This window comes from Phalacrocorax carbo, chromosome 13, assembly GCF_963921805.1.
Source record: "Phalacrocorax carbo chromosome 13, bPhaCar2.1, whole genome shotgun sequence".
NCBI classification, from domain to species: domain Eukaryota; kingdom Metazoa; phylum Chordata; class Aves; order Suliformes; family Phalacrocoracidae; genus Phalacrocorax; species Phalacrocorax carbo.
Window position 1 is genome coordinate 14074667 of NC_087525.1, and position 144179 is coordinate 14218845.

At 40.7% G+C, this 144179-nt stretch overlaps 1 protein-coding gene across 1 annotated transcript; it reads right to left on the bottom strand.

Moving 5' to 3' along the window:
• Positions 1-363: 363 nt before the first annotated feature.
• RET (ret proto-oncogene) lies at positions 364-85857 on the bottom strand. The gene is made up of 20 exons (XM_064464875.1): positions 85506-85857; positions 41406-41657; positions 39474-39767; positions 38747-38988; positions 36268-36469; positions 35602-35801; positions 31046-31304; positions 29768-29893; positions 27793-27903; positions 23881-24000; positions 22029-22285; positions 20733-20880; positions 17071-17178; positions 15280-15494; positions 15049-15171; positions 11919-11989; positions 7743-7880; positions 5651-5750; positions 3823-3970; positions 364-1921 (listed from the first exon to the last, which is right to left on the bottom strand). The coding sequence occupies exons 1-20, from the start codon at positions 85549-85551 to the stop codon at positions 1764-1766; spliced, it is 3318 nt and encodes a 1105-aa protein (XP_064320945.1). The 5' UTR covers positions 85552-85857; the 3' UTR covers positions 364-1763.
• Positions 85858-144179: the final 58322 nt, after the last annotated feature.

Genomic DNA, 144179 nt, shown 5'->3' on the forward strand with positions numbered 1-144179 from the left:
TTTTTTCTCTCCCTTTTTTCATATATCTCTCAGTAGAAAGAAAAAAGCCCATATAATGGGCTTATTTTTCAGTGCCATTTATTTTAAAAGTATGCATTCTGACAGTTGTGTCATCATGCCAGTGAAGCTCACCGTTATATCACAGCTGAGCCCCTTCTGTATCCATAGCTATTTCTGTTTACTGTACAAAAACATTACACAACAGGGCAAATGTTTGTACAAAGAAAAAGTCACTCCGCTTTGTGCTTGTCCGAAACCAGGGCAGGATCAAGTATGAAATCCAACAGGGAGGGTGTTTAAATTCCAGCACAGCACTTGATATCCCAGTTTTTTGTAAAACGAAATTCTGTGGGCAGGCTTTGGCAGTCTGACTCTCTTGTTTCTGAAATCACAGACTTTAATGGAAACATAAAGTTGATACACAAAACAACATCTGAAAACAGCTAAACTGGATTGTAAGTGACAGGAGCAAGCTTTGGTAGAATTGGATTATTTAGGATAACCGTCACGACGCTAACAACGAGTCACTTGGGATTTACGTCCCAACATTTGTAGCAAACAGAAAGTTATCTTTAACCATATTGGATTACAAATAAAGGCAAAAGTAGTGCTGATCATTTACTCTTCCACACAGAACACACAACCCACAGTCAGATCGTTCTCCCAAATATCAAGTCAGTGTTGTAAGCACAACATTTTTATATTTCACCTTAACAAACTCCGACGACATTTTCCTTGTATAGTTTCATTAACAGTAGAGTTTTAGATGAATTTTGCTGTGCAAGTGTTGTTTACTCATGACTTTCAAGGTAATAGGTTTATTTGGAGCTATGTCATGGCCGCGTCCTGTGCATGGCAGTGTATCCGATTTGAAGCTGAGAGGAGGACTCCAACTCACTGAACATGACTGCAAATGAAATCTCTTTACTGGAATTCAATCTAAAAATCCTGTACAGTCTATTTTGAACTCATAAGAGGAATTATGATCGTACGAGATTGTACGTTTTAACGTTAGTAAGATGTAGGTGATGGAAAGTAAATGATGTCAGATGAACACTCTTGATTGCCATCAGTCTATACAGCTTATCTTGTATCAAATTTATCTCCATTGTGCTAAAGGTAAGAGAAGTTAAGACTAATAAAACAAACTCTCTTCTCATTAAGACAAGACAATACATTTTACAAGACTTCAAATGTTGAATCTCAAGTCCTCTATTGAGTTATTTAATGTTTGCTTCCAAACCAAGATACAGGCTTTGTTAGTGCCAACATCATTGCAACGCTTCTCATTTGATAGCAAGCTCAGTGATTTGGGAGCATATTTCCCCCCTCCCTTCCATATATTGTTTGTGCTTCCTGCTTAGATCAAGTGGTCGTACACTAACAGCCACTATAAAAGTAGCAGTTCAAGTACATTTTCCCATCCAAGAAAGCTGTAACACAGGATGGTTAGTCTAAAAAAACAGCGAGAATGAAGTGCGGGGCCATTTGCAGTCAGAAGTTGCCAAACGGAACCATATGCAAAATGGCAATCTAGAAAGGAGTACTGGAACTACAACTCTTATCCAGCTTGATATGTTTTCTGAAAGGGGAAATCACCAATTATAGTCTTCAGCATGAACAACACACTTTAGAAACGACCAATAAAAGGGTTTGCCAATTCAAAAGTTTGTTGTTGATTGTACAAAGAACGAGCCAATGGACTTTCCATTCTTTGCATCTTTGTTCCCCTCAGGAGTCCGTTACCTTTCACAAAGAAAATTTTAGCTATCAAACTTGTCCATAAATTTTGCCGCTGAGTGTGAAACCATCCAGTTAGCATATACACTATCATTTGCATATCTTGAAAACACAGAGTTAGTGCCATCGAATCTTGTGAGTGGAACGGGGCTCTCCTCAGGCCAGTTCGGGTATGACATGCCTAAAAATGAAAACAGATAATTTTTTCTGCACTGAAGAACCATAACTTCATGTGCAGACAGTAAGGCCCTTGGCAAAACTCCCTTCAATATTTTAAGCCAGTCCACTGGATTTTGTCCCAAATCAATTCACATAAATGATGTTTCGAAAGCCCTGAAGCACAAATTCAGATGTAGGCAAAAACCCTGAAAAAATAAAGTGCTTACTTGATAAAAAATTGTGTGCGTGCGCGCACATGTGCATAATAAAAAGCTAATAATTTTTCTTCTGATGAGACTCCATCTTTCCATAATTTTCTTTTTTGACAGTCACGTAGCAATATATAGCTTTGCAAGAGGAAGTTCTTGCTGTACAGGAGGTGCTCCCAAGAATTAATAAACCTATTTGGGACAGGATCCAAAGTCCATTCCAATGACTGAGAGTATTTCCATTTACTTAAATGGGCCCCTTTCCTTTGGCTTCTGTGAGGTTTTGGGGACACTCTCACACCCTCACCAGGGACCCCCTGCTTAATTTTAGGAAATTCCAGGAGCACAACTGAGTAAAGTCCAACAAAGTCCTGAGCACTCTTGTCTTGATTCAGCATTTAAACGTGTATTTCAGGCATGTAATTATTTGCATTGAGTCCAATAACTGCGTCTCAGTTTAGGCACAAGTGATCACCAAAATGGAAGCAGAGTGCTTAGCACCGTGTTGATCCAGCTGTACAAGCAGAGAACCGACCCAGGGTCAAGATTTTCAAAAACAGAAATTGGATTTTGTTGCTTGTTAAGCATTCAGCATCTGCCATCAACCTCAGTGGCAGCTTTGTCGGTTACTGCATTCTTTTAACAATCTGGCCGCTAAGTGCCCCAAAGTGAACCTGAGTTGGGGGAACCTACTAAAGAAAATTATAGCTAGGGTATAGATCAAAAATAGACTCAAAGCCATGTATTAATGGCAACTTTTAAGCTAAAAGATCCAACTTTTCAAAAGTCATACTGCTTGAAGAATGAAAAAAATATCTGCGATGTTAGTAAATATCTAAAAACCATGTAGAATATTTAATCAGGAGACAAAATGTAGGAGTTTTGGCAAGAACCATTTTTACTGTCCATCTCACCATCACAAAATGAAAGCATATGTTCTTTTTAAAAACACTTGCTACATCATTCAATCAAGGTTTAGTACTGACATTTTCATAGTAAATCAAAGGACGTGAAAACAGCTGAGTGTATTTTCAAAATGCCCATTGTTAATTTGATTTTCAAATGAATCTGTATATAATACTTATATACAGTATTTCTACCTTCTGTATTTAATACTCTGGTTTCATTCTATGATACATTAAATAGACATTTCAGCTTATGGATCCAGAATGCATTAACAGCAGCTGAAATGTAGAAATCTGTCTTGATAAACAAAAAATGTTGCAGATGGGTCTGATCATTGAATTATGGCAAAACTAGTATTTTAAAAAAAACAAACTCTATTGCTTAAATTAGAGGTGCAGAATCTAACATATTTTAAATGTTCCTAGCCCCCCCCAACAGGACAGTTGAATTAGATACTCATTAGCATTTTATATTTCCCCTGAGAATACTTCCCTGATCTTTTTTTTTTTATTTTGCTGTATGATATCTAGTCATTTTACTTATTTTCACATCCTTTTAAAAACGTTTATTTTAAACACAGCTGCAAAATGACTAAAGGATGATCCTGATGCAAACTTTGACGTTTACTAAAAGAAAAAAACAAACAAACAAAAAAACCCAAAAGAAGCTTCCAAGCAAATTTTGATTGGCTTCATTCAGACACGAAACACTGTAATGGGGTTACAGAGTCTGAGAACAGTGCAGAAGAAAAATCATATTTTTTTTTTTTTGTGTTGCTAGAATCTAGTAAATGCATGTGAAATTCTACCATAGAGTTTGTTTTCAATCCATGTGGAAGGGAGGGTTCGAGGGAGGGGAGCATTATTACAGTCCACGAGTGGTGTCTCCTCTTCTGAGAGCCCATCATCGTAAAGTAAGGAATCAGACGGTGTGGAAGCTGCAAGATCTAAGTAGTCCTAAGAAGTGAACACAGAAAAAGCTGGGTTAACGTATGTGGCAGCGTGGCCGGTTGGGTATAAAGGCTAAATGTGCATCTGGTTTCTTTAAAACAAGTAATACAGCCCTCACTGCCTTTGCCTTTTGGTAGTACCTCTAGCACTATCTAGGAAGGGAGACGTAGGCTCTCCCTTCCTGCAACCATAGCATCTCTGGAAGTATCTGATTTGCCAGAACACCAGACATGCTGGAGGCATATTAATGCTTCCCTTACTTAATTCTGCGCACCAGTAAAATAACCAAGAAGTTAAAGGGCTGGGCTAACTGCTTTGTTGGACATTCAGTTTCTGTTATGCCTGATGTATATGCGTGCCTGAAATATTTATATATACACATATGCGCACTTAGAGGAGGAGGTGCTCAGACCTCATCATTGTGCAAAAGCCGTTACATAATCACGTCTAAAATTAGCTGTGTAAATATTGCCAAATAAAGCTTTTGCTGCTGCAGTTCTAAAACTAAATATTTAGGTCAACCATAAGAATTCATAGGTTTTCATCTATGCTGCTGAATTGCTTTGATGCAAAAAACAAATGTGAAGCATTTTTAACTAATCTAAAATATGTATGTTTTCCTTTCAAAATGGATATTTACTGAAATTGAACTTAAAAAGGTGAAGTTACCCTATTTTATAAATTGAAAAATCTTCAGAATTTTTCATTCAGAAAGACAAGAAGAAAAATGACTATTTGTCGAGCTCTATTCTGGATTGGCTTTGGTTTTAATTATGATGAAAATTTCAGAAAACTTGCCAGCATCTGTATTACAAGTCTGTCTCTGGCCTGCCTGTCTGTTTGCATACCGATTCTCAGCAGCTATAAGTTAGTGGTTGACAAGTCAGGGTGATTTAGCATACAGCCTAGAACTTTTGCTTTGCCATTTTTAATTTAGACTTATTTTACATTCAAAATTACAAAACAAATAGCTCCCATTTTTTTATTAGTCCTTTTTGCACCCAAGGTAAATGCCATCAGATTCTCAAATCTGATAATGGTCGCTCTTTTTCCTCTCTTTTTCCTTTGATACTGCCACCTTTCCCATACTTAGTTGTTTTTTTTTTTGTTTTTTTTTTTGTTTTTTTTTTTTTAAAAAAAAAAAATGTTTATGTGCAAGTAGGTATCTATACATTTTATAAATATGTGCAGACTGGACTTATTTTTAGAGCTCAGCATCTGTTTAGCCAAAGAAAGTCTATACAGGATTATAATAGTTTTGAAGTAACTCAGAATGGTGGTATTACACAGCTTTTATATCTCCGTCGCTATCATCATATAACTAGATCAGATTCAAGGAAGTACTGCATTCTTCTAGTTCTAGGCTTCCTAGGGTTATTTATTCACGAGTGCAATTTAGGAGTAACTTTTCACAGTAATTTTTAAATTAATTTTTTTTCTTTATGGACGCTAGGCAGACTAAGGATAACTCATCTGCGTTTGGGGTTGAAGTCACCAAAGCCACTATAGGAATTTGTACTTGGATGCATTTGGAAGACACTAGGTATTTAAATGCTTCAAAATTTCATGAAAGGTAGATTACTTTTCTTAAAAAAAAAAAAAAACCAAACCACAAACCATTATTCTGTCTATTCAAACTCAGATGGTCACAGAAACTTTCAAAACCTGATGCTTTCTCACACTTACCCTACTCTTCACCATCATTTTCTCTAGTTCCTTGCTGATCTCAGCAAATGTTGGTCTTTTATCGGGTTCTTGCTTCCAACAGCGCAACATCAGGTTGTACCTGTGACCCGCCGCAAGGTGGGAGAGGAGAAAAAAAAATTGTTAGAAGAGGGTGATGCATCTGCTCAAATCATTTAGAGTTCTGAAGTTGAACTGGGGCACGAAGGCCACCCACAAGTACATCAGTCTTTTTGTTGTGTGTTCTGTTAAACGCTCCCTTGAATCAAGAACTGACATTCACAAGAATGGGCTTTTATTTTCATGAGTCTTTAAGAGTTTGGATGATGCACTTGGCTGTCCTTGAAGGACTGTAGTCTTAGGTTTCTTTCATTATTTTCACTTTCTCAACAGACCACCTCATGTGTAGGCAGCATGCCAGATTTCTGATTGATTTTGTTTGCACAGGACTTTGAAGATTTTGGTATATCATTACTGACGTGTGTGTCTCAACATGGAAAATTCTGCTGTTATATCAGAAAGTAGAATTTTGTTCTTCGTTTCTTTAAATTCTGAAAAGTTTCTGTAAACTCTTCCTCAAAGTGAAGCCTAACCTGAGACTATTTGGACAAACTAACATTCTTTCGATTACTTCTATTATTGTTATTTTGATTATATCTATTCTTATTCTGTCTTTTAACTGCCTTCTATAGCATACAGCGTGGAAACAAAAGGGAACAGAATTAAAGTTTTATAGCTGAGTGACTATCAGATGGACGTTGGCCAAGTTCTGGATGTGTAACTCTCCAACCTGTGCCCTTCATGGTATTTTTTGTAGCTCAAGTGTTTTCAGGACTAAGTGATCTAGTCACAAAGGTGCTCTAATTGTGGAAATAATTGGCTACAAGAACTACAGCAAGCTACTGAAAAACACTGCATTTTTTTCCCTCGTCCATGATCTCTCTCTTACTTGACTGGATAAAGCGAAGAATACAGTTTAGGAAAAATGGTCCTTAGAGTGGGCTCTCAAAGGCTCTCAGGAAAATTTAAGTAAACCAGCAAAATTCTAAAGCAGTCAGAAAACCATGATGTGGCTTAAATAAAAAAATGAAACTCGGACATGGTCAACTTGCCCAACCTAATAATTATCAATTGTATAACATATGTTAGAAGAATGAAGTCTTATTCCCTGTTGAGATGAAACAAAAACAAAAATAAATATTATTTGCTAGAGGATATTTGCCAGTGACACTTGTAAACATCTACCCTGCCCTAAATTCAGAAACCCTTGATGTTTTTTTCTCTCCATATGGTATTAAAAATAAATAGTGTATTATTTAGACTCTATTTTCTCAGCCCAGATGTGACCAAAGCATCCTTCATATTGAAAATCACTCAAAAGAGATGTCATAGTGATTATAGCCTGGTAACAACCTCTAAAAAAACCTGACCATGATCAGATTGGCACGCTGAACATAAAATCATGCCTCATCTCCAAATGCCATGGAAGAACCACAGAGAGAAGATATTTCACATTGAGAGTGTTTTAATAAATCAGCCAATAAAATATGAACTGTCTCCAAATAGAAAAGAAATTGCCATGGGCTTATCAAGTCACACAAAATTTGTGTCTTCTAGGGCATAGATTTCTGGGTTTTCTCCTCTGGACTGTCCAGATGACGACTGTGGTTGGAACATCCATCCATCCATCCATCCATCCATCCATCCATCCATCCATCTATCTATCTATCTCATTCACAGAAACGTACTGAAGCGTTTTCTCAAACATTTCAGGTAGCACCATGTTCCATGAAATGCTGCTCCTCCCCCCACCCTCAAAAGTTTGGGCTATTCAAAAACTCTTTTAATTGTTTGGCAAGTGTGTTATTCAATATCCTACAAATATTTTGGATGTGGCTGCAAGCATTCACTTGGCAATTCCTTTCCTGCACTTTACTGCTCACTAATATCTTTACATTCTACTGAGTGCTACATATTTTGATTACACCTCTGAGATGTATAGAACAGTATTTATGTGGTATTTAATTAAACCTTTTTAAAAATTTGTTTATTCAAGAGATGTTTTATGAATCTAACCAGATCAAGAGCTACTTACATTTCTTCACTGCAGTTTTCTGGTCTCTCCATTCTGTAGCCTGTTTTTAGGAGGTTAAAGAGTCTTTCAGGAGCGATACCTGGGTAGGGATTGCCTCCCAATGTTACAATCTCCCATAGCAGAACTCCAAATGACCATCTGAAAAAGAGAAAATGAGCTTTTATTTAGAGTGGTATGTTTCAGGAGCTTCGTGTGGCTTTCACCCAACAAATCCCTTTCTAGTGTCTTGAGAACCCAACCAAATCCAAGACGCTGCTGACCCAAAGGGGTGGTACAGGGGCCTACAGGGCCAGCCTTGTTCCCAAATACCGTTCATTAAAGAGATTAGCAACCAAGACAGTAAAGATAAGGGTTGGTACCCCTTATGGGTACCCCTTATGGTGGTACAAGGTAACTGTACCCTGGAAGGCCTGGCTTCTCTAGACAGCAGAAAAAGAAAGTCCTTCTCATGGTGGCCCAGCCCAAAGCCATGTTCTTCTGTACAGTGCTCCTGAAGGTGCCTCTCTTTTTCCTTTGGCTACACAGGGAGCCTAACCTCCCTAATTAGCCATCGTTGTCCTGTTCAGAAATAATTGTCTAAATTTGCACAGGCTGGCTCAAACAGTTACCAAGGGACTGATTTGCTGTCTTGACTATGAGGCTGTGTTTCTTTATATGCACAATGTGTTTATTTCAGTCATAAGCAGCACCTTTGATTTCACCTGGTCTGTTGGGCTGTTTCAGTGATTCAGGACTTAATTTTCTTCTTAGAGTTGATGTAAGAAGAGGAAAGAATTTATTCTGGAAATAGCAAATGCCTAAAATACAGTTTAACGTAGAACAGAAGACAGAAGGAATTGTTTTCTGAAATGAATATACGAAATGGTGACTTTTTTAACCTCCTTTATTGACTAGATCAAACAAAAAGACCTTGCTCAATGGGATTGGAAATATTTCGATGGATTAAATTAGTCTGTTTTTGGAGGACAGGCTAAGAGAAGAGGACAAAAATGTTTTTCTTTTCTTAGTGGAAGGCTTTTTTGAGACACAAAGAAGCTGCAAATTACTCTGATTCTGCTCAACTGACAGAACTGCCAAAATTTGGATGTTCAAAATGAAGGAAACCAGCCAACACTGTTTCACCCAAAGGGGATACTCAATGGGATGCATCTGGAAGCAAAATTACATACCAGTTATGACAAATGTTAGCTTTTGTGCTCTCATCATTGGGTAATTTCTGTGAAAACTCCACTTTTAAGATTTTCAGAAGTGTTACACACCTAGTGCCGAATCAAACAGCAGCGTCTAACTCCCTTTGAAAATTCCACCTCAAAACAGTAGCCACAAACCTCACCTCCTCTCTGACCACATCCCGCCTGTGCTTCTCACGTTTGAAAGTACAATGGTAACCCCAAAAGTACAGCAATAGAACTTCCAAAACAGGCAGAGAAGCCAAACTGAGTCTCACGCAGTCCTAAGTGGTACGCTGCAGTTTTTCTCCCTGATGCCATTCATTGAATTAACTTTTAATCACTCTGCACATTCTTGAGAGCTAATGAATATTTATAGCATTTTCATATACTTTATTAATATACCTCCTCATATCCTTTTTGAAGCCAATTATGCTCTGCCATCAGGTTATAATTCCATCCATGATTAATTCAAATAAACTTTGTAGTGTGGCAGGTTTTATTTTTAAAATCCACCTCTTCTTAAGAGGAATTTTACAGAATATGGAAGGAGGGATCAGATAAGTAATTTCTTAATTAAGGTTGTTCAGCAAATGTGCATATTGGAACAGAATGCTGTAGAATGCTGCAATGCTTTGAAATTATTATACAAAATAAGTACTACGGGAGGAGAAATGGGAGGTGAAAAATTTCACATTTTGCTATGTTTACCCCTGAATAAAAATGTGATCAGAAAAAGCCAGGAAAGAAAAATATAATGTGAAGAGGAAGACAGTAGGCTAGCTTTCCACTGATGTCATCGACCTCTGAAGCAAAAAGGGATTTTGTGAATGCTGGCAAGTGGCACCACTATTAAGCACTGCTAACCACTAACTGTATGGAAAAGCTTTAGAGGGAAGAGGCTGGAAAATAGAAACACAGACTATCAGGAAAAAAAGAGCATATTGGAATGGTTGTTGAGTATATTATTAGATATATTCACCTGAAATATAACTGTATCACCACAAACAAAAAACAATATTTGTGAAATAATATTTTCAGTGAGTGTAATTATCTAAAATAGCAAGCAGTCCTACAATGAAGTACTTCATTTATCAGTTTGCTGCTGTTGGAATAGCATTCGTGTAACCTAGCACTGGAGAGGATTTGCTTTGCAACTCTCTGTGTGTCTCAGGACTGTTCTGTAGGGACTTGGCTAAATTAGGAGCAGTTACCTAACACACTTAGATTGCTTCATGCATAATGACATGAACAGTGAAGGTGACCTCACCAGTGAGTCAAAGGCACCGTGGAAGCATGGCAGATATTTAGACCTTTCATGCCGTTGTACTGAAGCAGACCTACAAAGCACAATGCAGCGCTCTGTTGAGATTTCCTGATGCATCTCCAAGAAAGCTGCAAACTCAGCACAGCTTCACATGGAGACACTAACCCAGATCTGGGAAGCAATACAGCCACACAGCACTAGCGTGCTGCCCAGGGCTCTGAGCTAGCTTGTTTGACGCCAGCTGGGCAATCTCTGCGTGGCATTGTATCACAATGTGCAGGAGATGGGCTCCTGGACTTAATAGCAGCCCATCAGGAAAACAACCAGGGAGGAAGGGTATTGGATCCAGAAGATCAATCAACAATCAAAGAAGAGGCAGTTACATGGCAACACAATCTGTTCTGGCCCCAAACGACAGTAACAAATGTGTTTTGCAAAAAACCAAGAAAGTAAAAATATGCTAAGAAGTTTTAAAAGGAATTTTAACAATTCTCTGGAAGTCATTGTAAAGAGGCAGGTCAGCACAACAGATACCCTGAGAAGGATAAAGAGAGACCCAGAAAAACCTGCAAGCAGACCTAAGTAAAAGGGACATTCTCCCAAGAATTACACCAATCCTTTTTCTTTCTTACGCCAAGTGAAACAAAGTAAATGAACATATTTTGGAAGTTCATTTTGTAAGGAATTTCAAAGGCAAGCAAATATTTTATTTCACTAAAACTGTTCTGACCTCTACAGAGAAGAATAAAAAGTGAATGCAAATAATTTTAGAAGTACAAATCAGAAGGTTCCCATTTGCACATACTGCTATTACTAAAGTGCTTTCCCCAAGTGAAATGTCATTAAGATTGGTATGTTCTAGTTCATTTGAGTCAAATGAAAACATTAGTCAGATTCTCTTTCCAGGGGAACTTGGAAGATTTCAAAATGCTACCTAGCAGAAAATCGGGCATAAGTACTGCTGCTGTTGCAGTCCCTTAGAGGTTTTTCTGCCAAAGAAACAGTACTTAGTTTTACTGTGTCTGCCTGGTGACTGGTCATAAGCATCAGTCATCCCAGAGAGAAAGAAATGGAAGTAGCTGATCCTGAGTTAAATGTATACAAATACCCCTCTGCCCGGCTTCTTGCTTATCAGGCATGAAAACAGCTTACTTGTGGTTGCCTTGCCACCTAATCATCACAGAAGCATATCCGTCCTTCAGGATCTCTGTTTCCCTAATCATGCAAATGAACTTGCATTTTGGCACTGGAACTGGCCTATTCCCCTAAGGTCTGAGCTGGCTGTCAGTAAAATGAATTGCAGTTTTGTCATTGATTTCAGTAGGAGTGAGGTCAGCATTAAATTCTTCCTCCCTTCTTCCCAGCCCGTCCCTCATCTGCCAGCAAGTGTTACAGACAAGCGATGAAAAGGAACTGGGATATTTGGGTATGACCATTATCTTTAGCAAAGACTAATGATTTGTGTGTATAGAGTCAAAGGCAACCACGGCACGTGAACAGATCCGGCCCTTGGTGATTTCAACAGGTATTTTGTACCTAAATACCTCTGATAATCTTGTCTTCAGACCTAATTCAACAGCAAAAATTGATGGTACCATTGCCAGCTGATGGTGCCACCCAGGCTGTGTTCTCCCTCTCTCTCTGTTAAGAGTACCGGCTTCGGCTATTACGTACCTTGTGCTTCCTCCCTCATCTTAAACAAATACATAAACCATAAAGAATGCAAGAATTTACACTTACACATCACTTTGTGTTGTATAGATATGATCAAAGAGGGACTCTATGGCCATCCATTTAACAGGTATGCGACCCTAGGAAACAAAAAAACCCAACAGTGCAATTATTGGTCAGAAAATAAGGTTTCCAAGTGGAAAACCCGGGTATTTCTCTTCAAAACTGTAACAGATAGTCTTTCCATACTCGTAATTAATTTTTCAATGGACTGAATAATTTGGCGTTTCATAAGAGAAACAGTGAGGAGAAAAACAGTAAGAGTTTTTAAAATCACCCATTCATTTCCCTCCACACACTTCAGTAATCTAATTATGTACAATAAGGTGGTGTGGTTTTTTCCCAGATGGACACCAGTTCAAGTCAGATAAACTCAACTCTCCTCTTAACAAAGAGCTTCATCCAAAGAGTTGTATTCTTCCAACATGAATGTCTGTCTTCTAACAGGATACACCCTGGTTTTGGGAAATGTTTGGGAAATGCAAAAGTCATGGGGAATGATGATTAAAGAGCAAAAGCTATCTCATTTGTGTCAGGGATGATGCATGAATGGAAGCACCTACATGTTAAGACACCTTAGGTGTGAGAACTGTACCAGGGCAGTCATGTTTGGTAACTGGTCACAAAATTGAATCTACAAGTTGCAACTTCACACTGGCAGAAATTCACTGGTAAAAGCTGAGAAATCTGCCCCAGATATTCATGAAAACCTAGCTTTGCAAAATTTCCAAAATGTTTCATAACCTTCACAGTATCACGAGCATTCATATGCCTTACTTCTTGTTCTCATGAAATTCATATATATATATATATATAATGTGCAACAACTGTTTCAGTAGGATTTGAAACTTATCCTTCTTCCTTCAAGTTTTTTCTTTTCCCCGTTTCCCTATGCAAGCAGACAGATGCTTGTTAGGTGCTGAAGAACACCACAGCAATGACTGTCTCAGAAGTAAAGAGAAACTATCCATTCAGTACATCAACACCCCGCCAAACAAAATAAATTGCCTTTATGTAAATGCATCGTTCTTAAAATACAGAGCAACTGGTATAGATCAATGTAAAACACATGCAACAGAAGATAGCTAAATGTACATGGCAAAGCCCTTTTGCATTTGATCATGTCTTCTAAAAGGTTTTTTTTTTTAAATTCACAACTTATTTTGACTTATGAAACATTCACACAGACTGGCCTGAAAAAACAGGGAAAGCTAAACTGAAAATTCACAGTATCTTTTCATAATCTTTTTCATAACATTCTAAAATTTTCACATGCAAAAATTCTCTTGGCAACTCTTTCATATTAAGACATTGCGGGAACTGAACCAACACCACTCATCTTAGAAAGAGTCAACAGAAAGTAGCATTAAACGTCATAGTCTGGCCTGGGATTGACTTGTAGAAGTTGTGCTGATGTCAGTGACAGGTGGATGCAAACAGGCAGAAAGAGGGTTTGCCTTGCTGTATTTGACAGTATTTTTTTTACAAAAATAAATAAATGACAAACCTGAACTTATCTGCTTAGTCTCAAAGTTGCTATGCTCAAGCGCTTCTTTTCAGGGAAGTAGCGATGTGAGCAAACAACTCATCTTTCTATCAAATTTCCTTTGCACAAGGTGGAACGTTACCGTATGCTGAATCCTGCTGCGAGCACTGCGAGCAGACAGAACTGTATGTAGGCACCTGACAATAATTTACTGTGGCAGGCAAAATAGAATTGCTTTAAATAACCTCTGGCAGGTAGCATTAGCTCCTAATCTACCCCGACCTGTGATGTACCATTTTGGTTAAGATTTGTTCTCTTTCATACATTTGGAAGTATTTGTAGGAGGGCTTTGCTTCAAGTCTTCTGCACAGATGTATTAATTCCCAAAATTAGGATCTTTATAGAAATTGTCTGCATTTTTTTCAACTCTTAGGGATTTTTTTAATATAGTTTTAATTATAAATTGGAAAAGAGGCACAAAAATTATGGGCATTTTTGTTTGTGTTTTCAAGCAGAGTGATGAGGAACTGGATAAATCAGAGTGCCCATCTCATTTAAAAATGGGCTGCTTTCTGCCTGTAAAAAGGTTAATAGTTAAAAGCTCTTGCAACGTAAAAAGGTGTCTGTCTTCCATATTTAAGTTAACAAAGCAAAGCACATGGTAATTTTAAGCATCCTGTGTGAACTCTCTAGCCTTAAGAAATCATTTATTAGAGACTCTAATCTCCCCAGGGAAGTGGTTGACTCAGCCACATTGGACGCTTTCAAGACTCAGCTGGACAGGGTGCTGGGCCATCTTGTCTAGGCTGGGCTCTTCCTAGAAAGGTTAGACTAGATGATCCCTGAGGTCCCTTCCCACCTGTGATTCTGTGATTTGGCACACTGCTTTTAAAAACGAACAGATCTCATCCTACTCTTTATGTATTGCCTTGCAACTTTTCACAGGACCACAGAACCGCCGAGGTCGGCAGGGACCTTGCCCCTCTGCTGAGAGCAGGGTCAGCCACAGCAGGTTTCCTGAGACCATTTCCAGCCAGGTTTTGATTATCTCCAAGGACGGAGATTTTCCAGGCAGCCTGTTCCCATGTTCAATCACTGTTATGGTAAAAAAAGTTTATTTTCTTTAAATGGAATCTCTCCTGTTTAAAATAGCACCCACTGCCTCTTGTCCTGTCACTGCGCCACACTAAGAGGACCTTAGGCTCTGTTGGGTTTATTCTCTCCCATCAGGTATGTATAAAAATCATTAAGATCCCCTGAGCCCTCTTTTCTCCAGGCTAAACAAACCCAGGTCTATCAGCCTCTTCTTGCATGTCAGACGCTCCCAGGCCTTAATCATCATAGCGACCCTTCTTTTATTAACTTTTACATATTAGAAATGAATTGGTTTTGTTGATGAGTCAACAAAAAGAGGTGGAGGATGTAATGGTGACTTAAATATGATACATTTTTTACACAGATATACATTACTGTCCCACTGATTAAGGTCGTGATTTTCCTTCATCTCTATTTTTATTTCTTATAAATTAAGAATTATTCTACGTTAATAAAAAATAGCTATTGTCTGTTTCTTCTATGCTCAAGTCCTGTACTATAAATTCATTCTCTTGATGAAGTAGTAATTCCTAGTACTGTTTTTAATGTGTACTGTACCTTGCTCCTCTTGACGTATGAATCTTCTTCATATACGTCACGGGAGAGGCCAAAGTCAGAAATCTTCATTTTGCGCCCTTCTGCCACCAATACATTTCTGGCTGCTAAATCACGATGGACAAGCTTTTGGAAGAAACCAACGATAGTGTTTAAGCTTTCTGAGGAGGAACGGGCTGCTGACGTGTCCATCTATCACAAGGACACGCTCACATCACGATCGCACCGCCCTACCTTCATTTCTGCAAGGTACTGCATTCCTCGTGAGATCTGCCATGCAAACGAGATCAGATCCCCCATCGTTAAGGCTCTCTCATCGGGGTTATCCAAATAACTTGAGTTTCTGTTGCTGTCACTACCCACGTAGCTTGGTCCTACTTTTCGGCTTTCCCTGAGAAAGCTGCGCAAGGAGCCGTATTTAGCATATTCCACAATTAAATACAGCGGGCCTGAAATAAACAAACACACTGATAAGTAAAAAATTAGTAGATAACCATTCCCCCCCCACCAAAACAAGTGTCTTCTAATCAACACGTTGTTTTGACCAGTCAGAGGCTCCAGGCACTTCTGGCCTCTACATACAAGTCACTGAATCAGCCATGGAATCACAGAATATTTTAATCTTACATCCTTCTATGCAAAGTGAGTGAGTTTCAGCCTAAATCAAAGCAGAATTCAGGCTCTCACCTATATTCCTTCATCTAGATAATTTGAGACTAAAAAAGAGACAGACTTCTTACAAATCAGATCTGTGAAAGAGCCCAACTTAGAAAAACTTTTAAAAAAATTAAAATCAAAATACTTTTCAGGAGTGTGTGATACTGAGCTCACAAATCATCTGCTAATTCCAGTGTTGTATTTAAGGTGCCTTTTCAGAGCACTCAGAAACATTCTGACATTTCCATCCATTAGTTTCTCCTCCCCATTACCCACATGAATAATATGCACTCCGTGCTTTAATGCTAAATACATTTGTCTGCTGTATCAAAGCCCTCCTACCCCATACGCCAGTGAATTAACCTGATACTTATTAAAAGGCTGTGACTCAGAAACAATTCAATTCCTTTGGGATGAAAAAACACATTGGACTGAAAAGACAAAATAATAATAATAAAAAAATCTCCCACACTGCGGGTTCCTTACGTTACTAAGACTCAGAGATGACTCAGTCCTAAACTATAGTCTCTGTCTACAACTAAAAGAGCCACTTGCAACAGAACTGGCTGGGCGAGGAAGGCAGGCCTTTGCCCAAGGTTGCAGCATGCATACAGTGATTTTAGGCCGCATAATTACAGATTGAAAAGGAAGAGGATATTGCAACGCAACTTCATTTAACATGAACAGAAATTATTCAAATCAATGCACAACAATGAAAATCTGCTTCATTGGCAGTTTAGAGTAGGTGTGTCTGAAAATTTTCCCCCTTGAAATATATCGCTCAATGACTGCAGCTTTTAGCAAATATTTCACAACAAGAAGACGACAATAGTTTTGGGACAGAGGAGGACAACTGAGTATCAATCTAACTATCCAGCTATATTTTAAAAAAAGGATCTGCAGTTGTCTTATTTTGGGGGCTTGGTTGGTTTTTTCCCCCCAGAGGGAGATCTCATTCTCTGGCACAGGCCTCAAAGCATTGTTTCAGTATGAATAACAACAACAATCATGAAAACCCCATTAAACTTTAAATATAACCCATATTTGAAAACACTTACTGAGTGTCAACGTAACGTATAAATATATATTCATAGGAAGAGAGTTGCTAGTAGATTGGTTAAATTTCAAATAGCTTCAGAATCAAAATGCATACTGAAGAAAACCACAGGAAGAACGCTTAGTTACACTGAATTAGCATTTCCCCTTCCCTTCAAACATTGCTTTTCTTATATGTCCCTCATTTTTTCAGCTAGCAGCAAATTTAAAAGGTGTTCAGCAATTATTAGCAGTGGTCCAAACCCATCAACGAACTGCTCTTTATTTCCTTGCTTGACGATTTCATCCTAGTAACAACCTTCTAATACTTACCGTCTTGGCTGCAGGCTCCATAAAGTTTGATGACATGAGGATGGTTCACCTGTTTCAAAAGGTTGAACTCTGAAAGTAGATCTCGCAGCTCACTCTGGGAAGCATTTTCTGCAGAAGTGCAAACACACAGTTGTGGTTAGGAAAGCATTACTCAAGTGTTCTCTACGTACCGTCTAAAGGATGAGATCAGCCATTTCTCCTGGAATTAGCAAGAGGTTGGAAAACTCTGTACTTTCCCACAGGACAGAAATATCCCCATCTCCACTGCCCTGCGGTCATTCATGTCAGAACCAAGTGAATGGGACTGCTGCTGCTCTGGCGCAGTAACCCGCTAGAGCCATCACTCTGCCCTGATACAAATGACTACAGAAAGAGCAGGTCAGCCAAGAATCAGGATCAGGGTCTCTAAAGCCTTGCAGATGCCGTGAAATTATTACAGACCTTTTCTGGGGTTCTAAAGCAACTTTTAGGGTGAATCAGTGCAACTGAAGCTTCAGATGCATATGAAAGCCAAGGTTTTATGTTGATCAAACAAAAAAGAACTGCTCAGTTAACTCCCATGATACAGCCCTGCTCCTCCTAAATACATTTTCTGATGGACTAAACATCCACTAATCGACTGCCTTACACTGGTAGCACACACCCAGACTTAGGGTTCAGAAGCTGAACGTACAGTTCAGATGGATTTTACTGGGAGACATGTATGCAGACTTCGCTGGTGCCCGGGGGAATGTATGGCAATATATAGCCCCAGGAGGCTTTCTCAGCTGTTCAAGCGTTTTGTTTTTGCACTGTTCTGACTAACAAACTTCCTCTTTGAACGCACTGGGGCTTGAAGGAGATCTTTAGCCATAAAGACACCATAGGTCAGAGATAACCCTTTTTCTACCTCATCCTTCATCCCTCTGACAGACAGAACCTCCCTGGATAGTTCCTACAGAGTGTTATTACTGGGCAGTTGGCAGGTATGTGCTCACCTTTACTTAAGGCTAATAAAAAACCAAGCTTAGCTTCTGATCTTCTATATGTTCTTCCGGAAAGGCTGTAAGCACTGAAGGATTTATGTACATATCCATTTAAAATACGTGTGCTAATAGTTTTCCCCTGGTCATGATAATTTTTTATTCTGTTCTGCAATATGTTTGTATCGGTGCTGTAATTTGTATCTGCCATATATTATATTATAGTCTGAACCTCCACTCAGACTTCAGAGTCTTCTACCCCAGGGCATGCAAGATCAGATGGTCTCTCACTACTGATAGGGACTACAGAAAATATGCATTTAGGTAAAACAGAAATGAACGACATCCACTTAATGCCTATTTTTCTAGCTCTGAAACTGTGTAGCATGTACAAGAACAGAACAAAGTTCCCCGAGTACCGTGCCTGTTTGTCTACTGGAAAAAACAACCTTTGATAGTGCACAAATGGAGACAATTAGCTCTGAAGCTTTATGCCCCTTGTTTTCACAAATTGCGAATAATGTCTATTTACCTATTGGTTTGTGGTTTCCCCTTTAGTTTTATTGTAATGAGGGCATTCGTATCATGCAGGAGGTCAGATTTAATTCATAGGAGAAGAGTGGTAATAATGGGCTGAAAAAATTTTCCCTCTTGCTTTAAACCTCCATCCATAGGTCCTAGGCTATTTTGGCTCAGCTAATTACTTACTGCTCCTTGTTTCCTCCCTAGTACATAATGCCAGGCTGACAAAGTAGGGGGAGTCCTACCCTGGTCCGTTCTTAACCACCAGTTGTGCCCATCTACACAGCTCAGGCAGGAGATGTGTTTCCTGCAATAAGCAGGAGGCTTTCTCCACTAACATACCGGTATACACACCATTCCCTTTCCCTTTTAAAGGTCAGGCAGTGCAGAGTCCCTAATACTTGGACAAATTACCCGCTTTGCCTCTATTACAGGGAAAGAATGGGTGACGTTGTCCTGATCCAAAATAAATATTCTGTATACTTCCTGACAGCGTTATGAAGACTACTGTGGACTAAAGCAATGTTTCTTATACTTGAGCTGTCATGTGTTAACAGTACAGTTAAACTGAAAACAACAGATAAATATTTTCAGAATGACAAATGTTCTCCACAGTCAAGTTGGAAATGGAATTTCAGGTGACTATCTGCAATGCAATTTACATTACAAAGATTCATTAGAGCCTGAAGTATTACTGCAAATGTCAGTTCAATTTATTAAAATAAGGTGCTTGAAATAACAGTTTACTCCGCTTTATCAATTCTGTCAATTCTTTCCTTCATAATAGCTAGGGAATGTTAAATCATCTGCAAGTAAAAGCAACATTTTTACCACTAAGTTTCGGAATCTTAACTCAGTCACATGTTGTTGATGAAAACGTGCTAGAAGATTGGTGACGTTAAGTGCACAAATACGAAATTAAATGATCACTAGGACTATTCTATTGATAAGGATATACAGGTTGTTACTTGAGTATTACAAGTAATGGTTAACTAGGCCTCACTTCTGAAAAGACTTAGTTCCTAGATTTCCTCCATATGACCTATTCTCCACTGAACCTCTTGCAATGCAGGCATGTGCTTCATAATGCGTCCATTTCTTTGGTAAAATGGTGGGATATAGATTGTTTTCCCTCTTTGGCTCGTGTATTCCTAGATGCCTGTTATGTAGGCACTACATGCACATATGAATTAGTACACAAAGCGGTAGGGAAGGACACAATTTTCATATCTATTTCCTCTTTCAGGCTGTGATGAATAAATGACCTTTTGAAGGAGCTGGTTAGAGCATTTCTGCTGACCTCCTTCACTATCATTGCATGTGTAGTGAAGTCCTCATTAGAAACCAGCCTCAGACATTAGATATGTAAAATCTATACTCATATAATATCTCTCTCTGTAAAGGTGGCAAAAGTCATACGTTACAACAGCTTCCACCTGAAATGTACTGGAGATTTTCTACTTCAGAGACCAAGCAAAAACATTAATTTTTTTCATGTTTATCTTTCAGTACAATTTCTTTTTCTATATGGGAAAGAAGCGGGTTTATTTGCAGCTGAAAACCACTGAACAGAGAAAGAGAAAGGAGCTCAAGGTCTCACGTTATTATCACAACATTACCTAGGCATATTTTTTGTTTCCCCTCAGCTTTAAAACTGAAAACACCAGGAGACAGTACTGGGCTATTCAAGTCAGTTTGGCAGAGCTCCTAGTAATTGAAAAGCAGATCAAAAAGTATAAAAGTAGGTGGAACTCTCAATCAGAAAAGTAACTTAATAGTTCTATTATGTCTCTTGACACGATTATAACACATTTTATTTTAAAATCTTTGTGAAAGAAAACTGGGTAGAAGGGAAAAAATAATCAGAAGGTTTTAAGAAGCCCTTGCAATATTTCCATCAATGCCAAATGAAACTAAGTACATTTGCTGGATTAAGTCAGAGGCTCCTTGTGCATCATGAATTAGGATTTGTGGAAATTACTTATTTGGGTCAAGGTAATGCTAGCTCCTGAAGTACAAAATCTGCCAGAATATAAAAGAATGCTGGAAAAAAATGGGGGCTGTGACAACGGCTGGTTTTAGCTGACCACTTACCTTCAGGCTAGCCCCTCTTAAAATCCATTCAACAGGTTACAACAAATAGTTTTCAAACCATTTCAGACTCAGACGTGAATGTACCTTTTAGCATTTTCACTGCCACAGTGGTATAGCCAGCTCTTCCCTTGAGGCGGAATGCTGTTGCCTTGACCACCTTTCCAAATTCTCCTTCTCCAAGAGTCTTGCCCAGAACCAGGTTCTTCCGAGGGAATTCCCACTTTGGATCTTCCTGCAGGAGAGAAAAGGAACCCTATAAGCTGAAGCAGGAAAAGGAGTGGCTAGCTGCACCCGAAGCCTTAACGTTCACTAGGAGAACGCTCTTCAGGAAGAGGCACGCTTTGGTGTACGATGTTTGGTTGCTCTTTTTATCAATATCAGTGTGTTGCTATAAAAGCTTCTGTACCTCCTGAATCTCCAGGTATTCTGACAGTGTTTTTCCATTACCTTGAAATCACCTACTTCAAAACAGGCTGTACATGTAGTCTGTGGATAATGGATTACATTTACAGGTCTGGGAAATCAGGTACAAATGAAACATGAAGTGATACAGGATAAATGCTTGCTTTCAGAATAACTATCAGTATGTGACCCTGGACTTCACAGCAAAGTAAATCAGTTTTACTCATGGAGTAAGGCTTTCCCTTAAGAGCTCATCGGAGACGACAAAACTTCCTCTTATGAAATTAGTGCTATTAAACTTTACGGTTGCAAAATGATGACAGATGTACAAACCAGACAAGAAATTAAAGCAAACGGAGTGCAGGGTCTGTGAAGACCTCAATATCTAACATCCAAATAGATTTGATGTTGCCACATATGTCATATAAAGCAGCAGTGTTTCTCTACCATGTCGGTCCATGAAAACACAACAGCTGGCAGGCGTCCTGGGTAGTATGTGATTCAACACAGAAAAAACTAGATTAAGGGTATGATAGTGTGACTGGGCAAAAATCCTCAAAATATGGGTAAAACTCACACTGCAACTCATGCCTACCATCTGTTTTGGTTTAGACTTACCATTGTTGCGATATTACGGCTCACCACAGAGACTACAAACCTGCTGATCATTAGTATTTAATCGAACAAAGTAAAACCATGCTACGGTCAAATGTAGAGTTTCTAAATGAAAAAACATTGGCTCATATTAGGCCTACGTTACGTTATAGGAAAACATAACAAAAATAGGAGAAGATACGGTTTATCCAATTACTTATTAAGTATCTTCAGCCCGTACACATGGTTTCTATTTTAGTTATTTGAGCTGCACGTTTCTATGACTAGATTGCATTTCTGTAACATTTTATGCATGCATAAACAACATACTTTAGGAACAAGACAGACATAGAAAAAGAGCATGCAAAATTATGTCAGGCTTACTGGTATTTTAAAGGTGTCTACAGACACCTGGTTCTCCATGGAATCCAAAGAAGGCCGGCGGACGTTAGTGGAAGAATAACTGATGGGGTAGGACTGTGCTGGGCGCCGGAACGTCATTTCTGCAGAGGCAATAGGTGGCTTTGGAGAATTCTTGTGGTAACGATGGATGAAGTAGGAAGAGAGCAGCACGGAGATGATGAAGGACAGCAACACTGCCCCTGCTATCACAGTCTTGCACACATCATCACATAGTTGCTCTGTGGACCAAGAAGAGCTGCTTAGAACTTTGCTTGTTGTTGTCTCCTACTTCCGATTTGGCAGTGCCCAGGACACACATAGGTGTGACAGAAACAGAACTCAAAATAATTTAAAAACCTAGAGGAAACCCAAATAGCTAATTCTCAATGAAATTTGAGAATTTGCAAATATGCCCACTGCACCTACCAATTCTCCTTTCATTTTGGACACCAGCAGGCAGTTGTTTGCCTAACTGCCTGTGTAAATGTAAGGATAGGTAGCTTGACCCCACATTCCTTATCTTAATAGACATAGGCTACTTCTGACACTCCTCTTTAAGACCCAGCCTACCATATATTGATCTTCTGGTACCGCTTATCTCTCTGGAGACATATGACTGAATTTTGCTTGTGGACAACAGTTTATGTTAGAGCCATCCAACCCATCAGATAAAATCTTCTTCAAATGTGAATTTAATTCATTATGTCTATTGTTAGGCATTAAAGAATATTTCTTTTCAACTGTTTAGGTTATGAGGAGACTTAGAATATTTCTGCTTTGTATTCAACAAAATAATTATTTCTGAAAACATCGCCTAATGTTGCAACTGCTTCTAAAGTAGTATGCATTGTTTCCTCCCCATTTACTACTTCCCCCTTTGCAGAAGCACTTTCAATGTCTTAATTTAGAAACGAAGTCTCTTTAAGCCTCTGTGCCCCTAGACAGCCTCCCTGGGGAGTCGCTTCCAGAAGAAACCGAGAGATCCAAAATACAGTCCTCACACTGTTGTTCATCAGATAACCCTGACTTCAGATACATACTTAACTTAGCTACATCTACAACCTGTACCCCAGAAATAACTGGAAACAGCACAGTATCTTTCTAGAATTTAAAAAACAAAAAAAAGGCAATAGCAAGAAGGTTTATGCTTCCTCCTCTTCTTTTTATGCCTATAGCCTTTACCCAAATATATGCTTATGTCTTTACCCAAAACAGTAAACTGACATATATTCAAAAAAATTCAGCTTTAAAGATGCAAAATATTTCATGTTATATTTATTATTAGCAATTCTTTTGAAAAAAACCCCAAACGGTATTTAATCCTCATCAACCTTTTTCAAACAACTGCATAGAGCATTTCTGTTTAAACAAAGGGCAATGAAAAAAACAATCCACTCCTCCTAAAACGATGGGTGCTGGCTATCTCTGGCATTCTGAAGCCAAGATTTTTGGAAATTATTAGGAGGCTGGAATTACTTGAAAGTAATGGAAGTTGTTATTCTAATTCTCCTAGCTGTCTTTGCAAATATCAGGTGAGTCTCATGAAATACAAATGCTGCTGGAAACCAAAGGATGGCCAACCTGTTTGTCATGTAGTGATGGATAAAAAAGATTCTTTAGCCAAGGGCAGAAATAACCCCGCTCTGGAGATTTTCAGGCTCTACAGTAGAAGTCAAGATGCCAGTTCTTAATTAATTTTATATTAACAGTCTCTGATACCAAAGATATTGTTTATTAACATGCCCACTAGTTTAGATCATTGTATATACACAGATGGTAGATACAAACAGAGGAAAAGATTAATATGAGAACAGAAGGTAACGTTTAGACTTACCCTTGATATCATCTTTCTCACAATAGCAGTTCTGTCTTGGGAAGCAGTAGCAAATCCCATGTCCTGACTTAATTCCAAGATTTCCAATGCCTTTCCCATGACCACCGATAATGTTGCCACCTAATCAAATACAGGCACAAGCTAACATTCTCACGAGTAGTTAAAGGGGAAAAAAAATAAGGCTCAAAGTGTTCCATGGATTTATCCCAGTATGCTTCCGAAATTTGCCAGGGCAGTGATAAAGACAGGGATTCCTGAGAATTAGAGGAGTCTAAATTATGAAATTGCTGAGATTCTGAAATGAGAGGACCTTGGACTGCTTGAACATTAGCCCTGCTTAGCAGCTATTCCCATTATGGAAGACTCTGCATTCAAATTTATCTATAATAAAAATATAATAGTTCTCTTTGCATTGCATAGCTGGGATGCTTCCCTGATTTCATGTACCCCTCAAAACATTATATAGAATCCCATTATTTAGTGCCATACATCTACCTCAATTGATCATCTCGTGGCTGTCCTGACTCAGTTTCCTCATAAAGCATTACAGATCTGTACCAGCAAGGTCACATTACATTTTAAAATTCTCCCTAAAATATCTTCTCTAGTCTACTTATTTTAGTTTCTCTCCACCCTCATCTTGGGTATTTTTTTTCACACGAGATGATGTACAGTCCAGTGGCATAGCCCAGCAGTCTACAGACTTGAGTTCTGTTCCTGGTTCTGATGCCAATTTCCTCTGACCTTGGAAAAGTCAGCATACTGTTCTAGGTATCATTTGTTCCGCTGTCAAATGGAGATAATGACAATCAGATCTGTAAAGTGCCATGGGATAGTCTAATGAAAACACTAAGAGTAAATGCCAAGTGTAACTGATTAAAAAAAACAAATCTTTTGTTATCTAAAAATGTATTGTTTAATATTAGGAAAAAAGTGCAGCAAGTCATACAGAGCTACACTTGGTTTCAAGTGGGAGCTCCTCAGGCAGAGTAACTGCAACTGTACTTCCAAGTAAATAACTTTTTTTCTGCATATATTATAGAAATGACCATTAGTTGTGACATTTTTCACATATAAACTGCCTTTAATCACAAACAGCATCGTATCGACAGAAACCAATGGGGTTCTGCAAGTTTAGCTGCCTTTCAGAAAAACTGCCTAAACCATAAAGGGATTTGAAAGATGAACAAGTTTTTGTCAATAGTCGTCATCTTATTTCAACTCATTTTCCTCCAACCCATCTAAGTCAACAGTAGAGTGAACGACTTTCTTTTACATTTCTTTGTATGTGTAACACGAATTGAGGAAGAGGATATTTTTGGCAACATAAAGGCAAACATCCTTTTTTAGAAGAAGTGAAACAGGGACTTGGGTATTTAAGCAAAGTGGACAGATTTTGACCATCTTTGTAGAGAGGCCACACCTACTAAGTTATATGCAGCTCATCTGGATTATTTTGGAAGAGGCTGTGCTGAGTCATTGCTCTTTGAGGTGACACCAGTTGTTTGAAGAAGCATGGGTGCTCCTAAAAATTCTTGACTGGCCCCCCCAGCCAGCTTTCTCTGTTGTGAAGAGGTGATGAGATAAAGTTTCCATTAGCCTCAGAAAAATCATATGTATTTATCTATATCTGCCTATGTTTGAGGACCTGCTAGAAGGGGGAAGTAGGGGATGAGCAGGTCCTATCCAAACTGTTCTTGAGCAATGGATTTGAAGAACAAAGTGTTTTTACACAGCAGGGAAGAGAGGAGTACATTTTCACTGCAGGTGTGCACTGGAAACATGGACCTTCCTATATGCATTCCAGGGACCCAAAAATGTCTTTTTCACCAAAAAGGGGGAAGTAGGAAAATTCCAAGAATTATCAATATTGTTTTGAATTGTGTGGTGTTTCACATGCTCCTGTTTTAAATCATCAGCTGTTTTCATTGCCCTGTGGTGGGAAAGAGCTTTCCCTGCCTCAAGCTCATTTGGAAAAAGGAAAAACTGTGGCCCTATCCCACACACCACACAGAAATTCCAGAAATTCAGAAAGTTAAAACACTGGTTGTTGGACAAAATCAACAACATCGTACAAATACCGCTGAAAACAGACATGCAAAGCAAAGGTGGAGACCTAAGCACTATATATTTTTTTCCATTATCAAAAAGCCAAAGTTCAGAGGAACCTACAAAGAACAGTCATTTACAAATGTTTAGCAAGATTCACCAGCCCTGAAGCAGTTACTTCCTACAGGAAAGTGTCTTGCTTAGAATGCTGTTAGGTTGCCTCTATTTGACAGGCACAGCCACAGCCCCAGTTGTTTCAGCTGAGTGCCCTTGAACGTAATATTCATAGCGTTAGCGTGAGAAAGCAATTTCAGGACCCAAGTACATAGCCATCATAATGGTAGGTGAATTATAAAAATAAGTGTTTTAGCAACTGTCTGTACTTAAAGAACATCCTTGATCTTAAAGCATCTGGGGCTTTCAATTTATTGCTTGCCATTCCCAAAGAAATGTCCTCTGCCAGTAAAAGCTGACATAATATACCTCTGCTCCTCTGAGTTCCCAAAACACACTCATTTCTTTGTCTGTAAATATACTGCTTTTGGGCACCAGCCCAGGTTCTGAATTGCATCAAATCATGTATAAAATTATCCAGCTCAAGCATTAAAAAGGCATACATAACATCTTGAAAGCTTGTCTTACTTGCCTGCTTTGATTACCTAATAAGAGAGTATTTCTTTCAGGCTTCCGTTGAACAAAACATCCGATGCTGCATATGTTGCACATCACATGTTTTAGCAGCGCAGCCTCTGGCACAAATATTTCCACTTTTAGAATGGCAAGTGGTTGCAGTTATTACCAATAAATAATTCTTTTCAGATGATTAGAGAAGTTACTTGCATTCACTTCAAGCATTTCTGGTGCTTTAAGGATTGTTTTTACGCACTCTGATGAAATAATTGCCTTTGTGATAACAGTAATTTACAATATGCAATCATGTTCTTGCATGTAAGAAAGACAAAGATGCCTCTTCATTCGTTCATTTTATAGAAGAACATAACTCCCAGCTTGTAAGAAAATGCTAGTTCCTCTTAGCCTCCCTTTTAAAATGTAAACTTGGAGTACGCAATGTCAGAGCCAGAACAATCATTCAAGAAACATCTATGTCTTTATTCCTGAATTAGGTACTGATAGATAAAACGATCCACTTAAAAATTATCATCTCGTAGAAGACTGAAATCGCTCAAGTGCAATACACTGTTTTTCTAACCTTTATATCTTCAGGGTGGTTGTGAACTTGCAGGTATGAGCAGGCATATGAGTGGAATGTAGAAAGATGTGTTCAAGAAAAAAAAACACAAATGCATTTCAATTCTTCCTTCATAAAAGCTGTTCATGTGAATCTCTGCCTGTATCTTCAAATAGATAAGGCATTGGATCATTTTGATTGTCACCTATCAAATAAGGCCAGGTGCATTTCCCCAAATGATCCTCTTCTGTAAGCACGTTTATTTTAAAATTGGAATTTATTTTTTCTTACTGATTTAAACTGGAGTCAAAATATGCACGGTTTCTATCATATCGTGCTAAAGTTTGGAAATAGGGCATTAACTTGCCCAGAACCTGTATCTGTTTAAGGAAATACCTCCACTGAAAAACACTACCTGTGAATTAGCAGGGGGAGCAGAGTGAGGATTACCGAGAAAACCTTATCTTTCCATCACTGTCAGCCAGTAGGTATTGGCTGACTGGCTTAAAAAAGAACATAACCTTAACTGTTTTGTATGATTCAAATGCAGGTATGGCAGCGCAAAGATGCTAACTATGTTGAGCTTGTAAAGCCTGCATCTGGGATCAAGAAAGTGGAACTTGAACAAGGATCAGTGGTGACACAGAAAAGCCCATCCTAAAACATTTCCGTACTTGTGCAGTCTTGGGGGCACACAGCTGGATCTTTGCTCTCAACCGCATCACAGGTGCCATCTGGACAAGTCTTGATACTTGGGGTGCACGTGGAATAGTTTGTGGTGATCCCTGTTAAGACAGAAACAGACAGCTGCACAAATACCGGGAGGCTTTGAAGGAAAGCATACTGCATCTTCTCAGTGCCTGTCTACACACCAAAGCACAGGTTACTTTTCTTTTTAAAATAAACATCTATGAATATAAATACCATCTGCTAAAGTAACAGGCAAGACAACAGCTAAAAGTAACTGGAAGAAATATATTTTTCACTATGTTTTCTGCTTTTGACAGCCCTTTGGGCACGTCACTTGCAGTTACAGTGAATATTACTTGAGAAAGAGCTAGTTGACCATTTGAGACTGAAGAGTGGCTTTCACAACTAAGGATGTCTCTACACAATTTCACGCACACTGGAATATGAAGGTTACAAGTAGTCAAGGGGAATTTGTGATACTCATGCAGTTTGAAGGGATAAAGCATCAGCACGAAGCATTGTTCTGGAAGAGTCAAGAGTACTGTCACCCATCAGATCTGAGCTACAGACCACAGATAACACTGACAACAGAGACATAGCTTCTGTGCTCACTGTCCGCTGGGGCATACCTGCTCAGAGGCTCGTTGGTGTGTTCCAAATTCAATTCATGGTCACTGAACTGGGTTTGCAGGGCAAGGGTTTGGTAGCAGGGGGGCTGCAGGGGCGGCTTCTGTGAGAAGCTGCTAGAAGCTGCCCCCATGTCCGATAGAGCCAGCGCCAGCCGGCTCCAGCACAGACCCACCGCTGGCCAAGGCCGAGCCCATCAGCGGCGGTGGGAGCACCTCTGGGGTGACGTATTTAAGAAGGGGGGGGGGGGAACCCCAAACTGTGCAGCTGCAGCTGGAGAGAGGAGCGAGAATGTGTGAGAGGAGCAGCCCTGCAGACACCCAGGTCAGTGAGGAAGGAGGGGAAGAGACGCTCCAGGTGTCGGAGCAGAGATTCCCCTGCAGCCCATGGAGGTTAGCCGTGGGGCAGAGATACACCTGCAGCCCGTGGGGACCCCACACCAGAGCAGGTGGGTGCCCGAAGGAGGCTGTGCCCCAAGGGAAGCCCACGCTGTGGCAGGGGCCCTGTGGGGAGAAGAGCCCACGCTGGCGCAAGTTTGCTGGCAGGACTTGTGATCCCAAGGGGGGGCCCAGGTGGAGCAGTGCATGGAGGACTGTGTCCCGTGGGAGGGACCCCACGCTGGAGCAGGGGAGGAGTGTGAGGAGTCCTCCCCATGAGGAAGACGGAGCGGCAGAGACAGCATGTGATGGACTAACCACAACCCCCATTCCCCGTCCCCCTGCACCGCTGGCAGGAGGAGAGAGAGAAATAAGGAGTAAAGCTAAGCCCAGGAAGAAGGAAGGGGTGGAGAGAAGGCGTTTTGAGATTTAGTGTTTATTTCTCATTACCCTATTCTGATTTGATGGGCAATAAATTAAACCAATTTTCCCAAGTCAAGTCTGTTTTGGCCATGACGGTAATTGGTGAGTGATCTCTCCCTGTCCTTATCTCAACCCATGATCCTGCCCAGCTGAGGAGGGGAGTGATGAAGCAGCTTTGGTGGGCACTTGGCATCCATCCAGGGTCAGCCCACTACAGCCACAGAGCTTATCTTGCAAGCCATAAGTCACCCATTCCAGTTACACTGCTGCAAACCCAGTTCACTATCTGGTGTTTAACGTATCATGTTCAACATCATCAGGGAGAACATCAAGAATGACCATTCCGACTTCACCTCATTCTCCTTCCTAGTGCATGTTTCATTTGAGTATTATGGTTTTCTGTTTTAGTCCCAGACTCTGTGTAGTTTACTATACCATGTTGTCCAGCCAGTATAAATGAGTTTATATCTATGGAATTCAAATGCACAATTCTGACTAAACAGAAGCTTGATTTCACACAACAGAAAGGTACCTTTTCCACTCCCCTGTCTCCACTGGCATCTTCCTGTCAGCACTCCCAGGCCACCACACTCTTCACATTCAGCATGGTGCTTACTCACAGCACAAGAGTCAGGGCAGTCCTCCTCTTTTTTTAAAACTGTTGGGAAGAGTGTTTGCTGTCAGTGCAGGACAAGGGAGATGAATATGCAAGCAAGTCAGCTCAAATGAGATGGAAAAGTCTGTTCTTAGGAGTAGATAGGAAGGAAAGACAGACAAATAAAGGAGAGAAAGACCGACTGACCCAACTATCAGCAGACTTAGATAACAATTGAAGTAAAGTCCAGGTGTTTCTCTGTCCATGTGAAATAAAAGACAAACGTGATGTCACGGTTATCTTTGCCTGATAGCACACTGTCAGTGCCTAGAACTGTAGAAACATGCTAACATACTGGTAAGAGGAATATGGGGACCATAAGTACTTACAGCTTCATACAAAACTTCTAAATTAAGGGAAAACACTTAGTACTTGGGCTAATGCTGTAGTAGCCCAAAGAGCAACAGCTAGGAATGCGTGATTTCATACACTACAAGGCTCTTGCAAAACAAAAACTCCACTGGAGGCTTTTGTTTCTTCATCCTCAACCAATTAACTCTTGGCTTAGGAGTTGTGATATGATACAAGGGAACTGAAGAAATTGTCAGGTAGAATTGTAAGGTTCTGCACAAAGTGTGATATGATTTGGAGAGAAATTATGGCCTTCCCAGTGTACTCCTCCTCTACTGTGGCTGTTGTAGAATACTTCTAACATTCTGCCCTTACAAACTTTTCAGTAAAATGAAGTTGATGCAGTTGCTACATGAATATTAAGCACAAAATTTTTTCAAAAAAGGAAAAATTAGAGTGAGAAGTGGGGAGAAAGATGATTGAATAAATATACTTAGGCCAGAAATTTGTGGGTTTGTATATATATTTACACACACATTCTTTTTTTCTTTCATAGGAATATGGGAAATACAAAATAAAGGTCACACAGACACACACAAAAGTTTCTTCTAAATTGAATATCATAATGAACATTGGGGATTGCATATGATACACCACCTTTCTGGGCATTAGCTCTTCAAACAGCTATCTGCTATAGGCAGGTCTGATTCTGAGCTCAAAATGCAAACTTTGCAATCGATATCACGTAAGTCAGAGTCCTTTTCACTGTTAATGCCATCAGTTTATAGACACGCTGCTAGTGCGTCACCCAGTACTCGCAACTCTTGTAAACAGCGAATAGTTCTAATTGACTCAGGTACTTACGAGTTCCTTCCAATACAATAGTGAGGAGGGTTTTGGTATGTTTCCTGCTCTGCTTGTCGGTAGCTTGGATAGTGTATTGTATTTCCTTGCATTCGGGTTTGCGTAGCACGGAGGAATCATTCACATAAAGGCTTCCCCATTTGTCTTCTCGGCCTTGAAGTATGCTGACAGGATAGCAGCTCCCATTGGGGGACAGTAACTTGTAGGTGATGTTCACACCACGGAATTTCATACAGTTTTCGATGCAGATTTTTCCTATCTAGGCTCAAACACCAACAAAGAAATCACAAACAACAGAAAAACAAAACTATACATCAGAAACATTCTGCGCTTCCCAAAACTATCTGAAAGACAGCCGAGCGTATTACACCTTGCAGAGTTCAGCATTTACCTTCAGTTTACAGAGCTGATGTTTTACTACCAATGCAGTACAGGAATGCCTCAACTGCATTTTATTCTCAGTGAAAATGAGAGGTAAAGCATTACCGTTGCCTTCAGGCTAACAGTGGAAATGCCAAAAGCCTTTACGCATGTGCTCGGCGATATTTGGTGCCTCTGCTGATGGTCAGCAGCATTCAGTGAGAACAAGAGCCTGTGATTTGGGAAAGTCTGAGTTCAGCCCCTGCTCTGTCCCAGGCCGATCACAGCGAGGAAAACTTTGGTTTTGCTTGAGAAAGCAAACAGCTTAGCGTGAACAAAGCTGAGGCTCTTTTCAAATAAGACAGAAATAGAAATTGCTAATACATAATTTTTGTAATACTCCACTCAAAGAGTTCCTGGCCAGCAGAGTTCTCTGAAAGCCTTAAAAGTAATAAGAACCTCATTGTTTCCCATTTGCAATTTTTAAAACACTTTTATCTGAAAATGAAAATATGTTGGTTTGCCATATTTGAACTTCTGCCTGCCAAAATATCTGTGCTAGAGCACTTTTCAGACTGAAACAATTTATCTAAGCAGCACAGGAATGTAAAGCCCCGTCTCCTGTCCAGCTCCTATAGGAACTGATCCAAAGCTCACTTTGGTTTTTCCATCTACAAGAGTGGGATTCAGATCAGGCCCAGAGGCATTGGCTTTCCTTCCAGGGAAAACCACAATGTGAAGGGTGGGGTGTTATTTAAGGGAGCTTGGTGATGGATCCTTTTCAAATGCTGCAGTTAAGATGTGTTTTCAAGTAACACCACTGCTGGTAAAAGCATATTGCTACATCTTGGGTTTAGCATTCTTATTAAAGAATGTTAAAAAAAAATAAAAGTAAGTTTTTCGTACTAAACCCTCTTTCTGTGAATCTGGACTATTTAAACTCAGAGAGGAAGCTTTTGCAGTCCTAGAAGCATACATTGTCATAGGATAGTCCCACTTCATCTAACTTATTCCCATTCATATCACTGATTGGTCACTAGGCACCATTTACTTTTTTTTTTTTGGTAACCTACAAAGACTATTTATTAAAGCAATCAGAAGCTAGGCCATTTCTTCCATGCCATCTCCTCTCCAAAACATGCTGGGACTGGCAGGAAGAAAAAGAAGTAAAGACAAGACTTCAACTGTTCATAAACTCTGTATAGATACAAGGTCTAGACAGGCCCCTTCCAATATCACGTCATCTTAGCTTTGGTGCTGCATTGCCACGGGCAGTGTTTTGCAAGCACTTAGATGATGTTTCTTTGAGGTCGTAGGAGAACATGATGATGTTCCATGGCATTAACCTTTATATGGATTAAACTGTCCTTTCTGCCTACTCTGTCATAACTGCTTTTTCCAGTCACTTTTTTTCCTGCAAAGGGGATGCAGAAGACCCCATAAAGTTGGGGTCCCTGAAGAACAGATTATCCTTAGAGTAGCACATGGGCCAGTTTTGCTTTGTCGGCATAATTTGAGGAGAAGCTCAAAATGCCCCCCTCAAGAAGTTTCTACAAGAAAGACAGGCTTTCTCTGTTTGCCTGATTCCACTAGCTAAAGCCCAAGCTTGTAACTTTGTCCTGCGTCACAGGTTCTAGGGTCAGCACGGCTCCCAGCTGCAGCAGAGCACAGCACCAGGGGAAAGAGGTAGAAGCAGAGAGTTCTTCTTTCTCATGGGGAGGGTTAAAGAGCCTGGTAATCAGGATTAACCTTAACATACAGGGGAGGAACCTACAAAGGTGCGTTTTGCCAGACACACAATAGTTAACACAGCAATACCATTGTCGGAAATAGGAATGGAAAAATCCACCTTTTGAGCTCCAGAGTTTAATAAAGTCTGGATAATGATAAAGTTCCTCTTCACTGAATTTCAGGGACATTTGGACATATAACCTCTCTAAAAATCTCAGCCAATGTTATTCATCATTTGTCTCGGTAAATGTCAATAGAGCTTTAAGTCCTTTGATAAGTTAAATGCCACTGGGCAAGCCTGTACCGTCAGGCCATGCTTCTGTTATTCAATTCATTTAGCTGCTCAAATAGACAAATGGCATCAGCCCAGCACTTAATCATTTCTTCACGCTCTTGCGTTTTCCTTAGGGCAAGAGACAGTTCAGCCTTCGTATTGATTTGGCCCAGTACTTTTCCGTACTGCTCTGGCACATCACAGCTAATTATGCAGACGACTTTAATAATGTGAAGTGCTGGGGACTAAGCTGCTCCCAGGGACTTGTGCTCCAACCTGAACCTGAGCACACTGTAAATTCAAACCGAGCCTCAGAAGTAAGAGGGTGACAGTAACTGATCGAGACCATCTCCAGAGCCAGGGCGAGTTTTGCATTTTCCTGGTCAAGAATCAGGACAAAATCTCTTTGTGAAGTTGCGATTAGGCAGCACAAAGAGAGATCTCTTCTCACAGACTTGGAGCCCTTCTTGCCAGAAACAGCTTTCCCTGCTACTGCTGCCACCCAGTGAAACGGCACAGCTAGTGAGAAGCACTGTTGTTTCCAGAAACCCTAAAACTCCCTTTCAGATGTTTGACTGTCCTGACAACATGCAGAACCAGCAGCTTAAAAAGTTAACTGGGTTTTTTTTTGTTTGTTTGCTTGGTTTGTTTTTGTTTGTTTCTTAGGTTTTTTTGGGGGTTGCATTCTGCAACTAGAAAACTATATACTCCCAGACTTCAAACAAATGAGTTCAGTCAATCTAGGGTATGCAAAGATAAACGTGGTTTAACCAACTTTAATTTGGAAGTCATTCATTCATAATAATATTGTATGTCTACACCTATATGTAAAGTCTGTGTGTATATGTATACATATATATACACACACAAAAAAATCAATTCATATATATCCATCCACACCTAACGGTTAAGTTTTGCACACTTTGTAAAACTACAGTCATGTTGTGACATACATACAGTTGCCGCCATTCCTATACGCGACGAGGGACTATGAGTATCTTACACACCTATGCTGTTACTTCTTTTAGGGGGAATCCCGCTGATTTCTCCCTATCTCCAGAGAAGGGTTTTTTACACCTCTGAGAATAAAGCTTTCACAATGTGGTGCTACAAAAAGCCCAAACCTAACATCAAAAATACGGTGATCTTCACTTTTAAATTTGCAGCCACAAGGCGTCACAAAATGTCATAAAGTAGCAGCTTTTTGCAGGGAGCCCTCTGTGTGAGCACACTTTTTGTTATTTAGGGTACTCACCGCAGACTATGGGTAAAATGCCCCTTGACTAAGCAGTAGCATTTTTATTGGTCGTGTAAGGCCTGTTCTGCTACCAGGCCATAGTACATTTCATCAGATTAAATATCAGAACACGTAATATATCTAACTTCCCTTTTTCTTTCTTTTTATAGTTAGCCAGAGGCTTAGAGATTAATAAAACTGAATTCTTCCTTAGAAATCTTCTAATGAATTGATTTTCTCTGCAATTGGGATGATGGTATTTCAGCTTCAATCCTCCTCTCTGCTGCAAATACAGCAGCAGTTTTACAGCTTTATTTAGTTTTGAGGTATGCTTTCCAGCAGCTCCCCCAAAATGGCTCATCACTGACATTTTTAATATTCACTTTCATAACACTAATTATATTGAACTAGCTCCTTATTAATGTACATGTTCCATAGGAATTACATTGTAATTTTTACCTGATTAATGTCAACCTGTTCAAAAGTGTTTCTGGAAGTCATTATTAATGGCAATAGTGGTGATTAAGCCAAAGTGAGGGTTAAATTAGGAAATACATTAATTACTAACTCGCCATTGTCTAGAGAAAAGCCATTAACATACTGGAATATGTAGAGCTGGGGATCCAATAGCTGGGACAAATTCTTTTTTTGTCCATGATATTTTTACAGTTATTTATGCCTAAGCCACTCATGGCTCCAAGTCCTTTTGTGTCTCTTTCTCCCGATTAATACTTCCACGTGTAGCCCCCCGTTCTAGTGTTTTGTGGTGGGAGAGTCAGTGTCCAGTCTACCTGCTACCCACTGCATCCAGCAACGGTCGTACCGATATCACGTTTTTCATCAATTCTACTTAAAACAGCTCCATCCAATGCTTTAACGCATCTCGCCCCAGCGATCTGTCTACTGAGCACTGTCTCTATCAGAGAGTAAAAGTATAATTAACACAGTTCTTACTTGTGCAAATCGTTCAGCATTTCTGTTCACTGTGAACTGGTACGTCGTGTTTGAAAACTGAATGCTGACAGGGAGGATGGAGACGTTGAAATGAAGCATCACTGATCTTTCTGGGCCATGAAACTCTGTGTCATTCACCAAAACATCCAACTGGAAGGAACGATGCTCTGTGACTGAAATACTTTTATTCAGTACCAGTTCTGCAAAAGAAAGGAATAGTCTATTACTGACCCACAATATCCGCAAATGTGTATTTTGATACTGCACTCCCAACAAAATTACATCAAAATTATACGTATCAAAGTTAATCCTAACAGGAAACAGGAGGGGAGATAAATATGAAAATATGCTCCTATGGAGTTATGCTCTGTGCCATTCAAGACATTTGGAGAGGTCCTCTTCCCGTCTAACTGCCACGCTGAGAATCCTACAATCAGAACCTCTTGCTTATCAATATAGACCTCACCTTCTCGTTCACTCCTTAACCCAGAGATGCACAAACCCCATGTTTTCAGTGCATGTTTAAAACTCAGCATTTGCTCAACTTGAAATTTCTCAGCTTTCTTTGGCTGGCTTAATATTTACAAAATGCTTGGAAAAGTTCAAGAGCGTATTGGCCAATTGCTAACAAGCAACTTGTCCTTTATTTGAAGAAAGAGACCTTACTGTACTCGTGTTGGGTTCCCCTCACTTGGCTGCCATTTGGGCTGAAGTGGATTTCATCGAAGATGTGCTCTACCCGAAACGTTTCGCTTATCCAGGGGTCATCGGTAATGATGGTTCCTGTGTATTTCTTTCTGCTGCTTTCAAGGGGATAAATAGGCGTGGTGTCTGCATCGTATACTGTTAGCGTTGCAAGGACAGTTCCCTAGAAGGAAATAATAAATGGCATTGCTGAATGACCTTGAAGCTTTCTTCTCCCGATAACATGTTAAGAGATTGAAATATTGGTCAAATAAAACCTTACAACTTTCACTCAAGCCCACTTTCATTCAAATTCATTTTAAGCTTCAGGTCACCACTATTTCACACCTATTTGGATCTGGGTTAGAAGCTCAAAAGAAGATGGCCGTGAAAAAGAACTTGTCATATAATCATTTGAGTCTACGCCTAAATACAGTGCTAAACTTTTGAGGTAGGAAATGAGTGCACATGCACAGCTCTCTATTTTTTTCCCCCCTTTTTTAAAAAACCCCAAAGTTATTCTACAATAGTACTAAAAAACCTGGTAATAGGTGCACTTAAAAGACAAGAAATTACATTCAGGCAGGTCAAACTCATTACCTGAAATGACAGAAGTGGCCTGGGTTGGCTGTCTTCTGCTTAGTCTACTGGATTACTGTTCTCTACCTACACATTGAAGCCACAAGGTCTTTAACATCTTTATTAGTAATTCTTTTGTTTCAGGTTCATTTAATTACTCAAAAAGATTTAAGGTTTCCAAATATAATGCTTTTTGTCCACTGGAAAATGACAGTGAAATTCACTGTGTTCTGAATGCTTTGCAGGCATTTAATTTCAAAGAGAATAATTTACTGTATAAGACCTTCGCTTTTTACCATCCAGAGCTAAATCAAACTCCCAAATCTCAACATTTTCTAAAGGAAACAGGAATTACTTTATGACCAAGCAAATGTGATGTGTTCATAGGTGTCTTGTCAACACTTGTTCTAGTCGGGAGGTGGCAGCAAACTCCCAAAATCTTTCTTTTTCCCTTCCAGGCACAAACATGAGCAAACTATACTTTGAAGGGAAAATTTGACTGCAGAAAAAGTGCTGCCTTTGTGAAACAGAACTTCTCTCATGAAAAATGCATCATTTAGGCCCCAAAAGAAGAGCCTTCTCTATACCACTGACTTATAAAGGGTTGATGCTCCAGTGGGAAGAGCCAAAGAGCCCACTTGTATACTTCTCTACTGAAGCAGGGGGTGTATGCGTGCAGGGCGCAGACATAAAGACATCCAGGGGTTTAGACCTCTTGAAGGATCACCCTGGGGCTGTAAGGGAAAAGTGGGGGGGCACCAGTAGGATCCTGGAGCTCTCCTTTAACAACCTGACACTGGAAACTTTTAACAGTTTTGCAGGTGCAATGTTTGTCTACAGCAGACAATCGCTCCTCCTAACTTTCTGTTAACTGCTACAGCATCCTAATAGATGTTCTGAACATAGTTCTGATATCTTATATAGGTTTGCATGTATGGGAAGGATACACACAGACACCTGTTCTAACAACTCTCAATTTTAGTTCCCTGGGGGAAGCAGCCTTGTAACAAATATAGAGCAGAGCTCAGTACGGGGAGATGCAGTGATCCTGACCACAGTCCCAGCAGCGGTCCATCCCAACCTCAGGAACTGCTAATGCTTCTTTACACTGTTTAAACCCTGACCCAAGCTCTTTTTTCTTTGGGGTCTGAGTAAAATATAACTCAGGGGAGGGGAATTCTACAGACTGTGCTTTTACAATCACAGCTCTGAGGAGCACGGTGCGGTCACATGCTTGATGCTGAGATCCGTTACCCAGAGCATGGCGTTCCCCAGTCTTCACGTCTCCCACTGCTGCGCTCCTACTTCAGGGACCAGATACAGAAGAACGTTTTTAGGGGTTCTCCTCCCCCTCTACTCTGCCCCAGTGAGGCCACATCTGCAGGGCTGTGTCCAGTTCTGGGCCCCCCAGTTCAAGACGGACAGGGAACTGCTCGAGCAAGCCCAGCGCAGAGCTGCCAAGGTGATCAGGGCCTGGAGCATCTCCCTTGGGAGGAAAGGCTGAGGCACCTGGGCTTGTTCAGCCTGGAGAAGAGAAGGCTGAGGGGGGATCTCATCAATGCCTATAAATATCTGAAGGGCGGGTGTCAGGAGGATGGGGTCGGGCTCTTTTCAGCGGTGCCCAACGCCAGGCCAAGGGGCCACGGGCACAAGCTGGAACACGGGAAGTTCCACCTGAACATGAGGACAAACCCCTTCCCTGTGCGGGTGCCAGAGCAGGGGCACAGGCTGCCCAGAGAGGCTGTGGGGTCCCTTCCCTGGAGACATTCACCCCCCGCCTGGACGCGGCCCTGTGCCCCTGCTCTGGGGGTGCCTGCTCACGCAGGGGTGGGACGGGGTGAGCTCCAGAGGGCCCTTCCAACCCCTACAATTCTGTGATTACCTCTTTCCTGTTGAACTCCACGACAGCCTCTGTAGTATCAGTGCCATTGGGAAGGAAGGGAGGAGAGTCATCCTCATCTAACACGTTCACCAGGAAGGGCACCTCGACCTGCATTTCTCTGAAGCCCTCTCTCACGGTACATTTGGCAATCAGCTCATATCTCTCCCTCTCCTCTCGATCCAAGCGCTGTGTCACACTCACGCCGGTGGTGTTCTCAGTGTATCGAAAGGGCAGACCTTCGGCTGAAAAACATAGCCACAGTATAAATAGGGACAGTCACTTCCCGTTATAGGACTCTGATAGTTTTCTTCTGTAATACTCTCTTGCAATCCAGTAAATCCATTGGGACGTCATGACTGCATGATAAAGGCAGGCTCAGAAGTGAAAGAGAAGGAAGTTGTGGGGCTATATTAGGGCAGGCAGAAAACAGGGAATAGATGGGGAGATCCTACAGTCTAGAAGCAGCACAATTTAAAGCTCAGGGTATTCCGAATCTGCTCCTAGCAGGTGCAAACTTCTAAACCCCATCTTTTTTCCTCAGGGAAGGAGATAGTCCTTTCCATCCTCTCTGTATAGCTCAAAGGGAAAAATCTTCAGGCTCAGTTCTTTTTTTGCTATGGAACTTCCTTTACGGAACCAGTCTAAGGGATCTACTACAAAAGAGATCTTAACAGTGCAGCTGTTTATATCTATTGCTGGTACGTGAGTGGCTCAGTTCCAGCTTTACCTGCCAGCAGTTTGTAGGAAATGCTGAGGTTCTGACACAGATGATGAACTGAGGGTAACTGGAGCTGATGAAATGTGCCTGGTGGTTTATTCTCTTTGATGTGAAAGGAGAGATCCATTTCTGTGAAGCAAAGCTGCCTTGCTGTCAGGGAGCTGCACGCTGGTGCAGTAGCATTGATCAAGGACAGGAAAACCGTGGTGCGCGTAGCAGAGTCGCATTCCTTCTCTTGGAAAGGGTGGGATGAAAGGAAGACGTACAGCATCACCTTTGATAATGGCATCCAGTTTCCTACAGCTTCAGAATAAAAAGAAACAACCAGAAGAAATACTTTATAGAAGGCAAGCCAACATTTCCTTTACCCATTTTGTGCTCTAGTCCATTATTCCACAAACCTCCATATAGTCCTATTATGTAATAAAACAATTCTTGAATACATCATCTGCTGGTTGGAAGACTTTAAATATTAATCTTAATAATGCCAGTAAGCCAAAAAGCTATAGGTGTTACCATCAATTTTGCCTTGTAGAGCCTCTCAGAACGACATCGGCATTCTGTCTGTAAGACACTATCGCTAACCAGCTTTTTGAGGGGACTGGTTTTGAGGGACTAGAGCAGCGTGGGGTGGCAGCAGGGAAAAAGAACGCACAAAATGGCAATAAATATTCAGGACAGACCCGCAACAACTGCTGTCATTTACGTCAGCCTTCTGATAGTTTATACCAGTTGAGGATAAGCCCACATTATTTCTGCTTAGAGGACAAATGGTTTCATCATTTTGAAATAAAAAGAGCTGGTCAAAAGATAACATAGAAGTTAAAAGCAACCTGGGGCATCTACTAATACAGCCTCAAGCCTTAATTATTTTGATTACCTTGCTTTTGACTACAGGCGGAATGATAGCACCTCTGTAACAGACCTAATTCACTTGAAATGATTATCTAGGTCAATTCGATCCACACGAACAAAACAAGACTCAAGTCCTGGATAGCTGTTCTTCCTTTGTTCAGTTACAAACAGCTATCTGATATTCACGAACACCCAGTACCAAAAATGCAGTGAAAATGGGTGAGATGTCAAGCACCCAGCACTTAAAAAATAAAGCACTAAGTGTCTGAAGTTGAACATTTAAACATCAAGGCACCTAAGTCAAAGGGTAGCGTTGATCTATGGCTCTTACAAACTCAAGGCAGTTACTGCAGAGCCTCTCCAACAGCAGAATTTCTGCAGCTGATCACAGCGGTGTGCCATTAACTCCTCACCCATTTCCTCCTGCACCATCTAATGATACCTCATTTCCTCATAGATCAAAATCACCAAAACCAATTTACTGCTACAGCATAAAAGAAGGGGAAAAAACTGAGGTAATTCATTTCTGTAGTTCAATAGTAAGCTTCCCTAACCAAGCCAAATCTCGAGGGAGGGAGAGAGGTACACTTATCCAATTTTCCAAGATCTGTTTGGTGCTACATGCAGGTGTACGTGGTGAATCTGCATTGCTAGAGTCTGAGGCCCATTTATATGAGAGTTTGAACCAATCTAACTGCATTGGTCTGGGCACTAAGCACCCAGCATTAACACGGTGGAATTGGCTTAATTTGCATCAGTAGATGAGCAAACTACAAATCTCAGTGTGAAGCTGTGACTTATACAGCTGTGAAACGCAGAAAAAAGTATTTCAAGTAATGCAACTTTCCCACCATATTGGAGTCCACAGTGTGAGCGACTGGATCTGTTCCAGGTCAGCGTCTGCTTTGGCACATGGTTCCCTGCGTTTGCCGTGGGTTTCGTTGGGTCTAGTTCCTCGTTTGAAAAACGCAGGTGTGTTTTTCCCAAACTTGATGCTCACATGTGATGGATCAATTTCATGATCTGAGTGTACTTTCCTTTAGGAACAGGTACTTCAACAAGAAATGCTAGTCTTCTCATACTTACACAAGATGTTAAAGTCTTCTCTATCCAGGCTTTTGCTGAGGTAGAGAAGTCCTGTTTTTTCTCTGATTTGAAACCAGTGATTTTCATGGGATCTTGCTCGAGAAATGATGAGATTCTGGCACAGATGAAAGTGGGCCACTTCCCCATGTGAATCCCTCAAGGCGTGGATGCGCAGGAGTGGTGTACCTGCTGGCTGATCAATGTAGACATTCTCCGAGTACTCTTTCCTGGGGAAGTAGAGACCAAAGGCAGCTGCAAAGGAAGGCACATAAGAGGGGAGTTGCTCCCAGTTAAATGATTTTTGCACTGGCATTTTCTTAAGAGATGCATTTCCAAGCAAAGGCTTCATTCTCTAAGGATCAAAGCAGTATTAAAAAAGATGTGGAAGGAGGCAGATCCTCATCTGGGGTAAATAACCATAGTTTTACTGCACTTAAGCCAGGGACACAGCCCCAGAAATCTGGCCTATACTTTATGTTCAAGTTACAAAATCATCTGCTTTTTGAAAGCAAAACTGCTTCGCTAAAAACAGCCCAGTTTAAGCAGAAGGCTTGATGAAGCTCTGCTTGCCAAACTTTACTTAAGTTCGTATCTGGAGCTCTCGGCTACAACTCCATTATCTCACACATGATTTTCGAAGAAGGAAAAATCCTTTGATGAAATCACCCACTTTAGAAGCCTAAACACACTCTCTGCTGAGAGGAAACAGGAATCTATCAATGGCTCACACACTTTTCCTTGGATTACCTAAAACCTCTCCTACACAGGAGTCCTTTTGTGGTTCCCTCCCTTCCTGAACAGGCCAGCGTGATATTTTTGGTGCAGAAAATGGGAGTTGCTTAAATAAAATTTATATGAAAGTCTCATAAGTATTGTAAATATGACAGATGGGAAAGCTGAGAACTGACTTGCCTGAAGTGGGGAGGGAAACGTACATTTATTTTTAATACAAAAGCTTAACTGACCCGTTGTTCTCCAACTCCTTTCCCTCCTGTGACATTGCGGACATTTACATTTAGTAGGGCTCCGCTGCCCCTCGACGCCTGTTTCTTCTGCTGATCTCATCCTACCAGGTCACATCGCAATGGCCTCTCTACCCCTTTCCAGTCCCACTGCTTGCGAGTACGGTCACAGCGGAACGAGCGAGGAAGGTAAAGCGGTGCTCGTCGCACGTGTGCGCACTGAAATACTGCAGCTGCCACTCTTGTACCTCACCCGCAGTGACAGTCAGTGCTCGCTCCCGTCAAAAGAATACTTGCGTGTTGCAGAATTTTGCATCGCTTGATCTGATTCGATAAGGAGTGAGGCATATAAAAGGCTCCCACCTCTGCTGAACAAATGACAATAACAACAATTTCCATACGCTACTAATACAAGACCATCTTAGCTTAAATCAAGCCAGATACAACCGGAAATGGAGGTAATACAGCAGTAAAATTAGGGGTAGAACGCCAAAACATCATCAAAACAGCATCGGGCTATAACACGGATTTATTTTTTATTATTATTGGATCCATACTCTGTTCTACTGAATGGGGAGGACCGCAAACAAACTCTAAACAAGAGAACTCTAATTTCGTTTGAAAATACCACAGAAACCACTGTACCTTGCAATAATTCATGACATCATCAGTATCCCTGGATGCAGTTACATCCGTGAGATTTACAGAGACCCATTACTTTTGCTACATATCCTTTGCAATACATGAACAAAGTGGTAAGGTGATACGGTAGGTGAGTTTGCTCCAAAGTAATTAATTCAAAGGGAAGCCTTTGAATCTTTTTGAGTAATCTTTTTGGGAGTTTTAAAAAAAACATTAACTCCTGACATCCCCTGCTGGGGAGAAAAATGTTACTTCTGATTCTGGTGCTATCACTGTCTTTTTTGTCAGTTAGATTCCTGAACCTTCATAATAAATTTCAGATATTTTTCCAGTTCCTCTGTCTGTCTTTTTTGAAGCGCAGGAACACCTGGTGAACATGCACTGCTGAGAAGTCCTAACAAACTCGTTCATCAACAAGAGGGATAAGATGATGCCCAAATAGCAAGCCCAGCCCCGGTGCGGGCAAAGAGATTTCCTTGAGGCATCTTCTATAAAATCTTGGTTCTAGAATTACGAAACTTCCTCATGAGAAATTCAACACTGAAAATTCACCGCTCAAGACTAGAAGATTACTTTTAACCCACTGATGCACACAAAGGATGCTTATACAACATTAGCAACAGGACAGAGGAGTGTTTACTTATTTCTAAGGCTGGGGTGAGCAGCTCTAACGTGAGCGATGCTGCATGCTCGGCATCGCAAACACATCACGAGGGGCGACAACCGGCACCGTCGCAGAGACGTGAAATCACCTCCAGTAAAAGGAGCATATAGAAAGTAGAGTATTTATAAACAGTATGGATGCATAAGGTATGAAATTGGAAAAGGGAAAAATGGGGTGTTTTGAGTCATAACTGTCTTAAGCAAACGTGTTAATCTTTATAGGCTTTGCTCTACAAATCCAGGCCCACGCTGCGTGCTAGTATGTACAGAGTCGAGTTCAACAAAGCACGTGAACACGTGTGGCAGACATCGCCACTTAGATGCCTGGAACATCGCATGCAACTACACCTCAGCAGAGGTCAGCATCCCAACTGCTCTGCATTTGAAAGAAGTTAGTATTTATGCTGCAGACTCTCTGAAATTATTTGGCATGAGTTCACAGGAGCAGTCTTCTCCATTCTCAGAAAAAAAGGGGGGAAAAATGCTGCAATATAAAAATTTGATTTCTCTGTAGATAACAGAAATGCAAACCAATGCTTTGTGCTTTAAAAAGAGAGGAGGATTCCTTCATAAAATAATTTAGAATTTGCATCACCAATTAACCAGAAATGTTTTTCACTAATATAAAAGCCACTTTAGGAAATTAGGAGAAACCACTGTAAGAAATTTAAGAAAGATCCTTTTCTCCCTGATTCAAACCTAAAAGCTGATGAAACTAAGTTGTGTCCATCAGAAGTGTTTGTTTCTAGTACAGAGCATATTTCTATGTTAAGGACAGCGCCTAAGCATAGTTTTAAGCGACACCGGTGGACCTGACATACTTTCACGTTTTACTTTGAAAACAAGTATTTCAAGCAAAGAGACTCTACAACACTGTAGAAACTTTGTGGTAAAATAAAATAAAAAATAAATTTGATTTAGCCGTGTAACAAGATTCACCCAATGCTGCTGATCTTGAAATTACTGGGATTTTGTAAAGTGGTTTGTGCCACTCTCTTACGAGCACTGAAAGAGCCGAGGGGTGCACAACAAGACTGCCCAGGTCACAACCACGCTCTGCATATAAATCTTTGGAGGCTGATTTTGAAGGAGACCTTTGAAGTAGAAACATAGCACCCACTTTTCTGAGCTGTGTTCATTCCTTTAAGCCCTAGTAAGTTAAAACCAGATTCAATAAACTTGCCATCTGGCAAGTATGCTGCAGGAGGAAGAGGTTCTAATCCTGGCCACAGTTCCTCGTGTCCTGAAAAAAATAAAATAAAATCAATTTCCAAGGACTTGTGTGAGCTTCCTATGGAAGCCAGATGGAGGTTTTATTGAATCTGCCATTTAAATAAAGAGGAATCAAGATGGTTACAACTCAAAACCGATGGTTAAAGTGCTTTTGCTTAGGAATTAAAAGCAGAGAAACATTTCACGTTACAACTTTGAAATACATGAGAGGGTTGTGCTCTGTTACATGCACAAGTAACACGCATGTAGAGTCAGTCATGGAAATATTTTGTCACCTCTGAAGGTTTTTTTTCAGAGTATGCTCCAGCTCTCCTGTGTTCTATAATCAGTGCAGAAAACATGGCAACCTCTGATGGATGAGCAATATTACGTGATAATAGCATATCAGTAACACACAGAAGAGAAAAGTGATCACGTTTAAGCGGATGTAATGCTCCCGACTAATAGCTCCTACAGGAAATAGATACAGTTATGGCAGCAGTTTTCCAGTTCAGGGAGAGAAAGCAGATAAAATGAGAGTGGTGAAATGAGATTATATATATTTTGAAGCCTTGATGATTGCCTTTTGAAATAAGGCGATTTTTCACGTGGCCTTTTTCAGTCATGAATGACTAGGCAAATAATGCCTTTTTTTTTTTTGCTACAAATGGATTTTTTTGTACAAAATTTGTTGTAGAAATCTTAATGTGTTTTTAGCGCTTTGTACGCTTGCCACACTAAACTTGAGTAGCACAGGCGGACTCTCGTGATGAAAACTATTACAATGACTATAACAACATTACTCTTACCATCAGCCACAATGAGGAAAAGCACAATTTAATATTTTAGTCACAGAAAAAGAAGGGCTACAAAATTTTTTTGAGTAAAGAGGAAGACTTCACTGTGAAAGGCGGTCTCCCAAACAACGCTTGCAGCCATCTTTCAAGGTAAAATTGCAGACTTCAGAAATGTGTTTTGTAGCAAATTATCCCAGTCACAAGGTTTGCTCTGGGAAAGGATGTGCTTAGGTAACTCTGAAACCATCTTGGCTCCGCACGGATCACTTGCAGTCTCAAAGCACATCGGAGCTGGTGAGAAGAGAGGACAACCAGCTCACGGTGGGGCTGCTGCTCAGGAGCATCCTGGTCCACAAGGCAAAGGACCCATCCACAACATCCTCTTACCAAGAGAAGCCGGCACAGGTTGTAGCAGCCAGTGAAGTGCCGGCCAGCGAGATGCAGCAGCTAGCTTGCTCTTGAACCTGGGACCAAGAACCTAAGAGCTAAACCCACAGAAACAGTGAAAGCAGCACACTGTTCACATTCAAGGCCTGCCACCGAGCCAAACCGTTTGCCCCAAGCTAAGCAAGCTGGTGTCTTACGTACCTCATAGTGAAAATTCAAAGCTTAAACGACTGCTGCTTGGTTTAAATTACACCATGTATTTGCACTAAAGGCCCAGTCTTGATTTAAAGTCTTCAAACGACTGAACTCTAACATATCTCTTTAAAGTAATTTTGGGTTTCATTACTCACGTCATCTGAAAAATGTCTCTCTGGCCTAAACCTTTGCTACCATCCAGCTTCTTTTCACCAGATCTTAAGTTACGCTTTTTCCCCACTAGATGAAAACCTTCACAAATTTCATGGTGTCTGCTGGATGAACGTGCATTTCAAAACACCAGCTCTGGGTTGCGTTTTTAAGAAAACATTTAAGGAAAAAACAGCAAAATGGAAATGGAAGGAGGGTGGTTTTTCATACAACAAGTACTATACACCTATATAACCCACGTCTCTCAAAAGTTTCTCAGAGCTCCCCAGCATTTTGAAGGACAACACGACAATTAAGAATAGAACAGATCTCATGCAATCAAAATCCTTAAGAATTGACATGTCTCTCCAAGAAAAGGGGTACGCTTTTAATGCAATGATAGCCCTGTCATTGTGACGTACAGGATTTAATGATATAACAGATGAACACGGGAGTCTGCTGTTAATAATCCCCCATTTGTTGCGCAGCATCAGATTTCAACAAGCAATTATCTGGCAAGGTTAGTTTTGTGTTCCTGAAATAATTATCTTTACGTTTGATGAGTAGCCATTATGTTCTATTACTAGTATTAATATACCCAACGTTTGATTCATCAGAGAACAGGAGCAGCAATGCACTTGCATATTTTAAATTAGAGGACTTGCCCGCTTAATGCCCTTCTAGCCCCAACAGAATTAAGAAATACTCACCCTCCTAAACCAAAAAGTTGGTAATTTAGAAGAAACACTGTCACTTAACGGAAAGGCAGCATGGAACAGCACAGCTGGAAACCAAGCTACGTGGACTGAACACCCTGCAAGGTACTCAAGACACTATCCACCATTTAGCACAGGCTGATCCATCCCGTAAGGATGAAAATGTTTTTTTTACCAGCATTCAGATAAACGTCTTTTCAGACAGAAGGCAGTTTAACAGCGAGAACAATCTCCACGTTATGCAGGGAATTGCTCCAACCTTTCCTTCGCTTCAGCAACAGGATTTTAAATGAAGAACTCCTCACTGCACTATCCATCATTGCACTGGGACTTCTTTAAAAGGTAATCACAGAAGAGGAACTATTTCCCATAGACCTGGGCTGCACATCACCAGCGACAACCGCTCAGAGAACTAATATTCACCAGGGCAAAACAACACTGTGGTTTAAGCAAAGCACCCTGGAAAGCTACGCGAACATCTCTGAAAGGGACCCGACAAGACGGGACGGCCCCGGAGCTCAGCTCGTACCTGCGGGTCTTGGCAGAGCACAAGCTGGCAGTTGCCTTTTTTTCACGCCAGGGTGCGAGTTTCGGTGTCAGGAGCTGCAGGCTGGGGAAGGGCTCGTGCCAGGCCGCACCGCTCGCCCGTCACCTCTCTCTGAGCTCCTCCCTGACTGCATGCACGGTCGCGGCACGAGACAGCCTGTGCCAGGCGGGGACGCAGCACCGGTGCTGGAGGGACCCCAGGTCCACTGGGCACCCTCCTACATGCCTGCCCAGCCAGGCATCCGGGGAAGCCAGCCTCCCCCACCGCGCTGGGTGTGCAACCACCGCTCAAGATTCTTGCACAGATACAATTAAAAATTTCTCCTGGTTTTATACAGAGAAGTCCAGTCGAATTCTGCCATCCGCTCATCAAGTTTCGGCTGCAGCGTTAGTGCCCTGGGTATAACTCCCAGTGCCTTTGAGAGCCACTAGGACAGCGACAAATACAAGCACTGGCATACACTTCATTAGCTGGCAAGCCATTAACGTGGCTCGGCACCGTGACGTCAGTTATTTTTAGGTGTTATTTTTAAGCTAATCATTACAAAAATTGTAACAGATGTGATATGAACCAGAGAACACAAGAAACTGTATTAAAGTGAAAATGAAATTAATTCCTTTTTTATAAAGCTGCTCCTCTGGACCCTGGGTTAGAGCGGATCAGGGAAAGACCACCGTAGAGCTTCGTCCTGGAATTTTCTGAAAGAACGCTCAAACTTTATGGAGCTGGATAATTGCTAAGCTTCACCTGTTGCCTACATTTAAACATGGCACAACTGTTAGAGAATGATAGAATGAATTTCAATAGCAGCGGTATCAGTGGAACACATGTGTTTTACAGAATATGATACCTCCAGAGGGAACAGGTCCTTACAAAGTGATGGTAAGCAGAAACGATACTCAACTGGAATATATTCCAGACCCATTACACTGGTCTGCTTTAAGTTAATGGCCCCTCTTGTGATTTTCCTCACCAGATTCCCACGCTTGTATTGAAAACAACCCTGAATTTTAGACTGAAAACACAGAAATTAAGTAAATACAAATATTAGATTAAAAAAAGCTCAGTCGGCCACCTGTATTAACCTGCTAGTATGGAAAATGAGAATGAATTCCACGAGACATTAATAAGATAGACCTGGTAAAGCCAAACGGTGGAGCAGACAAAAAGAATGTTTGCTTCCTGTATCAGACATTTTGAACGTCAATTTTTAAAAAGTCACGGTCGTAGACAGACTCTAAGTTTGTCAAAAAAAAAAAAAAAAAAAAGATTCCAGTGGGATTTGTGAAAACTGTCAAGATTTTCAGTTTTGTCTCAATTCAAGAACGCAAAACCTCCGCAGCACCATATCTGCCAGAGAACGGGACAACGCTTCTGCCAAGGCTCCTCTGCTAGTTCAGTAACGCCCAGTTCAGAGCGAGGTCAAACCTGTGCCTACACTTTCCCTTCAGCACCTGTACTTCTAGGTCAGTTTTAAAAATTCACTTTTGAACTTCTCTAAGTGCAGAAAAGGCCAGAAGCTTCCTTTACCTTGCTTTCTCATGGTTTAGGGGTTTTGTTTTGTTTCTACTTTAGCAAGACGGCAAGATTTTGATGCTTCGTTGCTCTAAATACCAGTGTTACTAACACTCACAGCATCCCCAATAGAAACTAACGTGCATGGCAAGCTTCTGTAAGAGTGTGCAGGGGCTTCTGAAAAGTCTTCAGATCCTGACTCTGTCACTCCTCCTTATTTGGGCAATTAAATACTCCTTCATTTATAAAGTATGGCTTAATTGCTTGAGAATAACTGGATATAATTTTGCTCTGTATGAGTACAGAGCTGTAATGTAAGACAAGGAAACTGACTATTGTATTGCAGCACAAATTACATTAATAAATGTTTAATAGAATTTATTTACATCTGGGTCAAATTTAGGGTGTTTACAAGGCAGCATTAAAAAAATGAAGATGAGATAATGTTTCATTTTTATACCACTCCAGTTGAGCTCTGTACAGACACGATTTATCATGTTCCATCCTTCTGTATTTCCAGTGACCTCTCTGTATTTTGCTTTGACAACTAATCCTGAGTTTACAAGCATCAGAGAAATGATCTTACAAAGACAGCCCATGCTAAAAGCCGCAAAGCTTGAGGATTTGTTTGGGCTTGCTTACAGTAGGTGACAGGTAAAAATCTTCCCTTAAAACCTGTGAAGGTGGAGAACGCGCATGAGTGCGTATGTACTTACGTATCAAGATTAAAACAAGATCCTAAAAAAATAAATCAGTAGGATTATGAATTTGTGAAAATATACGCACATACACATGCAGAGCTGTATTTTCAGCCCTTTCTTTCCTTTAAATAGTCCAGGTAGAACAACCGTCAGGACTACCTGGAGGTGACTCAGTCCGTTTACACAGAAACAAAAGGAAACAGTTACACTATAATGTCTGTATGTAAGAGGCTTTCCCTACATCTCAGCTCAAGTCACCTGCAGGACCATAAAGCCCGTGGTTGTAAACATAAAAGAAGTATCGATCCACAAATCCATAGTGTCAAGACATTATTTCTTGTATTACCTGATCCTGAAGGAGCATCTGTGTAAGTGCTTAACAATTACACCAACAATAAAAGAAACAGGATTAACGATGGGTTCAAACCGTGTCCACATGCATAAACTACGTAACCTTTTCCAACTTTAATATGGAAGGTTAATTGGCAATATTTTAAACAATGGTTTTTCATTTCTGCATGAGATAACGCAAATGACATTTTTGTAACTAAATAGCACCTTATTCAGTGTGAATCTGCCTAAAGCAAAGGGAACACTAAGAATAAAAGAAGTTTCTTTTTCCAAAACAGTAGCTCAATCTTTGGAGATAGGCAAAGGTTTCAGCATCCGAAGCCAGGAAGCATCTCTGAAGAGACTACTATAAGTAATTCCCTCACTGGAAACATCTTGTACAATCCTATGTATAATTTCTATTTTTTTTTTTTTTTAAGTTACATTGGAATAATAACGATTCATAACATGTATTCTCTGGACATGTTCTCCCCCAGCAGAAAGTGGATAGGGCTAGGGGCTAACCGAGCATGCAAATAAGGGATTCAAGTAATCAAAGGTTCATTTTACATTTCAAACGGTTCTCTCTTTTCTGCATTATATAGGTTTGCGGAAGGGGGATGAGATTATCAAGAAGAAAGGCAAAACTGAGAGCAAGTGTTGCAATACCATCTTTATAAAACTCCCAGCTCTGTCATAGACAGGATTTGCAACCACTGAGTCACCCTAAGCTATCATTTTTTTTGAGTCATTTTCTTTTAATTTCACTAATTTTAATGAACCCAACACATTTGAGTTTCATTCACGTTGCTTGCATTTCTGGCAAGTAGAATCATTCTGCATTATATGAGAAGAGATGCCAAGACAAGAAGGTAGACTCCGTCTGCTGGTTTATTTCTCATTTTTGAAATAAAGACTTATTTTTCTACTCACCCTCCACGTGCGCCCTCTCTGTGCCTTCTATAATGTGTTTATGTATTACATATATGCAGAGATTGTGACACGTGAGAAGCTAGAGAAGACCAGCGATGTACGTATCACTGTTCTGTGCTAAAACTGACACACTAGTTGTAAATCTCAAACCCATAAAATCCTGAATTAATAATGCAGTGACATACAAGTGCTCTAAAGTCTTGTTATACTTCAGTTAGCTTTCACGTATATGTACACCAAAAATGCTGAACTCATATGCAGGGTAAACGTTATAGCAGTGATTCGGAGAACAAGGTACTGACAACTAAATATATTTAAATTTCACAAAAAAAAAAAAAAAAAAAAGACGAGACACTCTCATCTGCGGAAATTGTGCAACATACTTGACGAGACTAAAGGACTGTCGAACATAAAGACAAATAAGCTTAAATTCATTACCTTAATCAGAAGGATATCAGTATCACAATGCATTTCCTACATTAAGATAAGGATTTAGATCACTGCACTGCTTCCTAAAAGAAAGTACTAAAGTTTCACAATGCCAAGTCATGAAAATGAATGAAAACAATTAACTGTAGATTTACGACAAAGGGGTGTATATGCACAAACTCCCGCATTCCATTGCTACTTTAGCTCAAGTTTCCCCATTTCCTTTCCTCCAGCTGCACTTGATTCTGCATCATCAAAATGAACACAGGCCTTGCTGTCAATTACAAGTAGACAGAGTCAGGCATCAGGGCTCACCTTCTGACAGCTCAGTGCAATTCTGACGCTAATGACCACAAACACCTCCATCTATTCCCTGTGCCTCCACCGTCTTCATAGGACAAATGCGGTCAAGTGAAATAGGTACCGGTATTTCTCACAAATAGCTTTTTGCCCCGCTCATCATCACTGGATTGCAACAATTAACAAAACGGTAACCCCTGACCGAACGGTAACGGAATCGGTTTGGGGTAATTGCACAATGCCTACTTCTTGATCAGCGGCAGTGGCTCCTTTACCCGAGTCACGGTAAGAGGGGTCTGATTTTCCAAGGAAAGGTGCGTGTGGCAACTTCTCATTTTCTGGAGAGCGGATGCCCTTACAGCACCTTGATCGATTTTTTACTTTGGATTCTCCACTGTTGCATTGGAAAACCTATTTTCTAAATTTAGTGCAGACGTGTAAAAATTAGCCCACTAGACCTTACGTAGCGACATAGGAAATAGCTCAGCCTGAATTGTGTTTTTTCCACACCTAATATCTCCAGCTTCCCTCATTTTCCCCGATTCCTGCAGATCATGAAAGAAAGAGACAGCAGAAAGCATTACGGCCTTACAGTAGGAGGCAATCAATGAAAACTTTTGCTGCTGGTGGCTGAAAATTTGCCAGAAAAATGGTAATGACATGAACATCCACCTCTCGCAGGAAAGCGGGCTGTTATTAAGAGCTGCTATTCTCTTTCCAAACACTCAAGGGAGCTATGAGCCCGCAGTTCAATTTTTCAATCCAGGAAGTGAAATCTCAGCGCGCTTGTGAGCTTAAAGTTTTGTCGTGAATGAATACAGCATTTTGGTTTAGATTATTGTATTTTAGGTGATGTATGAAATGAAGTGCAGGTAATAAGGTCTTGTCCTTTGATTATTTTTTCATTTTTAGTTTACCTTATTTCCTTCAAAGAAATACACATATGTGCTTCAAGTGAAAATATATGAAAAAACCTAAAATACTCTTATGACACATCTGCGTTTGAGCCTCTAATTCCTTAAGATAACCTGGCAGAGAAAACATTTTCTTAAGTGCTCTTACAATACAGACCCTGCTTTTAAATAGTTTCATAAAAATCTATATTACACCTGCTATCGTTAAAAAAAAAAAAGATGAGAAAACCACCCCCCATCCCAGCTGTGCACATCACTGTTTAATAAAACTGAAGAACTTTTCCTCTGGGGACTTCTAGTCATTACCGCACTGTAGTTAGTCACCATGCTGTTGTTTTAAAGCATAAGCGTTGTCAGCAAAAGGGCAGAAACTGTATTGACAAGGCTTGGAAACGGGCTGACATCACACTAACGATATGCGCTGGACACCGACGGCTTTTCTAGGCAGCTCTTATCCACTAGCTTTATGGCAGACATGAACCCATTGTATTCCTGACGAGTTATAGGAATGAACCAGAGAAGTCGAAAAGGAAGAGTAATAACAGAAGCAATAAGCCCTGGAATAGCCTCTACAGGCGTTTACAAAAGCCTTATTTTCCTTTAAGCGAACTCCTGGGTTCGAGCCCAGTTCCTTGCTACCGGGCAGGCCAGACAATCCTCCTCTGATCATTAGAGGCTGAATTTGCTTAACATATTTAAGGCTATTCAATGCCTTTTTTCACTATAGATTTTTACTCTGAAGTTAAATCTTTGCCCTACATTTATACCCTCCACTGCCAAAACAAGAGAAAACAATTCCTTTATCTCTCTCATGCAGTCACGTTTGATACAGATTTCACTAACCAGAAGGCGGCAGCAGCATTTCTGTTGGGTAGCTTCTGATCACTTACTGTCTTTAATTATTAGCAATTTCTACTACGCTGATGCACGTGGATAGCCCTTGATGTTGGCATTTATTCTGAACTGTAAGACCACCAGAGTAGTCATTCCAGTCACACGTTTTTGATCTATCAAAACTATCAAAAATTGATCTGGGACTGTAAATGACAGTCCCAGAGTCAAAGGAAGCACCGTTGTCGTTCAGCAACTGGCCACCTGGCCACCCGACCCAAAAAGAACATTGGAGCACAAAGTCTATACTTTTACGTTTTTCTCAGGTGGTGAAAATGGTGCTTTCGTCTCTCCATGCTTTCTGCTCTGTTTCCGAGCAGAAAACGCTTCCAGTGCCCTCTCCAGTCGCAAAAAAGCAATCAGTCTTGTTCCAGGACAGAATCTCCATGCACATTTTGCTAAGGTGTTTTGATTTTTCAACTCCTCCGCAAAGGTGCTTCCCACACCGTTTCATCAAGAGCTCACGTTTTAAATTTAAGTGTCAGCAAAAAACCTCATTTCCTCTGCTTCGCCTCTTTCCCTATTGATGCTGTAATATTCACAGGCTAAAAGACTATAATGCGTAATGAAAATAGAAGTGCAGATTTGAATTGAGTACCACAGAAACATAAATTCAAAATTACAGGTTTAGCCTGTCTGCTCAGAAACTCTTACCTGTGCCATAAAAAAAACCCCAAAACACAAAAAATCCAAACCACCGCCACAAACCCATTGGCATCAACAAACCAAGCAGGGTTTTATGTCATGGCTAAGACTCAAGCGCATTGACTCTCCATGAATGCTTTTCATGAAGTAAGGGTTTCCCTGGAGCAGGAATAAACAGCTGCCTGGCTTGATACTTTTTGCCCCAAAAACTTAACAGAGCTTCAACTTAAGGCATACACTTGTTTATTCCCATTCTATCATTAATGATAACTATTACATTTGATGCCAAAAAGGGACCACAACATGCAAACTTTTGTAACTTTCAGATTTCTTTCTATGCCACAGCTACCAATAAAATACTCGCAGTTAAGGCGTGCTCTTCCTTTCCTAAATCTTCTCTGCTGACAGTTTCAGGACTCAAGACTGAAGCTAAACTTTCCTAGAATTTGTGAAGTCAGTGTGACAGAAAGAAATGGAAAAAAACCAACCTGCTGGACTGAACTCCTGGGGTTCTTATGCTACACAGGATTAAAAAATACTGGATTGGGAACTTTCAGGTCAAAGTTCCCATTTGAAGTTGCAATTAAAAAAAAACCAACCAAACAAACGGAGAAAGGGAAGAAGGAAGAACTACAACGTGATCTCTGTAACGTAATGAAACGTCCGTCACAAAACGTTATGGGTACATCTTTGTAAGCAAACTTGAGCAGAACTCCAGAGATTATGCTTCTGGAAAAAATACATGACCTAAAGCGTTGTTTGGTAACCTGAGCCTTACTGAAAATATGAAACTCAGTTTCAATTTTAACACGGATCAGCATCGGCTCCAAACACTGCCGCCGCCTGTATGATGCCAAATGCGTACATCAATCGACTAAGCCAGGTACCTAGGAATTTTCTTGAATGTTATTCTTCTAGTTTGGGGCTGCAGTATAAAAGGTTCGGCGTATAAATCAATCTCCATGTCTCAGAGGCTCTCTGGTGAGCACTGATGCTATTTCCCAGAACATTAACCAACCGCAGGTGCCAGTTTTTACGTATATTTGGTGTGCATTTCTGCTGCCGATGCACTAATATTTTTCCGAGTGAAGGGCAACAAAACGTACCGGACAGCTGCTCACTTTTCTAGCGAGACTTCGGTGGGAGAGAAGTGACGGCAGAGTTGCTTGGAAGTGTTTTGCAGCTTTCCTGTTGCCCTGCTCTGGAATGAGCATTGACAAGTTCTGCTGGCACTCGCTGGCAGTTCCCACACACCGGCTGGCAAAGATGAAAGCAGTCAGAAGGAAAATAAATAAGGGTCGGCCCCTTGTGTATTTCTCCACTTTTAAAGCAATTACCAATTTAATAAACATTGATTTCAAGGAAAGAGATAAGATTCTGGGTTTAGGCTTGCAGGAATCAGTCCGAAGGCACCGCTGTTTCCAGTGACTATTCCTCAGTTTTTGTACGTTATTAGAAAGGGTCTGAGCTCCCGTATTTTTCCATGCACTGAAGACGACTTTGCGCAGCTAGACAATGCGATCGACCCGTGCATTTGGAACACAACGTAGAATTAAACACACACCCACCCCCTCCTGGTTTCCGATACAAAGAAACTGCCAGTGAAGCCTGGCACCCTCGTGCCACCTCTGCCCATTCCTCTGGGGGTACTCCGCGTAGGTCTGTCGCCACGTACGTCAGAATATCAGTTCCATTCAATGCTGCAAATCCATCAGTCCACTGAGAGACGACACAGTTGCGGGAAGCAATTTAGATGAAGGCTATCTGATCTGCTCCAAAGGTGTCCTCCTCGCTAACATTTTTAGGGATAGCATCATGCGTACAACAATTTTTATACTACATAGAAAATAAAAATAAAACATCAAGAGCACTGGAAGCACTCAGCCTGTAGCCCCGTTTCCTGTGGTGCAAACACGATGCACCTCCCTGACTGACTGCATGGCCTTCCACACGGGCTTATACACGTGTGTGTAAAACCGAGTCCTTCAGAAAGGTGGAAAACAACTAATAGGCATCAGATGCTTAGTTACATGCATTATAGTTAGCATTGAATTGAGGATGGAAATCTGGGTAACAATATATAAGGGTAATGACCATCAGAGCAGACCTGCTATTTGCCAATGCTTGTGACTAATTTCCAAGCCCACCATCTCACCAGTCTTGCTGGAAGAGAACCTTGAAAACCACAGACTGACAACAACATCTCATTAAAGGATGCACAGTGGGCTCACAAGTTTCCTTAAATGCCTTAAGGATCAGGTGTTTTTCATCAGCAGCCTCGGCTCTTAGATTAGAAATGGTTTGAAAAGAGCAGAGTGGAGGGTATAGGTTAATTGGCTGGGAGGTATCACAGCAGCACTGCTGGGCCAAGCCCACCCAAGCTTCACACAGGAGAGCCTGGACATAAAGGGCCTCGGCTCTTCTCCTTGGAGACCACAGCTTAAGTGTACGTGTGAGTTCATGCTTCTGTGTAAACAATGCTGAGCCTGTACCAGGCTATAGACTCAGATCAACTGGCAGTGCAGGGACACCTTATGAATATATCTATTTTTAATGCAATCGCTGGTCTCATCCAAACTCGCTGAGGTCAAGAACCAAGTTTGAGACTACAAGCAACCCGTCGCAAATACTTGCAGACAGGATAAGATGACAAATTTTAGCGTATCCACAATGCTATAAATATGTGAGAGTATGGGCTATGCCTAAGGAAAGAACGACTGGGGACTGTTGCATAAAAATGTTTAGCCAATGAGAAAACGAAGGATGAGAAAGCGCTATGTTTTAAGAACTTATGCTAAGGAAAACATCTTTAAACATCTCGGCTCCTACTCCCTGGGTAATGATGTATGTTGTTTTAAGCTTCTTTGTCCAGGATTCGGGTTCAAAATGGTATTTGGACTATTAGCACTATTCTAAGAGTTTAATGTGTTTAATGTGTTTCTCTGCAGCTGAAATTCAGTAATATTTTCTTTTTAAGGTTGGACAATATTCCCTTTTAAACCAAAATTAATGTAGCACATCGATTGTAATTCTTCAATGATCCTCATCCATTTGAGTGAATGCTACTTTACCAAAAAGCCCAGTGGAGTCAGTAAGTCTACATATCATTAAAACCACTATTTTTTTATTGGATGCCATAAGGACTTTGTGAACCTACCCAACTCAAGGCTCTTTGGCTGACCCAATTTTGCTAAAATACCACTTTTTACAAAGATCACATTGCTCTGACTCTCAAAATGGGAATGTCTACCTGCATATATTTTATTTTGTATTGTACTTTATACAGTTGATTGGCAAACCTCAGAAAGGATCTCGCATGTTGCTGCAGTGATGATTAACAATGTAATTTTAAAATTAGATTTATTCATTATGGGTTTAATTCACTTTTCTCTGAATAAAGGCAGGGTAAATCAACTTATACAGCTGTACGAGCAAAATACAACTCTCTCTGGAGCAAGAGACAGAAAGTAGAGTTATACAGCAGACCTCCATGGTCATAAGGCTGAGGTCCAAAATGGAATGGGCAACCTCCGTGGCCATACGGCTCGGATCCAGAGTAAAGTGCTTGCTCACCTGCAGACTATATCTGTTTCCTCAGCATCACCCCAATCATGGCAGGTTGCTCCATTTTTGAGACACCTTGTCCATCTCTCAAGCGTGTCCAGTTATCAAGCTATTTTCCACTTTAAAAGAAAATTGAGAAGGCACAAACAGATGGCGTTTATTCAGAAACCATTGTCTCGTGCTATAGATGTTTTAAAAACAGCGCTTCACATAATCACAGAATGCTCCGGGTTAGCAGGGGCCTCTGGAGATCATCTGGTCCCATGCCCCTGCTCAAACAAGGCCACCTAGAGCCCCTTACCCTATTACTTAAGATAATCTCTTTTATGCTGAGCCCCAAAAGCAACCCGCTAGCCAAAAGACATTTTGATCACACAGAGACATTTACAGTCCCAATATTATTTCCTAGATTTTACCTTTGATTCAAGAAAATTTAACAAGTGATACACAAGTGAAAGATGACCTTCCTAGAAATGTTTCATTTTACAAAATGAGAACCATCTGCCAAAGAAGTTGCATCATGCTGAAAGATTAAAAGTAACAACTTTTTAATGCAGCTATGGATTTGATATTTTTAAAGGCAAACATACGGAAATAAAATCCACACTTAATAAATATATATGTTAACACAAGCAGCACGGCATAGATCTTAATTATAATCAGAAAAAAAATTTAAATTGCTTCTTTAAACAGTAATCATGTTTCTTCTGGAGCAATTTGGATTAAATCTGCTTCTTCTTAAGTATGCAGAATACTCTGTTTTCAAAAACAATTAATTTACCCTGGAAAGCTCGTAAGTGAAGCTGCTAGCTAACATTCAGCATATCAATCCAATGATTAAAATACAGAAATAAAGCAAGGACAAGATTAATGCTGCCTATTTTTCTCTTCTGAATTAGACAATTTACATCTCTACACTTACATTTCATATTGGTTACCCTCAGGCTAGACTATGTACTAGTACACGCTCAGTCACAAGCGTGAAAACGAATTTGGGAAAACCAAACAGAAGCGGTAACACAGATGTACACAAACAGGCTCTGAACCCTAATCTTTTAGCTACAATCGAGAACTGTTTAGCATAACCGCTCATATGCTTTTTCTAGATGGAGCTTTCATTTAGTGAGTGGGGATTTTCTGTCTGAATACATGGCCACATCCAGCGGACATTATAAAATCATAATTAGTTTTTCTTCCAGTTTCACACCCCTCCTAACCTCCTCCACAGCTTTATTTCCCAAGTTTTCTTTGAATTGTCACAAGAGCAGCACCTGCAGCGCTCCAGAGCTCAGGCAAACAGAAAGCCTCCTACTTCCATCTGAACTGGGCTTCTGGTTATCGACCGATAAAAGCGAGTGAAACCGGATTGTTTGCTAAAATAATGCACCACAGTGAAGTTTCCCATCCTGGAAACACAGTTCCCGTGGCTAACTATAAGCACATAATAAGCGAAGGAAGTTACTCATACGCTCCGTGTTGAGCTCGTGCCTCGAGGCTCTGGGACCTCAGTGCCACAGACCTTCGCTGCCACTGGCAATACCAGCAAAAGCAGTTCTCACCCACATTTCGCCTTTTCCCCTCCGGCGCCGCCGCCTCCGCTGTGCCAGCGCACTGCAGAGCTGTGCGCGGCTGAAGGAGCGAGCCGGGTTTAAACTGACTCTGCCCAGCAGAGAGGCTGTACGGGCAGCGCAGACCGGTGGTGCCTAGCCCCGTACGAAGGCGCTGCGGCGCAAGAGAGACGGGAGGCTGCCACTCATCATCCTCCCTCTTCTCCCCTTCTCTCTGGCAGAGGTCGCCAGCCAGAGCTAGGGAAACCTAGCTGTTTCTTTACAAGCTGCTGCTTACAACCCACTGTATTGCAATAAGCCAAAACATCCTGAGTTGAAGATGATCATGGTTCAAGGGGATTTTCTGGCAGTTTTTCACCTGCCCTCGAAGTGCCACACGTTCCCTGGGAGAGGAAGGCCAGCAGCTGGGGGAAGCATGCGGAGCGCCGCAAGGCGCTGCCAACTGCGAGTTAAAGCCTTCGCCGGATCGAGCTCTCTCGGTAGTACCTCACCGAGGCGGCAACCAAGAGGCTCCAGTTCATTGGCACAGCTGACAGGATTGATGAGATGAGATATTTGTTTGGGAGATACATGTGACTTGTCCATCTGTGTGAAAAACATATGCTAAGGTCTTTTAACAAGGACTACATGCAAAGTCTGATAAGAGAACAGATTGCTGTATTACCTCTTCCACGATAATGCAGACAGATTGTCGAGCACAGACTGGGTCAGCTGCATGTATTTTTATTTTTGGGGTGTTTTTTTTTGCAATTCCTCTGAAAACTGACAAAGAAAACACAGCAAAACCCCCATGAAAGAGTTGATGTCTTTTGTATTTTGACATTACCTTACTGTGCCTTTGGGATGATGAACTTTCTCACACACTTGATTGATGTAACTGGCTTAACTGATTAATCACTTTGCCTCCTAGCAGTTCCTTCCTGCTTACATCCAAGGAAACAGTCAATTAGGACTATAATTAATTCTTCCTCTCATGATGGGGTAAATTTGGAAGGTTGTGACCACATGAATGCATGCAGTGCAGCTGGTTAATCTGCAACCCTGAGCCTCATGCTCCTAATGAACCAACTACAGCTCTTGTTCTTCAAACAACAGACAAAACACCCAAATCCTCTACAGCCTGTTTGGATACCTACAAAACAGCACATAGAGGAAATGCAACATTTAATTGGGCAGTTGCACTGGGAAATTGTGAATGTGCTTTTATGTCAAAGATTTATTAATGGATAACTGAACAGAAACGATCAGAAACTACAGGACAAAACAAAACGCCGGAAACCAGGATTAAGCACATCCAACAACTGGGTGCGCACGGCTAGAGAAATAGGATGAACATTTTTAACAGAGAGATAGCAGTGGAAAACTTTATCTGGATATCGTGCAGATTGTCCACCGTGACATTTTAAAAATCTAAATTAGTTGTTTTTCTAGGCCAAAGCCCACCATGGCAATAGACCTTGAAAAGCAGCGATTCATTCACGGAAGCTGCAACCACAGGCTGTTCAAAAGCCAGGCTACACGGCTACCGCACGCGCCTCCCACCCTCAGGTAGGAGTGTTCGGCAAACAACTAAGGAGGAATTCAGGGAATATTTTAACAGGTTGACTGCCCTCTTATAATTTCCAATGATTTATCTGTATTACAGTTCAATAACATTGACTCCAGGAAATACAGGCCGCCTCCTCCAACGTACTGTGAGTTTGGAGATCGTTAGGTTATTTTTGTGAAGTGTTTTTTGAAAATATGTTCTAAGCATCTAAAAACTATTCTGGTTGGTCAGATCGCGTGAAAGTTATAATACTACACATGTTTTAATGTATTTTTATATTGAGCATAATTTGCTACATAAATCTGGTAAAGGCAAGAGAGAGAGGCAGATTAGCAAACTAGTGGGGATAAGCTTCTGAAATTACAAGTGAACTAAATAAGAGGCCTTAATTAAAAAATTTTTGAATGAGTGAAGAGGTGATGGTGAGATCCTTGTATACAAGTTTGCTCTCAGGGTTACGGATCTGGATCAAACTTGAGACTGAGAGGATTGGTTTCCTGCCCAGATCAGCTGCAGAGCGATTTCATGAAATTACCACAATTCAAAAGCAATACATGAAAAATCTTAACCCCCTGTTTTGCTTCAGCTTTAAAAAAGACTTAATTTACATACAGTTTAATTTGGGCCTGTACTTCACTCCCCAGAACATTCCAAATTGAAATATCATTAACTTAATCTAAGTCAGCATTACCTCCAGACACTCAGCTCCATCCCCCACCCCTTTTATTTTTTTTTAACTCCCAGCAAAAGGAAAAATTGCTAACAAACATGCTAAGTAACAGAGCGGTTCCCTATTGCTCGTTATTTAAATGGAAACAGCAAATGGGTACTTAAAATAATGATAATAGTGGTTCGGTAATTTGATCACAGATTCCAGATGATTTCCAATGTTTAAGGTTTTAACCACAATAAAGTTTGATTTATTATTACATTTTCTTTATTTAGTTTCCCATGAATGGAATAAAACTGTGTCACAAAGGAGCAGCTAAGTAAGGCAACGGTGACCTTTTATTACCCTGCATGTGTATAGACACGTGCACCCAGAAAAGCACTGGAAGTACTTCTAATTAAAATCCAAAATATTTGTTGTCAATCAAATAATATTTTAATTAATCACTCTGAAAAGAAATCAAGTTAATGTAATGCCAGGTTTTGGTTGGGTTGGTTTTTTGTTTGGTTTTGGGGTTTTTTTTGGGTGGTGGGTTTGGGGTTCCCCCCCCCCCCCCCCCCCAAAAAAAAAACCAAAAACCAAACAGATGTCCCAGTGAAATTTGCCATTATTCTTTCCAGGAGGAAAGCAGCCATGACTTTTCCAATAACTTCAACAGAATTAATTCCAATTCTCTTTTCCTGGACAACATACTAGGAAAAAATGGGAAATTGCTTTCCTGAACATTTGCTATGAGGAAAATACCATTAAAGCAACCCTCATTGATACTGCACCACCAAATTGAGCAAGCAAGTGCCATACTGTATGTGCTATTCTACTCCGGGAATTTGTTCTTTACTTTTCTTAAAACTTTTAGGTGATTGCAAAGATTACAGTTCTAGTAGGGTATCACACAAAAGATACTGTTGTACAGTTATGTGGCCACAAATACAAATCATCAATTAGTATGTCTAAATAGAAAAGCACCTCTCTGTCTAATTAGAATATATTACATCAGTATAGCTGTTCCCCAACTTTTCTGTCTATATTTTCCTATACATGCTTAAAAACATGGGAAACATAGTACCAAACTCTTCCCCTTTTTTAGGTTTTGATCTCCGAATTAAATGTGCAGTGACTACAAATCTGCCAGCTTTCCACGTAGGGGTAACTGCAACAGCTGTTCACAGAACTGGGGGGAAAAAAATGCCAAAAAACCCAACAAACCAACCAAGAGTGAAACAGAAATATTAACAGGCTGCCCAGAGAAGTGGGGGAGTCACCATCCCTGGAGGTACTTGAAAGACGTGTAGATGTGGCACTTCAGGGCGTGGTTTAGGAGCCATGGAAGTATTGGGTTGACGGTTGGACTTGATGATCCTAGAGGTCTTTTCCAACCTTAATGATTCTGTGATTCTTTTAAGATAATTTGTTGCTACTGGTTAGATATTATTAATGGGGAAAAAAGAGGGTCAAATTAATAGTTTATTAGAATTTTTGTCAAGTCATTACGTGAGCTGCACTGGGGCCATTCTAGTGTCAGCCTAAACATCATAGAAAATGAAGGTCTCCTGCCGATATATGGCTGACATGGATGTAGGCGGGACACTCGCAACTGAGTTCTGATTTTATCAGTACGTAGAAATAAATGAAGTCTACCTCCTGTCAGGAAACCATGCAAACGAGAAGCCCACTGCACTGATCACTGTTCCAAGTCACTGATCTAACAGAGGAGGCTTCAATAGCTTGGGAAGCAAAGCCTGGACTGAGAGCTCTAACAACTGGTTGAAAAAAGACCCTCTTAGAGTGGCCTCCTGGGTCATCCCGCACTGTCACCTAGATCATTTCAGTTTCCTTTGGTTGTGTACATCTTCAGGAGGTTGGGAAAAAAGCAAATGCAGGCTTAAATATCATTCCTGCCCCGACAATCCCCTGTAAGTATTCAGTGTGTTATTTCTGTTCTCAAAGATGTTACATTCATTGAAAGATGGCTTTAATGTTACTGAAAAATAAGCTTTCTGATAAGTGTCGGATGGGGTACTGCCACTTTGAGGATGACAATATCCCCAAAGAATCTCACTGCCCAAGGTCTCCCAGTCCACACTTCCTCCTGCCTGAACCCCAAGAGCATAACACGATCAAATACTTCTCATGCCGACTGGATGAGACCTCCTGTGTTTAGTGACGTGTTTGTCTATGCATTCGTATTTGTTTGGTAGTGTGAACAGAGTCTTTAAATCCCCGGCGCATTTCTTTCATACATTTTCACAGGCTTTATGCTCTTTTCACAACATCTGACTTAGGACAAGAAAAAACATTTCCGACACCAGGTTGATAAGGATTTACCTGCCCAGTCAGAAAAACATGGGACAGCCTGAGCGTGCAGTTCTACAACAGCTACAAACTATTCCAAGATGCAAAAGGTTTCTTCCTTGCAAAAGGTTTTTGTAGAATAATGACCATAGATTACGTGGTGTGGTTTGTGTGGATTAGTGTTCCCAAGCCCTTAAAGATATAAACATGAAATAATATCTCCTCATTACAGAATCCCACCCCATCACTGTAGGACTAAGTGGTCTCACCCTGGTTTTAATGTATTCCCACTTTCTCCTTGAGTTGTCAAGAATCTTATCTCTGCTTTACACCTGGAGAACTGGGGCACAGAAAAGTTAAGGACTTTATCTACATGTGTTTTTCTGGCAAAACTATGTCCATCAGGTAAAACCTCTAACACAGATGTGTCCTCAGTACAGACCTAATCCATCTACAATCTGTGCCTTTAAGGACATAATTTCCTTTGCAAAGAGGAGCTGGAAGTAGTAAGGGGTTGGGGGGCGGGGGGGTGGTGGTGGTGGTGTTATGATCCAACTACAAAATTCCCCTCTAAGAGTGCTTTGCATTGACAGTCCCAATACACTGCATACCACCAGACCCAGGGGACTTAACCAAAACCACACACCCTGCTTTGTCACAGGCACCTCATTTAACTGAGGTCTAATAAATAATAGATTAAAGCCCTGGCTGCGATATCATCTCTTCGCTTGCTGTGATTCTTGTAAAATTGTACAAAAAGGATTTTAAAAAAATAATTTTAAAAGTCTCTTTATGAAAGCAGATAAAAAGATTTAAAAATAACAACCAAAAAATCAAAGCATCAGGGCAGGACTTTGCTCAGACATTATCTGCTCATGGCCAAGGCTCTACAGCAAGTACTGCAGGCATCTCCTGAGCAACTGGAGGAGATGTGAGCACCCTGTTCCCACACAGCACGTGGGAGTAACCCAGGGTCTGCAGGGTGCTGGGGGGCCCCAGAGGCTCCTCTGGTCCGGGTGACCCGAGACCAGGGCCACGGCAGCGGATCCTCAGGGACGAGGACTGCAGGGGGTACTGCACAGCTCCCTGTCACTAGGGAACATCATCCAGTGCTGGCTTAAATGTCATGGATTCAGGCAACGCAAGAGTGGTGCTACTGAAATAGTTTTGAATTTGGCTCTTAGGTGTCCTTGAGTTCCAATATTTTAACTGATTTTTTTTTTTTTTTTATGCTTATCCACCAGAATAAGAAGGGTCTGATAGGAAATGATCATCGCAAACAGTGGCAGCTGCTATGCATAGATGCTACTGATACGGAGACAGCTGGGTACACATTTCTGCGGTCGTTTCCTTGATGAATAGAGAGTGCACTGTTGCACATAAAAATGGCATTGTCTATAGGTTCAATCCTTATTTGAATGACTAAGGCTTGTCTTTAAGAGACAGTAAGACTCCCAAATCTGTCAGTCCTTGTCCTACTGGCATTCCGCTCTCTAGGAAGACAGCAGCTTTCACCAGCATCTCTTCAAACCTATAAGACATGCATCTGATTCTGCAAAAGGCCCCAGCCGACACGTCACTTCAGCGCAGAGAGAACAGAGGGTTTGTTCCACAAATGCAACAATCCAGGCTACAAACGTTTTGGAAGAAGATATCACCTGCATTAACCAACTACAAGCTTTTAAAGGTTGTAAAAACACAAGAGCAGATGTACAAGGAAATGTATAAGCAGATGCAGAAACAAGACCAAAACCTAGGAAAACAGTTTTCCGAGCTTCCTTCTAGTGCGACGAATTAGACTGTGGAACAGTCCCCGTTGCTCGGGACAGGTTGAACCAAGTTGGACATAAGACTGGAAATGCATATTGCAGGGAAACTTTGACGCCAGACACTTTCAAAGGTCCTTTCCATCTTTAGTATTTATTATTCTACAACTAACAGGTCTAAGTTGTTACACATTTATACAGTTTCCACAGTTTCACTAAAACAAGGATGAGATATTTGTCGTTGCAAAGCTGCTTCTAACAGGCAAGGCACAGTAGCTCAATGAAACGAGATAAAACAGTCAGATGTCGGAGCTCTCCTGCTGAGCGCTTTAGTCTGAGCGCTCAGTTTAGCAACACGAAGATGTTTATGCTGGCTGCAAGAGGACTTCAAATGGCTCGTCTACAGAAATTACTTTAGAGGAATATTATACATGACATCATCCAACTACATTAAGTCAGTTCAATTACTGCTAATCAACTTAGAATATATCTGTGTAGTTATTTTTAGAGGTTTTACTGAGGTTTATTAGGAGAACATATTCTTGCACTCCCTTTATTAAGATGCCATGATGTTCAGCTATTTTGCAAAGAGGCAATTTGATTTTTATGCCTTTTGTGTAACATTTACATTTCTCAATAGTTTTATCCTTTCTTACACTCCCCCAGGGTTAGTTTCTTCTGAGGACAAATGTCCCTTGATTAACAATGAAAACACACTGGTTGCAGAGAATTTCATTAGGGGGTAGACTACAAATTGCCAGGTCTAGCTATCCAGGAATTTGCTCCTCCCTTCTCACCTGAAGCTCGAGGAAAACACTCAAAACCCTGACAGCATCCATCGCAGTGATGCGTCTTGTTTTCAGAGTTCCAAATATTGCGCAAAGGACAGTAAAGTTCCCAACAAACGCACTGGGACAGACAGTTCTACCTTTTGGACGCCGAATGCCACCGGGACGCGGGACTGCCGGACTGTTTTGCTGAAGAGAAGCTTTACATTTTCTCATTTGTGACTTAGGCAGAGCAGCGCCCTGGTCCGGAGCGAGGCGCAAAGCCCAGCCCCCGGGCGCTGCGATGGCTCAGGACGCTCAAGCCCCTTCCCCGCCGTCAGCGTGCCGTACGCGGTGCCGGGAGCTGGGCTGCACGGGGGGTCTGCGCCCCCCTGCCAGCACTGCTGCGCGCACAGCCTTGCCACCACAGACCCGGCACTGCGGTTTGCTACTGTGCAAAAAGGTACTTAGCAGCGCACCGGTATGGCAGACACTTCTACCGTACAAGCGCTACAGGGGAAAACTTCTCTTCTGGTTCTTTTGGGAGAAGGGACGGGGAAAGCTTTCCCAGCCTCTTCGGTTTTTTCTCTCGGTCTCTTTAGAGTAAGTATATTTTAAAGTCATCATCTGCTTACCTAATCCACGTGGATCTTGTCTTACCTCTCATGCCATAATAAATCAGGAGTGAATCCATAAAAACAATATTAAGCTAACATTAGTGGAGTGAGGATTAGTTAAAGAGAAGGCAAGTTAGAAATGAAAAAAAAGTCACCCTCCCACTCCCTACTTCCACACTCTCTTTAGACTAGCTTTTATTACTTGACCAACATTTTTTAAGGGTCTGTTTTGCTTTCTATACACATGTAACTCCCATTACTGTCAGTGGAAATTATGTATGCACATCAGTAGCAAACCAGACTGCAGGATATTTAGCCCTCTAAGGTAATCCATGTCCCTGTTACAGTCATGTTTCAGGAGAAAAGCCAACAAACGTTTTTTGGAATTCTGCCTTTAAACAAACACCATATTACAACAGGCACAAGCACTGCCTGATTCTTCCAAATGGAAGAAATACCCAAGGGAGAATCCTACTTAAACCAGCGAAAGAGTAAATTAACGGCATTTGGGTTTTGCCATCATTCCCATCATGTTGCAGTGTCTCACATGATGAAATTGATAAGAAATATCTCTAAGAGAAGCAGATAAAGGCAAGGTTTTCCACTCAGCTCTACACTGAAATGGTTAAAAATTTAGAGCAATGCTTGAACATAGCAAACAAGAAAAACTGTAATATTTCGCTACTAGAACTAAGAGTACTTCTCCATTCACAGACCACAAAGAGCTTTTACAATATTGGATCTCTATCGCCATAAATCGGAGGAGGAAATAAAGGGTGAAATGGAAGAGATTTGGCCAAGAACAGAAATGACGAGGAAACCATTTTTCCTAACTCCTCAACTGACGTTTGGTCCTCTGCAGCCTGTCAAGCACTTCCCGACAAGCCAGCGCGATGCCCTCTCAGCAGCCAGAGTCCCAGGAGATCGTGTAGGTTATTCTTCTCCACATAAAGAATCCTGATACGCAAGAGCTCTGGCGATAACCTGTTCATTCAAATACTACTTATTTTCTGAAGTCTGAACAAACCTCCCTTCAGATACCTACACTAGTTTTCTTTCTAAGGTGTTTATATTCACGTGGCTCTTAAGTGTTCCTCTACTTCTGAGGCTGAGTGAAAAAATGCACATTAACAGCATCATATTCATCATTGTTTGCCTTAAAATCAGAGGAAAGCACTCCATTTCCAGTACAAGCACATCATCTCATTCCACCGCGAATCATCTGACAACGCAGTGTTTTCCCTAAACTGCACTTAATGTTTTTATTAAGAAATTTAATCTGATCATGAATGCAGGGATATGAACTACAGCATCTTTGGGCACAGACACTTGTCCTGCCAGGTTACATACCGCGGGACTATACAAGCAATCATGGTTTCTAAAATCCTGTATTTCCTCAATGAACTTGCTGCTCTCTCTGAGCCAAATGGGATTCTGATGGGGTCTCAAAACCAACACAAAAGGTGAAATTGAACTTAATGAGAGTTTTGCAGCCAAAATCCACAAAGCTTGATCCTATCCAAAGTTACTTCACTTCTATCACAAGGGGAAAATTCATAATAGACCTTAAGCTCCCTTTGAACACCTCTGTGTGAAAAAACAGGCCCGTATTAGCAGCGCATTAGAAGTCACAAATGCTAGTCTAGACGTTACAGCTACAGCCTCCTCCTTTAATCTTCTCTGACTCATATATATCTGCTTGCACCAGGTTGTGTTTGTTCACATGGTTTTCTTGGTAATTTGAATATCTCAAAGACCCTAGCCTGAAAATTGCTCTATAAATATCCAGTGCATCGGTTTTACTTATAAAAGTGATTAATTGAAGAGTCTGAGCTGTTACTACCTTGAATAGGAAATAAAATGTCACTCAGCAAGCCATAAATCATGAAAGCTGCCAATAAAAAACGCCTGAACCATACTACAAGTCAAAAGCGTGCAAGCATACTATCTGGGAAAAACAAGTACATCCTTGTAACAAAAATATACTGGTTACTTGTTTTATTAAACAGCTATAAACTTTTCAGACGATAGCCAACTTTGTGCAAAATATCCTTCCCTGATTTTTCACAGATAATGAGATTGTGGATGCAAACATTCAGGGATTTTTTTAATTTTAATTTTTTATTCTTTTTTTTTTTATGGGGATGAGTCATAAGGATTGATCCAAGCCCTCCGAAGGCAGCAGAGCTTGTCAGAATATTTGGACAAAACTTGAACTTTCCTGGGTGGATGGCTATCTTATTTCCTACTAGTTCATTTGTTTATTTACTTCTTTTATTTTCATTAATCGTTTAACACACTGGCATCAAAGAACTGCTTCACTCTCAAGTAACATATTGGCTTTGTAAGGAATAAGAGAAACAAATACATTCATTTTGTAAAATTTACTTGTAATGGAAATACAGCTATCATAACAAGATCAATTTTATCAAGCACAGCGTCGATTAGCTTGGAGAGAAATACTGGAAAATAAAAGCAGCCTTGCTGGCATATTGCGTGGTTTTCCATAAGGCGTTTGTTTAACAGCATAGCTATATTGTGATAATGTTTTACACTGTAAATCTGTTTATTTCATTAGTGATTTTTTCTCCATTTTCAATAAATCTCTTTTGCATATAACACCATAGGAAGAAAGACCACTTTAACAAGGCAACTCCTGCTCTGCTTTACTACGACTGTAGAGGGATGGTATTCAATATTTGCCTTATTTATCTTTGACGGAGCTTATATAGAGATAGGTGTAGCATGTTAAATGCATGCTCACATTTTAACACACACAAGCTACCTCATTTCTCACTTTTTCCACAGTAGGAACGACACACAACAATCATTAAGAGTTTTCAATACATGGATCTAGCAGCTTGCTAATAAATCAAACAGCCTGATGAAGAAAGATATCTTAAGTTGCATTGTTCTCAGGAAATTAAAAATGGTTCATGGTACACGATACATATCAGGAGTTGTGAGTAATTACAATCATAGCCTAGCAAAAACAATCTACTTCATAATTTTTGTATGGCGTTCGTGACTGTCATACCTAATTGCTGCCTGAGTAAATTACTTCTATAATCAAAAATTAAGAGTGGCTCTAACAGAAGATTCTGGTCTTTGCCCTGTGTTTAGAGCCTCTCAGAACAGGTGGCTCTCTCTAACTTTGCCTTGGACACAGTGTTTTTTAGGAGCATTGAGAGTGGTCTCCTCCAGTCTAAAAGCAGTCTCTTCACCACTAAGTTTCTGCATGAGCAAACTGTCCGATCCCGAATTTTCACACGCTTCACTCTAGGCCTTGCAGGGTGCCTTGCTCCAGAACACCGCAGTAAATCAAGGGGTACTGCTCCTGATCTAGACCAAGTCCAAACTTAGCAGGAATGTTTTCTTGATCCCACCCCCACACCCGCAGTAACTAACATCATTTCTCTGAAGCAGCTAATGGCAACAATCTGGCTGTCAAACAAAACAACTAGTTTTTGCTTTTGCGTATCAGGAGCAACCCAGGTGATGGACAAGGAAGCAGGGGTGGAACTGTCATATGAAGAGAGACACAGCTTGTTTCTAAAAAAATTACCTCTCTGAAATATCCTTCTATGGCTTGTTATTACATTAGATTTTCTTGTTCCTTTGCTGCAGCTGTCTTTAAAAAGAAAACGAAAAAATAAAAGCAAACACAGGTGTTTACTCAAGGATCAATTCACCTGCTGTTCCACGGCTCCACCTGCCCCTGGCGCCTCACTACCTGGTCCAGCCGTACAGCTGGGGTGACTCATCGCTGCATGAGTACCTTTTTAAATGATCTATTTTCAGGGGTTTGTTTCTGCAAAAGGAGAAGGAAGGATAAAGACCTTTCTTTAATACCACATCACTTATCTACTTTGCATCTCTCTCTTACCTTTTTTGAAGCAGCAAAAGCACAGGGCTTGAATCCTTCAGGCTTCTGAATGCCAGGCTAATATGCCATTCAACCCTTTGTAATGAAAGGCATCATCATTCAAGGGCATCTGCATCATCCTCCCCCAGATAACAATTTACTGAAGGGGCAAAAGGGAAAGAGCTTTCAAAGTTTGTTGCAAAATTTCAGATCTGTGTTTGAATGGAGTTGATGGATTTCCAGAAGCAGAGTGGAGTGATCTGCTTTGAATTAGCCATTATCTTTTACATCCCTCCATGTTTCCTGTCATCACAAAAGAAGATGAGTTACCCTTTAACTTACTGTAGAATAATCTCTGACTACCAGCAAAGGGGTAGTTAATGCTATTGGCAAGGATGATTTAGGAGACAATTTCAAAGCTCAGTTACCTATAAAAACAGAAGTCATACTAAAGAGCCTCATTCATTCTGCATACCAAGCGTGAGGCAAGCAGGGCTTCGTACCACAGCTGTGGGGAGGTGGGGCAGTATGACGAGAAACAGTAGTTTATTTTCCCACCACTTTCTCATTCGACAAAAGCATCCAGCTTTGCTGACAGGAATAGGTGTTAATCAACCATTACTAAAATATAATATATAAAGCGTGACGTCAGTGCCCAGAACTGTCCTGGCCCAGATCTGACAGGCCTAAGTGTACAGAGAGGAAATCCTTACCTTAGACATCAACCAGATTAATCCTTGCTTTACAGATTTCTTATTTAAACAAACCAAGTAGCATGACAGCTGCAGACTTACCAGACAAACCTTCAATATTTGGAATATTTGGAATGTTTATTTTTAAACATATCTTTAAGCTTCCTATAATGAAATTGTCTATTGTTTCAGAAAGTTACTTTACAGTTCTTTGTGTGCGCCCAAAAAAGACCAGCAAACAAATGCCCTCCAGTTGTTTGACAGTCAGAAGTCTTTGTTTGCTTTGATTTTTTTTCTTCGATTAGCTTGTTATTCTTACACCACTGAATAAACGAGGAGGGGCAGCTGTGTGTTCAAAATTGTTTCACAAAATTTTTTTTATGGAATATCGTCACCTACAACAGGGTTTCCCAGCATTTTATATTGCTATGTGTCCCTCACTCCTCATCCTCTCTTTTGTGACAATATGCATGTTTATCATCAAGGTTTTAACTGCAAACGCTACTGAAATAGCTGTTTAATACAGCTTCTCAGATCTTTACTAAGGTTGACAGGCCATCTGTAGCACAAAGCCCACAGTTCAAGAACCAGTGATCAAAAACGTACCACATTCTCCCACGGATATTCAGCTGCTGGGGGCACAATACAGAAACACTGATGTGGAGAGAAAGACCACCAACATCTCTGGTTCATGTACTGAACTAAACCATAATTTAAGAAGTACCACTCCAGAGAGAGTAAAAGCAAATAAAATGGCACATATTTATCTGCATACTTGACAAGGTGACCCTTAATTTTTTAATGAGGAATCCAGACTCCTGCAAATGCAAAGCACCTTAAATGCACCTGATTCTCCTCCAGCATTTTCCACATAACAGTAACATTATTTAGTGAGATAAAACCAGCAAAACGGTCCATGTGGCATGCTTAATTTCTAGCATACTCATTTTATGTCAGTTGCAACCTCCCATTTCATATATTACCATAAAACATCTGGTTATTGAAAACCAACCAAAGATTTTTAAGATAAAGAACCACTGCAAAATTTCCGTGTCTTACTCCACCGGTAGGGCTGTCAGATGGTCTTTGCCAAGGGCTGGAAGACCCTGTTAAATATTCATCTAACTCTGACAGTGATCATGAGGCTCATCACTGGCCGTTTGTTTCCCACAACAATCCAAAGGGTAACTCGTTTATCCAGACAGTTTCACTAAAGCCATCAGCAACGACTTGCCAATGACCACATTTAAATGACTTCTTAAGACTTCACTGTTAATGTCTCATTGAGCTAAATGGAGCAATCCCTCCCTCTTACAGCTTTTATTCCAAAGTCATTTGCAAACTCTGTCACCAAATTTGGCTTTCATTACTTGATGTTGGGAAAAGCTACCGTAGCAGAAGGAATGGAAACTGCTCATAATGTGCTCTCCAAAAGCAAGTACAGCATCTTTAAAAGAAAAAAAAACACCACTATTACTAATAGCGGCAATTTCATTCTTGTCTTAATTATTTTACAGTCTACAGGTTACCTGAAACTAGGGGAAAAACCAATCTTCATTAAGTGATGCTAGGAAAGACTATGAGCCCATTAAATTCACTGGTGAACCATTTCATGAAAATCTTCCCGTTCTGCTTTTGTCTGTACTTTCTGCTCCAACAGCTTCCTAATTTCCCCTACACTTGGGTCCGTCTTCCCTCCTTAGGTAGGTCTGACACTAGCAACAGAAAAGGAACATGTATTTTAACACCAACTTCGCTGGAATTTCCCCAAGCAAGTAAGACAGGCACAGAAGCTAGAGTCTAGTAGCTGAATTTATTTATGGGGGGGGCGGGTTCCTTTCATTTTTAATTTCTTCTCTCATGGACAACTTTTTTTAAGCTCATTCTTTCAAAACAGGGCTACATTTTGGGGCTTCAGTCCTACGTACAGGCTTCTAACAAAAAGAAGGTACAGACTTTGCACAAAAACTTCAGTGCTTTTAACAGTTTAGACAAGATACTCCATGATCCATGGGTGTATGTGCACCTACTACCTAGTGATATCTAAGGAGAGGCGTAATTCAAGAAGGTGCCTGTTGTGAAAAGGAAAAGATGAGGCCTTCTGCAGTTTCTTCAGGTCAACTCTGTGACAATAACACTCCTTCCTATATTTTTCATTCATGCAAAAAGAGTTTAAGCTCAAGGTTTTCATTCTATTGAGAGACTGATGGTGCTCACAAGCTATTCAAAAGCTAGATGTGGGAAAAAAAGAAATCCAAACAAAACATTCCACCCAGACAAAAAATCACATGTCTGCAAAATCACAGCCACTGTGACAGCGCCCGCACTCTCTGTTAGGACATTTGGAGAGGTAATCACATAGCCCAGTGCAACTGCATTTTCAGTGGCAGTTCCACACATTTGTAGGTTTCTGTCCAAATACCAGAAAAGGTGACAGGGTAACGATTCTGCTTAAATCAAGGCTAACTAGCATTGGAGACTAACTTGAAAAGGAGGAATAACAGTCTCTTCCTTTTTCGTAGCAATTTCCTGCCTCTATCTTGCATTCAGAAAGGGATACAACCTATCGTTAAGCCATGCTGGCAGATACAGGGTAAATTAAAACCTTCTCAGAGGGGGAAATAGGATAACATTATAGGATTGCACCATATTCCCCCAAAGTTTTATTTTGTAAAACACGGTATCGATTCCTTCCATGAGACCGGCACTGCCAACCACCAGCCGTTAAGTAGTTCATGCCCCTGACCCCATTTTAAATTGAGCACATTTAAACATAAACACTTAATTTGAAAATGCTGTGAAATGACGATGAATGTGTTATTGCAGTGAAAGATACTAGCTGTGAAAGAGAACGAACAATGAAAAAATACAAGCTGCAGTTCTTCAAAGTTTAAAATCTAGCAATGTATTACACATTGATAAAAGAGAAAACGGGAGAAGAGTTCTCAGCAGCAGAAGTCAAAGACAGACAAATAGTCCTGGCAATTGCCATTTTGGATTCAGGGTGGAAAATATTGACAGTAGAGTTATAATCCCAGCACTGATTTTTTCATGGTCTTTCTGCTGTCATTAAATTCTTGTTTAATACGAGCTGTCTATCAAGCCATAAATCCCGCTTAACTCTTAAGAAAATGGATCCTCAAATTCTGTGTCTACTTCAACAAATATTGTCTCTCCACTGCATTTCTCTCTCGGTCTGAGCAAAACAGCACTCCCTCTGTTCTTCTGGGTAACAAGGTTAGGCCATACGAACATAAACTTTTTCAAGGCCCTAATTGGAAATGCTCGGTGCCAGTGTGAGGTCTCCAACTCATTGCCTGGGATTTGAGTATGCTGAGCATAGTATTAGATCTTAATTTTTAAAAAGACAAAGATCACCACATATCAAATCTATCCCTGGGGATGCTCTGGAAACCAGAAACTCCAGAAGCTCATTTTGACATCAAAGGCATCTAGCTCCTGTCTATTCAGCTGTTGATGCTTAACGATATAAGAATTTTGATATCAACACTCAAATTGCATTGGCCACAGACACAAGTTATCATGATCTCTTAAAGAGCCCTGATTGATCAAACACCAGGCATTAACTTCAGCAGACGTAGAGAGGCTGCATTTATCCTCTCTTACACCCTCAGCACAAAACCATAAGAAGATGAAGTAAAAAGTTTCCATCAGACCTTCCATCAGTGGTCATCTAACTCACTGAAGGTAGGACCGATTATACATAAGCAACATCAGTACATTGCTGTCCCACCTGTCCTTAAGATACTCCCAGTGACAGAAATCCCATGGTGTCTGTAGACAACCTGTAGCTCCCTGTTACCAAAATTCTTCCTGAATCTTACTTGCTACAACACAAGCCTCACGTGTCTTGTTTCCACCACTACTCCATCGTCACCATTACATCAATCTTTAATACTTGTGCATAAACTGAAAAATTTCAACTCTGTACTTTCTCAGTTGTCTTGTCTTTGTAAATAAATATTGGCAATCGCTTCTATTTTCCCTCAAAAAATAGCATTTCCTAAACTACTTATTATCCTTTGCATTCCAAGAGGTACGAAGGTCAAAACTGGAAGCTGCCAGCCATTGTTGGGAAATAGGCCACTGGGCTGGACTTCTCCTGGGACCATGTGGCAATGCTTACATTATCACCACTACCAAGGATTAACGGGGCGGGGGGGAGCGGCAGGGGAATCATTTGGCAGAGGGGTTTTTTTAGCAACAGAACATTTTATAGAAATCAGTAAAAGCCCTTGTTACCAGCCTCCTCATTATTCTGACACATGAAATACCATATTCAAGCTAAACTGAGTTTGAGATTACCAACCTAAATGCTTAAATAACGTGCCTTTCCTTTATTGTCGCCTAGAAGTTGTGTTGTGGACAAACAAATTCTGAAAGGCTGAAATAGACACTTGTATAGTTTCTTCTAACTTGCTTTCTGATTGTCAGGTACTTAGGATGTCTGTGCCGGGAGGCCAACATTTCCTGGGCAGAGACAAAGGACAGAATTTTTTGATAAAGTGAAAAATTCCCACCTAACTTCATGATACCAGGAACCAAGGATTTAATAAGTTATCGGAAAAAAAATATAAAAATACAAACAAAAACTGAGTCTGTGGCAGCCAGACTGAGGTGGGGTGGGGAGGAGGAGGCGGCAAAAAAAGGCAAGCAGTAAAACCTTGGGCTTTCTATTCTTACCTATTTCTTTAGGCATTTACTGCCCTGAAACTTTTGCTCCAAGTCTCATTTCAAATTTTATTAGGCTAAAATCTAAGAGGAGAAGGAGTTAAATAAAGATCCTTTCCCCAACAATAACAGGCTCTCTTAAAATCCTCAATATTGTAAGGAAAAAGTCATATTACAAGTGTGTTCCTTTTTTACAGAGGATTCATGGATGATCTATCAGTCTGTTAAGATGATCCTGTTTATTGTAAAATTTACAGAAACTAAATTTTAAATGTTTGGGTTATTTTGTGTGTGTGTCTCTCTCTCTCTTTTCAAATGCAAAATAATCTGCCAAACGTGTGTTATAAACTCTCTCACTAGCCAAAAAGCCCTTAGCAAAGCAATTTAGGACAACTCTTCCCCTCTTCATAAAGGCAAAAGTTTATCAAAGCAACAGAACTGTTTATAACGCTTTCTCATTCAGAGCAGGTCAGCAGTGCTGAACTGAAACGTGCAATAAAAATTATATTACAGCCATATTGTTCCCCCTCATTACTTTAAAACTTTTATGTTCAAACCCCAAATTTAAACCCTCATTGCTTTTTTTGTTTTATAATTGGGATTGAGATGAGTCATTGTACAGAAATCGTCTTCCTCAGTCCTTTTTACTCCAACGACATCCACAGGCTCAACTAGAGAAACCTCTACTCTGAATTGTTCGAAAGCAGCAACAGGCAATCGTAATTTCTTTATATCTGTTGCTGTATTTCCTTCCAAAGACACTGTGACTATCAAAATATGAAATGTGAGCACATAGCTCACAGTTCATAAGCAGCACAAGTGATCCAAGGAACGGAGCACCAGAAACTGTTGCCAAACGTTTACAGTTCGAGGAAACAAGCGGCCTATAGGAAGGTTTAAGGGCAGATCTTACCTGGCCTAACACAGGGAAGTTAGGCTATTGAGGCGGCTACTCAGTAAAACTATCCAGTTAAATGAATAAATATATATGCACAGGCGCGCGCACTCACAGAGAACTTTGTTCATGCTGTCAGATGAAAAGTACCTCTAGCGCATATCATCGCCACACTGAGAAGGTGGTCAGCGGCATTGTATCTGACCCTCAGGCGACAAAGTAAGACAAAGGTATCCCAAGTAGCTCTAAACCTGCCAGCCTAGATACTGTAAACTAAGGCAACACGGAGCTCAGTGCAAGCTAACCTCACCCACGCTGCTGAGTAATAAAATGCGCTGCTTCCAAACTAGCTGGATCTCTGTATTCTGCAGGCGGCACAGGAAGGTTGGGATCTTTCGCTTCCTTGCGGTGTCTTATCCTCACAGCAGGCAAACCTGCATTTTGGGGATGTGACAGTGGTTAGTCTAGGTACACGCCAGGAAAGGGGACCTTTACAGCAGAGAGAGATTTGGCACCTGAAGGAAGAAGGTACTGCCGCAGCTTTAACTTTGGGAAATCCCGTGCAATTCTTTACAGGGCTTTGACTCAGCAGTCCCAGTCTGAAACGCTTTGCTGAGCTGGGATAAACCTAAGCATATGTTTAAATACTTAAGTACTTCGGAGATGTGAGAAGGGTCCGTTAAAGCACTTTACAAAATGATGTTAATAATACCAGAGATGCCAGAGCAGCACTTTGTTGTTGCTGTTGTTGTTGTTGTTAATTATGAGCACTGGATACTTTCTCCAAAGGTCCTGACGGGACTTCCCAGTTACCACCACGCAATTTCACATGACAGTATCAAAACAGCCAAATCCACTCTCATTCCCCTACTCCCAGTTTGCATTTTTAATATCTTTTTTTCATTCTGTACTGGGCATTCACATCCAAGTAGACGTAATTCATTTAATTTAAAACAAAAAAAGCTGTTTAAAGCCAGAGAGGAATGTATGGGCTAAATTTCAGTAAGCCATGACTTTTCTTTATGTTCAATTTTATTTGTATCAATCCGAATTCTTCCTCCCCTCCCCACGTTCTGTGCAAAACTGGTATTTCCCTCCCAAACACAGCAGCAACAGAAAAAGCCACTTTCAACCCTATAGGTAGTTTCTGAGGAGCACAGCGGCAGGGCGTGGCGATGATAACCGAGAGAATCCAATCCCCTCTCACCAACATTTTGTAAACCATTCATCTTTCTTACATCCTCTCTTCTCGTTGCATAGAAATACCTTGCAAGGCCTCCTTTCAGGTAACGGGATATGGAAGGCCACCCTACCAACAAAGGCAAAACACTCCGGAAGCCAATCAGTGCAGAAGTGTCCTCTAAAGGCAAAGGGACCAGTCTGAAAGTCTCAGCTCTTGGTGTGGGAATGGCGCGGTAAAGAACTCCCTGGGTTTATGCATCTACTCTTCACAAAAACAGAGACACTTCTCTGTGTGTTTAAGCCACCATGAGATTTATGTCTCACCTCAGCTTTGGAATGGCACCGACACGACTAATGGAAGCCTGTTCTAGTTCAGTGGCAAAACTAGTCTTTAAGGGGCTTCACAGATATGTGAAATTCTGGTCTGCTGATGTCAGTATGAGTTCTGCCGTTTTGCACGCAAAAAGAACAGATAATGGAATTCTCTGTATCAGAAAACATGGTGTCTCTGAATTAGGAGAAAAACGTAGATTTAATTTTATTATCTGAGAGCGAAATTTGTCTCACTTAGAAGCAAGCCATAATGGACACTATAAAAAAAACCCCACCCATTACAGCAACACAAGCAACTTTGTTATGTGAGTTAAATATAATGTTTAATTAGTTTTCTAAATGCATACACTGAAAAGCCATTAGACTACCATTAGGAGTAATATATCCATTTTCTTTTTACAATCACCTGATTTTGTTAGGCAAATTTCTGAAGCAAGTCAGTCAAACAACATCTTTGGCACTCTCATCCCCGTAAAGTTCCAATTCCCTTCTTTGACTGCAATCACTGCAATTTTCTCTTAAGCTGTAAAGCGCTGATGAACATCTTCATTTCAGCAGATTTACAGAGCAAGTCTTTTGGGTAAAAATGCGCCTGGTACATTTATGGTCCCATTTCAAGATCCAGGAATCTGAAACTATTCAGCTATTTTTATGAAGTAATCTTTAAGAAAGCTGTTTTGTGTTCTCCTTATGTAGGGGAAAAAAGACAAAACATCTGCAGAATAAGATGGCTTTAGATACCTTTACAGTCCTTTTAAAACCAGCTGAGCTCCAAAGGGAGCACAAGCCATCTGGCTATTCACACCTCAGCTGACTTATTGTATTAACAAAAGCTTTCTTAATAATGTTTAACTAGCAACATATCTATATGACGCTGGACAAAAGGCTCGTGATGATTTCCAAAACACTGTGGAAGCGGCCAACAAATCTCACTGATGAAGGACAAGACCCCATCGTAAAAATAAAGGCTCAGATTTTATTTTACAGCTACCTACAGCTTCTCTGCTGCCGGTTTTTCATGCTGTGTCATCACCCTCGAGATTCTGTCAAGTTTTCCAGTGTATTTTCCCCACTTGGTGTCAGCTCCAGTATACCCCAGTACGGGGTTGTGTGATAGGCAATCAAAAACGCAGATGCCGTGCGAAGGAGAACGTTACTGATGGTGGCATTTTACAGAAAACTGAGAGAGAGTGTGAGACAATGAACAAATCTGTAGCACAGCTGTTACTGAACTTGAGTCCTGACCTAACCAAACTAATATGCAAACCTCAAATCTAGTCTTCTCCTACAGTAAATGCTTTATTTATCCTTGCAATGCTTCAGTTGTTTGCTTTCCAAAATATAATATAAAGGAAAAAAAATAAAATCATCTGGAGAATAAACAATTCCAATGTTTCTTTTGAATAATTTGGCAAATTTTTAAACTCTGCCTCTGCCAAACCAAACGACAGTAGAAAGCGAGAGCTAAGGACAGACCCTGCGCCACGGCCGTGCCTCAATCCTGAAAGAGCACGCTCTTAACATGCACCTTGTTCGTGTAAGGAATCAGCCTCTGTGTTAAAGTTACTAATACAAGGGCAAGCAGCCAATAAGTGGCGTCGGGCAGTTTGTTACGTTTCAAAACCAAGCGACAATTCCAGTCAATGACCAGCCGGCACCACTCTCGCCTCTGCCGGAAAGCTGAAGGATGCCAACGTATAAATAAAGCAAACCCTCTCCTCACCGCAGACAGACTCCTAGTGGCCCCTACACAAAAAGTCTCTCTAGCAAACACCAAGCTCCTGTACTATGGATTTTCTCCAACCCATGGCATATTTGTGTCTGCTAGTTTGCATCACGGGGGAGACGAGGGCCCAGGACGAGCTGGAACTATGAATTCTTGTTTACTGTTAGTGTATCTCCTTTAAATACACAGTATGCATAAAACAGTACAGTTGCCAAACGAGATACCGAGGAGAGAGATACTATTTGGTTTCCCTCAAACCAGTTACCTCAGGTCAAATCCTAAAAAGACTAGAATTAGGACTTGCCTCGTTACCAGCCTGAGCAGTGGTGCCAAGGATGCAAGTACAGCAACAAGCGAACAAATCCTTTCCCTCCTGCCAGGGCCCAAAGTGGGGAGAGGGGCAGAAACAGAGATTAACAAAATACATGTTTTCTCACTGGTCGTGTCTGTAGTTTCAGCAGTATTAAAAAAAAAAAAAAAAGAGAAAATATTAAAAGACTATAATACAACTTACAGATGGAAAACTGAACGTGGGCACGCTACCGAATGTGCATCTTGCGTTCAGGTGCTGGACCAATGCTGGCATACAAACTGACTGCTTACATTAACACTACAAGAAATCTTGTCTGTTAATCACAGCCTAATGCATGAGTTTGTCCGCATTAAAATACTGGCTTTTTGTAATCTTCATATTAATTTCCTTTATACTATCTTTGTGATAGTAACAAAACCCATGAATGAAGCCGAAGACCTAGACTCCAGCACACTGGCAGAAGTAATTTGGCTGGCAGTACTGCATATTGCCCTGACAAAGAAGCAGATAGGCAAATCCAGGCACCTGAGCGACAGAAGGTACAGCAAAAATAGCAGTGGGAAGTGGAGGGAATTAAACATAACACAAACACAGATCCCATTAGCATGAGTTAAAAAACCCCTATGTAGTACATTACTTTTTGTGAAATGGAAAATGCTGCAGGTTATGAACTCCAGTGCAAAGCTGGTTTGTGGAGGAACTGGAAGATAAAGGACAGGGGAACAGGAATAGAGTGAGGGGAGACATTACACCTGGAGGCCACAGAGGGCCCAGGCGCCTCCCTTGGCAATTCGCAGGAGCCCCGGGACGAGCCCGGGGACGAGCCCCGCGATGGGCGCTGTGCTGGCGCAGCAGCACGTTCACGGGCCGCGCAGGTGGAAGCAGGAGACCGGAGCGAGGGGAAGCGCTGGCACCACCAGCGGCCGGGAGGTGCCTGGGGAAGAGCCAGCATGTAAGATGCTGAATCTCCAAGCAGAGAAAAATAACAAAGTAGGAAAGAATCAAAGTGTCATAATTATTACTCTCCTTCCTATCAAAAAAAGGAACAAGGTTTGATATTGCCTCACAACTCTTAGACCCTCTCCAAATAAGACACGCAAGATCTAATTAAGCGCCTCTCGCTTTTCTCCACTGACTCCCTTTGCCCTTGCCCTACAGTCAGGGTTATAATCTAAACAAAGTAAAATGAAAATCACATCCTGTCTGACCAGATCGCTGCCAAAACTGACAGGCACACAAACAAATTCATGTCTATCTTTAGCCTGGTCCCTGACTCAAGTCTACGGCCTGTGCTCTGCCATTTGATCTGATTGGTTTGATCTAAAGATGTCAGTGTACAGGCCATCTTTTTTTGGAAGAACCACGTAGGTGTTCTTTTCCTAGGAAAAACATCAATTTTCTATTATGGAACACAAATATTACACAAAATATCTAAACTTTGGGGAGAAAAATGTCAGTATTCACACAGCTGGTTTCTAAAGTTGGTCATTGATCTGGATACAGGAGTTGACCCAGGTCTCCTTGTAAATTGTAACCAGTCAAAATAAAACATTAACATTAACCCTAGCAGCGTGAAAATAGACTGTAAGAATCGATCCCATAGAGCGTTTAAATAAATATCAGAACTAATACGTTCATCGTAGTTTCACGTCACAGCCAATAAAACACAAAAAAGTTTAAACAGCCCCTATTCAAGGGTACATTTGTTAAAGTAGCATTTCTATTTTTCTACACAGAAGCAGATTTCCCTTCCAATTTTACAAAAGGCATAGCGTGACGCTTACGGAACTTTATTTTATTCACTGAAAATAGATTCCCTCTTTGAAAGTATTCCCTTTAATAGCAAAAATGACTCTCCAGAGAAGACAACCCTACCAAGTCTTTCCCACAGGCCCTCTTTTCTACACTTAACTGAACAAGGTCCTCCTCTTATATCACTGAGCTCTCAGAAATGAACCAGAACTCCAGTGCCAAACCGCCGCGGGGCGCGGGGCGCACGTAAACACCCTGGAGCCCTGCAAGTAGAAAGGTGTCAAACTTTTGGAAAATACATGTGCACACGCCGTAATAAGAACCTGCATTTCTTTTAATTTATATTGATGAAAGAGACAGAAGTCTTAATTTCAGATGAAACATGCCTTTTATTTTCTCTATTTCTAGGTTGCCGCCTGTTAATACCAGCGCCTGCAGGAGACTCATGAGTTGCTTCTGGTGTAAAAGCAGCGAGGCCGCAGCCGTCCTGCTTCAGAACAAACGGGCCAGTGTGCCTTTTGAAGCCCACCAATACAAAAGAACCAGATCTAATCCTTTCAACTAACAGCACGCTCCCCAGATTGATTAATCCAGCTCGCTTGGTAAAACGCAATCTAGGTCCAAGTTAGAGAAAACCTTCAGGTTAGTTGGAAGCACGTGTTTTAAGAACTGCTGCAGTTCTAAGCTTTCCAAATCCCCAAGGAGTTAGACAAACCAAGGATGCACCAACAAGAGGTGAGCGTTAACCTTGGGTGGGGATCCTCTGTGGTGAGGTCTTGCCCAGGTGAGAGACATTCCTTCACAACACCCAGCAAGAGCACAACATAGTTACCATCAAAGAATCTCTGGCCTTCCCCTAGGACGGAGCCCACCCAAGTTTCACTGCATTCCTCCCCCTGCCAGGGGAACGCAGCATCGCTCCTAAGGTAGCTCTGTTTCTGAAGCGGAACTCTGTGCATGCAGGGATTTTGCTAATACCTCCAAGACATAACAGCTCATCTTACCCCTGTTGTCAACTCAGCTTTATTACATAAATAGGAATTAGCATCGCGCACCTCAACAACGTGAAACAGCGCGTCTCCAGCAACAGACACCCACGCAACATCGCTAATATGCTAGACTTCTTGAAATAACTGAATGCAATTACCCTAAAGCGTGATCCTAAATGCACGCAACTCTTCTTCCCCATAGTTTTAGTAAAACTTAAGGGGAATCAAGTATTAAACCCCACCAGTCAGAGCTGAGAGCATAAACACAATTAATATTTGCAATTATAAGTATAAGCAACTGGCGTTTAAAAAGTCTACTTGGCAGCCTATCCTGCTCCAATAAATTAACTCCTATGATATTCCTCCAAGCTACGGACAGATCCAAGAGTTAACAATTTATGGTCACATTTAATAATAAAAAGTCTTTCAAACTGATTTCCAGCAGCTTAGGTCTGATATTTAAAGAAGAAGGGTTTAGATAGCTATTTCGAGTGGGGAGAACACACAGACACAACTCCCTTTCCCACCCGTGACTTCCAGAGTAAAATTCATATAGAGTTATACAACTAAAAGTAAAAACAAATGATGGTCCAACTGAAAAGGGAAGAGCAAAGAAAAAAATAAAACCACCACGTGAGAAAACAGCTCGGGAGTTCCAAGCACCAGTTAGTCCCGTGCACACAGTATTCTGGGGCACCACAGCATGAATAGGAGCAAGTTCATCTGTCCGGCTTAACCAGAAATCACCAAAAATCATTTTCAAGCAAACGCATGTGACTCATTTTGGCTAATGAAAACATACCCCTCAAACTGAAGAGCTCAGGTAAATTACATTTCTCCCAATTCTGCCAAAACCATTAAAGAAAATGGATTTGCCACAGATAAAAGCAAAGTAGGCGTGATAGATCATCCATTAGCAACACAAGTATGGCTAATTCTTCCTGACAGTGAAATGACTCGGGATACGACCCATTCTAGTGGCTTGGGTTTTGGGGTTTTGTGGTTTGTTTTGTTTGTTTTTTTTTTTTTAAAAATGAGCATTCAGCTATAGTATCTCTTACATATTTTATTGCCAGCCATCCTAGGTTTGAGTACCAGTGAGTTTTTACGAAGATCAGGCCTTGACAATAGCATGGTAGGAGGAGAAAGAATAAGGGCAGCTTGAAGTATTTCAGCATACAAAAGAAAAAACGAAATAAAATAGAGGCTTTATAATCTCTGCAAGTCACGGAGAATAGTTTAAGATGGCATGAACTAAGACAATCAATTTGAAACAATAACGAGAAGGAACAAGTTGCATTTTTGCAGAAAACCACAAGTGCAGGATTAACACTGCACTTCCCTCTCCGTTGCACCACCCAGGGAACTACCGGGCTGGTTTGGGGTTTGCTTTCCCCCCCCCATAAAGGCATTTTTGGTGCGCACGGTTGTACCGCGCTCCCTAGCAAGCGACAACTTTGATTCATTCACGTAAACATCAGAAATGCATTGGCAAACAAAGCCATATGGAAGAGAGAAAGATATAATGGGTTTTCTGTTTGCTTTAGAAACTTGACATCTGTGGAGAGCACCTCCTAAGTGACGATCCAATAACTTTTCATATTACGGTCATTTTCATTTGTCAAACCAAACTCAATTTAATTTCATGGTGCAAAAAGCTCTGGGAGGGAGGCGACGGAGAAGGAATAACGTTTTAGAAACTTAAAATAGGAATACACGTGAATATTCTTCCCTTTCGCATCGCAAATTTAAAGAACGAGGAAACTCACATCTGTTCTAACTTAGCCTTAGAGCTAAAAAAGCAAAGAAAAAGTAAGAAGATTATTTATATCTTGTTTGTATTTAGGGAAAAAAATTCGGAGCCGGAGCCAGCCGCCGGTGGCACCGATCACCTAAACCCCGCAAACTTCCCGCGCGGCCGGGGCTCGGCGGTACTTACCCCCGCAGAGGAGGAGGAAGGCCCCCGTCCGCCCCGCCGAGAGCATCTTCCCCCGCTCCGGGAGTCCTGCGGCCCCGCGGGCAGCTCCGGCCGGTCCCCCCGGCTCTCAGGCGGGCCGGCCCATGGCCCGGGGCGGCGGCGGGCCGCGGGGGGACGCGCCGAGCCGGGCAGGGACGGGCTGGCCGGCGGCGGGATGGACGCCGCCTCGGGGGTGCCTCTCCGCCGCTCCTCCCGGGTTCCGCCCCAGCTGCCGCCGGCCGGGTAAAACCGCCCCGGTCCCTTCAAGCGGTGCCGGCGCCTCTCGGAGCTGTGCGGGGAGAAGCCGAAGTCACAGGCGAAGCCCCGGCTCCGCCGCGCCTGTCGCCGACACCCCCCCACCCTCCCCCCCCCGGCCCCTCCTCCGCCCCGCACCGCCCCGCACCCCGCCCCGCCCGCGGAGGGGGTCTCCGCCCCGAGCATCCCCGCGGGCAACGGCGGGGGGGGGGGGTCCCGGTGCGCCGGGTCCGCCTCCCCCGGCCCCGCAGGGAGGCAGCGGGGCGCGGGCGGCAGGAGGAGGAGGAGGAGGAGGAGGAGGAGGAAGAAGAAGACGACACGCGAACCGCGCAAACACACCAGGTGCGAGACAAAGCAGGGACAGGCGCTGCGGCACCGGGGTGTATCCAAGTGGCCGCCTCCCCCCCGCCCCAAACACATTAAACGTGTTGAATAATTAATCCCTGGGAGAGGAGACGATTTTGTGCTTGATGGTAGGAGGATGCTGCAAGAGATGAGCTCTACCTGGCAGGCAACCAAAGTAACCCGCAACGCGAGCATCCCGCTCAGCCGCCAAACGCCACTTTTAAACCGCAAGCGGGGGGGAGAAAAAAAATAAAAAGATAATAAAATAATGTAATCAAGCCGAAGCGAAAATACGCTTCAACAAGGGAAAGCGGTCCGAGAAAGCCGCCCACAGCAAACACCGCCCGGCGCGGCGGTGCCGGCCCTGCCTCCGCCCGGAGAACGCCCCCCCCCCCCGGGATGGGGATGGGATGGGATGGGGGGCACGGCCCCGGCCCCGGCCCCGCACCGCCCGCCGCCACCGCACCCGCGCAGCCTCCGCACCCGCGGTAGCGCCTCCCGGAGGGGCCGCCCCGGGCTCGGGGCTGAAGGGGAACCTTGGCCCTCCGCCGCCAGGCCGCTTGGCCCTGCTGGGGGGCGCGTTTGCATCCCCTCCCTCCGCAGAGGCGATGGGGGCTCGGCCCGGCCGCGCTGCTCCCGGGAGCCGGGGCTCGGGCACGGATCAGCAGCCTTCACACTTCGGAACGCCCAAGCGAGAGCGAGAAGGCACACGCAGGAAAATTGTACTCAATTTCCCCCGGCAAGAGCTGCCATAGGTTACTTAAATACAAACCAAATAGGAAATTTTCTCTCCAGCTTAGTAAAGACTCTGCTTAAAATACCCACCACTGTCAGAGGCAAAATAAAAGGAATTACCCTGCAGCGCTGATAAAGGAACCCACCTATTTTAACTTTTCTGTTAGATCTCTATCCAGCATTCCCATGTTCTTTATGGGGCTTGGGAAAACAATAAGCCAAACGCAAGCACCTGAAGGGGTAATAATGAATTTGAGATGAACACTAGCGCCCACCATAAATTAATTGCACGTGAAGCCACCTGACAGAGAGCATAAATTAAGCTTTTGGATGCTTGCTCTCGTGCACAAGTGTTTGTGGGGCTTTCACAGATGTCTGATAACAGAGGGAACTGAGGAGCATGTTTGGGACGTCTCCATAAACCAAAGGAAAGGCTATCGCAAAGAAAGGAATGTATGAAACATTAACATTAAATCAATGCTTTGTGGAGAAACGTCTTACGTTAAGCTGAGCTTTATCTTAAATCATATTTAAAAGCTCGCACAGTATACAAATCAATATTGATGCCATCTAAAATACACCACTATCATCTGCACTGATAAATGCCAGTTTCCATCCAGGACAAAGTGACTTCTTGGAAGAATTTCAAGGACTTCCAATCTCTTCTGGCATCTAAGCAACTGAAGCCAAAGCTGTACTCTTTTGCCAACTTCAGGCTCTGCTCCAGCACATTAAAACTGGTTTTAGATGCCATCGTGTTCGTCATACAAGGAGCAGAAGTAAGGTCACCAGAATAATTTTTTCATTTGATTTCCAGGCTTTTAAGTTAAGCAGATTTATACGTTTTCAGAGAATCATAGCTTACGCACAGCACACATGGGAAAAAGTTGCCAACTTGGATGAGAAAGGGACTAAAATATTAGCATCTTCAGCGTTCCAGCTACTGTGATCATCGCTCTAATGTCAATGTAGTCACCATCCTCCCTGGAGCTGTTCTCCTTTATGGTCTCCAGTAGGCTGCAAGCCTTCAGCAAGGAAAAGCGACGGTATATTGAGGAAACGTAGTTCATCCAGGAAACGTAGCCTACCATACGGAAGACAAAAATAACTTAACTGCAGCATCTCGTGAAACCCTGCGAAAGCCTATCGAAATGGAGGCATTTTGAATTTTCACTCAGAATTCAAACTTCAGGGGGGGAAAACAGAAACACTTCCTGCCCAGCCTTGCTTCCACATCCCTGAAGAGGCCCAACACAGACTGTGAAGCATCTGCCCTCGAGTTACTGGAGGAATACAAGCTCTGCAACCACCTCCTCCTTCCAACAGCTAACTTCTGCTCCGAGATGCATAAAATACACGTTCATGTCATTCACTTGGTGTCTTTGTCTGAAGGTCTTTTGAAAACTGAATGAAAATCAGTGCTAGTAAACGGGGAATAAAAAGCTGGGTGTCCTTAACTCTCCAGACAAACTTAAGCTTTATAGCCATGTCCCATCACTCTCCTAGCAAAAACACTTTGGAAATAAACTGACTCTTCCCTGCAGGCTGGTGCAATTGTGAAAGTAGGGCTCATACTCTTCATTTCCGCGCCCCCCCCCCTTTGAGTCATTCATTTGGCAGAGCAGACCGAGCTATTAAATTATTGTATATTTTTCTTTTATAAAGGCACCCTGAGACGTCTTGATATGATCATGCTTCCTGAAACTGATGCTAACTGATAACTGTTTCTTGGTTTCATCAGAAATCTTAGCTCAGGCTCATTTAGCATAAGGGCAGGACACTTGAGGACTGCTCCACCTTTCCATGTTTTCCAAACATTCATGCATGAACACTAAAATACTTGCATAGATGAAACTCCTCCTAGAACATTGTGTTTGAATCCAATTCCTGATCAGTTCAGGACTTAAACACTTCTTTTTCCCCACGCTATTAGGTTGGTTTTTGTAGAGCCTCAGAGTCGGAAGTGCTATTGTTGATCACATTAGGAAAAAATTATTTTAAAATTATTAAAATTGCTTATTAAGACTTAACATTACTTTGTGATCAAACCATCAAGTCTTTCATAGTTATGACTAGGATGGCACTGAAGAGATATTCTTCCAGAGGTAGATTTGATGGTAAAAGGACAGACCAAGTTTTGATCCTGAAAATAACAAAGAATTGATCTGCATGGCGCACTTCATTCAGGTTGTTACATACATGTTTTTCCACAGTCTATGGGCTTTAGTTTCTTATTTTTCTGTCTGGTCCTTTCTTCCCCACTTGTTACATACAGCTAACATTTAAACAGTACAATATCCACACCATCTATTTAATTTTTGTCCATTTGAGATCACCAGAAGAGCTCAGAGCAGTGTGTTTTCCTGGAGTACTCATCCAAAAGTGCTATGAAATGTCAGAAATGCTCATTAGTATGAGAAAGGAGCAAACCTATGCTAATGGATGTCTCCATTGCAGCACCTAGAGAAGGGAACCAAGATGATCATCAAGTCCAACCATCAGCCCAACACCCCCAGGCCTCCTAAACCACGCCCTGAAGGGCCACGGCTACACATCTTTTAAACACCTCCAGGGATGGTGACTCCCCCACCTCTCTGGGCAGCCTGTTCCAGTGCCTGACCACTCTTTCAGGGAAGACATTTTTCCTAATATCCAACCTAAACCTCCCCTGACACGGCTTGAAGCCGTTTTCTCTCATTCTATCGCTAGTGACCTGGGAGAAGAGACCAACGCCCACCTCGCTGCACCCTCCTCTCAGGCAGCTGCAGAGAGCGACAAGGTCTCCCCTCAGCCTCCTCTTCTCCAGGCTAAACAGCCCCGGTTCCCTCAACCTCTCCTCATAAGACCTGCTCTTTAGACCTTTCCCCAGCTTCGTTGCCCTTCTTTGGACAGATGATCCTAGAGGTCTTTTCCAACCTGAATGATTCTATAAGATATATTTCATGTCAGGAGGAAATAAATCATTCTTGTGGAGAAAGAATGCCACCAACCCTCCTGACCACACAAAGTTTAAGCAAGGGCTCAACATTGTCCAATACATAGAGTTCTTGGCAAAAACAGGACTCTTGCAAAAAATGACAAGGGACTGGCATAAGCGAAGATGCTGCACAAGGGAAAGCAGAACAGCAGATCATGAGCCTGGGCTAGACCAGGAAGAACCAAAGTCCTTTGGCAACCTGACAAAGCTATCCTGCCTGTGAGCTGGCTGCCGCAGGGACTGCCCTCGTCAGAGCCCACTGCTGCTTCTTGGCAACACGATCGCAAGTTCCTCCAACAAAGGGCAGTTTGCATCACTGTAAATAGAATATAGAGCTTTTGAAAATACATTAATCTGCAATGATGCCTGATTTCTGGCCATCAGATTTTTTCACCGAAAGCATAAACTTAAGTATCAAAACCATCACAAAATCATAAGTCATAGCCGTCTGTTTCCTTGAGCAAAACAGACCTCCATGTCTGATGCCATCAGAAGTCAGTGATACAATAGTTTTCAAAGCATTTATTTATCTGAAATTTTCACCTGCTTGACTTTACTGCTGCAGGTTTATGTGAAGCACAGGATGACAATGCTAGAATGTTTCCATGCAAAGAGGAAACAAGTTCTCCCAATACTTGGGGACAGCAGATGTTTTCTTGTTTCATTTCCATTAAGAAGCTCATGTTGTCTTGCAGCTGTCCAGTTACTTTAGTCCTCAAAACTGAGAGTAAACTACAGCTCGGTTTTCATATCATTGTTCGAAGGATAGCCCTGGGAGTGCCATGAATGCTACCTGTTATAGCAATTAAAAGGCATATGGAGTGCGTGCTCGCTATGACGCACACCGACACTCAGCTGTTGTACTTTCAATAACATGAGCTTCAAACCTCACAGTCAAATCCAGATCTTCATTTTGTACACTATTATGGACCAGCAGGATTACAGGAGCATGACTGAAACAGGATGGAAACCTCTCGCTGCGATGATGCTCACCGCCCAGTGCGAGAGAGCCGGCCACGTCGCAAGGCTGATGCGCACGTTGCAGGGCATCCAGAGCTGCGCCGGCGGCTGCCATTCCATCGCCCCAGGAATATCCCCCGGCTAGTATCAGGGACAGCAACGAGGCTGATGACTCACGATTATCTCATTCGCACAGACAGCCCTTTTTGCCTGGAACCGTACTATAGCACAATCCCAACAGTTGTCACCCACAGGCACCTTGGCATTGGGGCTCAACATTTATTCCATTACTCAAGAGGCATTCATTTCCCTGAGGTATTAACAGACATTAGTATGATAAATCTCTCCACATCAGTACGAGCAGTAAAGTTCTTCTGAACTTTGAAGACCGGATTTTTCTAGCTTTTAAACAAACATTTTAAATCTGCCTGGAAACATTATGAACACGCACCAGTACATTCACACATCCCCCATCAGAATTTGAATGGTAGGGGGTAGGTATTTTTCCAGAAGTTACAGTATGACTAGTTAGAGACATATATTGAAACTGGCAGCTGATAAATTAAAACCAGCTAACAAAATACAAAACATCCTTTGTTGACTCTTCTCCAGGTCCTTTTCCAGTAGATAATGTACTACTATGACCATAATAATAAAAAGGTTATTTCTATCCTTGTTTCTTCGAATCTGGTGTCAAATATAATAACCCATCTGAGAGACGTGGAAGCTCAATTCCCTACTTATTCATAAAGAACTTACAGCCTGGGTTATGGCCAAGGCAAGCTTCCTGCTCACTGCCCGGCTAAAGTACCCCTACAGCGACCTGGGGGAGGTCAATGTGCTAGAGGGTGATTCTGTTCGAGGTACGGTCAGACCTACCTACTGTGTTTTACAACTCATCAAAACCATTTCTGAAATATGCAGGTGACCCTAAAAAATACCCCATTACCAACTCCAATAAAAACAGGAGCAGCCAGATGAAGCTGTGATACTTTCTAAGTGCCCAGGAAATGTTTGGGAACCTCGGCTTTTGTTTTATTTCTTCCTTAAATAGTACGCTCCGCTGCAGAGAACTAGAAACATGACCACAGCATACCCTAGAGGTTTCAAACCTGAAGAGCAAATCTAAGGGGTTTCAAATATGCTAATTTTAAAAATAAGTAATAATGTAGAGAAGCTAACTAAAAATATACAAATGCTTGGGGTTCAATATGAAATGTAGTCAAACTGGACTGTCAAAACCGTATCTTCCCTGAGCAGTATAAAATCCAAGCTGCTTTCAGTTCAACAGCTAAGCTCTGAAATCTTTTCAGCTTTACCTTTGCCACCGCTGTTGGGGACAGGCCTCACTCTGCTCGCACAAACATCTCTGTGCGGGTGAGCGGAGAGACTTTCAAGCCACGCTACTCTTCCTGCAACCCACAGTAAGGGTCGATACGTGCCACGGTGCCACTGGCAACATCACCTGCGGTCACAGGTGGGGTTCTGCTGGAGTTAGCAGTCTTCAGTCCTAACGGAATACCGTGGTGGGAGCCAGGTGGTCGGAAAAGCATGGTAGCTGCTGACTTGACACCCTACAGACCTCCCATACAGATCAAACAAAATCCATGACAGAGCTTCTACAGAGCCAGGGCCAAGGGTGTGAGGCGTGAACTCTCGGATCATTCTGTCCCCCACAAAAGAAGCCACCAGCAGCAGGAGCGCGATACCCTGCTACTCCTAGGAATGAGGTAGTACCAGGAGAGAAAAAAAAATAAGAGGAAAAAAGTGCATCTTCTATTTCTTCTTTGTAACACATGGAAGATATGGTAATTTGCTTTATGGTAATAGCAGGCAAGGTTCTCAGTTGTTGCAAACTTTCACAGGTTCAAAATAGAGCTATGATAACTTACATTACCGGGGGATTTGCCCCAGTACCATCAGGGGAAACAGTGACCCGATAGTTTTCACTTCCCTAAATCATCAGGGTCAAATTCTGTCAGGGGAGAGCTGACAGAATCATGACCATTAGTCAGTTGTGAACACAAGCATGAAGGCGCACTGAAGTTAATGAAGAGAAGATCACATTCAATGCAATAACAATTAATTTTGTTGCTATAGGAATTAGTATAAAAATATCAGATTCAGAACTTACAAGGGACTTCACCTCTAAGTTAACCTGTATTGGGTTAAATGATCTACAAAACATGATTTACTTTCAGCACCTTATGTTACTAAATTGTAATCATTAGAAACCAGGAAATACGATCCTAGGCTAATTCAAAGAGATCTGGATTCATACTGAAATGATTCTTTAAATATATGGTATCATGGTCATAAAAGAAAGCACTCAGATAGTCAGGTCACACATCTTCATCCACGCCATGGTTTATAGAGGCACGTTTGCCCCTGCATTCTATCGATCTAACAGGATGTGTTTTTCTATTACACATGCACACAGTCTCTACATTTAAAGAACATTACATTAAAAATGAAATCAAGAGCTTGCCTATGAGGAAATGCGAGAAGGGAGATTGCCCCATACATTTTTTATTTGCTCACTAATATGCCTTCTAAGTCTCATTCAGGAACAGCTAGAAGCCAGTGTCAGAACCACTGCCGGAACTTGTAAATTCCTGGGGTCCAACCCAAAGATTTAACCTCAAAATAACATACCTGTGATGAACAGAGGACTCTGCTTTATTCTTCCTGTGCATTCAGTAAGGCCCGGGTCCTGTAAATGCAAGAATATACTATTACATATCCTCTAACACCTACTCTGCACAAAGGGGGTGAACTCAGATTGAAAAGTTAAACTTTATTTCTGTTTTGAGTGCTTAATACTATTACACTGTCCTTGAATGTAAACTTTTCCAGTATTTTAAAAAACAAAATTTCAGGATTATGTCTTATGGAACCACGCTGAGGGCTGTATAAATCACCACAAGAGTTTGAATGGCTGAAAACAACAATTTCAAAGGAAAATAGCAGTCTGTTGGACCAGTTACTGTAGGCAGCCGTGATATATTTTAAATACACAGGATACCAAGCACACTAGTATAACCTGGTTTTCCTTCAAAACAAAACCCCAAACAACAACCATAAAACGAACAAAAAATTGTCGTGATTCATGCTTGTCCCTTAACTTCGATATTTGATCACAATTTGAGGTTAAGGAGGACTAGAAAGTTGTCAGAATCATCGTGATCAATAAAAGGAGAAACAGATGCTAAGTCATGGCCAGCCCAGTAGAGATTCACCCCGAGACAAGAGGTCCCTGACCCTCTAACATCCTGCACAGCCCTAAGGCTCTGCAGAGCGGAGAACACATTACAGACGAAATCCCGCTCTGGGAGTTTAGCAGAAAGTCTTCAGAAAGTGCTGGGTGTGCAAGTTCCTTTAGTTAGAGGCTTAACACACAGGCAGGAGTAGTTTGATTTTCAAGGACGTGGGAAAAATCCAGTCCTCTCGTCCCTTAGGTTCCTGTTCAAAATGCCAGGCCGTGACAGGTTTTCAAAGCACACACTGAAAGAGCATTTCCTACCCTTTTTTTTTTTTTTGGAAAAGACCCATTTACCTATATACAAGTGCAAAATACTGCCTAAGTTGTGTTGTGGGGAGAGGAGGCAGGATCTCTGTCACATTTACCTGTTATCTAGAACAACTGCAGTTTCTCTGGTACAAACAGCAACAACAGCACAAGGAAACTTAAACTGGACTCTGTAATATACATATTATTAAAATATTATTAAATAAGTATTTTTTGACTTGATGTTGCAAGTCAAATCACTGAGGACCGTTTCATATTTATTCTTCCTGTTTTCAGATAGAAGAAACTATTTCTGGTTTAGCGAAATTACGCCTTCTTTTACGCACATGCGTAGAAATAATATAAGCCCTTAGAAGTTCATTCTGCTATTCCTTTGTGTCTTGACTTTCATGACCTTAAAAAGTAAGGAATCAGAGCCCAGGGGAGAAAGGCAAGAGGAACTTTAAATGCCTAAAGCAGATAACCAAAAGTAGGTTACCATCATATTTTTAATTTATGCATATTACAAGACGAGATGACAGTCACATATATATGTCTCCTATTATCAATGGCTAGGCAGTTTCTCTTTTAAGACAGCACAGTCAGTTCAGCTACTTAAAGTCGAACAAATAGTTTGGACTGCGGACCATCCTGTCTTTTAGCCCAGGGAAATGTGCCACGCTTGGAGTTTCTCTGGAGCAGTACATATGAAGGGAACAGTTTCTTGTTTCTACCTCGCAGCTACGTGGTAACTCGGAGCAATTCAACACAGCTCCTTCAGTTTTGTTAGCAGGTATGGCAATATTTAACTGAAACTAAGAACTCAGTAAATACAAGCAAGGCCACACAGGTGGTGCTTGATGTGGGGCAGTAGTTATGGAGCCGGCACACCACTCGTTAACTGGGAGATAAAATTTTGGGATATTGGCTATTGTCCCTTAGGCTCTAACAAAATTCATAAGACACAATCTGAAATTACCTTTTTTTTTCCATTACACTTACTACACTGGAACATCACTCAGTTAACACCTGGGAGAAACTGGTTTGACTGACCCAGGTAAACAGAAATCAGGCAAATCAATGCTCTATCAACTTGCAATCAACATTTTTACAGCTCCAATATTTCTAAGTTAAACCAGACCTTTGCAGCCCTCCTATAATACATCTCATGTAAACTAGACACAGCTGGTCTCTCCACCAATAAATCAACTGTTGAAGGAGTAACAAAATATATACAACTAAGGCACAGACAGGACGAAAGGTTGTGATTGAAAGAGAAACCGTGCAGTGAACCTAAGAAGTCAATTTAGAGAGTCTTGACACGTTTCATCAACATGTACCGAGGAAGTGCTCCCGTGGGGAAGGTGGTTTTCTCTTAATTTTTTGATGTTGGTTCCTCAGCGAATGCTTTGCAAAAGGCATCTCTGAATGAAAGGGATGTCTGGTTTATTAAAAAAGCTGCAATCCCTTTAACTACTGATGATGGAGACGGTAAGAAATAAAGTCCTAGAGCAGAGAGTTGTAGGGGTGTTGACATACAGGATGTCGACTTCTGCAGCCGGGGAATGCAATCCCCTGTCACGCTGGTAGGCTGGCTCTCCTGAAGGTGCCCCAAGTTGCCGTGGGGCCACGGAAGCAGCCTGAACTGATACGGACTCCCTGTATAACACAGTTTGACTCCCTGTATAATAGTTATCTACGTATTATCTTGGAGGCAATTCCAATTGCACTCTGCTGACCACGATGCCAGCCCCATTGGGAAAACACAGTAGAGGTGGTGTACTTCCTTTTTTCAAGGGGTGCTGTATGCCTACATTGAAAAGATGCTTAATGTCAAACCAAATTAAACAAAAAATTATATATTGATGGCACACACAAAAATTACCTGTCTGAAACACGGCATACATATCTTTCTATGCCACTGACCAGAAAACATAGAAAAGCACTGTCTAAGTGCACCTGAGACCGGCTTGATAGTGTCTTCTAAGAAACTAGATGGGGAACTGCCTTTGGTGAATCTACTTTCGTTATTTTGCATGCCTAACATAATAATTCTTAATGAAATTCCACAGAGAAGAGGACATGAAATTAAGCAGTTTGCGTTGAAGTCAATGTTAGACGTTAAGCTGACAGTCCTCAATACCCACCAAGAGGCTAGTAAGAAACAGTGTCAGAATAATAAGACGTTCACAAGAAAGGGCTGCAGATTAAGACTCTTTAACCTTGTTAACTACGGTAAGGAAACACTGGTTGTCACCTGCTGACATTTTGTTCAGCAGAAAACTGAAAACAAGAATGCCTGCTCTGTCAGAGCTAATTTCCAAGTCACTGGGGACCTGAAGAAATTTAAATAGACAGAAAATGATACAAGGCTCTAGCAGAAACGAACTGGAACCACACTATCAGAGCATGAAGTTCATAATTGTTAGTGCTGATGACTTTCTGTTTAATAGCTTCTTCTAAGCTATTCAACAAAAACCCCAAATCACAACCCAGAAATAATCCTAAGGGATGTACTGCCTCTTCAACATCATCCATGTTAGATTTCAAGGCTTTAACATCACATAACAGTGTCCCACAGATCCTGAATTTGTTTATGTTACCTTAGCAGTCTTGCTCTAGAATATGAATCAAATTATTTGTTGGATGTTTTCAAAGTTATTTTGCTCTGCGCATTCACTGTGAATCCAATCCAGCCCTTCTAAATACATCCTGAAATGCCAGGATACCTGAACGCCTGGGTCAGCAACACATCTATCCCTTTAAACTTCCTGTGATTACCCTTGAGATACAACTCCTGAGAATAGTTTTCCCTCCAGGAAATGCTTGAAATAAGACTGAAAAGAAGTTTCTATTGATTATTGCCATAAGAAACCTCCAGTGACTTCATAAAGATGATTCAGAGTTTAGCTTTGGCAGGGTGACTTAATGCCACTACAAAATCCTACGTGAATAGGAATTCAAAGTACCTCCACTGTGTGATCACACTAACAATTTGTCCTCTGAACTTTTTTTGTACTTCCAGCTCTCTCCCTGAACTTTGAGGTACTCTTTCTGCTTGTCTACATCTTACTCTACTTCTCTATATAATTCCTCTCTCCACTATATGAGTCTTCTGCTAAAGTGCTTCCGTGAAGACTTTATACTACAAACACAAGGCCACTAAGGCTAACATGAGGCACAGGTAAGGGACCTGAACAAACAACATGCATCACTCCATGATGGAGCGGTGAATGCCATCCAGCGGGACACCCCAGGCAGGACAAGCTCAGTCCTTGTCGATGTCCTGTCCAACAGCCGCCTTCCTAGCACCGATGTTGAATAAAACGTCATGATTGACTTAAGGCTTCTCGCCTGGCTAGGGCCTGCCAGGATCAGCTTCCTGATGACTTTAGGGTCCCAGATCCAAGTCGCCTCCTAGACTTCAGCACTGGGCAGCTACAGACTGGCTGCAAGTCACAGAGCAGTGACAGAGTGTGCCAGCAGCTGCTGACAGAGCCTACAAGAGTGGCCTTGATGCTCCAAGCAAGCCTGGGAAAGTGCTTTTGCTGCCACTCCTGACCCAGTACAAATTGGCAAGCGGCTCGCATATGGCTCACGTAAGCCTGCAATCAACATAGTCAGCATCTAAAGCGACCGAGTTTAAAGGCAAAGGCAAAAGAGGCAGGAAATTTCTTTCCCAAACAGAATGCTTCACCTGTTCAATTGTTTACCCCCCAGCACAGCACAGAGACCTAGAGTCCACACCCAGGAGGAGGAGGAGTTCATTGCTGCACTGGGGCAGCAATGAATAAACCCGGTGAGTTTGTTGCCAGCCGGCTGAGGCTCGGATCCTGGCTGAGGCAGCTGTGCTGCGTCCCCACTGTGTGAGTGGACATGTTCTCAAATACCGGATCTGGCCATGACGGTTTTCCCTTTTGCACATCATCTGCTTTACTGCTCTTGCATAAGGATCATCTAAAACAATGTAATAATGGTAATACTTCCCGTTTGCTACCCAAAAGAGCTGAATGACTTGAGAACCTACAGCTAACAAAGGGCATTTAAACAATCAGGTAGCAAAGAGCAGAGGTACAGTGCCTTAGCAGGGGTGAAGTGTCTCTCATTCACATAGCTGCTGTGGCAAAAACATTTCTACTACTTCCCATCTAGATGCCAGAAACAGAGCTCGCTGCAAGTACTAGAACAACGTATTTTGCTTTTGCTGCTACTGTGCGAAAAAGCTTATAATTTCTCATTCCGAAATACAAAAACATCATTGTTCATGGAAATAACTCACACGTCCGTTGCTTTTAGTGTTGTGTGAACATTAACCACATGCTCTCTGTTCTCAGAACTATATTCATCTCAAAAAGGGATTCAGTGAAAAACACTTTTACTATTAGAGACCACAAAGATGGACTGCGATACAAAGTGAGGTGCCCAGAGTCAGTAGCATAGCTGGGAACAGAGCTCAGAGTCAGTATCTACAGACCTGTTCAGCGGACCGCAGCATCTGGCAGGCAGGAGGAGACAAAGGAACGTTTCACCTGACTGCTGGAAGTTGGCAGGGAGCCCCAGGTACGCTTTGCTGTGTACATTCCTCGTTCCCTGTGACTTACAGTCCTCTCAAAGCACCCACTACTCGACATGGCTGAAAATCAGTTATCGGGCTGCTTCATCCTGAGTCAGTTTGATGTTTTCTCCTTAAGCCTCCATCCCTTGAAAATCATAAAGATGTAATTCATTCTGATCCCACAGGGGTTAGTCAGGTTGCTAGGCCTGTGGATGAACTGACGATAATCTTTGGATGACTTCAATCACATATTTGTGTTAATGTTCTGGGTCACTAGTCTAATAAAATGCATGTCTCAAGGTGGAAACAAGTAAGCATGAACATTTCCTCAATCAAGAGAAACAGCCAGCGTGGTCAGTGGCAGGCAGTGGAACACAAAATAAAAAGGTATTCAATGCTAGAACAGTATGAGCCACTGAGATGAAGAAAAACAAAACTGAATCCTGGTCCATATGCCAGGAAAAATTGCTTTGCTTATCTGATTTACTTAGGCTCTGTTTTATGCAAGGCTCATGCTTTAAAGCCTAGCATCCAAAAGTGCTACAAGCCTACACGTAGTACGGCTCAGTCCATTCCCCTGGAAAACTTAGTTTAACAGCTCACTTTCCAAGTATGCATTTAGATTGCTAATATTAATGCAGCTTAACTGCTCCATGCAAGAAGGGTTGTCGCTCTTTCAGTATTTCCAGGCAGTCTGCAAACTCGTTTCTGGGACATATATATAACTTATTTGCCACTCCATAGATATTACCACAAGATATAATGGCATACCTGTGTGGAGATGCAGGATCTTATGAGCCAAATCAATGTCATCACTTGTTTGCTGTGATGGGTCCTGCTTGCTGCGGCACAGCCTGCCTCAGAGTTACGACGAGCAAGCTCACACGCACATAACTACCCTCGGTAACACACTTTGCCTATTGAAAGCAGAGAGAATGTGTGAGTGTGCGTGTATATATATAAAATTGTGTTTGAGTTGAGGTGCCAAGAAAGCTGTAGATAAGCATTACTTATTAGTAAGTCAATTAATACTAATGTCAAGTAAATATAAGAATATCTATGGATGTTGATGCATTCAGCGTTATTAGAGAGCATAGGAGAAGTGTTATAATATTAAACTCCATCCCTTTCATCATTACAAAAACATTCATTTGTGGCAAATGGCAGTAGATTAAAAAAAAATAACGTGTGGACCCTCACAACTATTTCAGTGCCTCCAAATAATTTGTCTCAGACTAGCACTGATCAGTAGTACCTTTAATATCTCTTTTCCTGACAGATGACAGTATTCCTTCCCCTCTGCACCCTTTTACTCCTTCACTCCCTCAGAAATGATAAAAACCCTGTGCATTTCAATAATAAAGTATTTAGTTCAAATGAAAAATCACCGCATAATAAAGCAAACGTTAGCCAGATCAAAAAAATCAATTAATCAGTGAGGATTTTTATTAGTCAATCATGTAACTAATTAAAACCATTGATTGATAACAGACAACACTGCCACAAAGTTATCTTACTCCCAACCCAGCAAAATGATCTGCCTGCTGCACGTATAGATAGTATGGGATGACCTGCTTACAGATAAGTCTGCAACTGCTGACCAATATATTTTTACTTAGTGGTAGCATTTCCCCAGCTCAGCAGTTCTGACAGATCACAGCTTTGAGTCCGAGGCATTTGTGAACCATCTCTTTGTTAGTCACAAATAGCAAAGTGCACATCGATAAATCACACCCTTTGTCTCTTTCTTTTCCCTCCCCCCCCCCCCCACCCCAGAGTTGCTGCTTTTCTTGTCAAACCAACCCAGGCTGAACATTCCTGAATCATTTCTATTAACCTGTAAGAAATTCTAAAGAACAGATCCTGTGTAATAGAAAAAGACCTCAAATAATTAACATTTTTGAAGTGGTTTTAGCTGAATTTTGTCCAAGGTACATAAATCATCATTCATCTTTCCTCTTCCTGGCAGTGCACTTAGACATAGCAAGTCTTAAAATGATGACATCACCATCCCATGATCCTTCATTATAAGTAATTAAAGCAGTAATATGCCTCTTCTCATGCACTAGTCATCAAGCAGACTTACTCACATGAAATCTCAGGCATAGTGCACCTGAGGTGAATCAAGAGAGCACAGGACTCAATGTTTTTGGTGAACTGCTGGTACTTTTGTGTGAATTTATTGCTGCTGAGAGAGTAGTGCATGTTAACATGCAGGGAGACTAAACTCGGCTATTAATCCATGAGACAGGCACTGCAGAGGTAATATTAGGTTTCCTATCCACGTACAGTATCAAGGTCTTGACAAGGAAGGAAGGATTTAGTTTAGTCTGTGCCTCTTCAGATTTTGGCCTTTCTCATAAACACGCTGGCAAAGCTATCAACACGAATGTCTGGATAATATGTTTGGTGACAGGGACAGTACCCAACAGGAACTCCGTTAGACACTCAAACGCCTTTCTGCAAAGACTAATGATAATGAAAATTTTCTTATGCTGCTCAGCAAAGCTTTGGTCTAAAGTCAGTAAGCTAGATCAGCTGCCCAATAGCAGCATACCCATCCAGCAACGTAGTCGTGACGGGGCTTGAATCTGTTATTGCATGCATTCCAGATTATTGGGTTTATTCATTACAAAGTTTCAGAATATGCACTACTATTTTCTACATAGCAAACAATAAAGCATTTATCTTCCGTGGGCAATTGCAATGCCGTACATCACATTATATTTTAATTCACATCCCACTTGGTGATCTTGTCTATGTGTATCGCCCTTTAACGATGACTCCGAAATATGGTCTGGTTTGGAGGACTCCTTAAAAAGCCCCATTCCAGCCTTGGTTTCTTCCATATATAGTGCAGTTTACAGTCCTACTGCCACAGCCGTATTCATACTACAGGCAGTTCTGGGTATCTCTTTTCTTTCTATCCCATTCTGGATACCACTGTCCTGGCATCAACAACACTATTCACGTTCCTGAGCTTAGTTAGGTGACTATTATGGTTAGACCAAAAAATTCTTGCAAGTACACCAACCTGCACTGGCATTTGCAATATGCATGACAGATATGCAAGAAAAAAGGTGTCCAGGAAAGAAGAATGTTGTCCAAGAGTTGTTCTTTATCTATTGTTTTGCTTGTGACAAATGAATTCTGGATTACAATTAAATATTTTATTGTTTCCATAATTTACTGGATTAAGTGATGCTCAGTATCAAATCCTGGAGGACTGCTATGCAGAACCTGATAATCTAAAATAGCACCTTGATTTCTTTGGCGGTTGTGATTCAGGACCTGCACACCTGCCCCGCACCTACTTTTATCTTTCAAGCCTACCTCCTGCCTCCACCCACCCTGAAAGCACACGACGGCACTACACCACACCTCTGTCAAAACCTGCCCCAGCACCAGAGCTTAGAGCTCAGCATATAAAAGAGAAGCCTCAACCAAAACTAATGTCTGTCAGAACTCACCTTGCATGACTAAGTATAAATCTTCATTTTAACCTTCTCTCCAGCCGGGCAATGCAAATAGAGGCAAATCTGAGAGTAGAGGGAGGATCCAGAGGCTGTGCTCATGGTTCTGCAGGTGTGATCAACTTCAGCAATGTCCATGGTGTGCTTTTAGGAGAACCTGTTCCATTTCATCCAGAAACAATGAAAAGAAAGGAAAAAAAAAAAGGCAGAAACCATATGGTGAAAAGCAATGAGGTGCATTCTGGCTTTCTCATCAGTCTTTTTGGATAGGTAATGCATGATTCCTTCCACACTCATCCTTCTTCACAGGTTACGCAGTCTATTCCCTGTTCCAGAGAAGGATCAGACATGACTGTCATTCCTAACTAATATTTGTCTATTTCTTTAAAAATAGAAATTACAGGGCCTGGCTAGCCTTTCTGTTCCAATGCTTCATACCCTCAATATCAGAGGATAGAAAATGTTTTTCCTTATACAAAATGTCAATTTTCCTTGGTGCAATTTAATCTGCCTTGCTTTACCCACTGCATTCCCACCTATCTGCAGCAGGCAAAAAGTACAGTTTTCCTGTCTTTGTTTCTACATTCCACTGATGAGGACATCTGTCATTATTTTGACCTCATTTTGCAGGTAAGAAAACCAGAGAAAAATGTACTACAGTATTTTAAGGGTAGAGAGAGAAGTGTTATAAAAAGAGGGTGCAAGCAGACCAACTTGTCCGCCAGTTTTCATATTTTTATAAAAATCCCACACACAGAAAAACCAACACATGCAAACCCCTCCAGAACCCTCCTAGAAGAATATCATAGGAATAATACTAGCCAGAGAGATAATAGGTCATATATAATTTTGAATTCAAGTTACAATAATGGGGTCTTTTAAAAGCAGGCGTTACTAGTCACCCTTCAGTCTCATCATCCAGTATTCCGAAAAATATATTTCCATAGATATCTGTATTTCACTGTTACCTGCAAGTATGGGTTGGCTACAGAGCGTTTTATATTTCTGACCAAAACAATACATGATTGGCTTTTTGCCTTGATACAAAAAGCAGCTTTTTCTTTTTCCTCCTATCATTATCATCTCTTAATTAATCCAATACAAACGGCTGCTTAATTAGTTAATTCTTCCATTTATTTACTCTATTTACCAAGCATCATTTTTCATTAAAAAATTTTGGACTGCGGGCCTTAAAGTGTGGTCATGTCTGTAAGATTAATGAGTAATGGATATTCAAGTATGTACGGAAGCTTATAGATAATATTTAGAATATCTATATTTTCTAATTATAACTCTAATCCATTTCCTGTCTGTGTGGAGAACATTAATAAAAAAAGGGTTTATATTTCTTTGTTTGAATGAACATTCAGTTACAATTCCGGTTTATTTGTTCAGACTGCTGACATTTCCATGGTCTTTTATTAAAGACCTGATTAACCTGCAGAAAGAGCACGATGTTTGTACAAAGCTTATGTTCTCTAAGCCTACTTCACACCCATATATTGCCTTCTGCTAGGGGAACACTGGTAATGTCAGCATCCCCTATCATATGACAACACCTTCAGAGGACTGACCCCTCTGTCAATACAGCGTGGTTCATAATGCCAGGAACGAGAATATGAGTAACATCGGAGGGTTAGGCTGAGCCTTTGGTCAGGCGTAGCGCTGCTGCTAGGCTCTGGGCATGCAGTAAATGACTGACCGCGCCGCTCTGCCTTCACCCACATTGCCGTCCTCTGTGCTGGCATCCAGTTGCCTTAATAACTTTCTCACAGTAGGTTTGCTATTTCTAGACAAAATGCCTAAAATAACTGCAGCCCTCTGCGTGTGACTCTCTCAGGTGTGCTGAGGATAATATTCTTCCCAAGACAATCACTCTTTCCTTAGTCTTTGAAAGTTAAAGCACTGTCCATGTTGGCGTGGAGAAAATGAATTCAACTAAGAAAATTTACCTACGTGCATTTTAAAGCAAGCTGTCAAAAAGATCTTGCATCAAACAAAAAACCTCCAACCGTGTCCGTTTTCCCGTTACCTGATGACTCAGGTTATGACGCTCATAAACAACCAACAGATCAGCGATTTCTTTTATCTAAGCCACATGTTAGAGTTGGAGATTCTAAAGTCAAAGTGAATTTACATTACACAGTACCATGAGGTCCACACTTGAGATGCAAAATTGGTAACAGGTTATAAAAAGCAAGATATGACCCTACTAAAGTCATCAGCAACTAATTTAAGATATGACGTGGTGGCACTAAAAGGAAATAAGGTGATTGTGAGGGGATGCAACAGATCGAAAGGATCCAGAGTTATGTAATTTCCGAGTCCAAAACAATTGCAAACCTGAACCGATTAAGCTTTCTCTGAACAACATCTTTTCAATTTATCGATCTATTTTGCACAGGCTAAACCACCCCAAACATCTCATAATTTTAAAAAAGGATCACAGTCAGGACTTCCATTTTTCTGGGCTGGCTGCATGCTGTTTGCCTTTCACTTGCGTATGATGTTTATATTATTTACCAGCTTTGTATTTTCTAGAAAAATGAAGCTGCCTGCGTGCTCATCCTCAAAGACGAATTTGCAGGTGTAAAAAATTTAGACCTAGGTTTATGTTCCTCCGTGCATCTTCTCACTGTGCTTCCTTGTACACACCCAAGACTCAATATTCAGTAGCTTCGCTAGGTATTCAAGGCAGGCGTGGATGTGCACACCTTGCGCAAGTCTTTTCTATGCTAAGATCTCTGCTGAACGCGATATTGTTTGTAGAGAAAATCTCTATGAAAATCTCTGTGAAAACCTCTCTTAAGCAATGGGAATATAAACACAAAATTCTGCTTGTACATCCACACCTCCCCTTTAAGGTACACTGCAAATTCATGCTTCAGTAAACTCTGGCTCTTTTTTTGACTCGGATAAATCAACGTTATGCCTCTACTCTTGCCAGATAGCTACGGGTTCCACTAAAAGACATGCCAAATCCATCCACCTGACAGAAACAGGAGACTTGGAGGGTGAGAAGAGATTTTCATGCATTTTCTGTCTCTCTGTACATTTTCTCTTTAAACTCCTGTTACTCCCTTTTATTTCCTCTGTGTCTGTTAGCACCTCAGCTCAGCCTGCTTCCTGAGTGTTAGCAGTCCCAGGAGGAAGGAGGCAGCATTTTCCAACCAGCAAGGTACATATTGACAATCCAAATCTTCAGTGTTCCGAGTGTGAAGATTATACACACTGAAAATAGCCGGAGAGGAGGAAGAGGAGGTTTGTCTTTCAGGATCAGCAGGATAGCAACCTATATTACCGCACAACTGATTACAGACTAGCGAGTGCTGGAGTAGTGGGGGGCCAGAATTTTAAAGGTATTGTAAAAGTGTTCAACTTCAGCAAATACATACACCTAAAGACCTTTCAGAAGCTGGATCCTAGATCTTTAAGACTATACAATACCAAAAGAAAAAAATTTAGAGGAAATTACATACCATCTTTTTAAAGCATGACCCGTGAAAATGTTAGACGTAAGATATATCAGATGTTAAACCAGAGCTAAACTTGATCTTAGTCAAAAGGGTACTTGCCTGTATTCAGTTTTGAGTAACATCTATATCAGATTGGCACTCATAGCCCATAAAATGACCTTTTTAAAATGCATTTTTAACATTTAGTTTTATGTAAGTGGGAGAAAACTTCGGCCCAGATGCTGCCTTTAAAGGAGTGCGTTTGTACTACAGAAGGGAGGAAGACGGGAGGAAGCACCTCATGAGGCCATAGCTGTTATTCAAAAGAAAACAGAGTGTCTGTTATTTAAAAGGTATAAAAATATCTCTAGGATATCAAAAGCAAGCTATTTTCACAGAGAATTAACCTTAACGAAACAGCTGGACGTAAACTAGGGCATCATGGTGTGTCGCATACATGTGGAATTTGGGATAAAAATGTAAGAGTTTAATGAAGTTGATTTCTGAAAAGGTTTTTGTTTTTATTATGGAAAGAACATGTGCTCCTAGTCCTGACTGGCAACCGAAAAGTATAGGAATAACAGAGCAGCTATCACTGATGTCTGGAATAGGGCAGAATACTTTGTGGCATTTTGAAAAGGCTTTTCTTGCCCAGCTGGTTTTAAATGATACCAAATACAAAGTCCTTTGGACTTTAATCATTTCAGCAAAGAGGAGAAGGGTTGGAAGGCTTTAATACCTAACTCTTAATCTAGTTGCTCTCTGTTCTAAGGATGCAGGGAAACGGCTGTTTCAATCTAATAACTTTTCCATTTCTAAATTCTGCCTCTCAGAGCAACAAAACAACTGCATTCTTCTGCTCAATCACAAAATTAGACTTTAGGAAATGCAATAGCAAATCTTGGAGGGTGAATATTAAAGCTACCTTCTTCTGTGTACAGCCGGAGCTGCAGTCAAACATGTACGAGTTCTGCTGACAGTGCCTTCATGCTGGCTCCAAGTGACAGCAAGAGAAATAACATAAGAAATATCTGTAGGCTTGTCATGTACTAATATCCTTTTGATAATGCAAACTGTTAATCCTAACCCAGGTAAAGAGAAGAAAAGAAATTGGGTTCTTATCTCAAAGAGTCCACATTGGCCAGATGAACACTTCAAGGTCATCCAGTATCGCTATAAACAAAACAAACCTATTGGCTCTATTATGTTGCTAAAATCCCATCTGGCTGACAGCATTTTCACCAAACATAACCAATTTATTTTTGTTTTAAGCTTTAATTAAGTATTATAGATTGAAGTCATTAATAACTTTAAAGTACACTGAACCACAGAGAGCCAATACCTCAATCAGGTGAAGCCTGGGGAAAGGAAATGCATGAAATAAAATAAAACAATTCCGTCCCCTCAGTCTCTCCTAGTAAATCAAAGAAAGGAATTTTTGTTTTAATTGGCAATGAGTCTATGTCTAGTCTGACTGCTGACACCGTTAGCCATAATAATAAAAAACATTTCTGTGAAAAGTGAAAATGCATTTTGAATGTCAATAACACCTTCGTTTTCTGTCCTGATTGATTAGTTTGAATAAAATTCAAGGAGCAATGTCCCTGTCCCAATTGCTTATCTTGGGAAGATCACAGAAATCAAGTAACATACGAGTTGGCAATGCATTTCAGAGGCAGTTCTCAAAAAAACACAATGGTGATTAGGTGGGAAATCATTGCAGAGCAAGTTTCAAATTCTGAGCATTTTTCCATTCCACACTGCTGACATTTGTCACAGGTAGAATTTGCTTAACAAATACAGTATGGAAAAGGCTATTTAGTGCAATCTGGACACTGAAACTAAAATTACTTGCCCTATGTCCTAAAAAATTTAAAGTATTCAGATCACATTTTAAAAGAATAAAGAGGTAGTATATTCTGACCCTTTCCCCCAACCTGACCCCCTAAACCTCAAATGAATAAGCATAAATAAGTGAAATCTCTCCAAAATCTGACTCGGTTGCTGATACCTGCAAAAGCCAATATTGGTGAGCCAAGTCTGTGTATTAAGTTTGCATTTCATGATAAGACTTTGTGCACCACATGTTTTAAATACATTTAACATATTTACATGTCCATTTTCCAAACAGCTGAGGAGATATTCCATTATTAAAAGCAGTATTTTAAATCTTCTGACACTGAAAACCCCAATTTCAATGGTTTCCTAATATGTTAAATGTGAATGACCGCTCCTCATGAAGTTCAGAGCATTAAGCTTGTGCTTATACATTTGTTAAAGGCCTCATAGGTCATCTGAGTTCTTATTAATATGGAATAAAAAGAGCTTAACATCATCCATAACCCAGTAATAATTCATGTTACATTACCTGAGTCATTGTTTCCGTATAATAAATGTTTTCAAACACTGAAGCCTAAGAGGCAAAATAAATCATTGGGTATTTGCTGTTTATTCTCCTCTATAGGAAGAAGTAGTTCTTTAAAATATAACTGCATCTGACAGAGATGTGCCCAGTAGGTTTGGAAAAAGGAGCTGAGCATGTAAAGTTTGGAAATGTAATTTCCTAGCCAAAAGGAAAGTAGGTGCCCCAAAATTCATACCTTAAAAGCATTCATACCTTAAAACTATGAAAACCAACCACTTTGCTCTTCCTTAGGATTAAATAATACCGCACATACAAACATCACAGGTGAAAAAAATCTGAAAGGAAAAAAAAAAATTCTTTAGAAATTTAAATGTGCAAGGACGGCAAGCAGCAATTTGCAGATAAAGCCCCATTTCCCATATAGGAAAACAGAAATTAGAAAGGCAGCACCCCTTGTTGTGAAAGACATGAAAACTGATAGATTATTTCAATTTCTCTTTGCTGAAATCAGTCCTGGAAATCAGACTTTTAAATGTTTTTCCCGCCCCCTCTCTTGGGGCTGAGCATCAACGGTACGCTGCTGTGTTCTCGGAGCGTTGAATTATGACCTACTGCAGAAACAGTACGTTTGGCATCACAACTTCATAAATTACAAATTGATATCCCTGAACAAATATACAGTTAAGTAGAGTTTTTCCAAATGTGTCCAGAGGAGATTTTGGATTAAGCAAAAATGATGAGTGATTTATCCCTGACTTCCCTTGGAAATATACACCCTATTTTCTAAATGGTTCATGTTAATAAGCACTTGAAATACATCAAAGAACTGCCTTTTCACGTATTTGGATGGGTATTGTGGCATGGATGAGGAGCAGGGGTTTATTCACACAGCAGTTAGTTTTCAGTAAGCCAAACTCTTCTGGGAACAAGCTTAGGGTCCTCACCGCTGAGCGAGTCCTGCGTAATGCCTTTATTTCAGCCACAGAGTGATGATTTAGTTCCAGCATCCTCCCCGACATAAATGAAAGGCTGGCCGCTCTACCAGTTTTTCAAATCAACATCACATAACATTAGTCTCAGAAGGACAGAAGAGAAACAAATCGCTGTGGTCACAGAGGACAGAGGTGTGACAAACAAAAAAAAAACCCCATCAGACGGACAGCAGAGAACGCTGAGAAGCCACCACCGTTTACCGTGAACATTTAGATTTACTTTTTCCGCTGCAGCAGAGAAAAGCGTAGAACACAATCGAAGCACACCGTAGCAATATCTTCTTGCATTGGCATTAAAAAGATCAACAAAACCCACGGACCTGGGTCTCCAAGTGAAGGTACTACAGCATTGCTGCAGTTCAGCAAATAGAGTTGGGTTGTCTTCACACTTGCCAAGGAGTTGTCCTTGGAGCTGAATGCTTCAGCTTTGGGAAGAGGTATGCTGTTAGCTTTGGCCTGTGCCATTAACAAAGACCAGCCAAGCTTTCTTGTGTTTGAGGCAAGCATAAGCACCAACAATTCAGGCAGCTAGCTGAAAACAGCTGATTTGTAGCTGATTGTCACCAGAGACAACAGAAGCTAGACATATACCATGCTAACAGGGACACCATGAGCAAAAATCTTCCCACAACTTTACTAGAAGCAGAAATACTCAAAATATTTTAAAATTCTCAGAAAGTACTTAACTCAGATTTCCAAAGGAAAGGGATATAAAGCGTTCCAAGAAAGTTTCAAAAAACACCTTACCAACTTAGGTGCCTGTTTCAACCACACCAACTCTTTCACATCTTGATAAGTCCATAATTTTATAAACACTCACAAAACAATAGAAGCTTCAATGCATTAAAGTTTGGATAGACTGTTAAGTATCCAGCAAAGACAGAAGGGCAACAAGATCAGTTTGAGTCTTACTCACTTTCATGTAAAATTAATGTGTTTGATTTAGAATGATCACAGTCCTAGAATCCTTTCCCAAAAGACGTACCTGAAATTGTAGCTGGCTCTTTCGTAATACCGTCATCTTATCTTAAAGGTCTTACGCTGAATTGTTCTGAATAATAATAATATAACCCAAAACACCCAAAACCAACATTTTGGGTTGGGGCTTGCATCAGGGCAGAAGGACTTAAGCCTGTAGTGCTCTCTGAGGCCACGGGGCATTAAGTCTGCAGGGACTGTCAGTCTGCAAGGACTGACAAAGGTGCCGAGGCGTATCCCTAGACATGATCTTGGGCTTCTTAACAGCAGCATGGCTTCTTGTTCTCCCTCGTACGCTGCAGACTGCTTGCTAAAATATTATTTTTCTTCTCTGGCCCAAGATCAATGCATGAAATCCTGCAATCTTTAGGAAGTTATAATTATCTAAAAATGAGATATTAGATTAGGTTGTTCTGAACATTTAAATGAGTAGCTGAAATTGCTTTTGCCATAATGAAGTGTCACTTTTCATTATGTTTTTAATTAAAACAACATTCAATTCCACTTCCCCCCCCCCGCTACTGCAACGTTCACAGTTTTAAAATGCAGAAATAGATAAATGGTAAAAACATTTAGCTGTTACATTTCCATAAAAATGAACACATTTACTACTTCTGCTTATAATTGATCTAGGTAACAGCTGAGAAGGTACGTTTCTCTGTTAGGATCTGTAATACTTTGGGAATTAAACCAAGGTGGGTACTCTCCAGATCATTCCTTCCCATGCTTATACTGTCTGTTTCATGACTCTAATTCTAACCTTTCTCCTTAGATTTTTCTAGCTATCCATTTTAAATTTAAATGTTGTCATTACCAAAATGTCCAGGACTTCCTATGATGTAAATGAATTTTTGGTATTATAAGCAGTGGCTGATTTCTCATCTGATTTTGACAGTGGACTTGAAGAGTAAGAAAGCACTGGTGTTTATTCATATACTATAAAGCAGCAGGAGAATTTGGGGACAAGGAGAAACCTTATTATTCAGAGATGGTTCGGTTTCTGGACCTAAACCTTTATGGGAAGCTTTTACTAAAAAAAAATAAATTAATAAATACTTTTAAAAAATATTCTCAATCTATGCATTAGGGAAGGTCAAACCAGCAGCTCCCACTGTCAAGGCTAGCTCCAGCGTGGGGTGGGACGCATGGGGCCAAGGTTCCAAGGCTTAGGTGGGCAGAGGCAGGGAAAGATCAATGGCCCACCTAACAGCATACCTGCAGCCCAGGTTACAGAGAAGGCAGGCAGCAGCTACAAGGAGCCTAAGAGCTTTCTGATGGTAATTTCTAACCACTAGTTCAGGGGCCGGTGGTTATTACAACAACTGTTTTCGAGTGACCCAAAAGCAGACAGTCTCCAGCATCATATTCATCCTCAGTATGCAAGACAAGAAAAACTCGGTAAGACAACCCACAGATGTTTCCCAAAAAGAAGCCAGAAGTTTGGCAGACCATTAGACCTTCCAGACACAGGCATGAGGACAGCTGACCACCTGAAGTTCTTTAAAGGATTGCCCAAGAACTTGCTAAAAGCCAGCCTTCCCAGCAGAGCTAGAAGTTTCACAGGAGCATTTGACTTTAACATCTGGAATTACTATTTTGGCCCCACTCAGTGCCTGGGAAGTCTGAAGGCTAGATCAGTGTCACTACTCCATTTTAGAAAGCTGAATAAATAGCCAGGTATGCAATGAATTATTTTCTTGAGGCATAAGGAATGGGAACTTAAGACTCTTACACCTCACCACATCCTTTCTTTAGTATAACCAATAACTTATTCATGCCTTCAGCACTTATAAGCGTAATGCAGTTATCCAGGACACATGCCAATATAATCTTATAGCATACGCTTGAGAAGATATGATACACAAAATATTTCAAATCTTTTACATTGAATTGTTATTTATCACATGTAAAATACTTCTTTGTATACAGACATTTACATTCTACACAATCCAAAAAAGAAAAAGGTATTATTCTCTCGATGCACCCCGTGGAAATGAAGCCTTTCTCGGTGTTAGTTTTGTGTCGGTAGAAGTTTGCATTTCATACAAATAGGCCACATCCATTCCATCCCTTTTTCTCTGAGCAATTATTGCTAGGAATTCATTTGCAAAGCATTTGAACATAGTAAATAACTCAGGAGGCTCTTGTCAATATGCATTAACACCTTTTACTTCTTCGTTTATAAGAGGCATTTTTGCTCTGTCCCTCCACAGCATTTGTATTGAAGTTCATTGTTCTACAAGTTGTATTGATGTTGCTGTGCAAAGTTCAGACTTAGCAAAGCTGCTTATCTGCATACTGCAATACTCTAAGTAGCTCCCTATTGATTTTTGCTTTTCCTTTAAAATCATCGTGGCTTCTTCCAGTGTTGTTTTTTTGAACACCCAGTGTAAAGGACTGGAAGATAGTACACAGACACACAGTTTTTCAAAGAAGCTCATAAAGTCTTAAGATTAGTTAACTCTCTTAAGAAAGATGCGTTTGCTTGTGTTTTATGAAGAATATAAAATAAATTCAATATCTTAAGTGAAATCCCCTTTATTCATTAAAGAAATAGAAATTCAGAAAGACATTGTGAGTTAATAGATCATGTTCTAATCAATATAACATTAAAATAGTTGCTTTTTTTTTTTTCCACCTTTAAGGAACTTCTAGAAGTACAGTACCCTTACTGCAATTTCTGGCCATAAGCATTTTAAAAGGCACATTTTAGAACCATTCAATTATGAAGACCGACAGCAGTATTTTTAGCGAGACCTTTCTAGCAAGCCTTTTAAGATATATTACACATAGGTGCCCGCAGTCGTGTCATATATCTTGAGCACGGACGATATGTCTGCAAGAATGCTGTAGTTTCATGACAATTTCTCAAGTTCTGTTCATAGGTTTAATAATTTCCCCATTTTTTAAAAGATATCAGCTGTTTGGGCCTTCAGAGTCCTGTCATTTTATTCAAAAATTAATTTTTTAAAATGGCAGCATAGCTCTTAGCAGACAGAAATCTTTAGAATGATGCTTTCTTTAAAGATCATCTCAATACTGATCAAAACGGCATGAACATTTGGACAGAACAAACTCCATCCTTTATGGCTTCTGGTAATTCTATAGGCAGGCGTTTCTCCAACACATGACATTAACCTACTGTCGTCTTTCAGTTATGAGACAACTGCTCCCGATTTGATCTTACAGTGCACTCATTACCTTCTGGTAGACCTGGGGCCTTTTTATATTATAAGATAGGTGCTGTGTTTGGTAACTTTCTGAAAGCTTTTTATTTGGCTGCTTTTCTGTGTTGGTAGACTAGATAGGCCGCCAAAATTCTAATCTTGAGCACCACAAGATGACTTGCTCTGTCCAAATAAAGACCCATGGTGAACATTACTAGCATTTTTTTCCACCACCACTAGGCACAGTCCAGGTCCTTAGTCTGGTGACTGCGTGATTCAGTTGTGATTTGCCTTTTGGCCAGTTTCTCAGTTTCGTGCATGCTTTTGAAGAAGAACTGTACAAATTGTTTGTAATGAAATCCAAACCCGCTGACAGGTTTTATTATGAAACCTACATTTGGGCCCTTTAAAAACTTTCTCCATGATCCCAGGCTGAGTGCCTGTGATTAGATTTATGATTTTGGGTGGAAATGATGCTGAACTCAGAGGTTTTGTATCATTTAACGTGAAGCCAGGCAAATCTTAGCCATTTAGGATGACTTTTATTCTGCACTTTTCCAAAGGTTCAAACATGAAAGTCAAAGGAAGGCCAGGGAGAGTAGAGGGGCATGAATCTCTGAAAACAAAGCAGTGTTTTTGCCTTTCTTGAAAAAAAAAGTAGAAGGATTTACACAGCTGGAACACGCGAGTTGCCAATACTGTGTAGTTTGCAATTTTCACGGCATTTACTCTTGATTTTGGTTAGAGGGTATTTTTGCTCATGGTCCCCTGTCCATCTGCTTCAAATGACCAAAATAACCACTGCAAGCTTCTGTTACCGATGTGATGCACAGACTCCCTTTGTTTAAGTGCAGTGTGCTTGCAGCCTAGGCAAGTGCACAGAAGGATATTACTATCTCAGGTGGCTAGAGAGCATTAAAACTGTACTTTTCTCAGGGAAGATGATGGCCCCTTCACCACTGGTATATAACCAGCCATGGAATCAAAATGCACGACCCAGGAGATGAGATTTTTGTGAGAAGAGAGAAAATGGAGCGATCACACAGTACAGATGCAAACACTGAAGAGAATCTACAGGGCATAAAATGCAGAAGGAATAGGAAGACAACCATAAAAAGCACATGAGGCAGGAAAATTCTAGGAGTAGAAAAAAGATTCTAACCTGAATGGTGAGGATGATCACAAATGATGATCATAAAGAGATAAGTACTGCTAGAAAAGGCAAACTAGGGAGCTCAAACAGTGACCCACAAGAACCTTGTCTTCAACACATACTTTAGAGGAGGCTGGCAAGAAGTTGCATAGTATACACACGTCGCATCGTTTAATTGGACTTAGAAGAACTTAATGTGACCAAGGCCTTAATCTGCCACCTAATTAGATGCTGGCTCTCACAAATGAGCAGTGGTTTCAAATGTTTTCTGATTCTCAGTAATATTCACTGCAGTGATTCTAGGTATTTTTCTTAGCTATGTATATGTCTAGTCTTCTGCTGGAATAGCTACACTCATTTTCGCTTTGAAGTGGAAGCACTTTACTATTCCTTTCCCATCAAACAGCAAGTAATGAACCCTATAGAGAAATCTTTGAAGGAGTTTTTTCTGTATAAGCTCCTCCAGTGGTTTAGTGTAAAAGAACTGGAATCTGTACAAGTGCCTAACAGAGAACATTTTGATTTGTCCACAAAAAGTCTCATGATCGTTTTCAATTGTATAAGTAAAGATAAATACATCCCTCTCTTTTTTAGCCACACTCTCTGCTGGCTACAGGCAATAATCTATTTCCCCCCGTTACTTCATTAACCAAATCTTGCCCAGTTTGATTAAGCCATCTCAGATGACTACTATTGCTGCTGATAAAAAGACATCAACAGTAAAGTAATAACAATATAATGTTTGTTAAGAACTAAAGGATAGTATTGAGCCTATTTTTAAAGGATGATTTGTTAGGGTTTTGATGGACAGGCTGGATTTCTGTGAATTGCTTGATCTCACAGGTTTGTACATGTTTCTCTAGATAAAAAGTGGATATGGAAGTCAAACATTCTGAGTCTGACAGGAGGGGATAATCTTTTGTTAGCTTCTTAGTAGCGTTGAGAGAATCCATACAGAGATCAGAATCCTTCTGAATCTGAAGCATTTCATGTTCACTTCCCAGGCAAACCACAGTTTGGTCTGGAAGTGATGTGGGTGGTGCTACTTTTCAGCTTTAACATTAGCAGGAAGAAGAAAAGAAAAAAGTAAAACTGAAAGAGACTAAACGCAGCTCTGAAGGGATCTGCCAAACATGATATGATCATAAAAATCAACACGAATAGGTAAAATTTCTGGCTAAACATAATGTCTTCTACTATATTTCCCCGTAACTATCCACTCACATGCATACTGCTTTGGTTGGAAAGCACTTACCGGAGATATTTCCTTTTTTTCACAAGAATGAATCCTTGACTTTGCATGCACTCAACTAGGGCAGCCAAAATAATCCCTGCAGGGAGAGAAACCAGGACATGGGTCCATGCAAGCAATATCTAGTGTAGAAATCACAGAAAATAAAGAGCGAGAGGAGAAGGAAGGCATCAGCATCCACACCAAGCTGTAAGTGTTCTTATTGATTGGATAATCAAAAGGTGAATTGCTCAACAAGAACAGCAGTTAATCTATCCAGTGGTGAGAGGGAACCATCTCTGATTTCAGATGTGGCTCTGTTGCAACATGAGAATTACAAAAACTCTTTTTTTTTTTTTTTGGGGGGGGTGGGGGCGGATTTTATTCACTCAGATAAACAAACTACACTGATGTGGAAAGCAAATCTAATTTCACTGTGGCACAAATACATACATTTAGCTGTAGACTTCAGGCCCTTATGTAGATAAGGGGTATTATTACAAAAATAGATCTTCCATGTAATTTCTTCTTAGCTTATGATTCTGTACTACTGAACAGCCTATGCTGGTTTTCCCTCTCAACTCTACCTTTTGATTCTTAAGTCAATAAACTTCCAAAAAGTCTAAGTCAGCCTGTCTCTCAATGACATTCTCAACTTCTAATTACCCAGGTCACTTTTGAAATTAAAATATAGCTCCTACAACTCTTTTTACTCTTTTTTTTTACTAGACTACCCTGTGATGACTCCTTTTACGATTACCTAACACATTAAATTATTGGGGTTTGCCTCAGTTTTGTTTTTTGAATGCTGCCTGGAACCCTAGGGTCACAATAGCAATTCTAGCACTGTGGAAACAAGCTTCATTTATGTAATAACATTTTTTCCTTTGTCCTGATTTTATCCAATATTGTGAAATCAGAACAGCCAACAATACAGAACATTGAAGCTTTTCAGATGAAGCACATACATTTTCAACCAGAGCTTTTATTTTACAGTTTTGCTACTAGTGGACAACCTTTTATTTCTGTGGTCTCACTCCATAGAAAAGAGCTATATTTTTAGTAAATATTCATTTATGGGAATATAAAATAACAAAATAAAGTTCAGAATATTAAGTGTTTTTCAGTGCTATGAAAAACACAGCAAGACAAGTGAAAAAGAAACACAAAATATTTCCACCATCGCTGCCTTCATAAAGCCCAATCCATTATTCAGAGGCACACAAAAGACGCTCAGACCACTTCTACGTACACATTGTAATAAATATTCAGTCCTTTTTGACTGCTGCGTTCTCTCTTCCACTGAAAATAATTGCTTTTATTTCCTCATAAATGAGAATTGCCCAGTTCTTATGGCTCATAACTACAGCATGATCAATACTACAAAATATAAATGTAGATCTTTTACATTGACTTAGTTAAACTGCACTTGGTCTTTTACAGGGATTTACTCAGCATAATCCTTGCCCCATTTTAAGCAAGTACTGGACATGTAGTAAGAGGAAAAAAAAATGTTGAAACTGTGTGTTCCTCTGGATTCTCAGGGTTATGTCCACCCAGACAAGAAGCATAATGAAACATCTCTCTCTTGCCCTCTTTCTCATGCGTACATACTTATATAGCAGATTATATTCAATTCAGAGTAATTCTGTTCTGTTAACTTGTCATATCTATTTGATATGAAGTTTTTCAGCACAGGAATCATGACTTCCTATGCCTGCATACAGCTGCTACCAAACCCCCTAATTTTCCTATTTCTGCTTTATGTTAGCATAATATAAATTTACTATTATTACTGAAACCATCACCAGGAAAAAGTCCTTTATTTTTGCAAGCAGCATGACACCAAATCACAAGACAAGCGTGGATTTGTATTGCTACTGATTTTATCTGTTAGCACCCATAGACTTCCTTGTGCCACACAAACAAAAGAGGGTGGTCTATGCTGTTTCAAGATCATATCCAAGAAGGTTATTCAAAAAGCATATTCTTAAAATTGTTATCACCCCAAGTAACAATTTGACCATGGATGCATCCATACTTCGACACGAAGCATTGTGTAGATTCAAGAGTCAATAGGTATGCAGCAGCGCGACAGGTAGGTTTTTTGGTGGAGGGAATATATGGCTGTTCTAAGTCTAGCATGGTAACACAAGATTGAAGCTGCCAGTTCTGCTCCATGGCAGCACTGTTAGTTAGCAGCTTTAGGTCTGATCAGCTATTTCAAACTCTTTCTTGTCCGCAGCTTGAAAAGAACAAGGGAGGACAGAGTGAGGCAGAGGATACTTAAAATAAATCTTGGCTGGTGTGGTGGCTGAGGAAAGAGTTACACCACTTTATCACATACCCTTTGTACAATGTTAAATCTAAATTAATTAAATAAATCAGTTGATGAAATCACCCTATAAATGTGACAGCACATCATAATTCACTGCAGCTGCAAGAGTAGGGAGCAGATGGAAGACGCTGGATTTCAATTTGAGCTGAAGTGCCATTTTGCTAGTCCCATTCTATTTCTTTTAAGATTACTACAAGCGCATGCGTACAAAGGGCCGGATTCTGCAGCTGCTTCTTGCACAGTACTTCACTGTCAGGAAACTTTCCACACAAACAAAGGAGCTGCAGAACTGTACCTTTCATATTGCGTTCACTCATAGGAGGAAAATTCTGGGCTCTATTACGCTGGTGGAAGTGAGGGCAAAAGTTGGCTTTAAGTTTAATTGTAGTCCATTAACAAGTGAAATGATCCTCCATGTTTTCCTCTCATTACGCACTGTACATTAAACAGAATTCTTTTAACAAGGGTAATTGTCTCCTGTGAAGTTCAAGTTTCAGTACCAACAAGCAATCTGCATTTGGCTTATCGCAGGCAGCGCCTCAAACAGATCCTACGTGCTTCAGGCTAGCTAGAACTGGAACTTCTTAATTCACCTCTACACCATCCGAAGTGAACAAGGAGAAAAGGAAAATATTAATCAGAAAGGATTTTGAATAGTCAATATGTCCCAAATGAAAATGAGGTGACTTGGAAATTGTTTCAGGAGCAATTTATAGCTATGCGTAAGGTGGAGGTGCCAGCCAGGCTCCCAGGAGCCTGCTGACCATCTCAGCCAGGAGCCTGAGCAAGTGGATTTACTGCACATGGAGCTGCATGCTGTTTGCAGAGGCTCTGGCAGCTTGCTGGAAACTGCCAGAGCTGCTTTGCTCTGCACTTTATCTTTTAAGTCACGATGCAGCGATGTGGGAGAATGGGAGAGTGATAGGCAGCTCTTGGTCTCTATTTTCATCTCTAGGTTCCCAGGAAAAAGAAAACGGCACAGTGCAGAGTAATGTGCGTTGTCCTCATCAGAGGAAACCAGCGTGCATGCTGCTGCCTGTCCCGTGGAATGGCAGCAATGCTGGAGTATCGAGTAAGGTTCATTGAGATTTGTAGCCTCACCCAAAAGTGGAACAAAGGCAATACAAATCCTTCCATACCCTTTGCTGGATTTGAGTTTATCGGTTTTTTCCGTTCTGAGATTTGTCATCAACCTCTGATGAGCAGCAAAAGTCATCTCCAAAACGTGAATCAGACAGGAAAGGAAGGCCAGACCTGGGAAATGCCCATAGCTAGGCTCCGCACTCTGACAAGCGGGAATGATTCCGGTGGAGTACAGGCTGAGCGCGCTGGAAGGTTGGGACTCATCTCCCCGTCTCACTTAAAGCTGGCCTTAGAAATGAGGATTAACAGTGGTAACATTAAACACGCTCATGAGTATCTGCCCAAACACTAACCACTAAAGATAATAAAAGACAAAGAAAACCACCCTTATTTTACCCAGAGCACTGCTTGAATGTGGTGGTGTGCATGGAGGGAGCTCGAGCTGTAGCAGGGCAGATGGGCATTTCTTCTTCCACTGAGGTGCCCGGACGTGGTAACTATGCTGTGCCTCCCGGTTTCCCAGTCTGCATCCTCACAGTTTATAGACAGAAATGACAGAAACGTGCAAAGAGAGATGATGCATCTATCCTGAGGTGAGCACCAATCATGGTCAGAGTCAGTCTTAAAATTTAATTTTCCAGAAGTTAATCTAGTAGAACAGGGTCAGTACAGAGCTGAAAAAGTTACATGATGTTACTCTACCCTCACATTTCATCATCTACTATACTTTTAAACTTGATTTTGAAAGTTTAATGATTCTGTACACTGTTATACCTGCCGCTCATTAGCTTATCATTCTTTCTTCCTACTCTGTTGTTAGGCACAATTGAAAGCTTAGACTTATAAAACCAATCCTTAAATGCTTAAAGATCAAGAGTGAATTTTAATTGACACTAACATTACAACCTCAGAACTACAAAACACAGATCCAGAATGTTTTGCTTTAATATTAATTTTCAGATCTCATAGACTTACAGGATAATTGCTGCCTATGTATATTGGAAGTTGAATAGTTATTTTGTTCCTCTTTAATTGTGGTAGTCAACAGCCTATTTGTTAAGATCATAGTACGTTCAAGAGAAAGTGAAACTGCTTAACAAAACCATCTGTTATGTTGTCTAGATAGAAGACCTTAACAATTGCTTCTATAGGAGAGTTCTGTACTTTACCAGTTTCAGAAAAATACAATAAGAATTATCCTTTCCAATATTTTCTTTTTTTTTTTCTTTTTATCAGGGGTGGAGAATAACGCTAGTTTTCACTCTCATCAATAGCCTGAAAATCAGAAGGGATTGTGATTGAAATGGTTGATACTGACCTGTTGAAATGATACATTTCCATGTTCTGAGAATGGCGATGATGGTTTTGAAATCAAACCTTTGGGGTGGGATACACCTGGGAGGGAAGAGGACAGATGTTTTGTAACTGGAGAATGAACAGAAACAATTGTTTCCAACAGTTTTCCATCTCAGCCACTGACCTGAAAATGAGAAGGCACACAAAACCAGACTAAAATTGTGAGTAATTTAATGAAGAGGTAAAATGAGGTTTTTGTTGTTGTCGTTGTTGGGTTGTTTTGGGGTGGTGTTTTTTTGGGGGGACGTGGTGGGTTTTAGTTTGTTGGTTTTTTTTTTTTTTTAGTTTGGGTTTTTTTTTTCTCCATATTCTATTATTCTGTATTTTTAGATGTCAATTGAAGTAAGGTTTTTTCTGTGTTGGGAAAAAAAAGGACTCAAACAAGCCTTTTTGAAAATGCCCTTATTCTCAGTACAAAAATATAACATTCAGATAGGTTAAACGTGGTGCGCAACGCAATATGCTCTTAGTGTGCAGGTCACAATTTGGTTAAAAGTTAGATATTTAAATACAGAACAGACTTCTGATCCTGGCTTCCTGAACTTAGACTCGAGATCACACCACTGGTACAGACTGCATTACTCTAGAGACACAGTGTGGAATAGCTCAGCTAGTACTGATAGTGTTATTCAGAAAATTGCAATATCATGGCACAAAGTCTTCAGGTGCTTGAGTGAACCAAAAAAACCCCCCCATCTTTCTGACTTGGGCGAGTTCTGCGCGGATATGCCAACAACGCGTGTACATTCAAAACAACGCGAAGTTACCAGCTGACCTACGTGCCAAGCCATTTCACGTTCATTTGCGGGGTCAGAAGTAGAGATCATAATCATAAAAGCAAAAAGAACAATAAAAATAATACCGCATACAATTAATAAGGTCGTCAACATGGAGACAAAAAAGCAGCAAAAATTGATCTACATCCAGAGTCCAAGCAGCCTAATTTAGGAATGAGTTCAAGACTAGTCCTCAAAAAGGACCCGTGAAAGAATAGGGAGATTAAGATTTGGTTGTCTGGGTTATATTAATCTCTAAATTACCTAGTTACTGTTAACGACTGTCACACAGCACGCGAGAGCAAGTTTTGCTTAGAAAAAACAAGACTTTCCCATGTAGATTTATCACAGAAAAAATGATGGCCAGCTGTGACTGTGGGATCCCGGGAGCGGTTGCTCATTTTTAACTTTCTGTCCATCTCTAATCTGCACCGTGACATACTAAAACGTCCATTGATGGCAGCAAATTTCAGAAATGGATAAACTACCTTGAGAACCGGGGGGATAAATTCCCTTTATCATATTTCAGTGGTGATTTTATCCAAGAGTAGTAGGTGATACGAGGTCTTTCCCTCTAAATCTTTCAGGCACCTATCCTGCCCTGTGACCGATGGCGATCATAGAGTGCTGTGTCTTTATTTTACAAGAATACTGAAAAAAGAACTGAAGTGAACAGATAAATCCTGTGCATGACTTTTATTCCAGAGCTGTCCTCCTACCCTGGTGTAGAAAAGCTTTATAGTATGGTTCCTTCATGATCCATAATATTGATTTTAGGAGTTTAAATACCTAATCCAACAGTATCAAATTAAGCAAAGAACACTGCACCTGATTTGTGAACTATCCTGATATAAGCAGCTAGAAATATCTCTATTGGCCTATTTATATAAACTCTAAGCTTTACACAATACAACTTGAACTCTTTCTCACCTATCATTGCTAGAAATCCTAACTATCTTATTAGCATTACATACGTCTACTCATCACTATGACAGAAAAACAACACGATCATATTTACAGCAAGAGTCACAGCTGTGGGTGTCCCTTACAAAATGAAATTAGTTTTGATTTTGTGTCATGACAATGTTCATTAATGACATGTACTCTAAAAGGGCGAGATTAGACAGATCCATGAATCACTGCAACAACAAAAAATGAGTATCTTCGTGAAGGTCCACATGCCTCTCTCCTCTGCCTGACTTCTCACATATATTAGATGGTCTTCATGTAAAACTGCAGGAGTTTGATTCTCTCTGCCCTTCAAGCAGGAAACCCATGGAATACATGGATGATACAATAAATACATATATAAAACCATCAACAAAGGCTCAACAGGCCCTGTTGACCTCCTGAATAAAAGTGCTACCCAGATGGATAACATGATAAAACCTAAAAAAAGGGCAACAAAACCTACACGTGGTCCTGTGCCTCCCCATTTTTTTGAACTTGTGCTAGAAGTAATTCTAATCCCAGAAATCGGCGAGCTCTGAGAAGGCCCTTAGCTGAATTTACAAGTTTTAAATGCTTTATTTTGTAAAAACAATTTCAGCATTTTCCAAGACACTTACACCTAAAACTGAAGTTACCTAAGTTATAAGAAATTTGAGGCAAGGAGCAGTTTTGCTCTGCATCTGCAAACTGTCTGATAGATTCTTAAGAAAAGGATAAATAATAAAAATTACTACGATTTCTTAACTTCTCAAGCAAAATTTGAACATTTTTAAACCCAGGCAAATCTGCTTATCTGTATGACACTGCAATAACAAATATTACATAATTTATAAAGAGCATAAATTGCTGTGAGAACCAGCAATACTGGAAACACTGAGATAGTACTAAAACTAATCTTTACGGGACCACCGAAGGCTACAGGCTAGAGATGTACACAAATAAGTTTCAGTTGAGTTGTGTATAAAAAAAAATCAGAAGCTTAAATAAAATAATTATAAGGAACTCCTTTGGTGTCTAGCTGGTTTTCTATCAAGATTATAATTGCAGTAAATATCTTTAGATTTGGAAGCACAACCTTTCTCCCTCCCTGTCTAAAAGAGCACAAGAACTGCTACATGACGTAAGGATGGAAACATCACAACTTTCCTCATCAGAAGCTCTTTCTCCTTAATTTAATATATATTAAAATAAAGAGTTCACTGATTGAATGAATGAGGGTATTTAAAGGATGTCTTCTTGACTTCTTTTTAATTTTAAAAAATAAATTTCATAATTTTAATAAAACGGCAATATTTGCTTTTCAGAGCAAACTTTAGGCACTAACTGGATTGGCTTAATTCTTGAGAAACTGGTTTTAGTGTGCCCTGGATAAACAGTGAAGGGAAAATGGAACATTAGGTCATAATTTTCTGGATTTTTCAAGCTAATTACTTTGCTGCTGAGAATATAGAATATTTACAGGACTAACAGTTTAAAAAACCACTTGCCCTCAGTAATCAAAAGTAGCGAAACTCATACGAGATGGTAGGAAAAGCCATATGTGCTGTCTGATTCACTCTTTAATTCTTACCAAAATAACCTCACAGCTCATTAAGTTTCCTTTTACATCAGCCGACTCTTTGAACCATCAGGTAAGTTAGAATTCTGATTTGTTTCTCACTGTCTCAGAGACAAGTAGAAGGTCTTTAACTGTACTTTAGTCTCAAATCTGTGTAAAAGTTAACAGGTCCTACAGGAATGATCTGCTACCTCTTTGGTGAGGTTCATAGGAAATCTTTCATTTTCAAGTTTCATTTTAAATATCCTGTGTCATTACCATTACTGACATTAAACTTTTTGTAAAAAGCTGTTCAGTTTTCCTTAACAGAAAGGAAATACACCTCTAAATAGCAGCTTGGGAAATGTATGTGCAGATCTATACATATAGAAACACCTGTTTCTCCAATTACATATACCTTAAGAAACAAAACGTACAGTTCAGATTCATTACTTCAATCTCATGCTGAAATTTGTATGCTAAAGGGCTTTGGTAGAAGACTGGCACGCAGTGCAAAAGATAATCCCCCAAACTTCAAGAGGATTGCAAACATAAAAATGCCATCAATGTCTGACCAGCCACCACTTCCCCCTCCGTAGGTGGGGAGGAGAGATGGTGATAGTAGATTCTGAATAGCTACTGTTCATACCTAATGAGACAGAAAGCTTCACACGGCAGGTGACTGCTACTGCTCAGTGGGAGTGGATGGACTAAACAAGAAGGTAGCTGTGCTGAAAAGTTGCGCTGTCCCAGCCCAGCCACCTTATTTCATATATTATTCTGGCAAATAAGAGAGAAAAATCCACTCAGAGAGTGAGAAACTCCTTCAGGCAGGCATGCTGCAGGCTCCAGCAAACTTCAGAGCCACTAGGAAACCTCTGGTAGGAGATACAGTACTGGCGAGTAATAACCCTTCAAAAAGAGGAAAGAATGACAGAAGAGGAATATATGGCAGTCTCAGGGGCTGTTTCACATACGTGCTAATCAGAAATAATTCCACTCAAGTCAACTGATATTTATAAGCATAATATGAAAGTAAATGGGAAGAGCATTAGGCTTCTCCTAAGGATATAGTTACATGTTCATTTATCTTGGTGACACAACTCATATTAAATAGATCTCGACACTCTTTTTTGCCCTGCCAAGCATTTATTTCTACCATCCAGAATTATAATGCAAAATACTTCTTAGTGCTGGCCTCTGAAAAGCATTTATGTAAACAGCTATATATGTATATGTGCTCACACATAAAGCTACATGACGTGAAAGAGAAACTAGCCTACTAAAATGATTTTTTAAAAAGAAAACCTACTGTTTTTAAAAATTATTTCCTACTGGTAAAGAAACAAAAAACAACAAGAAAACCCCACTCACACAACGACCATCACAAAATAGTCCCCAGCAAAAGTACAAAGACCGTTTTCTATTGAACAATGGTTAAGGGTTTTTTTGGATGTTTTTTGGAAGATAATCTGAAAATATATGACTAGCTTCCTCTGACAGGCTGCATTTTCAATTTCACACATTATGCGAGCTTGTGGATCAATGGCTCAGAAATTTTCCTGTTCACTCTAGTCAATTGTGCCCTGCAGTCTTGTTATGTTATGGCTGGTCAGGCACCCAATTCCCAGCTTGCCACCTCCCTGACAGATGTTATTTCCAGGGATGTTGATGGCTTCTAAAGAAAATGCCAAATTAAGAGCACTCGGTATGGACACCTTGCCCAAAAGAAGTTCGACAGAAGGAAATGGAAACCAAAGTGATCCAGTGGTCAATCCAGAACCAAGAAAGAGAGGAAGTGTGAGAGAAGAAACACACTCCCAGCAGCCGAGGTGGGCGACAGACATCCTACAGAGCCCAGGTCCTACGAGGCGCACCGTGGGAGCAGCTCCTTGCCCCTCCCCAGAGCCATGGGTCACTCCCCAGCCCAAGGATTATTTAAAAAGGAGAGGATCTCTAGGGAAAATCATAGAATGGTTTGGGCTGGAAGGGACCGTTAGAGGCCATCTAGTCCAACCCCCCTGCAGTGAGCAGGGACATCTTCAACTAGAGCAGGTTGCTCAGAGCCCCGTCCATCCTGACCTTGAATGTTTCCAGGGATGGGGCACCTTCCACCTCTGGCCAACCTGGGCCAGTGTTTCACTACCCTCAAAGTAAAAATTTTTTCCTTATATCCAGTCTAATTCTTCCCTCCTTTAGTTTAAAACCATTCCCCCTTGTCCTGTCACAACAGGCCTTGCCAAAGAGGTTGCCCTGTCTTTCCTATAGTCCCCCTGTAAGTACTGTAAGGCTGCAATAAGGTCTCCCCGCAGACCTCTCTTCTCCAGGCTGAATTACAGCTTCTTTCTTGCTCCAGATGCTGTGCCAAAGCAGGAGGCTTCAGCCTGGGGCCCTGAAAGCACCTGAGTCTTTGAGGTAAAAGATGAGTACTTGTAACATGTATGACACATTCCAGGTAGGCAGACCCTTGTCACTGGTACTGCAGTGCTTTATACCACCGTGCTTGTAAATCACTAATGCATAAATGCAGTAAGGATAAAATAAGGTGAAAACTCTGAAGAAATAAATAACAACCAACTCGTATAAAGAACCAAACTAAACTTTGTCATATACCTGTAACTTAAACTGCACTCACGCACCACAGAGGTTTAGGATTTTTTTCCCTTTTGTTAAATTCACCATGAATTAGACTTTGACTTTAAAGTAACGGAGACTGTTATGGCAACTGATTGACATTCAATGGATTTTTTTTTTAAATTGATGCATCAATTATTTGGGTGTCCTTTCATTAAATGACCTGACAGACCACTGTCATTACTTTCCTTCTGATGAATCATGCCAAGTTCAGGAGGACAAGCTTTCCTGAAGTTCATCTCTGTGAAATCACTGTAAGAAGGAAAGGCAATTTTCCAAAAGAGGAGGTGGAGCAAAACCTCTAGCATGGAAATTCCTGGAAGCGTGCAGTCATGATGAATTTCATACTGAGGAGGAGCCACATTGTAATTTGAAATTCACAGTTAGAAGTCCATACTCTGAAACACTTTCCCTCTGATACCATTGTAAACCTTACTGCGTTATGCAAAGCTATCAAACACACTGTCGTTAGTGAGTCACTTCACACACGCCACACAAATGCAGCAGAGAGATCCTGAGTGGTGGCAGCAGAGACAACACAACAGCTGGTTCTGGAGATACAACCGGAGTCCCAGGCTCTTTAAAACTTCTTTCAGACTCTGCCCAGCTCTTTATAAAGGCACACCATGTGTGCGAGTTGTGTCTGTTTTTCTGCTGAGGTGACTACTACGTTTGCCAGCTTGCAAAGACGCAGTGAAATTGATTTTAGTTTCGTGCTTAATGGCTGTGACGCAAGTGGCACCTGCACACCGTGGAGCAGAGCTCCCCCGGCGCTGACCTTTGGCCACAGCACTCACGGCTCTAAATGGATCTCAGCAACCTACAATTTTGTGAAACGGATTATCAGATGATTACTAGGGAAATACAGGACACTAGCAGAGTATTAGCAAAATAAAATATAAACCAATAAATAAAGCAGTTGCTTGTTGAAGTAAAATTTCCAGTCAGGCAACTATATGGCAATACAAACAAAACAAAACATAGACAGTCTCTATCCCCTTTTAATTATTTAGCCTTTGAGTCTTCTGGAAAATTACATTAGGGTTTTTGGTTGGGTTTGGGGTTTTTTTTCAATGCAGTTTGGGTTTTTTCTTATAACATTGCCAGCTTGGTACTCCACATACACACCAGCTCACAGCTCTTACTTCTCCCTGGCAGTCTGCTAGCTGAATATCAAACAATCAGTGTAGATTAAGCTTATAAAAATGGAGTTACTCATCTTCTAATCAATATTTTTGTTGAATTGCAACACTATAAATTTTCTTGGCCATTTACTTTATTCCCCTTTCCATACAAACTAACCCTTCCCAACTGGTAGTTAGGAGTGTAACCTATTCACACATTAAAATGATCTATTACCCAAATCCCCTGTGTGCTGTTTTCTGTAATAGATGTTTAAGTACCATACTTCACATGCACACACAAATGCACATGAATAGATAAATCACTGAAATCTTTTTGAGGTTCATCCCATTGAAGCTACACGTGTTCCTGAATCCCTCCCAAAATACCAAGCTTTAATTAACCTGAGCCACGAAAGAATGTGCAAACCTGTATTTAAATTGCTTTTTTCCAAAATAAAGATGCTCTTAAAATTGCCTCAATGTCCCAAAGCCTGGAAGAAATACTGCAGAAGCAACAAATGAGTGATTATTCATATACTGTAGTGAGTTCTTTCTGATTAATATGCATTACATTTTTGTCTCTATGCCATTTCCAGTATTTTTCTATCTACGACACAGAATGAAACTTTATAGGACTTCACCCACCTTGCCACGGTTGTATTCAGCGGTGTCATGAATGGGAATGCTACAGAACTGGCTCTGTGGCTGTTTATCCCAGAAGCATGCATCACATGAGGTACTAAAACTTTAACTGCTCTCCCTACCCCTCCCTCCACCATGTAAACGAACTCCAGTCCATACAACCCATCACCAAGCTTTCTTACAAATGCAGGATTTCATCTGCGCACACAGTAGCGTGCCTGCGCACTGAGAGATGCGTGACAGCTCATGACATACCTAGTCTTGAATACTGTGACAAATACATCAACAGGCCACCAGTTTTAGCACATGGTTAACTGAACAAAGATTGATTTGCCAAATGTCTTTTGTCCTACGTTAAATCTATTTTTCAAAGGTGCTTATATTGCTGTCTTCATTGCCACTTCTGCCCGATGCCATGACCTCTTTGTAGCTACATCACTCCGGAGAAGTTGTATTAATTCTTCTTCTGATTATGCTTTAACATCCATACATTTAAAAAAATGTAACTTTAAAAAACGTCAGGGATTTATCTCACACAGCTACAATATGAACCGCTTTTCAGATTAAAAAAAAAAATAAAAAATCAGTGAGTAAATACTGCCTTTTATGTTGACTCCATTTGATTCAGTCACCTGTACTACGTGTGCTAAGGAACCCCCTGATGGAGGGCGAAGAGTCAAAAGGAATAAGCTGTTGCAGCAAATACTACCAGCAGTAAACCACGTGTTTTGACCTACAAGTGATGTGCTACTCCACTAGGATATCACTACAGAGAAGACTGTATGTTGTTATACTTATCAGAAACCTTATGGCTCCCCTCTAACACACAAGCCGCCTCATATCCCATCAGCAGAGTAAAAGGAGTCCAAGTGCATGCAACAATATTGAAATCAGGATTAAAAGGCTAAGGACTGAGTGCTCTGGTACCCATTATCTCTTTAATTAGGTGGAATACGCTCATTCAGTCCTTGCAGAACCTCACAGAGTTCCCCCCGTATCTTGGGGGAATTTTGATAGCTTTTGATCAATTCTGGTGTGTACACAATATATCAACAACTGCTCAGTTAAAAAACAGGGAAGAGTATAAGGAATATGTTGGAAATATGCTGAATAATGTTTACATGGCTTAGAGAAAATCAACATCAACTTTTACAGAGGATATGTTTAGCTTTAACATTCTCAATTATTCTAGTTTTAGAGTACTGAGTGTTAAGATTAATACACAGCCAAGTATGATTTTCTAAATTACAGAGTGCTATTACATGAGAAAGTACCATATTTTATATCTGTGGATAAAAAAAATGTTCTAAAATACATACAACATAAATTCTTATTGCAGACCTCAATCCTTAACAAACGCCTGTAACAATTATGGTACCAGAGGAAATGTAGGCAACTAGAGGACAGAAGTTAATATTGCAAGGAATGTTTTGTGCCACATGGAGAAGCATTCCTTATGAGAACTGCGTAAAGCCTTTAAAGCATTCAAAAAGGAGGCGGTGGTGGGAGGCATGGAATCGGGTACCTTCAAATACATCGTGAAAAGAATTCACGTGCTCAACTATGCATGCTATCCGCCTGCCTGACTTCAAAGTTGGTGAAGCTTATCATATCCTCAGATGGACTCCAGTAATTACGTCTCAGATTAAGATACCTGGGTGAAAAGGCACCTGATTCTCCTCCCATCCTCTCCAGTAACTTTTTTGTGATCATCGCCCTATTATTGAGATGGGATTTGTAATGGAGCCTAAAGGAATTTCACAGGGAAATTCCACTGAAATTCTCTGACAAAAGGGCATCTCGCTTCTTTACCCTTCAAAAGTCTCAACCATAATATTCCAGGGCATCAGCTTCACCACCTGTAGAATAATTTAGTTCTTTGATTTACAGGACTCCTGTGACAAAAATGATATTCAAAAATTACTTCAACTTTTTATCCTAAGAGTATACCACGGTTAGATAAAATATACATGTATTTGAATACACATACGAATAAAATTATTCTTAACTCTAATAGAGCTATTTCAGGATATATGTACAAGTCTGTTACAACAGATTATCATCTCCCTGGTGCGTTTCACTGGCGTTGAAAGGAGTTCAACCCGTTAGGATATGCAGCTCACTTGTGTGAATGAAAACACAATGCCTTTTCTCAAAGGTTTATGATATCGGCCGTGGAAGATAGAGGTGCATAGACCAAGAAAGAGACACCAGAGAAGTGAAGCAGGTCAGTTTGCTGAGCTCACGCAGGTAGCAGACTACTTCAAACTGAAGAGCTGCCTGCAAAACGTGCATTAGCAGTCAAGGACTCACTCTATCCATGTACAGTTCTGGGATGAACAACAGAAAACGTATATTGTTGTGCGCTTATATACACACATGGTACGTATATTCCACGTAAATGAGAGCTAGTCACAATTAGACATACAAAAAAAAAAAAAACCAGAAAAAATATAAACATACCCAGTAATGTGTTAAAAAGTTAGGAAATGCCAGAACTATTGTGACTTATAGCTCAAATTTGGTCCTGTGTAGAACCATATTGTGACGCAGTCTTTGATTATATGCTCTATCCATACATTTTCTTCCACAGACCTGCCTAATTTAGGCTGTGGGTATGTTAGATTGTACAGTCTCTTAGGAATAAAGGGAAGGGAGAAAGGTTGTGAAGAAAGAATTGCATGTGCCTTAAAACATTTCAAGATTCTGCCTGTTTCAGTTCTAAAACGACTTTCTCCTTTGCACTCCACATGCGTACAGTGGCCACACATGTGACTGGCATGGAAGTAAGCATGGTAACAGTTTGATAGAGTTACTTGCACTTTGGTTCCCATTAGGGTAATGGTCACTTTGGTTTTATGCTTTTAAATAGGCCTTATGAGAAAAGTATTACTGAAAACTGCAGCTGGCTTCAGAGCATACGCTGGAGGAAGTATGGGATTCAAACAGACAAAATGACCTGTCAGAGTGAAAACCACAGACACTGCGTATTTAAACGGCAGCACGCACTAGTGTGGTTAGGAGACCAGAGTCAAGGGAGGTTTGGTTGTTCTGAGTTTCTATGTCCATAGCTAAGAGGAATGTTTGGATGACCAGTTACGATACATAAGTAAATGGGCTAAGGATGAGAATAGGTTTTAAATGCAAAATGTGGCCCTAGAGTCACATTAATTAAACTACAAGGGAATTATTTAGAAAGATGCGGTACAGAGTGTGCCCTTGCTGACCTCGCTGTTCAAAATGACTTCCATACACAGGCAACAGAATTAGACTTCTCCCAATAATCCCTTCTTCTTATTGACCCCCAAAGAAAGGCTTCTGATTTATATATACAAACACACACATGCATAAACGTGTGTGCAAACACCCAGCCACATATACATGTGCTTAGGAGAAACATAGTGGAGACAAGCCTTCTCTAGCTGTTGTAAATTAGGACAGATGTCTTGAGTCCTCCTAAGTCATGAATGTTTCAACTAGAACCACGTTATCGTCCTGGAAAGTACGTCCTATGGAAACTGCTATTACATGATTAACTAGGGTCTAAATCCCTGCAGGGTAGCAAAACAATTATTCTTAGCCATAGCACAGTTACTGTATTTGTATTAATGGGATGGAAGAAGAGGGGCATCTGCAGAGCCTTCTAATAGGCAGCCACAATAAAAAAAAACAACCAAAACCCAACAATTTTAACAAGCACATTTTTGTTGCTCTTTAAGAAGCTGTGAAAGTCCCACTTTGGACACTGCAAGACATGAGAGCAAGACAGTCCATGTATGGACTAATTCTGCTGTTGCTTTTAGCGCTGCATGCGTAAAGCAGCAATACCAGTTTCCCCGGGCAATCAGAATGATAGGACACACACAGCTAGGTGGCTATCGGACAAACCCTGACGGAGAGACACTTACAGGATGAAAACAAACTACCAAGGAATGGGAAATGGATTATTTGTGTCCACTTCCATGAACACCTAGTTTACAAGTCTAAAGGAGCCAATGGAAACAGCGGCACAGAGCGTTGGTCCTCAGTCTCAATGCGTTGTGACCTGAAAATGCAATGATGGTTTCAGAGCTATTTAAAGCACATAGTCCATGCAAATCAAAGATAAACAGCATTTCAACTTTGTAGGTGGTCCATTATCAACTCTGATGTATTATTGCTTCAAAGCCGTTTGAAACACAGCAGCTTATTACTTATTTGTAAAGAAATATCTTATTAGCAAAGATAGAATGAAAAGAATAGAGATATACATATAAATTTAGCCTGCATTGAGCTAGGTTGCTACAATTTAAAACTGTATTTGATGTAATCTAATTAGAAATATTGATTAAAATGAAGCCAGCTCACTGGAAGGATGATGATAATAGGCTAATAATAACAATTGATTTTGCTTTGATAAATGAACCAAAATGCAAGCTGAGGGTACTCAGATTTTGACCTATTTATGGCCCACATTACCTTTTCTTTGCTTTGTTGAGTTTCTGAGATTTGTCCAGAATATTATTAGAATGATATAGCTGAAAAGCACATAATTCACAGAAGGATTTGACAACAGCCACTTCTATGATGGCCCATTTGGAAATGCAGAGTTGTTGGGTTCCCCCCCCTCCAAACACTCCAGCTTTACCGAATTACATGTAGTGTGTGAGCGGCAGTAATACTAATTAAAAATAATGAGGGCTGCTAGGTCTGCTAATTCTATTATCTTTACAGCATCAGGCTTCAAGCAACTCACCAGCAAAACAGCCCAGATGAGAAATCTCTTCAGAAGGTTCAGTGGTTGTTTACAGTGCAACAAGATATTCTTTACAGCCTGGAAATAGACAAATAAATAACTAATATCAGAAAACAAAATCAAAAGCAGCCATTAGTACACATGGTTCAGAAAAAAAGGAAAGGTTAATTGGTTGATAATTGGCATAAACCTATTTTATTTTTTCCCCACAAAAAAAAAAATCAGGGGTAACTAAATAACATGCTGTATCTTTTTTTTTAATTATTTCTTTGCAAAACCTCTTATTTCTTCATGAGTAAAATGAAGAGTAGCATTTGACATACTCTGACTTTCTGTGTACCCTATTAATTCAGTGTAAAAACCACAAAATTTTTCAGGAACCTTCTGCTACTTTCAGCTTCGATGGAACCGACAATGCTCTTCTAACTTGCAGGGTGCTAAAAAGCAGAACTGAGGGGTAGGTCTAAACCAGGTCTATAACACAGTAGGTCCTTTGTCTCTCCCAAACTATTAAACACGGAGTTTTATTTTATTGCTTTTACACTCTGATACTCTCTCTGAGCCCCACAAGCTACAAATGACCAAGCAGGAGATGTTTTTTGCAGCTCATTCCTTGCAAGGAAAGTGACAAGTGAAACAGCAGAATTTCAGTTCCTAGGTTTAACATTTGCAAAACAACTTTCAGAAGATGATTAAACATCATGCGATCTTCCTGCTTCTGCAGGCAACCAAATCCGATAGCCTTCTGGAAAACCATGAATAGGCACCCTCCGACTCTAGAGTCTCATTCAGCAGCTCATTTGCGTTCACTGCATCACCAGCTTTTAAGTAATGTCTTTATCCACCATGACTGGAGGCACATTTTCAGTGTGAGAGGTGAGATGTGCCTATGTGTGCGTGCGCACAGGGGGCTGGGCGGGGGGAGCTTGCAGTAAAACATCAGTACTTTCGGTGTCTTGTATCACAAGGTTTATCAAAGGATGACAGCGTGGCTCTGATGACAGCATTTGGCCTCATGACAAGCATCCTCAAATCTCCTTTGAATCACAAAGGTGACCAATATCATTAAGAAATTAAAAAAGTAGCTCATTAAGAAGATGATCAGAGTGCATCACAGTTTAAGCCCATGGAAACTCCACATTACTATTTATAAATGTTTCCTAAAAACTTGATCCTCTTCCAGCACAATGTAGAAGGTAATCCAAACTGGCAGGCGCTGCGGTAGCAGATATTACTTGCAGGCTCAGGGTGGGGAATAAAAGTCAGAATAAAAACATTCAAGAAATGGAACCTGTATTTTGGATGAAAATCTAAGAAATCTAAATTATTTTTTTATATATGGAACTGAGACTAGAAATACAAAAAGATAATAACTTCTCTCAAGTACATTTTCATGTTATGGAACATTATACAAAATAACGCCATTGACAATAGGTGCCATTTGATTTTGTGATTTAAATGGCAAAACTGAAAACTCAAAATATACTGCAAAACAGATTTTCTTTTTTTTTCTAATTTTGTGACACCACCCTCATTTAGTTGGAACATTTCAGCCAGCTCCAGGGTCTTTCTACAAATTACTCTACAATATATTTTAGGATATGTTTTATTTTTAAGATACGTATCTTAACATTAAGGAGTTTGTTTACTCTTTTTAATATATGTTTTCTTCTAAGGTTTTTTTAAGACAATGACAGGGCATACTTAATAATTCTGAAAAAATGCACTTGCTTTAACAGACAAAAATACAGAGAACTTCCTTTTTGGGGACATTTGTACTCCTGGATCAGGAAGATATGCAGCTAAACTCGGTATGAGGTTGCTTAATTAAGGGATTAGTAATGATGAAATGACTGCGTCCATGTCCTGTGTAACACAGTAAAAAAAAAAAAAATGATAAAAAAACAATAATATAAAAATTTAAAGCTTTGCATGAGAACTAAAAAAGAGAAAACCACATGCTTAACTGTTCAATATACAAAAGAATGGACATTAGCCTGGAGCCAATTTTTCCCATATTCCTTTTTTTTATTTTCTACAGCAAAAGAAATATCTGAGCAATCATCAAATTATATTTATTACTATAAACAATATCCTTTGCATGACTTGCGTTTTCCAGGATTTGATACTGTTCTTTCAGTGTGTATACCTTATACTCATATTTCCAGTATTTCTATACCACGTCTTTCTGGTACATACAGTATGCACGTAGTCTCTCCAGAAAATGTGCCCATCTGCCCAAGTTCTGTTGCCATTTGTGTGTGGATTCCTCCACGTTAGAGGCCACTAGGAGTTTACAGCAAAAGCAAAGGTCACAGGCCAACAACAGAAATTGAGAAGTATCTCAGATACTTCTATTCCATCGATAAGAAAAATCTTAAATTCAGCAAAAATGAAAGCAAGGAGGAGAACTGCCTGTCCGAGATGCGCTAAGTGACCCTCTGGGATCTGTGCATCACTTGCTAGGAGTGGCTGGAGCTGAGGGGGACCTGCAGGAGATGCTTACCAGTACCTTTCGTCTCTACCAAATGCAGTATCATGAACCTCTTCCAGCTTACCTGGACTCTGGACCTCCTTTCCTTCAGAAGTACACAACCCTGTTTTCCTGGGATTTGGCAGAAATCCACTACCCCTTCCATCTTGTATCCCTACTATCCACATGAATGTTATCTAACATAGATGTAATTTTAGGACGTATTCACACAAGAATCTACGCATGGTTCTCCACACTTCCCTATATGAGCGTGGACTTCCTTTCCACCTGTTTGGAAAAACAGGCTGGCCTTGGTTCTCATGTGAAGAGCCGCAGAGACAACCCAGCACTGTCTGTTTCAAATACCTTACCAAACTGAGATAAGTTCAAACACAGACTTCCAAGAGTAAAGATCGAAGCACTGGACTTGCAAGGGTAGAAGCAGGATCCTCAATGATTTTAATGGGAGTTTTGAAAAGATTCTAAGTTCAGACCTGTTATGCATTTGATTTAGCAGTGGTGGTTTAGTTTACCATCTCATTTTTTTGTCCTCACTGCAGTCTTCCAGCTATCTCATATATCATACTCATAATTGCTGTGGATCGGCGAATACCATTCTGTGGACTGAGTGGAAATGGAAAGCTTAGGAGGGAAGTCACAGGTAATTACACTGGTTAGCGTTAGTCAGAGTCCAAGGTAGTGCTGGCAGAGAAACACAAGGAAATATGAAATTGCTTTTCAGCCCAATGCTGGAGAGTTGCCATATAGAATAATAGGGAAGGCGCTCTGGGAAAAAACGTATTTAAAAACCAAGCAGTACGTTCCAAAGAGAGGAAGCCCATCCCTACTTCCTTTCAGGGATTCGCAGTGGAGCACTGGAACTCCTAAAGGAAAAATTCGGTAAATTCAGTTATAACTTCTGAATGAACATGTAAACAACTCCAGTGGAATAAAATAAAATAAAATTAAAAAACCATAAGAGAGAGAGGAATAAGAGGAATAGACCCTTCTGAATATGTGGATTTAGGCAACAGAAGTAATCAATCTCACCAGTGCAAGAAAAGAGCACGGGGAAATGTGCAACTACAGGGAAACAGTCTTATTGGGAACTTTCACAGCAATCATCTGCATCATTGCTACTTTAATTAAACGCACATTAACACAATGGTAATAAAAGGTTTTTGTGAGATACAAGCAGCATAGCATCTTACAGTACTCAGCATGGTTTTTTTGTAAGGAAAGCATAAAAGTAATAATTAGGAAGTTAATTGTAAAATCATCTTAATCAAACTTTGTTACAAGCTGCCACATAAAGCGTGGCCTTACCCTGTTTCCAGTTCTCTGCTCCTACCTTGGGCTGACACTAACGACCATGCTACTGTAACTTGCGCTGGGACAGGAACCTGATTCAACCGAAAACGTACAAAGTAAAGAAGATCGGTTCTTAGGCTGGATCAAGGTCCCTTGTTCTAGGCCCAGGGCATGATCACAAGGACACTTACTCAAGCACGCAGGAGGAACAGGTTGAGTACCTGGCAGTGATAGGGAGGGAGCGTGGGACAGTCCTTTTCAACAGCACTGCAGAATTAAGCCAAATGGAGCTGGCTGTATAACCTCAGCCTGGGCATCTGGTCTTCTCCGAGGCTACAGTCAGATGAATAGCAGTGTTAAATAGGTTCTGCTAAACAGAACATGTTCCAACACACATGCATCAACTGCACATCCTAAAGCACTTCTGAAATCTACAAAGACAATGACTTCTGTCCCTATCAGCAGAAAAGGCAAAACCAGTCTTTTCAAAGTTGTGAAAGAATTACAGAGAGGAAATGGCTGGGCAAGAACAATTAATGCATTTCTCAATTATGCCTTGATAAAAGCTCCTTCCCTCCCACACGCTCTCTACTTACTTTCCAGATGGAAACAGATTAATTGGGTTAAGCATGTTTTGTTAATGGCGCTACAGAAAGGGTATCCACAAACCTACAATGACCAGGTACAGCAGCTATGCAAGCGAACTACCTCGGCAAAGGACTACAGAAAGCCCCATTTTTTATATCTATATCAATTATAACTCTTCCATATAAAGAACAGAAAGGGAATATTTTTCTGGATGGCAACAACTCATAAGGTCCCGACTTACCCTCTTGCCACCATTATCAGCCTCGCAAAGGCAGAATTTGTTACTTTGATATGGAAAGTCTCAGCTTTGCAAATAGACTGCTATTATAATTGCTTTCTGGATCTTATTAGTGGAAATTTTTATCTGCTGAGGTTACATACACCAGAACTGGTCATTCTTCTACAAGTAATTGTATGCATGTTCCTCAAATCCTACAGTAATAGGCGGCTCAGAAACGTATGCAGTTATGGGAGACCTACTGAAGACAGTGATAGAAAGAGCAGCCAAATTCCAGAGTTTGGTCCCTGGCATTGCTCAATGGTCTTCAGTGAGGATCCTTTCGAGTGGGTCATCAGGAGACATTCATAGAGTTGAAAATAAATTAAAATATCATTGTCTAGTGTTTCCTGTTGTCTCTAAGACTAGGAACACGCTTTCTCTGAACATGTGCATAAAATGCTTTCTTTTGTTGCTAAGGAGACTGCAATTGGCTCCTTTACATGTGATGGGCATATCTGCATGCCTCAGTTTGATATCTGTTAAGTAGAATTAAAGCTTATTTGTTTTGTCTGAATGACTATATTAAGTTGGAATAACTCTGCCGCTGAGAAGACCAGATGCTGGAGCTGGCCTTCCTAAACTCAAGGCAAAGTCTGTCATTAAATATAATTATGACTTTTTTTGTCTTGTCTTTGTACCACTGTGTCCTAAATCTTGGTTTTTTCTAAAAACAAAAGTAGTATCACAAAACACATTTTCTATACTAGCTAAAAATTACTTGCTGCATCTCAGACTGAACACTTGAATCTGTCTTCAACATGAACACAGAAATCATAAAAATAAAAACCTGTACTCGTGTCCTTTACCTTAGCATGCCTTCCAAATTTTACAGATTCTTTCAAGATTCAAAACCTGGAAGAAAGTAGAACAGTCATTAATGTATAATGTGCTACCAGAGCCGAACTGAGGAGATGAGAGCGCTCCTGAAAGTCTCCTTCACAAGTGAAAAGAAATTCAACTATTCAGCCTGGTGAGCAAGCTCCGCTGAGGAGACTATTCTGGTCCTGGCTTGGTGTGATCCGAGTCCTGACTATGCCGGTCCTTTCCTCCTTCCTCCTGTTCATTCCTAATTTTCCCTTTTGCTGTCATTGCCACACACACCCCGCCATGCCAAGAACCGGGTTCAGAGAACGGATTCAGCTTGAAAATTAGCTGAGGAGGAAGAGAAACAGGGACAACGAGTGTCAACAGGAGCAATTAGATTGCCTTGAACTGATCTTGAAACAATACCCTTAGTACCCAAAAAGGCTATTCCATTTTGTATCTATCAAGATGTGCAGAGAGTCAGCTACCCCATTTAATTGCATAGGCATAGCTAAAAGCTATGAATGAGAGAGGAGGGAGATAGCCTTGGCTGAAACTTTATAATGCAACCTGGTGCGCTGTAGACATAATAAAATTATTTGCTAAGCCAGTCCACACATTAGAAGAGCAGCTGCCTAGTGCCTAACTACGAAATTACTCTGTAAATGAAAAGCAGGAATAAAGAGTAGCCAAATGGAAAAATACTTCCTGATCCAGCCAAAGAAAATCATTTACAACAGTTTCCCAGCACAGATAAAGAAAAAAGGGTGCACAGACAGCACTAAGATGTAGAAACCGAACTTCAGGGTAGTCCGCAAATAATTAGATATTTGCACTGGTGTTTCAAAGACAATTTTCTGGGGAAAAAACAGGTAGACCTTTGAAGGAGGTCTGAATGAAGGAGGATATTCAAGATCTATAATTTGACATGTAAGAACAAGCAACTGATACTGTATTAATATTTATATTAATGTAAAATCATCTGCATCTCCATGCCACCTTCCATCCAGCAAGCCCCAAGCTCTTTGCATACGGCATGCAACTGTTGCAAACCAAGGTTAATTCTCCAAAGTCAAGAAAGGGACTATTGTATAAAGTTAGTCCATCCCTAAATGGAACTTAGAGCATTTCAGAGGCATGGAAATAGTCACAGATTTGTCCATTGCACGGCAAACAGAAGACAGACCCTAAGGTATAATTTCTTCCCCAGTGAAATAAACAGGAAAAAACTGCATTGGCCTTCCCTTGTGTTTTTTCAGAATAGTAGTTCGATTCTCAGGAAGTTTGAATTATCTTAATTTCAATTAACTTAATGGATCTATAACAATTTACTCCCACAAATTATCTGCCTTAAGTATTCTGATGTACCCATTCAGCTATAACTAGGGGAATTCAATTCTAATTATTACTCTCATTCCCCCCCCCACCCCACCCCCCCCCAAAAGCTAGTTTTATACTTTTGCCCATAGCAGCTGTGGAACTGTCGTAAGTAAAAATAAGTGCCTGCCTTCTTAATCTTGTCATCACATGTCTAATTAAAAACACGTCCCCATTTTGGAGGCCCAGGCCTTGGAAAAACACAAGTTTTGGCAGACTTGTCCTAGTTGCTAGTAGATGTTTATTCATGTTGTGCAGCTTTGGATTGATAGCGTTCTGCACACAAGAGGAACATGAGACATAATATTTTCTACAGATACAGTCTCAGCTTTCTTCGTGTGTAATTTGCACAGTACTCCCCTCACTGTACTTTTAACAAGAAAAATGCTCTTAATATAAAAGTTCTGTACCTGGCTACCATCAGGTTTTCTTCATTTTTTTTTTTCCAGCAGCTCTAGCAATTTAATAGAAGCCTCATGTTCAGATGAACGCTAAATATATACAGACTGAAATAAACAAATACAGGGACCACATACGGTCTGTTGACCCACTTGTTCTCTTGGATGTTGCATTTGAAATAAGTATTACTGACCATTATCCCTGAAGCATCTCAACGCCATATTTTAAGATCACAGCAGAGGTAGGGATAGAAGCTGATTCCCCCAAACTTCTCGTCTGCACTTTGAGTTTTTGAGAGCTGCAATTTTTAAAGAGCGACGTGGAGTTTCAAAGGAACAACAGATACACTGGAATTGGTGAACACTGCTTCAGATAAGGATCCAGCTCTCCCTAACTTCCAAATCCAGTTACTGGATTATCAGGCTTTTTCACCGCTTGAGTTTCATGAGGCGTGCAAAGCTCAAGCCTTGGCCCTCTGTGTGAACGCTGAAAAAATTCTACCTGTGAACAAGGCAGTTTCAGTGAGTCAGGTGGTGATAATCTTCCCTCTGCTATGATCTACAAAGAACTTCATTCACGGAAGTAAAAAGAAAAGCCTTCATCACCTTTTAAATGAGATAAGCAGAACTACTAGCACACTGAGGTATTAAACCCATTCTTATTTGTGCATATTTTGTCAGAATAAGAGTACCAGCCCTCTTATCTATGTAAGTTATCATTTTAGAATTTGCCTGCAACAGTTACATGCCTCCCATCATTTTTCAACGTAAACAAGTTCAGCAGGTTATTTGGATTTCCCATGTAACAAAAAAAAAAAAAAATGTCATGGAGTTATTGGTAGCTAAATAGCTGGTATTATCAACAATTATGGCACCATGCATGAAGGCACACATTCCCAGGACTAGATGGAACAGAATACTGAGAAGCAACAAAAAAGACATCTTGAAGCCAGTAGTAAAAATTAGTTGATGTATGCTAATACAAGGAGATATCTGTTTCCCATGGTATATATAGTTTCTTTCCCCTCTCCCACTTAGAAGCCAGAGAAAACATTGGCAAAAAAAGCCATAGAAAGAAAGAGTTTAGTCATGCACAAGAAAAACTAAATTCTTTTATATATATGTATAAATAATATGTGTATTATTTGAGACATTCACCTTTTGACTGCTTGAGATGCCTGTCTGGAAATGTGAATGTTTGGTAACCACATCTACTGTGAAGCAGGAAACAGAGACAAAATCTTTTCCTACAGAGTGAAATGGAATGAAAATGAGTTCTAGAAGCTCACTTGTAGATTGCATAACCCAAGGCTGACTCAATTTCCTTCTACAGTTAACAAATTTAATCAACACCCTGTCACCAACTGACTTCCTAAGAAGACTTCTGAGATTTAATGAGCTCAACTTAGAAGTGCCAATGGACCAATATGGACGTGGGAATTAGTCAAGACTTCTGCAAAACAAAAAAATTACAGAAAACATACCATTTGGCAGCAAATGAACTCAAATTTGTCTGAGAGTATGGTGCTTGCTGCATAGAAACTAATAAAGAAAGCATTAAATATTGCCAGTCCTACTGAAAAATCGCCAAGTAGAGACATTAAACTAAGTAATGAATCAAATATAAGTTTTAAAAGAAAAAGAAAAAAATATAGATTTATTCCTTAATGGTAGTTTCTTCTTATATTCTCTAAAATTCTAGTGAACACAAACCAACCTGTGGACAAGAATGGACGTTTCTTCCACTAAAATCAGAGGAGAGGTGGGGGCACCCCATATATGTCTTAGCAAACTAATTTATAGTCCACTTCTTAAGAACATCTTTTTTATGCATCAGCAATATTCCACTTCACTTGTTTATGAAGTCAACATTTAAAATTTTCTGAAATATTTCTATATACGTCAGAGTTTTGCAGCATCAATTCAGAACAGTAATGGATTCTTGCTTTTTTTTTCAGAGGCAAGACAATATCACAAAATTTGAGAAGATTCTGTTCTTAACAAATGATACAATTGAAAAATGCAACTATAGGATATTCAGTCAGGAAATTTTCACTTCAATACAAGTCATTATGGCCCATCAACAGGAACAGAATTAATATTTTGAATTCTAAAGAAATTTAAAGAAAAGAGCCCATAAAAATAAACTGAAGAAAATAACAGCACAGAGAGGATTACTGAAATGAGCATGGGTGATATGGTTAAAGCTGAATAAAATATTTGATTTACAAGGAAAAATAAATAAGAAATAGGACCATATTTTGCTACCTGTTAAGCTTTAAGAGATATTTAAAAACTATTTGAGTTACCACAGCATATGTGAGTCTGGTCATAGAACCAGCCCTGTTATAAACTGAGCAAACTCAAAGCAAAGGAACAGTCACCTACCCAGAGCTTTCCATGTAAGCAGAAGATGATGGGCACAGAAGGACCAAGAGGTGGCTTTAAGGCATTTTGGTACTTTCATGCTTTCTGGAAGAGATGATTACAGTAATAACTGGTTGTTTTGGTTGATATTATTGGATGAAACATTGTGGTACTTGGCTGATGTTTACTCAGCTGAGCTGCCAACTGACTGTATGGTAGTCATTCAGCATCCATTCAGTTTTGGCCCAGGGTTTTCATTACTGAATTTCTGTTTGGATAGTCTCAGATGTGGTGAGAATGTCAGTATGCTAAGGTTTTTGTTGGAAGGCTTTTTATACACATTTATGGGAGCTTTCGTGTTCGTGACTTCAAGCAGAGTATTATTCAGTGCTACAATGAGCATAATTAAAATGCACGACTAAAGTGCAGGGCTTTTTTTCCTTAAACAAAAATAAGACTTACCAGTTAGTAATTCAAAACATTAATAACAGGGTTCACTGTTCTGGGAAAACCTACATTTAACCCAGCCAGACAAAACTACGGCATCACTCACCTCCGTCCAGCACGCAGCGACCTGGCTCTTGCTGCTTACTTCCTACCACAGTGGGAGCACACCGCGCCAGCTTGTCGCTGTCTATTGGACTCCTCTGAAGGCCAAACTCAAACTCTTCAATCAGTAGGAGCCTTTTGGCACTCTGCGAAGCTGTAGCAGGAACCAGAACAGCCGTTAGTCGTTGTTTAATAGGCTTTTTAATACGAGCATTGTGAATGATAGTTTTCAACTTGATTCTGACTCCTCTCCCCAGCTTTCCTCATCTCCCAGAGAAAGGAACCAGAGGAAAAAGAGAAAACCAGTAAGGTACAACACATAGTAGCTGATAACCCATCACCGACACTGAACTGGGACTTCAAAATGCTGCTTCTGGTTGTTAACTGCAAAGTACCTACAAAACTGCCACAGGGAAAGACCAAGGCGTGAAACTAATGCCAACACAAGGAGTGACGTTTCTCCCTTCCCAATAACTCAAAATTTTTAGGTCTTTTCTTGGTCTCTTCTATGCCTTTTTGCCATTAAAACAATCTGTCCAAGAGAATGTCACATTACATTTTTTAGCAGAAAAGTGCATACTTGTAACAATAAAGGGGCTGACAAAGACAGCTTCATAACTTATTTAGACTAGGAATTTTTACCCACATCCAACAGCCAGCTATAAACATTTTAACATTGATTTGAAAAGCAAGCAAAATTTTTTTCTTTCACTATCACCACGCAGGTTAACTGTGTGCTAACAACTTCCCTGACCACCTCTATCTCAAATAGGCATTGCAGAAGTAAGATTCGCATGCAGTCCATATTTGCAGTGTGTAAAATTGTTTGGGGCATTATTTTTGTTTGTTTCGGGTGTTTGGGTTGTGGGTTTTTTAACTCAAAACAACTGCTAAACCAAGCTGCATGTGTAATTACTAGATCAAGCTCACGCAAACCGTGTCTAGCAGTTTGGCCTATCACAGTCAGAGTAAGTGGGCATGAAAAGCCAAGATTTTTGACAAAAACCTACAAGTCTCCTTCAATAAAATCCAAAGGCTTTTTATTCAGATATGTAATAGTCCTGCACATTCGCCTACAAGAGGAGTTTTTGTTTAGAAAAGCTCTTGTTTAAAACAAATGATTATCACTCTTTTGAATTTATTCAAAAACTTTGAAAATTTTTTTCTAAGAGTTTGATTACAGG

Coding starts and splice junctions, on each gene's coding strand:
- RET (XM_064464875.1), bottom strand. CDS start 85,551: ATGCTCTCGGCGGGGCGGACGGGGGCCTTCCTCCTCCTCTGCGGGG. Junction 29,894..31,045: donor TATTGTATTGGAAGGAACTC/GTAAGTACCTGA, acceptor TCTTCCCAACAG/TTTTAAAAAAAGAGGAGGAC. Junction 27,904..29,767: donor GAGACAGGGGAGTGGAAAAG/GTACCTTTCTGT, acceptor CTGTCTTAACAG/GGATCACCACAAACTATTCC.